The 144,179-nt window shown below is 40.3% G+C and overlaps 1 protein-coding gene and 1 non-coding gene across 4 annotated transcripts; both read right to left on the bottom strand.

Moving 5' to 3' along the window:
- Positions 1–48,674: 48,674 nt before the first annotated feature.
- Positions 48,675–48,746, bottom strand: TRNAT-CGU (transfer RNA threonine (anticodon CGU)). Its single transcript has one exon. It is a non-coding gene; the product is annotated as a tRNA-Thr (tRNA).
- Positions 48,747–58,723: 9,977 nt separating this feature from the next.
- On the bottom strand, positions 58,724–108,850 carry MRTFB (myocardin related transcription factor B). Of its 3 annotated transcripts, none has more exons than XM_088524582.1 (15): positions 108,697–108,850; positions 82,121–82,186; positions 80,116–80,171; positions 79,518–79,593; positions 78,689–78,850; positions 77,962–78,146; positions 72,867–73,007; positions 71,310–71,557; positions 69,673–69,826; positions 66,737–67,762; positions 65,731–65,886; positions 63,167–63,325; positions 62,761–62,898; positions 61,710–61,770; positions 58,724–60,261 (listed from the first exon to the last, which is right to left on the bottom strand). In XM_088524582.1, exons 1-15 carry the CDS (start codon positions 108,848–108,850, stop codon positions 59,726–59,728), a joined length of 3,318 nt encoding a protein of 1,105 aa, XP_088380708.1. In that variant the 3' UTR covers positions 58,724–59,725. The 3 variants fall into 3 exon arrangements, with proteins under 3 accessions (XP_088380708.1, XP_088380709.1, XP_088380710.1); XM_088524583.1 differs by lacking the exon at positions 108,697–108,850 and adding an exon at positions 96,205–96,401; XM_088524584.1 differs by lacking the exon at positions 65,731–65,886.
- Between the last annotated feature and the right edge of the window lie 35,329 nt (positions 108,851–144,179).

Below are 144,179 nucleotides of genomic sequence, written 5' to 3'. Positions count from 1 at the left end.
GTTCATGCTCTCCTCCTCCTCCAGGAGGAAATAACAATTGGAAATACCTTTAGACAAACGTTGCTGTTAACCCCTGCCAGTGGTATGGCAGCCAAGATATTGAGACTGCTATAACCTGTAAACTGACTTGTAGTGTGTATTTGAAATACTTACCGTGCTTGTTCTCAAGACTTCCTTCTTAACCCTCTAACTCCTTGTTACGTCTTCTCTTCCATATATAATCTCTCTCAAAACTACTCTAAGAACTTAATTTTGGAAAGTATTGTTATAATAGGTGAAAAAAGGAAATTCCACTAAAAATATATATATTTTATAATCTTTACACTATTCTTCAAAGTCACAAAATTATTTACAAGCTTTCATACTTCAAACCCTCTGAGTCCCAGCTGTACCAGGAAGTATGGTAAAGGCAGCAACGTTTCTGTTTCTTTATGAACTTGAGGAGTTTCAGGAGTGTGTGACGGGATTTGCGTTATTGTTTCACAAATTTCCCCCATTTTAGCACATATATAAAACTGAGATTCTGCAAAACGGCTGCTGTTCCCTTGAGGTGTGCAAAACATTTCTTCCTAATTCCCATGAAAGTTTGCAGTTGAGAATCCTTAACACTTTGAACATCTTAAAATTAAAAAGGACAGATAATCATCAGATCAACATTTCTGGAAATTACTGAAGTTTAGGAAAGGCATCTTCTCCAGTTCACTGCTTTCCATTTAATTTTCTTGAATAATTTTTCTGTTAAAACATCTCTTCAGTAATATGTTTTTTTCCTGAAAATGATTACATAAACATGGAAAATATTAATTGATTCATATGGTCAATATATTAGAAATATCTAAATGAAAAGAAACCAGGAAATGAAGGGGAAGTTGTGTGCTCTGTTTTGATTAGAAAAAAAATCAGCAAGTAATTATTATTCCATGAGTAGGCCCCTACTCTACAAAGTTAAATATTCATACAGCTTGGTATATATTCAGATAAAACTAAACTCGTTTTTTTATGGTCATAGTACTTTATGGTAGTGGGGAAAAACTGAATTTCAAATATGGAGAAATGTAAAGCAGTATTTTTAGCTGAGTGGAAAAAGAAAAAAAGAAATCTACGGATCATCTCGTCCCCTGGTGGCATAAAGCAATGACTTATAAGTGACTACATATAGATTATATGCTGAATTTCATTACTTTTCCCTGCAGATGAGGTGTTTGCTTTTTTTTTGCATGGATGGGAGTGAAAGAGTAAGAATTAAAAAAAAAAGAAAAAAGAAAAAAAAAGATTTTTGCAGTTATTTAATAGACTACCTTCTGCTTTCCGCAGCTCACAGTTTGAAACACTCTGAAAAAAAAAAAAAAAAAAAAAAAAAGGTTAGATTTTAACCCGCTGGCTGAATTTCATTGAGAACAGAGAGAATAAGAGAAATTGCAGTTACAACATCATTTATCTTGATAACCAGGGAGACTGAATCACTTACCACATTCCCATCGTGCAAATATTTGTTCTACTATGTCTTCTGGATCCTTTCACTGCCTAGTCCCAGCCTGCGATCGCTTTCCTCTTGGCCTAACATAGATTTTTTTCTGGACTTCTCCTAGGCAGGTATTGAAGAACATGGAAGAACCACAAAGATTTCCTTTCTGTGTTTAACTACCAGCTTTCTTCCTTCTCTTTACCCACTGTGTTATAAATGCACACATTATTAAAGGGCATAAATAAAGCAACAACAAATAGCACAGAAGTAGACATAGAATTTTAGAAGAAAAGGTCCCACTAGGGGGACATTATCTTGAGCATAGTTTGGTCATATAAAAGCAGAATGAAAAGCCTTAATTAATAATTCTTAAGCTTATTTAAGATTTCTAAGAGTGTTTAATTTTTTCAATTCTGATCTTTTATTTTAAATTATTTAAGTTAAATGGCTACTTAAGAGACTTTGCACAAGTTGATAATTTTACCAATAATAAAATGAACAAAAAAGCCTATATCTTTTGTGTGAAAATGGAAGAAAATTTGTACTAGGCATATTGCAGTTTTACAGTTTTTGGAAAGTGAAAAACATAAATTTGGGTGAACATTCAAGTTCCTTTTAATATAAAAATTTCAAGATGAAGTGAACCTCTGTACAACCTGTGAAGAAAGGAAAAGATATGGGAAGTACTGGAGACAGTTTCTAAGGGACAGAGTCACCTTAGATATATACATCCAGCTCTTCTCCATAGCATTGTAATCACCTCCGTACAGAATGTGCCTGGAAAAATCATGGCCATCCCATACAAGTGGTGCACTTGTTTTAGGAAGGACATGTGTCACCAGTAGTTCATAACTGCTGCTAACACAGATTCTTTGATACCTTGCAGGGTTTTTCTGAATGTACCCAGCATAAAGCAGTAGTAAATGTATGTAGCAGTTATCAAGGATCAAAATGGAATTATAAATTCTCACTAGTACAGGAAATACTTTGCCATCATTTCAGCAATGTAAAGCCCAAAATCAGATTTACAAACTGCTTTTACTAAGAAAATAGGTAGGAAAGATGATCAGTTTCATGAATAATCTTCTCAAATTCAGATTTACTACTTGAAACTATTGTTCCAAACTCCAGATTGCTAAATTCTATTTTAGCAGTCTGTAATTTATCCCCTTCAGCTTGTGAAGCCAGACGAGTCTGTTGTGATTGTGCATTTCCTTTCTTGCAGGGAATTTGATTTATTTTTCTTTTTTAGAAAATCTTTCTTTAATTCCTACTAATATAACTGAATCAAATATCATATTTTCATAATACTGACATAGTGTAATGAGGTAGACAGTAACAACAAAAGCTTGAATAACTTGGGTTGTAATTGTATAAGATGACTGGTATCTCTTCACGATCAGCTTAATATAATATCAGAGGTGATAAATACAGAAACTGTAGGATAGAAAATAGAGTAACAGAGTAAGCAGGTAAAACTTATCAGCTTATATATTAATTGCAATGTGCACCTCCCAGCTATAATGAAGAATCAAAATTGAAAAAAACAGGATTTTTTTTTTTAAATGAAAGGGTAGAATTTTCTTCTTAAAAAGATTAAAAGTGTAGTAATAATAATAATCAAATAGCAGACTTGTTGAGGCAAACACATTGGAATCATTCAGAAAAAGTGCATGACATCATGTGAGAAAGATAGAACCAAAAAAGGGCAAGTTTTATAGGCCAAGTAGCTTCTATTCATTCCCAAAGAATTTCTCCTACTCTCACAAGAATTGGGAGAGAGAAAGAAATAAAACCTTCATCTTTGGAATCACAAATTATAAATATGTTGTCCCAGACAGGAAAGTCAAATAAGTAAAAAATAACAACTTTTTTTAAAAAATGAAGCCAGACATGTTTCTAGTAAGGAATGCTGAATGAGAAATACTGACCTGCTGCTCTAAAAATCAGAGCTCCTGGTAATCCAAGGAAGCCCTGCAGCTACTGTGAATCACTGCATGCTCTTGTCATCTTATATTTTCAGCAGACTACTGCCTGCATATAAAAAGATCATTTTTGACTTGTTTTCCCCCTACCTTGACCTCTCAAGTGTGACAGACGGAGCTTTACACCTTTGTGAATTCAGCAAGGAACTTGTTTGGCATTGGCAAATCTCAGAGAGATGAGCTGCTGCGCAGACAGATTCTGTACTTAGGCAGAGATTCTGTTGTCTAAACCAACCCACATAGTTTAGGAGGAAATAAAGCATTTGGGCTCAGAGTGTGTGCAGGACTAAGGTACCTCATAATTTCAGTTTTTATGTCCTTTGCTGTACTCAGACTACTCGGAAATGAATGCTGTGCCGACCACAATGCAGTAAATCTCGTCCTGGTGGTGTGACATTGCCACCCCTTCTCTGCTCCAGGCTGTTATCACACAGCAGAAAGGAAGAGGCCGTTTCAGTTCACTCTCTGGCATCGTAGTGTAAGTCATGAATACAACAGGTTCCTGTCTTCTCCTGTTGGTGAGGAGAGGGTACACATGCCATTTTGCACAGGCTGAGGACCATTGCAGCCTCTGCAATAGATGTGCTTGTGTCTTGTCCTCCTAGTCAACATGTAGGCAACTGGTATCTCGTATGTGTGGTCCCCACCTCTCTTCCTCTTCCCGTTGTCTGGTAAGGCAGAGATTTCTCCTGCTCTAGTTCTCTGTGAGTTCTATTTTCTTCTCAGCCATCAGAAACAGCTTTGTAAGCTTGCTGCACAAAACCTGCTGTGCTGGGTCTCCAAGGTCTCAAAAATGCCCTTTTCAGCCACAGTTTTCATGGGACAGTCCCAGGCTGTGCACAGAGCTGGGCATCAGTCAAGAGCTCAGACTTTTTGGTTAAGAAACCAAAGGTGGACTGAATGCCTCAAATAATTCTGGTTATTTTCAAGTAACCTCCAGTGACGCTAGCACAACTGGATTTGCTGAACTAGAGGTACTAGAGGTATGTTGGTTTTTTTTTTCCATTCAGCTGGCTTTGTTAGGGAAATGCTAAACTCCGTCAGATACCCCTCCTTGTTCGCTCCATGAACTGGAATCAGAACCTGTAAATTTGATTGTACTAAAAGAAAACTCGTATTAAAATATGTTGGATGAGTTGTTGGATGAGGCTTGATTACTTCCCTTAAATGCCTGTACACAGCATGAGGAATAAACAGGAGGAACTGGAGCTCTGTGTGCGGTCCCAGCATCATGATCTCATTGGAATCACAGAGACATGGTGGGACAGCTCACACAGCTGGAGCACTGCCATGGAAGGCTATGTGCTCTTTAGGAAGGACAGGCTGGGAAGGCGAGGTGGTGAAGCTGCTCTTTATGTGAGAGAGCAACTGGAATGCATGGAGCTCAGCCTGCGAATGGATGATGAGCGAGTTGAGAGCTTGTGGGTAAGGATTAGAGGGCAGGCTAATGTGGGAGACACTGTGGTGGGTGTCTGCTACAGGCCACCTGACCAAGACGAGGAGGTTGATGGGGCTTCTACAGGCAGCTGGAAGTAGCCTCAAAGTCTCAGGCCCTGGTTCTCATGGGGGACTTCAACCACCCTAACATCAACTGGAAGGACAACACAGCCAGGCACAAACAGTCCTGGGGGTTCCTGCAGTGCATTGATGATAACGTTTTGACATAGCTTGTGGAGGAGCCAACGAGGAGAGGTGGCTACTGGACCTTGTGCTAACAAATAGAGAGGGACTTGTAGGAGATGTTAAGGTGGGGGCTAGTCTCGGCTGCAGTGACCATGAGTTGGTAGAGTTCAGGATCCAACGAGGAGGTGGCAGGGCTGTAAGTAGCCTTGCAACCATGGACTTCAGGAGGGCCAACTTTAGCCTCTTCAGAGACCTCCTCGGAAGAATCCCATGGGCTAGAGCTCTAGAAGGAAGGGGGGCTCAAGAGAGCTGGTCAGTATTGAAGCAGCCCTTCCTCCACGCGCAGGATCAGTGCTTCCCTTTGAGTAAGGTGCTCAGGAGTAGTCAGCATGGATTCACCAAGGGGAAATCTTGCCTGACTAACCTGATAGCCTTCTATGATGGAATGACCGGCTGGATAGATGAGGGGAGAGCGGTGGATGTCGTCTATCTCGACTTCACCAAGGCTTTTGACACCGTCCCTCACAACATCCTCCTGGGCAAGCTCCGGAAGTGTGGGATAGATGAGTGGACAGTGAGATGGATTAGGAACTGGCTGGATGGCAGGGCCCAGAGAGTGGAAAACAGCGGTGCAGAGTCTAGTTGGGGGCCTGTAGCTAGCGGTGTTCCCCAGGGGTCAGTCCTTGGTCCAGTCCTGTTCAATTTATTCATCAATGACCTGGATGAAGGCACAGAGTGCTCCCTCAGCAAGTTTGCTGATGACACGAAACTGGGAGGAGTAGCCGATACCCCAGAGGGCTGCGCTGCCATCCAGAGGGACCTGGACAGACTGGACAACTGGGCAGTGAAAAACCTCATGAAATTCAACAAGGCCAAGTGCAAGGTCCTGCACCTGGGGAGGAATAACCCCAGATACCAGTACAGGCTGGGGACTGACCTTCTGGAGAGCAGCTCTGCAGAGAAAGACCTGGGTTTCATGGTGGTCGACAAGTTGACCATGAGGCAGCAGTGTGCCCTCGTGGCCAAGAAGGCCAATGGGATCCTGGGGCGTCTCCAGCAGGTCGAGGGAGGTGATCCTGCCCCTCTACTCAGCCCTGGTGAGGCCACATCTGGAGTACTGTGTCCAGTTCTGGGCCCCACAGTATAAGAGGGATGTGGAGCTGCTGGAGAGAGTCCAGCGCAGGGCCACAAGGATGATCAGGGGCCTGGAACATCTGCCCTATGAGGAGAGGCTGAGGGAGCTGGGCCTGTTCAGCCTGGAGAAGAGAAGGCTGAGAGGGGACCTGAGCAGTGTCTACAAGTACCTCAAGGGAGGCAGTGAGGAGGATGGTGCTGGCCTCTCTTTTCCCTGGTGGCCACTGACAGAACTAGAGGAAATGGCCACAAACTGAAGCACCAAAAGTTCCACAGGAACTTAAGGAAAAATTTCTTGGCAGTGAGGGTGACAGAGCCCTGGCACAGGCTGCCCAGAGAGGTTGTGGAGTCTCCTTCTCTGGAGATCTTCAAAACCCGCTTGGACGCAGTCCTGTGCCACGTGCTCTAGGTGACCCTGCGTGTGCAGGGGTTGGACTAGATGACCCCTAGAGGGCCCTTCCAACCTTAAGGATTCTATGATTCTATGATTTTTTTGTTGTTGTTATAAATATGGAAAAAGAAATCCCATTTTATTTACAGTTTATCACTCAGACTTATTCTGTAAAAGTAACCCTGGAATATTAGGAAGAGAAAGATAAATTGATTTTTTTTTTGTCTCTTTATCCCTATTTTGTGGCTTTCTGCAGTTCGAGAGCATCTGTCCCTGGGCAGATACTTGCTACCTGCCTCTTCACTGGTTCTGCACTGTCTTATGGCCAGTTGCCATTACTGCACCTCCCCGCAAGCTGGTAGCAATTTTCACTTCATGTAGTTTAATCCACCTGCTTTATTAGAAATCTTATTTGTCCTTGAACATGTTCAATATGCAAATTTGCATAGAAACAAGTCTGTTATGAAATTAACCTTAAAAAAAGATCATGAACTGATATTTCTGGGCACGTGATTAAACTCATTCACTTTGTTGGGCATAGCTTCTGCTTTTATCAAACAGAATAAAGGAAGCTCGTCCTGTGGAGAAGGAAGCAGAAAGTTCAATATTAAAAATAAGTTTACAAAAGGAGAAAGAGAGTATCAATAGGGAAATAGCTTTATGGGAAATGTGGAAAAATAAAAAGGAAATAGTTCAAATAACTGCAGCACTACAAGGTGAGGATAGTTGCCCTAGCTGAGTACCTTTAGATCCACATATATATGTAATCATATTCATTGGGCTGAATTAATTTGAGGCTGCCTTCAGAAGGTTGTGCATCTTAAAATAGCATTGTTGTCACACAGGAATGTCACTTCCAAGAATAACACCTAGGGCTTCAGAGGCATATTCATAATTAAAAGTAGAATTTCTGGCTTTCTGGCACATTGATTTTGATCACCTTCATTAATTAAAAAAATGATTTAGAGAGAATGTTTCAGATGCTCTTAGCTTTGTGTTTTAAACCAAACACTAGTCCCGGAGCTCTAAGATACTAGAAAGGAAGTGCCACTCTTATAGGAATCCACCTAAACTGCAAAAATCATTCTCTGGGACCACACAGTATTTTAAAGCACCAGACCAGATAGTTGTAACAGTGCCGTGACTGCCCTCAATATTGCACGAGACGCTGCAAGATCCAGATTGGCTCTGGACACTGTCCCCTGGCTCTGGGTTGTCCACTGGCTCCCTCTTGGCATGCAGTTGCCCTCGGCCCTGCAGGACCAGCTGTAGAGAACTGCTCTTTTGAAGAGAAGCAGCAATCCTGGGGCTCTGCTCTGCGTGTGCGCAGACACAGCTCTCGTGGACCAGCTCCATGGAAATTTCTCTGCCGAGAGCCTGTTATTGTGCTCCTTGCTGTACTCAGCAAAAGCGTTAATCTTTTTTGTGAAAATTTTCTCACTTCACCTTTTCAGAAGTTGGCAATTTAATCTTCATTCCCAACTCCAGAGTCCCTGAGGAGTCCCTCAATAGAAAGAAGCAGGAACTTCCATAAGGCTTTTTTTCCGACTTGCCTTAAATGCCCTTGCTGGATCAAGGTGCCTGTTTCTTTCCACAGACTGCACAGAGTTACGAATTACTTCAGATTTAGACATGCACTTTTTTTTTTGCCTGCTTACAGCAAATGAATGTCACCCGAATCATAGCAGAAATGTTACTTCTCCTTTTGCTTTATTTGCCTAAACTGATGTAAAGCATTGAGAAAATCTTCCAATTGGTATCTTACAAAGGTAAAATCCTCTTCAAAGAGCCCATGTGAAATACATGTATGTGGTTCTTTCTAAAAGAAAAAGACAACTGTTTCTTGTTCCAGAAATAATTCCTTGTATTTGTTTCTGGAATTTACTCTAAAAATGCAATAGAGTGACCTTCAAGTTTATATAGAAAACTGTCAACTAAATTTGTTGAGCAAAAAAGTGTTTACTGTACAAGTCTGGAAAGCTTTATAAATGTAATGGCTAATCCCTCTAATTCAGATCCAAAAAAAATGTGTCCTAATATGACTTGCTCATAGTTGGTGCGTATTCATCTTTATAAATTGATTAAGTGCATTTGTCACATTTAACAGGAAGAAGGGAGAATAATGGAGTTTAAAATCTCAACCTCAGGGAGAGCCATGAAGCTGTAGGCGAGGCTTAAGAAACTGCCAAGGGTCACGACAAGACTCTTTTTTTCATTCAGAGTTAAGGGATCTGTCCTAATGGGTTAGCCTGCAAAACCTCATGTTTTGGATTATTGTAATCACCTTTTAATCTATAGCCTGATTACCAAAATAAGAAAATTCTGCATTGAGGAATATTCAGTGTTTATTACTTGGCATGGTAGAGTCATTTTAGATGGCATATGCTATTAAAACTCGAAGCAAAATACTAGAATTTGGCTCAAGTGATATGTTTTATTTCGTTCAACAGAAATGAATTAAAACAAATCCTAAACCAAACTCTCAAAGTCTCAAGCTTCTGCTGATGTGTGAGCTGGGTCAAGCTCAGCATTTCACAATCGGGGTGGTTAGGCAAGCAGCTGAACTAACCTATACACTCCATGTGGCATCTCTTTGCTTCCAAACTAATGCTTTGGAACTGGGTCTATAAAAAGCACTTCTTATTGCTGTATTCCCAACACTGTACGTGGTATAAAGAAAAAAAAATAAAAAAGGAAGTGCAGTTTTCATTTGAATACCCTCTGGATCAAAGTTAGAAACAAATACAAAACTCTGGTGAAAAAGAAAACAAATAATTTTTACCCCTTTAGACTACGATGGGTAGTATGTAACACGACTTCCATAAAGAAGATTTAAAATGGCTATCACTGCTTGTTTTAAGCTGCGTGTGGATGTAAACCTCGTAAAAGCTGCGTGTTAGTTTTTGACCATTGGAAGAGAAGAGTTTTTACAACTCTTGGCTGTAACCTGTGGTTCAGGATTATTACATAGGAAGTTAGACATACATTGATATAGTATTTTATGTTTTTTGTGTTAAGTTTCTTCTTAATCATTTGAACATTACTGATATGACAGCAAATTTTTAATATTAATGCCATTAATAGTATACTTTCGATTTAGAAGAAATTTATAAATGTTTGTTAGTAATAGAATAATAAGAAGTAGGATGTTGTATAAAGGATGGTCAAAGAGAAAGAAGACAGTATGGCACAAAGATGGTACAGAAATTAAACTGGTGGAGCTGTAAAAGGCTCTCAGGCATGTTAAGATCAGACAAAAAAAAAGGAGAGGCAAATTCATTTTAAAAGGTCTTGGTGGAGTAAGACGCCCCTTTCCACTGTAAACCACAAAGAATGAGTGAATTTTCCTGTAGCTGAACTGCAAATATTTCTCTTATTCAGGAATCCAACTTGCCTCCTTTGCACTAGGTGTAAGTTGAACAAGAAGTATAAAAGCAGAGGAAAATATTTTGTAAGTACCTAGAAGAAAAGGCAGAGCTGATTAACCAGCGGCACTTGTGAAGAGCAACTTGTGTTAAGCAAGTGCAGCTTCCTTCTTTGACGGGACAGCAGTTCTTGTGAATGAGGGGAGGCAGTAGGAGCTGTATATTTTAATTTTAACAAGGTTTTTGAAACTATCTTGAGCGCCACTGCTGTAGGTGAGGCCGGGAGGCCGAGCAGGCCGCGCTTCGCACTGCGTCTTTGTACAAGGCTGGAGCCGGCCGGGCCAGGGCCTCCGGGCCAGCGTTGCTGTTTCCCGCTGTCCTCCGTGCGCTGTGGCACCAGCTCCTGGCGTTTCTTTAAGCCGGGCAGAATGTACTTGGATTTTTATGGTACTCCTGCCATAGATTTCTGACCTGTGGATTTCTCTATTAGAAAATGGATATAGTGGTGGTTGGAAAGTGCTCAGAAAATTGTTAAGAAACGAGGGGCTTTCCAGAGGTCTCTAAAATCTTGCACTGTTTGCATTTCCTTTATTTCCTGAATGCTGGAGTAGGATATTAAAATGTGATTATTAAATTTGCGCTGTGACAAGGTTTAGAGGGGCTCCTGCACACTAAGAGGCTCAATACAAATTAGAATATTCCTTAAAAATTCCATAAGCAGTTCTGAAAGCCATAAAACGCACAGCAATGCGCTGGCCGGATGAGCTGGGCCAGCCCCTGTCCCCTGTCATGCCCTTCTTGCCTGCTCACACGTAGCCCCCACTGCCTGCGGGCTCATGTGGAGCTGAATCAGGGGACTCGTCCACCTGAAAAATGCCACAGCAGAAAGCCATGGTGGACCAGAAATTAAATTTGGGAAGCAGAAGGCGGGAAAGACTGTGTGGAGAGCCTGGGGAACATTTAAGGCAGAGCTAGCACTGAACAGATTTACAGCACAGTAACACTGTGTGACAGCGGAGAGCAGGTTGGGAAGTGTATTTATCGTGGCCTTCGGCCCGGGCGTTTGCCCACTAGCGCTACAGACCAAGTACTTCCTACTCTGGTCGGGTGAGGGACTGGCTTATTGAGTAATGAGACAGACTCTATGGAGAAGTCATTTGCTACTGGTCTAGCAAGCGGAACTGCAAGCAGTGGAGCCCTAACGCACGCGTTCGGAGTCAGGGCTGACAGCCTGAGGAATACCAGGTGATGGAGTAAGGATGAAGCAGGCCCGGCAGCTAACCACTCACTGCCCGCTAAACAAGCTGTCAGAAAAGCAAAGCTTGGCTCACGAGCGCTCCAATTCATCAGCCCGTGTCAGGAGCAGAAGCAGCTCATGAAGGTGCCACCTGGGCACGTTCGCGTCCACCGATACCTCAGGGGCTGGTCCGTGGGGCAGAGCGGGACAAGCCAAGCCAGGAAGGGAGGAGTGGCCTGGCGCCGCTGCGCAGCCTGTGTGGAGGCGGGTTGGTGTGGAGGCGGGTTGGTGTCAGCGTTTGCTTTCTGGTGAACAAGTGCTCTGATTTCTGTCAGCTGAACGGCCAAGAGCAGAGAAACGCAGGAACCCCAAACAGAGCTGGGTGGAGGTCAACGTGCGCAGGTGTCGCTCCGGAGCAACCCTGCCCGCCGGAAACCTGCAGCTTCCAACAGCTGCTGCTGCTGCGCTGGGGAAGACGATCAAGGAGAAAGAGAGCAGCACAGAAAATATGGTTTTCTTGTGCAATCTTCAATTCCAAGCCCTTTTCCTGTGTGAGGAGGTCACAAAAAATCCTTACGAAAGGCTGAAACACACTTTGTCACCCCTGTGTGAGTTTGTGCAGGATTCATTTAGTGGCTCACAGAGGACAGCTCATCCCACCCAGCTTTTGGGCCTGGCAGGCTGGTTTGCAGGGTTTGCATCCCTGCTCTCATGCAATCAATGCAAAGCTGCTTCTGGCGTAGGCTACTAAATTGACCCCTCCAAAAATCTGAGTTGCTCTCAGGAGCATCTGTCTCTGCAGCCTGTATTCATTCCATGGCTGGCTCTGATGCTGTCTCATTAATGGCTGTTATTTTTGACTGTTCATTTTCTATATCCCCCTCTCTTACACTTTGTATCTAGGTATAAAAAATAGTTTCGTATTCTACTCACATCTAAAAAACATATTTCTAAAGCAGATAATTCCCATTTTCATGAGGAGTAAAACTGGAAATAGCAGGACTCCTTGGTCATTAGCATTATCCACTAGGATCTGTTTTTGTCTGTTGCTTGACCTTGGATATAGAATTAGTCCAAGTGGTGGTGGGCAAGGGAATAATGTTACAAAATTAAGGCAAAACAGTTAGAGAGTCAGTTTAGTCTGCAAGAGCAAATTCAATGATTTTTCTGGACTTCATATTGAGCAAAATGCTTGTCTTTTTTAATTATAGGTAATGCAATGGTGGAGATTGAAGAATAAATCAGAAAATATTTTATATTTTTGCAGTTGGATACAGAAAAATACCATTTAAATTCCTTCTGATATTACAAAAATTGCATTTAAAATGCTCTTAGTCACAGTAGCTTTCCCAAAACTCAAGTTTGTGCCTTTAAAAATAGAGTTACTAAAGTGGCTTGAAGCTATGGCAAGATGGCTTGTCTGAAGCATAGCTGAAATCAAGGCAAGCAAAATCTCCTGTGATTTGAACCACGCTTTAAAATAGAAAATGGAGCAATGCAGACTTTTCAGGTATCCCGTTTACTTTTTTAGGAAACTTTGGGGCAATTTTCTTGTTGAGGTATATGTAGCCACTTTATCACGTGCATTTATTTTTGGAAAAATTTCCACATAAACAGAAGTAGGCGAAATCCCACTTGCAAATAAAACATGGAAGCCTAAGCTTATTGATAAGAAGAGTGCTGATGTCACTCTTGCACGTATGGATACACACACTGGGCCTAATATTTTCTCCTCTGTACTTGGTTAAATGCAGAGAGCAGAGCAAAATGCATAACGAGCAAGAATTCTAATAGAATCTAAGTAATGTGCGCCAAGGGGAAAATTTCTTTGTGTTTGGCTTAATAGACTGCTACAGAATGCATACTGTGTGATACAGTAATGAAGAAGAAAAAATAGGATTCAAAGTATTACTTAACTTTTGGGGAATTTGCTTGTGCTAAGATTGGGTTAGTAGTGGCAACTGTCTAGCTAGTGGTCCCTTGCCTCTAATGCTGGAGTTAATAGAGAAGCTGGCACAAAAAAGTGAGCAATTCCAGGGCAGTTGGTGTCTGCAAAGAATGATTTAACTGCAATGGTATAATTAGAAAAAGTAAAGCCAACATTTCATTAACCCCTGCAATGTAAAAGTGGGAATGCAGGAAAGAAGTCCAAAGTGAAAGGAAGCTTTACAGGAAGATTGCAGAGGGCTGTTGTAGAGGCGAATAGAGCGGAGTGAGCCGAAAATAAATCTTAGTTGTTGATGGCTGACCTAGATAAAATTGCTACAGTATAGGGGTAGAGTTTAATTTTATGCCACTGCTTTCACATTCTCTAACTGAGACTATTTGTATTGTCACAGAACATTACAAACACGCTTTGAGCACACTGTATAATTACAGTATAAGAACAGCGTCGTGTGCATTGTATTCAAGACAATTGAGACAGTTTTGGATTGGATCATAAACTGTATTGAAGATGCTTGGAAATATTCCCTAACTGGAGCTGATGGGTTGGTGGCCTTCCTTGAGAACGCACACGGTATCCTGTCTCTGGCAGCCTGCCTGTTCGGGCACCTCTGGAAAGCTGATGTTATATTCACGTACATGTTTGTGAAGTTCCCTCAGAAGTCCAAGCAAGCAAGAAAACACTGCAAAACATTAGGAATCCAGTTTTAAAATCTGTTCTAAAGCAGCAGAGGCAAGCAAAAACTCAGGCTGCCTTCATAGGGCATGAAAAATAACAGTTTAAGACTTTTTACCCTGCACATTAGTGTTTTCAAAGACGCAAATTACAGCTCCATGCTTCCCCCCAAATGTCTGTAGGCAACAAGACTGCTCTTTCTTAATGCTAAATCCTCCTTTTTAAAGAGCTCGCCCTTCCACCTACTTTTCCCGGCCGAGCCATCTTCCCATTGGCGCCTGGCGGGGCTGGAGCTCCCTCCCCCTGGACGCGCCGGAGGTGACACAGTGCAGGGAAAGTTGTTTCGGAACACGGCCCGGGTAATTACGGGATCAGTGAACATGGCAGCGTTTTCTTGGCAGCAGGTACAGAAGCTGACAGTTAAGCAGTTTCTCTGGAGCACTTTCTTGGCACCGCATCTCTGCATTAAAAACTTGGATTTCACTGGTTGTTTTGTTTTTCTGTTGCCCTGCTTTATTTCCTCCATCAGCTTTTTTCCTAATGGAACATAAAAATAGCACGTTGCATCTTTCATTCTGGGGAAAAAATTAACCCCATTGCTTTTAAATTTGTAGATGGTGTTAGATATGGTAAGAATTCTGAATGTGCATTATCTGATAATAAATATGGGAGCTAAATAAAAATATAACCCATATTAGTGTTTAAGTGCTGCTGCCTTACTGGGTACAGGACCTGTCCCATAAATTTCATTTCTGTTGGTCACTGCATACACTAAACAGAATTTAGTATTGGCAAAGAGATATCATATATTAAAAGTAGTATTTTTCAGAAAAAATATATATATTGTTGTGGTTCTCTTGTCCCTTTAAGAGACTAAACAAAACCAAATCAAACAACAGAAGACCTACTGACTGGCTAAAAAGATCTGGGCCATAGGAATATATCTATGCTTAAGAGTACAATTTTCTGAATTTTATGATACAGATTGCTCAGATTTTTTTTAAAATAATTTAGTACTACATTAAAATATGGAAGAGTTAACTGATGATCTGCACTGGAATGAGGATAGAGCTATTTGACCAAAAATGAGACATAAAAAATGAAATGCACAATAATAGTAATTGGTAAGACCTTTATGAAAGTAATTCATATACCTGATTAGCAATCAGACTGTGTTTTCTCACTTTGCTCTATTCTTATATTTGTTTTTATCATATCTCCTTCTAATGCTATCTGAAAATAATTCTATAAATTACATGTTTTTGATTAAAATTAGTAGTCAGATTAATCAAATATATTATTATTTTAATATTCTTAGAGCATATGGAAGCCATAACCAGCACGTTTTTAAGAGCATGTCATGCCAGCACTCTGGACTCACTTTGTAGTTCTGTGTTTTATAAAACCTTGTTTTTAATGTTCTACAAGGAAAATACTAAATATCAATTACAAATGAACATGCATAAAAATATCCATGTCCATACAATTATTCTTGCCCATCTTTCCATACCTGAGGAAATTACCCATATGTTATGCTTATGTATGTTGTAGATTACTTGCAAGAAGTTTTTATTTTAACTGCTGGTCTCCTGCATGAAACTGGTCTCAAGGGGTAGTGGAGGGCTAAGCCAAGAGCCCCGTGGCTGCCGGAATCGTCAGCTCCGCCGCTGGAGCAAACAGAGCTCAGAGATGTGGGTTCGTTACTGCCCTTCCACCAGCTCCTTCTCTCATCACCCGCTTAGGATGGTGAGACACATCAGGTGTTTTTCCAGATATGCTCCGTAATGTTGAATCAGTTTCTTATTTATAGCCTTAGGTTTCTTATTTCTAAATTTCTCCTTAGTACTAGAGTTTCTTAGGCACTTTTTTCTTGCACATAACTCAGACTCCTGAGCCATGATGAAATCACAGTGGGCACAAGGTAAGGTGTATAAATGCAGCTTTCTCTAGAGCATTCACACTTGATGGCCTAGAATACGCTTGAATTTGCTAACTGTTGACCCTATTGACCTATTCAGTTACTGTAACAAACTCATGTTTTTGTTTTTATGTCATGGCCTGAAGTGCTCTGAGGAAAGTTAATCACAGAGATGAAGTTGTAGTCCAAAAATCTTGAGAGTCAAAACTGCCATTGCATAGGTAAGGTTGATGTAAGAAGCACTGCAAACTAGAAACACTGCAAACTCTGTCTGGAGAATGTCGAACTGGAATCATAAAAGATGCACTGTGTTCTAAGCTGATATGGTACACACCATATCAGCAAAGGCAAATGGTCTTTGTGTGCTGGATATGGGAGCCTGACAGTCGGTAGGCAATGCAAACAGGAGAATGTGAGGGATGCATGGAGCGTGGCTGAGTGAAGCTGGGAGCTGTCGCTGGACTCTGTGCTCAGTGGGAAAGAGGAGAGCTAGAGAATTCCTTAGTCTTTCCACAGAGCCACCTTCATTCTGGAAACTCTGTTAATCTGAGAGCATTCAAATCTATGTCTAAACATTATTAAATTCAATACTCAGTACTGATGAAGACGTCATCAAACAATTTACTAAATCGTGTCAAGATTACTTAATTTAAAATTAAGGAGACCATTTAAATGATTGCCTGAAATCGGGTGCTGATGGGGCACTTGGGGCAGAGGCTACGAGGTGAAGACCCTGGCAGCAAGGTTCAAATTCAGCCAGTCACTAACTCAAGGATGTTGCTAAATCGTCCTCAGAGAAAGGCTGGATGTGTCCTCTAGGATAATTTATTTGTGTTTTTAAACTTGCAAATACAGTGTCTAACTTCTACTGAAAGGTTTTTTTTGTATTTCTGAGAAAAGTTAAAGTGTAATGTTGCTGCATTGTTTTCAATTCTTTGCTGAGGGCTCGTTCTTTTGAGCCCTTGAGTAAGCAGTTTGTATTTCATCAAACATTTTTCATAGTATTCTTCTCAAATGAATTGCCCAACTTTGGAAATAATATTTAAAATTTCTCCTGATTTTATTCTTTTCATCTTGCTTCTTCTTGTCCTTGATTGAATCTTTATACTACAGTTTATTGAATCATGAAGATGATAGTAACCATTTCTGATTTCCTTTCAGAATTTTTTACCTTTTCTTTTTCTAGTCTTAGTCACTGCCGTTTTAGAAATATTTGTTGTCATCAGAAAAGTTTCAAATGATTTTGAAATGGCTTGTGCATATATTACTATTGATGCATATGTAATGAATCCATATATTAAAATGGTTTAATTAGCAGTCAGGAACAATAAAGATCCTTTTTTTTTTTCTATTACCAAATGTAATCTCACCCAGTCATACTGTGCCGCACCTAAAATACTGTTTCAGGAATTTACTCTGCCTGCGTCAGTCCTGATTAAAAAAAAAAAAAGCAGAAATCTCACTGCTTGCTAAACTGAATGGGTTAATATTTGTTCTGCCTTTACTAGGTTTACTATCAAACTTGGTGCATTAGGGTAAAACCTCTCCTGAAGTGCTCAGGATCTTCATGTTTCCCAATTCAAGCACTTACAAGTCCAGGCCTATCTCAGTGATTTTCTGTACTGTGAATCTAGAGTATATTGTCTGTTTTCACCTTCAAGTGTTAACTGTTACTTCTTCTTTTTAGGGTCTTCATTTTAATTAATTCTTCACAGTACTCTTGTTTAACCATAGGACATTTACTAAGGCTCTTCAATGGAGCATACGATTCTTTTCCTGCAGGAGTTTATTCTTTGGGGAATAAGGCAAGCTGCAATCCTCAGACTGGTCATCTCCCAGTTTTGTGATAGTAAATGGAGAAAAAAAAAATTCTTAACTGGAGTCATGTGAGTGTTTACAGCTTACTTTGGGGCTTTTTATGCTTTGTTTTTTTAACTGGTTCATATTTTTGCCATTTACAGCATCAACTCATGTAACAGTGAGAACTAGGGGATAGAAGGGAAAAGCAACGATAAACAATATAAATTCTTAATAATTCTAATCAACTACTACTTTTGATACTTTTTAAACGTGGTGATAACTAATGTGGAAAGCTCTGGAAGCCTTAGAGAGCTAGCTTGATCATCTGAAGAATGCCAGTACTTATTAGGGAAAGTTCATGATTCATACACAAGGATTAAGCCAAGAGATTCTTGTGACTTAAGCTGCCTGGCCCTCAGTAGTAAAAATGGGATTTTCTTATCTTTACAAAAATAATAATTGAGACATGGAGCAGGGATGGAAGCAGACAGTACACATCTGATTTAAGAACTAGCAAAACTGAGACAGTGGGTAGGGAATTGCTGTTTTGGCAAATTGTAAGTGTCGTGATGGAAATGTAAACTTCAGTATATGAAGTATGTGACAGAGATGAATCAGAGGGTGCCTGAGAAACAGTGAGGATGAGAACTGTAACATGAAATGTTTTTTATCTTCAGCATCTGAGTTATCCTTAGGAAATGTTCGTCATCCTCCTGGTAGTCTGGAAAACACTCTTCCCTGGATATTAGTCACTCAAAAATGAACACACAAGCATGTATCACATCATGCTGCATAGTCGGTGCCAGAGGACTGGCAAAAGCTTTGGAGTGATGACATGAAAGCTAATCATCTTTCCTATAGTAAACATTGACTTGACAAAGTCGCTCAGCTTCAATACCTCAGTTTCTCCATTTCTACAGCTGTAAGTATAATTTGATTTGTTTGTTTAGAATCTTGTAAAAAAAACCCTGAAAAATGAACACTGAAGGATGCGACGCATGAGGGAGCATTGCTAGTAGCTATGCAACTGAGAAAGTAGCATAAACACATGCTTATCCTTATGCAGACTGCATTGACATAAACAATCTCAGTTAAATTTAGATACATGTTTAGATGCCTTTCTACCTCTATCCTTTGCTCATTCTCCTTACCTTTGTGTTTTATCTTTTTATAATTCACAAATTGGTAAAGAAAATGAAAATAAGATACAAGAAATCTAACCAGCATATGCCAAATTAAACCATACCATTTGATCTGCATGCTTTCTATCATCTATTTTTTAATTGGAATCTACTTTCACAAGCATGGGGAATGTAAATCACGAATGTTTCAGTGTAACTTCTGTCTTCTTATATTTTCTTCATTTCCTCTGAAAAATGGATGACTATCAGCAGACGAAGTTGTAATCAGTGTATAAATTCAATGAGCCTGTTGATTTGCTTAAAAACACACAGTTAAATTCCCTAGAACTCTCCATGTAGAAATGGAGACAGGCATTGAGATGTGCAGTGCTGACTCCTGGGAGAACTATAGAGGTGAGTAACAGAAGCTCCTTCCTGTGCAAACTGATAACACTGCTGTATCATACAGCTCAACTATGAGGGATTCATGCTGTAAATGACATGCAGGCATGCTAGGCATTCTTTATAACATGCTATACCCTTTTAAAGTTGTCTAATTAATGTCTGTTGAGGAAATTATACTTTTAAAGCTCTTGAAAGGAGTGATCTGTAGGGAAACATTTACCATCATTACCCTCCTGTGCTTGGTTACTCCAACTCACATTCACTTTCACATTCATTCATATCCTCTTTAGCAGTTCTGTTGAGTTGCAGTGGGAATAGAACAAATTATATAATTAAAAAGTAAAAACTGTAGCAGTATGTAAAGTGAATTCCATCACTGTTGCCAAAATCTTTGTCCAAATAAAAGAGCAATTTAAATCTTTTGTGAAACATTTTGGCGCATTTAAGGCTTTTATGAAGTTTGGAGAAAAAGAGGCAAATAATAGACAACATGTGATAATTCCTTGAAAGGGTTCAGGAAATACAGTCTAAATCTTTTGGTTTTTTTCTTTATATTTCAATAAACCACCCCTGGGCAGGAAGTGGGAGCAGACCGTTAGAGGTGGACACTCCTTTAGTGCCCCTTGGCACAGAAGCGATGGGAAGGCGGCTTTCCAAGACCTCAGGAGCTTCCCTATGGGGAAGCTATAGGGGGGATGTTGCGAGTAGAAACAGAGCATGTGGCTGTCCTTCTTCAGCAGTGTTGTTCTTTAATTATTTTTGCAAATACTGCCACTTATACAAGCAGCTAGGAATTTGCATTTCTTATAATTATGAACGATCAAAACTGAAAAGTGAGATAGAGCTGTGCAGGCTAGATTCCTTATTTCTTTAGATTTGTAACAGCTGGGTGGGCTAGATTCCTTATTTCCTTATGTTTGTAATTAATACTTTCATATATGCTGTTATTATTTTGTTTTCAAAGACTTTAAAAAGCAAAAAGGAAGAGTAGATCCTAAACTGCTACTTTAAACTGCTTGTGTATTGGACATATCCAAAGTCTTGTCAACAGACTTGCTAAGTATTATTTATTACACCTGACAAAGAGCAAAAAGAATCTTTTATATTGTGAACAAATAAAGACCCCTCAACTTCAGCTGTACTGGGGTTTTATGCTGAGGTCTCAGCAGGGATATTAATGACTGCACATATATGGAAGGCAGATTTTCTCAAGTTTTTCAATGGATCTTGCTCAAAGGAAACAACAGAGAGACCTATATAAATATGAAATGACCTTGCCACTGTTTTTCTTTTTAAATGAAAGTCCATATTCAAACAACTATTTAAGAGGGTGAAGAGCTTAGCTGAGTGCAAGCAGGGGCTGGGGCTGATAATTCCCTTGCCGAGCCTTAGCGGGGTTTGGCGGTTCTGACTTACAGAATGACTCACTTCTAGAAGAAAAATCATACAAATGATACAGTGTTTGCAGACTGGACCAGAATATTCTGATTACAAACCTTTGTTTTTCTCCATGCTGTAAAAGCCTGGCTCTATAAACCAGCATCTATACAGACTCCTGCCCTCTGGGAGACACTATTCTTCCTATTTTCTCCAGAAAAGCCTGTGACAGATATTAGAACAGTTTAGCTGTGTTGAGAGAAACATAAAGGAAATACCTCCCTGCCTATCCTTAGTTCTCTCAGCCTTAATGGTTTCTGGAGGAGAGGGGTATTTTAGCTACCTACGCTCTGAAATATGAATATGAAGAAATATCCAACTGAAGCAAAAAGCAGCAAGGAAATTTCTCTGGCTGTACAGGAAGAACGTACAAAAGCAACATATTTTAAGAACTCATCTTATAAGAAAACAAAATGCATTCTCAGTATTAATTTTATGTGCATAATTTATGCATATGTTCCTGTATTTGTAGCCTCTCTATTAATTTTGGTCTATCTCTGATTTCTTTATGCTGGGAATAATACAATGCACATAAAGTGAGCAAAATAGATGTTTTCAATGCAAAAAGCAATCTTAGTACTGCAAATTCTTTCTTTGCTATTATTAGCTAAAGAACCCTCATTTACTAGCTAAATGCTTCAATTCCAATAACCAATATAAATGACATGACCCAGAAAAAGATGGGCTGTACATTTAATCCTCACTAAATAACCTTTTGAAAAATCTACACACTATTTACCTAAAAATATTTGGTGCAAATTTCTTTCTCTTACCACAGTTATATCAAGTGAGGTTGTCTAAAACGTATACACAGAATCTTGACGTTTGTGTGGACATAAATTATTTCAGTTCTCAACATAGCTTCAAGGAATATGCTCATTCTGGAATATTTTACCCATTTAAAAGCAGTACATGAAGCAAGGAATAGGACAAAGTTTAGATCTTTTCATTCCCATAAATATTGTAAGACATTAGTGAAAAATATTTACATTTATTTTCTGCTTAGCAAACAGAAAAAAGAAACCAAAATCATAAATTCTCAGTCCTACAAGATGCTGTCTCCAAGCAGAGTCCTCCTCCTGTCTGGAGTCCTGTCAATGTCATTAAGTTTGCTATAGATTACAAATCTATTTGCAGGATCAGAGACACAATTTGCTCAAGGAAGAATTATATATGCTATAATATGCTATAAATGAAAACTCTTTTTACACTGCTATGCAAATCTGGGAATTAGATTCCAGAGAACAATCTAAAACCATCCTTATATTTACAAGAAGCTTTTAACTCTGTGTAGTCAAATGTTATTACCCCTATATACAGAAATCGGGGAACATAAGCTTACAAATTAAGAGGAGTAGTTGATGAGATTAAACTTTTACATATTAGATGCAAAGAACAGAGTCATAAACCATTCACAAAATTCTGTCAAAGGAAACAGGAACATCTTCCTTGTATTTGTTTAACTATAATTTAAATTTTGAGTATGATGTGGATGGTCTTGCATGCAAAAATCTGATACACTGAATGACCAACAAAGACAAACTGTGGAAGATTGACAAGAATGAACTGTCTTTTGGAAAACTGTAATAAAATTTGCCATTTTTTGATATAACTTTAAAGAGAAATTAACTTTGCCATTGATGTAATGCATTAATCTCACTCAGCAAATCAGTTTTCTTTCCAGAAATAGTGCCAAATACATGCATAACTTACTGCTTAGGAATATTTACATAGCCACAGGTAAGTGAGTGCAATGTATGTTTCACTCATTTTATTAGCATTCAGGTTCAATACTCAAGATTTAGTAGGTGAATGTATGAGATTCAACATATTTTATTATAATATCTTGCTGGATGTTTCCAATTATCTGCGTAGTGTCAGCACAAGCCATATTTTCAAATAATAATTCTTGACTTCTGATTTTGCATGCCTCAGTTTTGAAGTGTATTTTCAAATGTACTGGGCACTTCAAAGTAAAAATGAATAGAAGACTTCAAAGTCAGTGGGAACAAGACAGTTCAGTGGAAGGTGCTCAGGGCCAAACTTTTCTTCTATGAACATAACATTTTTCAAAACAGCTTCTAAGTAGAAGGTATGAGATCTATGGGTATAAAAAGCTATAAGTTATATAACGAAAAGGGTTGCTTTAACTCAGCTGGTAGCCTGCACATTTTACGAATAATTCTACAAGCCCAAATTCAGAGTGATAAAGGACATTTCCTTAATACAAAACAGAATAAACAAGTCAGTTTCATAAGTATCAAGAATATATAGATTATTTTAAAAGCACTTGTATTTTGCTGAGTTATTAACTGAAAGTGTTTATTTTGGCAACATTTTTATTTAAATAATATAAGTGAAACTCAATGTTTATGGACGTTTGAGGAATGTGCAGCTCCATAAATTCCTCCAGTGCCCTTAAATTCCACAAAAGCAGTGGGGTTCCTGAGCTCTCTGCAGACATCTAACACAATTTTAAGCACAAGATAAAAAAAAATAGTTTGTAGCAGAGAATAGTAATTGGCTCGGTTTCTTTCTAGATGTAAGTTACTTCTGTAATTTTGTCAGCACAGTAGTAGTTTATTTGAAAATCTCATTGTTATGTGCCCTAATTAGGAGATACCTTTTTTTTTCCAACTATAAGTCATTTTAGACATTGATCTAATCCAGGTTTACATAGCTCTGACGTAAGGCTGAAATGATTTTTATGAGCTATTTTTCAGCTTGAAGCAAACTTCATTACTAACTAAATCAAACCTTCCTGCAAACAGAACTGATAGCAGAAGCCCTAATAACACATTCATAATTACGCCACTAAGAGCTGTAAAGGTATAAGAATGACACTTAAAATCAGATGGTTATTTAAAAGGCAGTATCATTTTCAGAGTATAAATATTTTTCACAGTGAATAAATGCAAATAGTTTCCCCAGAGACTTGTTCCACTGATTTTCTTTTAAAAGTGGGAGTTGCTTCTCCAATATTTATATACTCCCGTTTGTGATTGATGGAGTCATTACTGTCTTTTTTATTAGCATTTCTTTTCCATGGTGTTTATGACGGTGGGAGATTAATGCCTTGGGCTGCAGTCAGATCTAGTGCAGGGAGGAGCTGGGCTGTCTTCTATGTATTTTAACTATACGCAGCAATTTTGGATGGTTTCTGCTCGTCTACCACAGACTGTGCACATAAGAAGTGGTTAAGCTGGTCAGAAGTCTACTCCATCTGCAGTATAAATCTCCTTTGGTGCTCATCTGCACCGCCACCAGGCCAAGAGCTTTGTAAATCTGTGTGAACAACCTGACCCTGTTCTGTGCGTTGCAGTCGATGGTGGCAGGAAAGGCAGCGCCCCGGCAGCAGGCTGAACCGCACGCGGGCCCTTGTCCCAACGCGGGAAAGGCCCCTCCAGCAGAGCCTTCAGGGATGTCACACTGCCCTTTGTCCATGCCGGTAAAAAACTCGAGAATCCACTAGGATCGTGCATGTGTAAGTACTCACTTCTGTGAGTCAGTGCTTATCGTGTTTGAATCAAACTGGCAAAGGTTTTGCCAGATAACTTCAATCTACATAATAAAAGACCTTTTCTAATGTCAAACAGTAGCAAGCTGTAACTAAGTGTTTTTTTCTGTCACTCACCATTGGTAATTAGTAAGGTTAGTGCTTAAAGAGGATGGACTGCAAGCACGTGTTTTTTCCTCTAAAGTCAAGTAGATCCTTTCTTAAAGATAAACCTCATGCTGCAGAGAAACATACATGCCAGGGATTAGGTACAAGAGTTACACATTTAATATTTTTATGATGTGCAGTGTGAAATATCGCCTGCAAACCTTACAGCTGAATGTAAATTTTTATGGGAAATTGTAGTTGTCCTGGAATAATCTAAAAATAATTTTCTAATTATCAAGAAATGTTCTACTTGATAAAGTGGAGAGTTCCTAGTGGTGCATATACACTTCCATTTTTCTGTAATATGCTCAGAAAACAACAAAAGACAACGTGCAGTCTCAAGGGGATAAACAGCTTGCCTTGATGCAGAACACACTCTGTTAGAAATGCAGCTCCTGATGCAGCAGAGGAACCTCTTTAAGATGATGAATTAAACATAGGGCTTGCAGATAATTTGTCCTCCTCTCTCCTCCTAAAACAACAGAAGGGTTCCAGAAGCGTAAGTACAAAGGAACTGTGGTAGTAATACCTGGAAGGTCATCCTCATTGCTTACTCAAAGTATATTTTAATCCGGCTATCAAGGTCTTGTTGCTGAGAGGACCTTCTCTAGGACTGGCCATTTTTATCAGTATTTACAGTATTTTATCAACTTAGCTGTATTTTACCAAACAGTACCAGTTTCCAATGTTTAATCCCTGTGCATTTAATTTGAGAGGGAACTTTGTCTGGTCAGCGTGGTGGCATGAGCCTGGCATTTGTGATTTTTATTTTACCAATATAGCAAAGAGGTTTGCAAAACAATTTTGCCTCAGAAAGACAAAAATTCCTTCCTGGACTAGCTTCCTCCTGGCCTAGTTTTACACACTTCAGATTCTCCAAATTCCACGTGAATACTGGTCAAAATCTCTCGAGTTTTGCCGTATTTCCTGTCATTAGTACTAACGTTTCATTGTGTTGAAATGAAACCATAAATCAGATCAGGCATACTAAATGTGTTAAAAGGAATTTGGTTTGAGTTTGCAGTAGATTTAAAAAGAAAACCAATTGAAAGCAAAACTCTTTGCCATGGAATGAGATTTCCTTTGAACATTTCACCTAGTTCTGTGTGGCAATCATCATTTACATGACTGATTTCAGGGAAAAAAATGGAAATAAGGAATTAGAAGAACGGTTTGTACTGGTTGAATGCAACAAATGCAGGTATCTGAAGCCAAGCGAAGCTTCAGGCTGGGTTTGCAATTTCAGAAGGTGCTATTGCTTGTGCAGGTGGCAAGTGATGGAGACATTCTTGCATTTTCAGTAGGGCTTCTCTGCAGAAGAAAATATAATAGTTCAATTATAACCTGATTATTTATACTATAACACTTTTACAGTGTAATTCTTCCTCTGTATTCTTTTACTATAGAAACTTCTAACAATATGACCATAGAGATACAAAAATACTGGAAAAAAATAATGCCAGTAATTTTCTCAAAGGAGAAGATAATACCCCTTTAAGTATTTTTTAATCGAAAATTACTATGCAAAATTCTGTTTCATCATTTGGGACTTCTTTGATTGTGTTAGTTTTTTGGGAGTCAAATTCTAATTGCTTTGATTTTTCTCACATGATACCAGATTATTGTCTAGTATGATTCACAATGTGTTTCTGAACTGAAATGATTATACAGGCAATTTTTTTTTCTATATTCATGTTTAATTTTAGATTGTCATTCAGAGTATCTGTAGGTTACATAGATATGTTTAGGCTGTTTATGGAGTAGTCTTGTAAACAGAACAGGCAGCTACAGTGAGAGGATATTAAAAATAATCTTTTTTTTTCATATTTCTCCTGGCATTTAAGTAAGAAAAATAACATCCTGACTTTTCATTTCTTTATCCTTTAAACATAGTCACTTAAAGGAGAGTTAATCTCTCCTACCTCAGGCCTCTAAAACTTAGGTGCTGTGATAGACAGGAACACTGGCATATGCTCTTGTCAGGGGAGAGAAATAGCCACTGCCAACGAGCTATTCATCCTCTCATAAGTGAAGCATTTAAGAAATATACGACTCCAACCCCTAATCTGCTGAATTTTGTAAGAGTTTATTATGAATCTCTATTTATGCTACAAAAAACAGACTGCCATCTTTAGAGGATTATATTGTTCAGTCAGATAGCCATGGAAAGGTGGATTTTATAGGTAGGGGTATTTCCTTTGCATCTACTAAAGCAAAACAGAGATATAAATATGAGTAGGTGTTGCTCCAAAAGGTAGATTGCAGGTCCAATATGTTAGCTATATTTTGAAAAGTGAGTTCATTATGTTAATCACCTTTTCATTTAATCCTTGGCTAAACACAATCAATATGGCTGTAAAGCTGAAAGTGAACTAGAAGAGGGCTTTTCAGCTGTGGCAGTATAGATTAGGTACTCTCGTATCATAGAATCATAGAATCATAGAATGCTTAGGGTATTTTCAAAAATTGTGAAAAGTACCCATTTCCTTTTAACAGGAATTAAATTAATCATGCCTTGGAGAAATTCTCTGTAATACTCTCCTAAGTGTATATGGTTTCTGCAGAGAGCGCATCATTTGTCTTCAGCTCTACAGCACTTTTTCCATAGAGGAGGACTGCAGTATTTCAATTCCATTCATCTTTACATTCCCTTTTCTGTTTTACCAGGATTAACAAAGCATTTCAAGTATTTTAACAGGAAAATAATATGTTCACAAAAATTCTCATTAAAATCTTTATCTTAGGTTACAAAAGACTGTGTTTTTCAAGGATAAAAACTACATTTTGAAGCAGCACATACTTTTATTAGAGAACTATTCCAGTATCAGTTTTGTTGCATTCAGTTGGGAAGATGTCTGTCTTTCCTACCCTGTGCTTGTGTCTCGGAGCTTTGTTACTACGGTCATAAGCCCTGAATTCTAAATCCAGGGTCTAATACATGGCTATCATGGCCCGGCTTACTTACACATAGGTCTTCTCTGTGTAGGATTATAGGATTAAAATAATTAAAATAATATGGAAATTTGGGGTTTAAATCAAAATGATTGTATCATATTTGGATTTGTCTAGACTGAGTAAAACTACAAGCAGAACTAAATAGCACCTTTCTAACAAGGGTTTATTATCATCTAAGTTTTATGTCTCTCTTAATTTCCTGAAAAGTTGGGAAAATCCTTAATTCAAACCATATTTTTTTCTCAATTTTTCTGAAGAGACCTTCGGGGGACTTGCCAGTGGAAACTCCCATAAACAGAATTGCCCATAACCCGCCCGGAAAGCAGCTGCTGCAGAACCAGGGCATGTCCCAGAGCTGGGTCCTCCAGAGCAATCCCGCTGGGCCCGTGTGGAACGGAGGGGTCCAGGGAGGGCTCGTGGAGATCACTGCTGCCCTGAGCCGGGAATGGCAGCAGAGCTGTGGCTCCCAAGGCTGGTCTCTGCAGTGACACAAAACACTCCTTCAGATCTTAACTTTGAGCTAGGCTCAGCGTAGAAGCAAACCGCTCATTAACTTCAGCTGTGTCTCGCCAAGGCCCTCACAGTTTCTCACTTATTTGGAGTTATCATTGTCCTGACAAAATACACGTATGGCTGATTACTCAGGGAGATATAAACACACACATTGCAAAAGAAATGACCTCTTAGAAGTAAATGACATGAATATTTTTCATGCCTGAAGAACACTGGATATTCTCACAGGACTTGAAAATGAAGAAATGCAGTTCTTAATTGTTCTTATTCTCCAAGCACTTTAATTCTCTGTGAATTCTTGATGATTTATGAACATAAAACATCATTTGCTTCTCTACACATTTCCTTTCCTTCTCTCTCTGTGGGCAAATTGCCAGAGTTGTATTTCTCAAAATTCAAGGAAGAGTCTTTGAAATGTTTTGTAAATTATTGGGAGAGCAGGTGTTTGGAAAGTGGTAAGAAGCTGAAATCAGAATTTGAAATAGGTCTGCATTGTAGAGACAATATTTCATATAGTATGTGAAAATAATTTGTCTATCTATATAGGTTATTACTGGTCTTTTGGACTAAACATATCTTGCAGTATTTGATACAGAGTCTTAAACTATGGAAGTATATAAATGCTATTGTACATTGCTATGCTATATAACTTGGCATATCTCAGCAAAAGAATATGCAAATCCCTACTGCTATTTTGTTACCGTTAAATATCTCTTCTGCTCTGTTAATGTGAAAGAATCCACAAAACAAAAGGGAGAGCTGACTGGAGAAGAATTATGCATTCGTCTGCATTTAGAAATAAAGTAAGTTACGAAAGCAAAGTTTTACGTGCACTTATACACTTTAATATACATATACAAATTTATTTACAAATAAAATAGTTCTCTTTTTTCATTCATATATTGAATATTTTTTAAAAGATGTAGGTGCATTAGGAACAATTCCGTCATTTCCATTTTCCTAACAAGTTCCTTATGAAAGAGAGATTTCCTGAAAAACATAAGGTCATTACAGCCGATTATTCATCATCTCCCTGGGCCCCCAAGTTTCTGTGGTTACTTATTTGAATGCAAATTAAGAAAGCATTGTTATTATTGGTGGCAATTATAAAAATACCAGATCAGCTGATGAAATGAAAAAGAGAAAACAGTATGTTCTCCTGAATGTATTAAAACCATTATTTATAGCCTCTAAAATTTTATGAAATACTTAAGTGGGGTAAATACAAGACCACTTTAACTGTTCTTTACATACATTTTACTATGTATTTAGTATTAGTAGTGAACTTACATGGGGAATTTACACATTCCTGTGTAAAAAGATAATACCATAAGCTATAATTTCCTTGGGAACTGAATATATGAATTTTTGCATCAGGTAAAGATTTCATGAAACTTTGAGTAACAGTATAATTTTTTTTAGTAAGTCAGCTTAGTTTTAAATATATACTGCATTGAAACATTATGTATCTGGATAAATCCAACTATTTCTTACTTAAAAAGCTTTTAAATATTTTATAGCTACCTTCCTCCTGCCTTATGTATCATTGTTCAAATATAATGTGTGTCCATTCCCTTTTGCTAAAACTGTTTATTGCAAAAGTCCTAACAGATCTAGATTTATCTTGAGAGGTTACCAGATAATCCAGAACTGGTTTGTTCTTGCTTTTATTCGAAAAGAGGTATTTGCCTCTAAATTCTGCTAAGGCAATTTCTTGAGCTTAAGAAAAATCTGAGCCAAAACTTCAGTGGATATAGCCTGGCATAACAATCCTTGACTTGATGGTGATTTATACCAGCTACTATCTGACTGTTTTTATTTAAACCCAATAAGTCAGTGTTACAGACTAAGTTCCCCATTAAGGTTTCATTTCATTAGTCTAAAATTGAACAAGACATTTAAGATCATTTGGGTCAAATTTTGTGTCTAAATCAACTTGCCTTATTGAAAGATGATACTTATTTCAGGAAATCTGATTTAACTTGGTGACAAAAAGAAAAATAAAAAAGTGAAGTTTCCTTTAGGCAGGATAATGAGGCCAGAGCGCTCTAGCAGTGGTCTGCTCTGATATATGAACTTTATGCTACCCCAAGTATTAAATCCATCAGACACAATATCAGACAAATGATATTAAACAATATTCTCTGCCATTTAAAAGAAGAAACATTAACACAGAATAGATGATTTATGAGCTTGCTGCAGCCATGTGTTTTCTTTTTGCACCAAGGGAGTGGACCCTTTGTGAATAGATATGTAGGCCTCAGAAGAAAAAAGACATCTCTTCTTCTGCTGGGTCTGTGCTTGCCACACGCAATAGATTTATCTTGTGAAACACTTCAGCAGATTTGCTGTTGATAAGCTGAAGACCATTTATTCTTGAAAACACGTTTGTCCTGCTGTCCCATTCCGTGTTTGCTCTGCGGGCTCCCAGGTTGCTCCTCGTGCAACAGGCCCACGTCGCTCCTGCTGAGCACAACCGAAGAAAGTGGATCCGCTGGCGCCCGCCCTCCTTCGCGTCAGAGTCCAGGTACAGCAATTACATGACATAGGCTGTTTGCTGGTCATCACAGTGTAGATGGTCACAACACAGATTATTTCTTGATTATCACACTAATAATTGCTGCCATGAAATGAGAAACACTTGGGAGAAATCCCATTGCACTGTGGGAAGCTACTGGCTTCACAGAAAACCTAACTTATAGTTCACTCTCACTGGCTCCCTTGCTACATCGCATGTGTTCTGAGGCTGTCAGAGCTGCCTTTAACCCCAGCTACTTACCAGTGAATTTATCTCCTGTGTGGCACTGAGACATCAAATTTCAGTGTGCATTTTGTATACTTTTACCTGAATTTACATATATGGATCTCTGTAGCAGAAGAAAATCGTGACTTGGTGGGGTCTCCTATAGAGATGCCACATAAATTGTTGTAAAAAGTCGGTGTCTGATCTGTTACTTAAATTTGAATATTCTAGGTTTGAGAATCAGAAGAAACCAAGGTAAGTAATTAAATAAATGAAGTAAATAAGTTATCTAATTTAAACATATTAATTTATTGAATTATTGGATTTAATAACTTAATTGAAAATACCTAGCATATGAATAGAAGTACTTCTCTGCTGTAGTAGCCTGGCAACAAATACATTTTAAAAATAATAACACTTATTTGTCTAATATTAATATGATGAATAAATAGGCTACCAAGAAAATTATTTATGTGTTCCAGTAAGCCAAGCACATGCACACAAACAATTTCTATTTTACAGAATGTTATTCAGTGTCTGAGAACGCACTGGAAAGAAGAGCCTTGCTGGTTTTCTTTCAGGACCGATGGGAGCACGTTTACTTCTACTGAATCTCTGCATGTGTATGGCACAGCCTCTCACGTGCATGCAGTTGCTGGAAGAGTAATACCTCCATGAGCAACATCCTGCACTCGGGTCTCCTGTGCGTGCACTGAAGAAAGGAGGAAGTCGTCCCCCGAGGCTCTCCATGTGTTCCCATGTGAGCTCCAGGGGAAACCAAGGCAAAGGACACAATTCTCGCACAAATGGGCAAAGGTATCCACATTCCACAGTGCCAAGCAACCATCAAATCCGAGGGAAATTCCTTCCCTTCATCCTTGCCCTACTTCAGGCATCTGGGAAGCACTGAAGTCTTGCAAATAATTGAGAATATTAGCCCTCTAGTTACTGATCACATCTTGCTAAAGTCTATATTTCACTCTACTCATCCTGATTTTCTTTCCATTTTACCCCATATTGTGAGACAGGATATTAAAATAAGTTCTTCATATTTCTTTGACAGTGTAACAACATTTTCCAGACAAAATGTGTCACAATTTTCTCCACACTGTATTATTGTTATTTCTCTAGAGCCATAAAAGTTGGCTTACCACAAATGTCAATGGTGCTTAGAGTCTTAGTAGGGAAAGGGACTATAAAAATAGTATGGATACTTTTGTAAAATACAAAATAAAACTGGTATAAAATAGCTCATCTATACAGTAAACTGCAAAAATTACATTAGAGTATAGAATAAGTATCTCCTTCAATGTAGGCAGAAGGTTTTTTCCTTACGTTTTTATCAGTTTTGATTAACATAACTAATATACTTCATATTTTTGTCAGTAAGCCCTGCTATGTGTCCTAATATTGGGGTGAGTTCTCTCTTTGCTTTTATTTGTTTACATCAGTCTTTATACCATTAAGAAAAGGTAACTGCAAGCGACATTTGGAATATATATGGCACAATTTATAATAATGCTTCCTTCAGCAGATCTTAGATCACATGCTGATTCGGTGACACCCTCGGAGGCAAACGCTGCCAGCTTGTTTTAATGCATCTACGCCTACCTCTCAAACCAGTCAGGCAAGCATTTAAGGAGCAATATATAAGAGAACACAGGAGAACCCTTTGTAGCGCCTATTTTGTACTGTATCTAAACTCTGTATTTAATTTTCAATAAATCAAAAAGGCAAAAACATGAAAAAAAAACAAGTGATAGATACAGAGCAAGAAAAAAATATATTTCTAATCTAATAAAGTCACTAAGCCAAATTCTTCCTGCTGTGCCATGAGTTTAGCATAGTTCCTTATGTATACAAACATATACATTTTTGCCACTTGAGCACATGCATCACACAGTGTAGTGTTGTACCTAGGAGGCAGCCAGGTAGAGGAATTTATCACAAACAGAAGGACAACTTGAGTACAGAAGTGAAAGCTCCAGTTGCTGAGAGCAGAAAGCATTTTTTCAGCAGGACATTTTTGGCACTGCCCAGTTATTTTTCATTTTTCAGCCCTGCATCAAAGCTTTCCAGCACACTTCCATCGTGTTCAAATGGACTAATAAGCTCCTGATAGAGCTCTTGATAGTGTTTATCAACTTGTCACGCATGGCAGTGTTTGTTAAGTTGCAACACGACCACGTTTATCTATTTGCTGCACTCAAAGCAAGCAGCAGAACTGAAAGTTCCTGTGCGAAGAAGCTGGCAAATGGCCTGCAAGTCTAAAGGGACTTCAGTTTGCTCTGTTTTATTTTTCATTCCCATGCCTTTTTCTTCAGGAGATAGACAGCAATTTTTTTTTTCTTATATACTCCTAAGGCTAAAGATTCTTAAAGAATAGCTGCAGCTTGGAGTACAAAAATATGTTGCCAAACGAAGTAGGATTGGAATTAGAATTATTATTTTCAGTTGCTGTAATACCTGACTGTCAAACACAAGGATCAGACCTGGGAGATGTAGAATCGCACAACAGAAACAAAGTTGCTGCACCCAAAATATGCTTAAAACTTGTGTTATTACTGTAACATTACTGTATTCTGTTGTGTTAAAGTCAAACACTGAACAGTCCTTAATTCTTTTGTAGGTAGAATAGCAAAACACATTTTCCTCTTCTCTGTCCTATGGATAAAAGGTAAGACTCAGTGCAGCTTTTGTCTGCAATGTATTGAATGCCAACAGAAACTAACATACCTGGCTAAATGTACAATGTATTCTAACAACAGCCAATTGCCCTCATATTTAGCATCACCATTCTCTTTGCAATGTCAAAACTCAAGTCTAATTTCAGCTGATGAAAAAATGACCTGCAGCTGTGGTCCTTGGGGCAAGGTTTTGCCATATTTAAATGGTGACTCTAACCAGTAGTATGATGCACTAGATTTTTTTTCTTTTTTAATAATAAAAACTTGCTATTACAGCTGTGGTCATACCCTCTGCTGAACGTGTTGTTAAAGTGTACTTTTCTGTTCCTATTGAACCCAAATGCAGTCAGTTAAATCTGGGTAGATAAGAAGTCTGCCTGTTTCGCAGAATCAGAGTCAGGGCCATAGGATGCTTTTAAATCCAGTTATTAAAAATTAATAAAATTTCTGAGAGACCTAAGTGAGATAAAGCTCATACTAGAGCAGACCACCCCTTCCCTCTACCTTGCAGGTGACATCCGAAAAAAGTCAGCAAAACCAGACTCACGTATAGCAATAATAAAGGTCAGGTGTGAGCTGGTTGCAGCTTGTGCTGGGGCACTGTAGCACGTGCTACAAGGTTTTCTACTTGCCCACATCATTCTGGGATGCAAAAGGTACTTTATCAGGACACCGCAGCTGAGGCTCGGCCTTTAATTCCTGGCAGTAGTTCCTTGACAAGGAGCTTCCTCCCTCCGTTTTTTTTCCTGACTTCTTGGAACTCTCTGTTTATTACTGGGACGATCTGCAAAGGAGAAGATCTGCATAGAGCTGGTGCAGGAAGATACTGCGTTTAAGGCTAGAGCTGACTTGTCCTGTCCAGCTCTTCCAGATAAAAACACACGTAGGAATGAGCTGGTAGATGTGACTGTCCTATGCGACAGGTAAGCGCTCACAGCACCTCACCTTGCTTGGTGAGGCATTTTGTACTTTGCTGGGCCTGGCTAGAGGGCAGCCAGGGCCCACACTGCTGAATCCAGACCCGCTGCAACGCCAGCATCCAGCAGTCACCTCCCTGTGCTCAGATCTGAGCCAAAACTCAGTGATTTTGATTTTGGATGTGTTCTAAGAGGAAGTTTCTTTTCCTTTATTATTATTATTTTTTTCTAATTTAGATATACTCAACATTTTAAAATAATATTGTTCTGAAACTCTGGGATAAATTAGATATATTTCATAAGTTAAGGTGATTTTATAAGAATTGTCAAGACATTTAATCTGAACTATTCAAATATGCATCTAGAATATATGAAGGTTTTTGCACACACTCAGTTCCCTTTATTGCCAGCTCCAATCATAGCACAAATCTGTGATGATTTAGTTCAGAATGCAAAAGTGACTTGTAATGATTCCCTGACTTTGTATTTGAATAGCTTAGTGCTTTCTCTCATACAAAATTAACCCGCTGCAATCTATTTACATATTTATGTTGTTTGCACCATTGAGGTGTCTGAACACCTCAGACAAGAGACACAGCAAGCCTGCAGATTTCTGTTTCAAAAGAACATGCAAGATGAAATTTGTCATTGGAAAGGTAAAGAATATTTCTAAGTGGCTAAAAAAAAAGTCAATAATGATTAATTTTGTTTAAGAACTCTCATACCTCAGTACATTTTCTATCAAGTAACATCACCTGTCAAGGCTAGCTACTGAATGAAATAATAATTCCCAAGCATGCCAGTTTCTATTTTAATTGCTGAAGTCTAACGTAGGTCATACTATCTTGATGAAAGCGTGATTATGAAATGTGTAATTTCTTTTAATGGTCTTTAATAACTTACAGGGATTCCGTGTATTTCTAAGTTTTACACACACTGGCAAAGCTTCTTCCAGCTATAATTAAGATTACGTCAGCACAGTACTTCATAACTTATGTTTGCAGTTGTTTATAACACAACTATAAAAATCCACTTTAGTCAGAGGCTTGGCACTGATGGTTTAAATCTGGGAATAAAAATGTTTATACACATTTGAAATTTCAGCAAAATGAAAGCAAACCTATTGACACATCATCTCCTGCTCATAATCAGTCATCAGTTGGAAAAAAAAATCATGTAGCAAGTCTGAAACAGTTTGGTATGATGAAGAAATACGGGAGCAACCATTTTTTTAAGGAAAGTTTATTTTTATCTGCATTTCTGCTCCCACGATTAAATTAAGGAAAAGCTAGGCTATAGAGGCAGCATGAAGATACCGGTGTCCTTCCTCTGCCGTTCCTTGTGGCTGCGCTCCGGTCCCCTGCTCAGAAACCCGGTGAAGGCTCCGCGCAGCCCTAGCCGCAGCCCCGGCAGCCGTCGGCCTCCTGGGTTCAGCTCCCACCCTGTCCCCGGGAGCTCTCAGCTTCCCACGTCTTTCTCTAAGGCCGTGTGAAACAACGTGGCACCTGTGAGCTCAGCGTGGCACAGGCTCTGCGCGAGCAGGGACGGTGCTGCCCCTGCCAACACGATGCAGACTCTCCTAGTTAGGCACTGGGCGCTCTTCAAGTAACGGCGCCGCGTGCGGAACGTGTCCCTTCGATACGCACCGAAGCCAAAGGATACTCTGTTCATTCGGTAAGAAACTGGATCTAGCATATCCAAAGTCCAATAATATAGCAAATAAAAAATAAATATACATATTATTAAAATGAATTAACCAAGATCTGCATTCACAATAAGGTTTTAAATTATCAATTTGAACAGCATAACATAATGTTAAAACTAAGAATAATGAGCCGATTCAATGAAAGAATAAGATTCATGTTTTATTTAGGCTATCTATTGGTAACTTTTTGTTTCTTTTCTGATATTTTTTTAACGAGGCTGGTGGTAATCACATCTTTATATATAGTATAAAAACCCACCACCATCACCAAACTGTTGCTAATGCCTTTCCATTTTACAAAAGAGTTAAAGTATTCCTGAATTACTCATTTCATAGCACATAACAAATATTTAATATCTTTTCCACTGTGGAAATTTCATCTAAGAAATGTAACCTAGTTGCTGCTGTTCTAACTTTTGAAACAAGACAATGTATCTGCTTGTTCCAGTTAATGACTCCTAGTCCTATAATTAAAAGAAATCAAAATTGCTAAAAAGAGTTTAATGGAAATGTTAATTTTGCTTGTATTTTAAAAACAAACAAACGGCAAAATTATCTTTTACAAAATATTTCATACTGAAATCTAGTGATAGCCTCCAGCTTCCAATCACAGCCTACATAGCTCATAGACAAAACGCTGCGAGCTTCAGTGCACAGTTTGGAGATGAGTTTTGATAGGTCTAACCACTTTTTTTCTTGTTGGCAGTGGCCCATGATAAATATCTTCTTACATATTTTCAGAATACATATTCAGAGAGAATCTTTCTACTACGGCCCGAAATGTTTGTGTAAGAGGGCATTATATAAGAGTCAGCTATTGAGATCTATAGGTTCCATCCAGGCTGCATGCTCTTTCAGGAAAGATTGATGAAATATAAAAAGAATAAGAGACTTTCTAATAACTTATAAATTACATAGAATCATAGAATGCTTAGGGTTGGAAGGGACCTCTAGAGATCATCTAGTCCAACCCCCTTGCATACGCAGGGTAAAATAAGAATGTAATATAGGACCAATATCAAACCAGATCATTTTAACACCAAAACTATCACAGTATTCTTTACTTAGTGCTGTCACTGTCACAGAAAATAGCCCAAGAAAAAAAAGTAAAAATGACTAAAGCTGCATTCTCGTCACATTAACATTGTCTTTTATACTGAGGTGATACAGTTATATACCTCTGGGAGCACTCCCTTTGCTGATGTTTAATATTATAGAAGTCTGTAAGATCTGTGCTGTCTGACACATTTTTAACATATTTTCAGTGAAATGCAGAGTCTTTAACTAGGATGTTTAGAATTAATAGCAATGACTAGTGTTTCTACTGCTCTCTGCATGTGAAATGCTGCTGCCTGTTGAAATGTTGTGCATGAAAATGTGAAAAGCAGCAAGCGTTGCCCTGTGACTACAACCACGTGCAGTGCTGCTCATTCTGCCCTCCTAGAAAGGGTTTTCCCCTTACTGCGATGCTTATCTGCCCTTCCAGGCACTGCTGGGGCTCTGTGCCCTGCAGCGTGTGACTTAACCTGCAAGGTTTTTCTGCCTGAAAAATGTGAAATGCTCCTTTAGTGGCATGAATGGGAGAATTTCCTTGAAGATAACATTTTAACACAAAACAGGACAGAAGAAATCTATTAGCTTGCTTCTTCCTTTTTTCCCTGGCTATTTTGAAGGCTATTGCAGGATCCGTGGCACTGTCAGAGGGATGACGTGATGCAGTTTATTTATTATTTCTTTTCAGATAACCACTGGAGTCAAGGGCGCATTGGCACTAAACGGTTACGGTCCCATCCCACGCAAAGCTGCTGAGACCCAGCGTTACTAGAACTGCACACGCCGACCTGATGATGCACCACACTGCAATGCCCAGGGGAAAAGGAATATTTATACGTATGTGTTTTGCCTTTTCACTCGAGAATTGCGGGAAAGCGCAGATTTGGAGGGTGCCTGCCAGACAAGTGCAGCCTTTGAGGGTAGTGCCCACTGGCAGGAATAAACGTGACGGTAAATGCGAGCGCTGCCGTCTCGGGGACGTCCCTGTCCCCCGGCCGGGAGCAGAGCAGCCCCCTGCTCCGGGCTCTGCCTGCCGCCTCCCTGCGAACCCCCGGCCCCAGGGCCCTTCAGTCTGAACCAGCAGAGTCGCTGCGGACCCACAATGTCTTCCCTAGGTTTCATCTTGCTTTTTAATTTGGAGGCTTTGTTGTGGATATACATTTTTGTGTATTTATTTTAAAAGTATTGGGCAAATCTATCTATTTACTAAGTAGCCTGGTTTCTGCTCTTAAGAGCAAGTAATTTCTAAATGCGGTCCAATATTGCAAAGTCATTCAAAATAGATGTACTAAATCAGTGTGCAAAGTCTGTGTCATGTTTTCAGACATACACACTGAGTTCTCATGCTAAAAACAAGTTAAATTAATCTTACCAGAAGAGTGAAGCTCTCACTCTTATACCAGAATATATTCTTTTCCTCAAGTACCATGCAGTTATCAGCATGTCCCTTGGATTTGACTTACGACATTTGTTTATCAACAGGTGGTTGAGTATCTTGCCATTTATATTTTAAGCAACAGTAAACACAACTAAAAATAAGAGAAGATAAACAAAATAAAACTCAGTTTGTTTTTTTTTTTTTAAGTGGTTTTAGAAAAAAACTGTACTTATAAACTAGGTTCTTCAAGTAGTTCACACCAGGCCCATAAACACAGAAGAATACTGCAAGAGCAATAAGGATTTTTAGGGGCATTATGATAGTGTAATGGAAACACATCTGCCCCCAAAAGTCCCTCATTTTCCCTGCGGTAAAGGGCCATGCAGGAAGTGGTGAATGCTGTGGAACATCAAGAATGAAACTATAAAGAAAAATTCTTTAAGTTAGAACAATTTTTCCAACAATACTTCAGGATTTCATAATTTCCTGTTACTCCACTCCATAGGATAATTATAGTTTTCCAAACATCCCCTATTTCACATACTTTGGATGTATTAAATGGTTCTGTCTCCTCACAGAAGTGAATCTGAAAGAAGCTATCTTAGAATTGATATTAATATTGGAAAGCTAAACAAGTTATGTGGAAAGCACAGAAAATCCAGGACAATTTCCCCTCAGCTACCAGAAAGTACGAAGTAAAGCAGAAAAGTCCTCATCAACAGTTCCTCTACAGCTCTAACTTTCAAGGGTTTACTTCAGTGACATAACCAATTTAAGTTTATAGGTGAAGTGATACATAGTAATGACATAATCAATTTACGTTTATAGGTGAATACATAATAAAACCATGTAACATCTTTCATTTACAGGATTTCAAAACATTCAACAACCAAGCAAACATGTGACACTTTTGCACACACAGAGGAAGACCACTATACCAGAGTACAAAGGTGAAGAGAGGTTCCAGTTCAGTAAAGATTGAATGCCCCTCATTTATAAATCTTCTTAGCAAAGCAGGTACCCATTTTGAGTTTTTAGTTACGCCTAATCAAATGACATGTCTAATATTTTAAAGTAACACTAAATATATGCCTAAAAGGCATATTCTTCAATGGAATTGGGTAAAAAGTATAGTAATATTGTTGAGAACAGCAATGATCAATTCCTTCATGTATTATTTAAAATCGTATGCAATAAAACAAGAACAGAAAAGAGCAGATACAATATAAAGAATGAACCCAGTTCTTCCCTCAAATTCTGATGTCTCACTTTTTTGGGGTTGTTGCAGCTCCAGAGATTTCAGTGGAGTTATTGCTGATCTGCACTAGCATCCATGCATCTAATGTGTGCAGTGCAGTTCATGTAATTTGAAATAGATCTTTATTATAAAGGAAAGCTTCCATATAAATAGCAGCAGCAGCACCCCCCAAAACTCTAGAATATTATGCTGAATTTACAAGTGGTGCTTTCAGATGGTTTCAAAAATAGCAACATATAGTAAATAGAAATGTTATATTTCTCCCCCTTGGTAATGTAATTAGAGTAAGTTATAATTCCTGACCCATGTAGGCCAATCCTGAAACATTCTGAAATGACTTTTCTTACTCTGTTCTAAAACCATTTATATGTTGCCTTTACTTTTTAAAATTCTTCTCTTGACCTACCAAACAAGAGAAGAACTATTACTTTCAAAAGTTAATGCTGAGCTGCTATTTTATATCAGTTCATTTAAACAGGCCATGAATTCAGTCGAATGATTAGGGCAGCCTGACCCCCATAAAAACTCAGAGATGACTGAAAATAGTGAAAATGCACCGATAGCAGCCTCTTCCCTGCCCCACGAGCAGCAAAGTTAAATGTTACAGGGGCATGAATTGAAAATATGGAAATAGCTTTGTTTAAAATTATTAACATGTATCTACAATGCAAGCATCCCATATATTATCTAACAGAGAGTCAGAAATGTTTGTCAACCTTCTAAAACCAGTCCCTAACAGATAGCCTCAACAAGCTATGGAAATGTCCTGAAAAAAATCCAAAGCCAGTTACCTCTGATGCTCTCACCTGCCTCACCTACATGAACATGGCCCTTGCTTGGAACCCTTGGGAAGCAGAAATCTCGGGGGCATTTTGGCCAGAGGTAAAACAAGGAAAAAAAAAAAAAAACTCTTTTTTTTTGTTTTTCCATGTGGCAGCCTTTGTCACATTCCCTAAATATCTGCCCTGTTTGACTGGGAAAAGCATATGACATCGCAAAAAGAGATCTGCGTAATTATTAACTTATTTGAGCTGGGGAAAGGGCAAATGATGCCTTAAATTCACTCAGTTCATAGGGAGCTGCACATTTTCAAGCTGCACCATCTGCAATGACTTTGGCCGTTCATGCAATATAGCAATTTTGTACTACACATGCAGCTTTCAGCTCACTGCAGCTTTTTTTCCTGCACATATTTTAAAGCCATCAGAAAGCCTAATGAAGTTAAAATGTTCCCTTCATAATCTGCTAAATATGCGTTTTAAGACAAATAAAAGATTTTTGAATTATGTCTTTGAAAAAGAACCTCCTGAACAGATTTTCCTAGATGAGCTTTGTGGTGGGAGGTCCAGCGTCTCCGCAAGAGAACAGCATTGATGGGTAACATCAAAGAGACAATTTAAAAATCACAATTTAAAAATCACACCTTGGATGTCCGTGTTCTTGCCCTGGCAAACGCCGGACAACTTCTCAGGAGGAGATGGCAGCTCCTGCAGCCCCTACTAAGGCAAGAGTTCTGGTCGTTCCAGGTCAGGAGCTCCTAAACTCGGGGTCACTGCACCCCTTGCCTTTTTCTGTGGCTACATGGGAGGGGAGTCACTCAACTTGTCTGTTGTAGCAGGAGGTCAGCGAATGTCAAAGGCGGAGGCCACCGCGTCAGCCAGCTCGGGCTGCAGAGCAGGCCCAGACCAGGCCCCTGCTGGAGAGCCGCAGCCTTCCCACCTCCTCCCTGCGTGCGGCTGCGTGCGCCGCCGCTTGCAAAGGTAGGTGAGGGCCCTTGGTGGTCCTGTGCAGTCAATCCTGTGGGCATTAATCCCGGGCAGTTTCATAGTCTGAGCACATTTTTTAAAGGTTTGCCTAAAAATGCTGAAAATAAGTTGTAAAAAATCTTTTGGCTTTAAATCTATTTTAAACTGAAACATAACTAATAGGATTTTTGATTTTATAAATTATAAATGTAATAAATAATTGAAGTTGATCTTTCTAAATACTACTCTGACAATAATTCATTGATACATATCAATATTGATGTTTATAATATGACTTCTATCTCAAGGAAAATTAGTTTTGCTTCCAAATTTAATATCTAATTTTATCTTACATGTATGTGTATATATATGTATATATATTGCCAATTCAAATAGCAAGATAAACTGATCCCAGCTAATCAATTATTAATGCTCTGGATATGCAATACACTTCAGGAGTTTCAGCATTAAGGCCACCATGCACAGTCCAGCCTTATCAGAAAAACAATGTGAAGGAAATGCATCAGATTTTATAACATAAATGTTCAGGGAATATATAACTGTTTTGTCTAATCTTCATTAATTTGCATAGCACAAGCAGATGAATACACGTTTGAAGTTTAATGTATGTGTGATATCCATAGTAATAGAAATTCTGTTTTGTTGTGCACTAGAGACAAACAGAAGCTCTTTCTGTGGGCTTGTTAAATGAAAAAAAAAGAACAGATATTTTGTATGAAGAAGGTCTATAGAAGTGTAACTGGGGTTTATAAGATTGCTTAATATTCATTAAAATATTTTGTTAATTCTATAGTTAGACAACTGGAGCTGGAAGGAATACATGTGAATTTTATGAATTCTCTAGAAAGAATTAAATAGAACTTATCTGAAAGACTATCAAAAAAAACTTGATTAACAAAGGATGATATGTAAAGATTATCACATTTTATTGAAAGCAGCTGTATAAAATTACATGTTTTTATTTAAGAACTTTAAAGTAAAATTTGGATTTAACTTTCTCGTGGGGCCTGTGAAATTTCAGCAGAACAGAGTTGATCTTTGGTGCTGTCTGGACATGTTAGTTTGTGTTTCTTTGCCCTTAGGGCAAGAGCCTCTAATTGTCCTAGCTCCAAATCTACAATTCTCTGCTCTTTTGTTCTCAAAACACCAGCCAAGAAGCCATGGGAACAAAAGCCAACCAAAACTGAGGACTCCTGCTACTGTAGGTGTCTGTAATGTAGTCACCAAGTACCGAAGTTCAAAAAAAAAGCAACTGAGAAGCTCAATTGTTTCATGAAAATGTAACCTTTGCATAAATGCTCCATTCGACCAGCATTACTTCATGCTAAACAGCAGCTAAAAGGCATCAGAATGGTACAGTTCAGACCTAAACGCTTTCAAATCAGATCTCAATCTTAAACAAGTCAATAAATGGACTTTGCACTGACATTTGGTTTCCTGTCTCATATATAGAAATTGTATAGCTCTAATACGTAAAGCATCAGAACTCTATAGAAAAATATTGACACTGTAGCCAGACAGCCATTTGCCTGAAAATACAGGTCTTGTGCACGTGCCCTGGTGTGTTTTAAGCGTGCAGCCCTGTGGAGGTTCAGCTGACTCTCCAGGCCAGGTTTTCAAACATTCAGTTTGTGCAGATCAGCACTTCAAATGAACTCTGACTGCAACGATAACGTGACCACAACGTTAATGTCTAGATATCTGTGTGTAACTCAAGCAGATGATTAGCTGGCATAAAATACCAAAACTATGACAGACACTCTCACACCAACTGCAAGGATGCTCCTGTACACATTTTTTGTGTGCGTGTATGCTGTATATACATGGCCATTATTCACTCTCACACTCTATCATTTATAATGTGTTTCATTTTATCTTAAACCTATGTACTTTATATTCAGTGCCACAAGAAAGTTCAGCCTATCTACTATTAATTTATTAGCATTTAAGCATTTGTTAGAATCCCATTAGGCAAGTAAGACTACGTCATTTGTAAAGTTAAAGTTATGTTTAGTCTCTCTCTAGGATATTGATATCAAATCGTAATTAATAATATGAACTTGAACAGCTTTACCAAGCTCAGGTTTACTGCATTGTATGCATAAAAATATATTCTGTAACTTATATCAATACAAAAACACCTTAGACTGATTTTTAAGCATAGACCCTTCACACAGACATACACATGTAAAAACCAAGCTAGCTGAAGGGATCCCTGAAAACTGAAACAATTTGTGAACAAAAAACCGAGGAGATCAACAGTATAAATGTTAGTAGAGTTTATGCGTTTATACATTTTAATTTTAATCTACCTCTCTTTTCTACAGTCTTATTTGCTTTTCTCCCAAATTCACTTACATTGAATAACAACTCTCTGAAATTGAACTTTTGCTTCTTCAGCTTTTACTGTTTTAAAGGAAAAAAAGAAAGCTTTTACAAACTACACCAGCAGTTCCAATTCATGGTTAGCTTTCAAGGATGGCAATATTTTAATACCCTTCGTATTGCTGAAGTCAACATGAAAGTTAGTTATTACTGATTTAAAGGGCGCAGCCGCCTTTTACCAAGCGCGGCCGCAGCTTCGCGCACCACGTTCACTGTTTCCTGTCCCCTGTAAGAGCCATAACGCACCGGTCGCTTTTGCAGAACAAAGTGACCACCAAAAGCGGGACTTTGTGGGCCAGTTGGATAAAACATAAGCTCATCTCGCCCCCAAAACCCCGACTCTGGAACCACAACCTTCAAGACTCACTTGTAAGTGTCTTTGCAAAGTGTGACAAATGGATCAGAAGAATCTTATAAAATGGTTAGTTTTCTGACTAAAAAAAAAAAAGACAATATCGTAGGCAAGCCACAGTTCACACGTTTTCGCTTTCTATTGCTAAACAGCAGTGGGTTTTATTCATATGTTAGGAATTATTTGCTAAGCAGATGACGATGAGCACCTTCTCGAGGGTCTAGCAAACATCACAGAAGTCACCGGGGTTACAAAGTGCTTGATCAGATCCGGTGCCCAAAGCATCTATCCAGATGTCTTCTCAAAGTGAGTAGCACTTGCTTGTTTTTATCTGTTTCACTGCAATTCAGACTCAAGCTGAAGCGCTATAGAGGTGCCTGTCATTATTCTGTATGTTACTTTTTTAATAACGTGCTGGAAAACATTTTCATTTTACATGTGAGGACTTTCCCATTTTCATTTGGGACCTTTCCCCCTAGCAAGGGTGCTCCGAAGCACCAAGCAGAGTGTCTAGGAGCTGCCTACCTCCGTGTTAGGCTTCCCAAGAACTTCTTGTGGAGACAGAGGAAAATAAAGATTATCCTCTAGCTAAAAGGAGCATATTTTCAAAATCCTTGGTTTATAATTCCTGCAATGCTCCTAAACAAAATCTAAGTTTAAAAGCGTTATCGTTTACACAGAGATGACTTAAGTAGGTAACTGCAGTCAGTTACTTCAAAAGAAATGTATGAACGAGCCGGCGAAGCCGCCCGGGCGCTTATCCTGCTATTAATAATCAAAACAGGGAGACAAAGAAGCCGCCCGCAGCACGGCGGCTCGCACACCTTGGGGAGAAACGCGCAAAAGTTGGCGCAAATCGGAGCTACGCCAAGCGCTAGGACAGACCCGCGGGCTGCGCGGAGACCCGCGGGCTCTGGCGCTTCTGGAGGCTGTAATTAAAAAGGAAAAAAAAAATGCGGTTGTATTCCCGGCGCTGCGGCGGCCGCGCGGGCTGCGGGGCCGCTCCGCGCTGCTCCGCTCCCGCTGCGCGCGGGGTCTCTGCGGCACCTGTGGCTGCGCGGGGGCGGCCCCGCTGCGCGGCCTGCGGCAGGTGGCGCGGGAAGGCGGGGGGGCCCGCGACACCGCCCCGGCGCGGCGCGGCCCTGCGCGGGCGCGGAGCGGCCCCTCCAGCCGCGGGGCGCGGGACGGCGGCGCGGATGGTGCGCGGCGGCGGAGCGCAACTTACCGGGCGCGGGGCGCGGAGCGCGGAGCGGGGCCGGCGCCGTCCGCGGGCAGCGCCGCGACTCGTGACATACAAAGATCGCGCGTCTCTTCCGCGCCGTCACGCCGCGAGAGGCCACATCCAGGGGGGGCATCCAGCGGCGGGGCTGCTCCCTTTTCCAAAGAAACGCTCCTTTTCCTTCAGGAAGGAAAGTGCCCGGCGGCGGGAAGAGCGGCCAGCGGGAAGGAGCCCGCGGAGAGATCCGCGCACCGCGGCCACAAAGGCGCCGCGCTCCGCGCCCTGCGGCAGCGCCGGGCCCCGCGGCCCCGGCGGCCCCGAAGCGCCGCTTTTTTTCCTCGAAACTACCTCCAAATATAGCAGCGGGGAAGGGGCATTCCTAGAAATTCGGGAGACGTCAGAAAGGGAAGATCTGCGAAATTCAGCTGCGCTTCCTGCAGAGGGCTCCGAGCGCGGGTGGGGGGGAAAAATCCAGTGAGCAATAAAGTGCTTTTCATGCTTCTCGGATCAGATAATGGTTAAAAAAAGAGGGATGGTAAAACACTTAACTCGCATTTCTCCGATAACATCTGGGAGTTTTATAAGGGAGGAAAGCTAATCAGTAACCCCCTTTCCTACTAATGTTTAGAGATGCCTGTCTGCCTCCTGTATTTACTTTCGCCCATGTCCTCTTATCAGACCTGGGCACAAAGCAAATAAAGGGAATTTCACGCGTACCGGTGGAAAATGGGCCAGACGAGGATCACAGCGCCCTACATCACGGCAACACATCTGAGTGCCCATGCGTTGTTTTAAACGGGCTTTGTGGGCTGCACCTTTGCAGCGATGCTGGCTGTGAATAATTCATGCGCTGCCTATAAATACGTGCAGTGTCACAGCGCGCAGGAGCAGCGATTGTGCGGCTGGATTGAAGGGCCACAGCGCCGTGAGCTCCCTGCCAGCTGCTGCGCAGGACTGGGGTCTGCTGAGTAATTGTGCCGAGCGGCTCCGGGCTCAGGCCGCGGGTGGTGGATGTAAATCCCGCTTTGCTGCAGACCTGCGCGCTGTCAGCCAGCCACCGTGACTCATTATTGTTGCTCATGTATCTCCTAAATCTGTGTGTTTGCTTTGTGCTTGTACCCAGCACACAGCCCTTTCTCTACCCGTGTTGGGTGTTTTTTTTTTCCAGTAAAAAAAAAAAGTTCATACATTGCATAGCAGGTGGAAGTGTCGTTAACGTTTACGAAGCTTTCAAGTGACACTAGCAGGTGAGAGCTAATAACGACATATAGATGTCAATGTATTTGTAATAAAACAAGATTTTTTTTTTTCAAGGATCAGCAGAGGTTGCTTTAAAAAACACACTAGCCAGCTTTGGGGAAAAGATAAAAGTAGATTTCAATGTGTGTAACTCTTGGGGCTTAATTGAATTTTCATAATCAAATTCCCCTTGGCCACATGAAATTCTTGGTTTTGTTTTTTTGAATTTCATTTTGACTTGTGGAGCATTCACTACCCCCCAAATCAAATGCAATAACAACAGTGGAGTCTGGCTTCAGTATTGTATGAATGCATTTAGTCAAAATCTAGTTATAGGTGTCTTTTCTGTCTGCAGTTCTGAAGGAGAATTAGCAGCCTTTACCTGACAATCTTTCTTAAGTATGCTTTTAAGTATGTTTTAACTGTTGACTTCACATGGAATATACAAATACAGAAACAACTTCCAAATAGCTTTACCCACAGTGTCTCGCTAGTAATAATGCCTCTTTAGAAGTGGATTTACTGTAAGTAATCTCTTGGAATTCAAACCAGCTCTAGTGAATTGCCAAAAAAAGGCTGTTTTTAAGCCAACTGTCTCATTTACGGCACACTGCTTCGCTCCACTCCAATTTCCTGAGTGAAGTGTGAATGACAGCTTCAAGTTGAGGATCTTCTGATCATTACAAGAAATGGATGTGCTGTCCTCTGTTGGTCACACTGGTTGTCACATGTAACATTAAATTAAAGAGAGCAGCATCAGGCACAGTAACGATGACAAAAATGTTGAAACTCAGTTGAATTTGCAGCAAGGATGATCGGAGGCACAGGCAATATGACCTCAATGGGAAGATTTTCATGTGTTGGCATCAAAATGGTTCAATCCTTCTGCAAAAGATGCAAGCTGTCATTCATACTTGTGGTGGACATGTGCAAGACAAATTATGTGGAAAGCAGTTTATTAATACTTGAAAGCTTAATATTTGACAACTAAACATCTTATCTAATGTTCAAAAGTACATAAAAAATACTAGTGGAATGTTGACATATGCAGCCAAACAGTTCATTACAAGTGTAAAAGAGCTAGGAGGTGTGACATTATTGCAATATGATGGTGGTTATTAATACAGTTAATCTTCTTGTTATATATGAAGTTTATGTAACCTTCTTGTTATGGGATATTAGGACCCTGCCAGTGACCCTAAGGACAACATTTTGAAGAATCTTCAGCAGCAATAAATCCATTACATTATTTTTTCCTTTGTTTTTGGTAAATTTTGGTTTGTCTAGAAAAGCCTGTGCAAATCAATCTAGAAACAATTTGATCAACTAGCCTCTATTAGATGGGATGCATTTGGAGGAAAATGTAATTTATGTCATTGCAGAAAACGTGTGATGTTTTTGGTTATTTCTGTGTATCTTAAGTGCTCCTGAGGTTAGTGATAGCTTCACTTTAGCTGCAATTTCACAGACGTTTTTCTAATTGTGAGAACAGTGTATAATTTCAAGCAAACAACCATAGGGCATGTCTTTAAACAGTTATTTAGTGGAATTTTGATTATCCTCACTGGAGTGAAACTTCTGCAAATATTGTAAAGCTGGCTCTGTCTTTTCTTATTTCTTATGTTTATCCTTTAATATAAAATCATGGGCCTCAGTCCATTTTTATGTGGGTTATACAGGAAGCTGTAGATCTCTGGGCTTTGCTTACATTGCTTAACATGTTTGTTAAAACAAATGAGCAGCAACTGATGTGTTAATCGTCACGACGACTCACGACGACGCAGGAGGCGATTCCTCCCTAGGTTTATCCCTGAGGTTGCAGCAACGCGAGCGATGTTCATCAGATACACCTCATGTCCTTGGGCTTGATTTATATGCTTAGTTTTGAAAACACTATCACAAAAACAAGTTCAGGGACACAGCTATTCTTCGGTGTCTGTATTATCAGTGAGTAAAATATCTGCAAAATAAAACAAGCCAGTTTAGCCGCTTTGGGGGTTTAAATTCGCATATCTGTACTGAAACAGGAGCCGCTGACAGGTTAATAATGGAAGTTTTCCTCTCTCTTCCGCCTAGGCGGGCTTGGCTGGAGCCTCCCGGGCTGGCCCAGCCCCTCCCGGGCTGCCAACCAGGAATCCCCTTCCCGCTAAAACGCGGGCTCCGGCCGCAGGTGCCGCCCTCGGGCCCGAACCGAGCGGCCGCTCGGGCCGGTGGTTCCGTCGCTGCCCACAGGGCGGGGGGGGGCTGGAGCAGGCCGGGCCGGGCCGGGCCGCGCTGCCGCCGGGGCCTTCCTGCCGCAGCCCCCTAAAAATGACGGGCCGGGACTGCCGCGGGCAGCGAGGCACGGACGGGGTTCGAACCCGTGATCTTCGGTTTACGAGACCGACGCCTTACCACTTGGCCACCGCGCCTGCGTTAGAGCACGCGCCCGACGCCCTTCTATGGCGGCGCCACGCCCGGGCCGCCGGGCCCGCCCCCTCCTTGTGCGCATGCGCCGCCGCCGTGCGGCCGTTGGGCGCGGCCGGGGCTCGCGGCTGAGGCGGCGGCGGGAGGGCGCCCGGGGGAGCCTCGCTCTGGGCGGGAGCGGGAGCGGGAGCGGGAGCGGGAGCGGGAGCCGCTTTCCCGAGACATGGTGCGCGCGCGGCGCCAGCCTGGGGGAGGCCCTTCCGCCTGCCCGAGGAGCGCCTGGCGGGGCGCAAGGAGGGGAGGGGCCGCCGTAGAGCTCTCCTCCCCTCTCCCGTGAGGGAAGCAGGAACGCGAGCGTCGTTGAGATAGTTACGTAGTAAACGGCAAGTAAAACTCGTGAAAATACAAGTGCGTGACACTTGTCCCACCTGAAAAGCTTGAGCTGTGGAAATGCAGAAAAGGTACTAAGAGTTACGTCTCCCTTAGCTCTCAGTTTTGGTCTGCCAGGTATTGCAGGTTTTAGCTGAAAGCACAACCCTCTTTTATTTTGCTGTTTCTCATAGAGATGCTTCTAAATCCCTGCTGAAACTCAGGCTGTATTCCAGCTTCCTGGACAAGCTGTATTCCACCTTCCTTTTTCTTATTGACCTGTTGTGTTGTTGACCACAACAGTCAATAACTGATACCAGCTATGAGCAGTTACTGTTTTTCATAGTGAAAGAAACTTGTAAAGAGTTTGACAAATGCACTTGCACAGAGGTTGAGATCAAAGTGAGAAATTTGGTGGTGCCCAGATGCAGGTGTGTTACAAGATGAATTATACGTTAATGCTTTGGGGGAATGTTCTTTAAACTGCAATCACATTCTTGGTGACTGTGATAAGCATCTCTGTCTTAGCAAACACAAAGCACTTTCAATCAGCCTCACCTACAATGAAAATTGTAGGTAGACTAGTTTAAATGGCCTTGCTGGACACTTGGCCCACCATTAGCATGTGCACAAGCACTGTGGTGAGCGGTGATGCAGGGTTTTGCTTTGCACCGTGGACATGTTTGGGATCGAAGTGGTGGCTTCCTCACCCTGCCCTCACATGTGCGGCTCGTCTGACCCCGAGCGGCCTCCTAGAGCCCTCAGCTGGCTGGAGTTACCCCTGGTGTAGCCAAGCTCGCAGCAGGACGGTGTTCCATGTTACCAAGTCACGTCTGGCTGATGTTTCTGACATTTCTAACCTTCCTACCTGCTGGAAAATACGCTTTTTTATGTGCTGCAGTTGGAACCTGTCATCACGGTGCAACTGCCTTCTGTGTTTGTTTAGTGCTGGTTTGTGTCATCGTTTGGGGTTGAAAAGTAATGTTTTTTGGGGTGGGAGGAGAGGTGTGATGGGAGGAAGTCAAGAGGGCTATTTCAGTTATAGGTGGAGTTCATATATTATGAGTTGTATCTTTTCAGATACGCTGTTTTTTTGATAAATGTATTGAGTCTGCATTGGGCAAGGTATTTAGCTGTAAAACAACTTTTACAACTGAAGTTCTTCCTTACTGGGGAGATAAAACCTTAAAGAAGAAATCACAAAGCTCTCATAAGATTATTAATAATCTCATAAGATCATTAATCAAGAATTCTTGATTTATTTTTTTGGAAGAAAGTTGTCTGTCTGCTGTCTTTAGCAGCCTAACTTCATTAATACTTTTAGAAAATATTGATATTTCTAGCAATCCAAACCAAGAGCTGTTTAGAGATTTTTTTTTTTTGGAAGCCCCGATGTACTGCATTGCATTGTGCATGGAATTATTATATGCTTGAGCCTATTCTTTACCTACTGACCAAACTCCTCATTTAATATTTCTTTTTAACCAGAAGTAACAATTCTTTTTATCAAGAATTGTCTTAGGTAATTACAGAAATCTGTGTAATCTGTATAGAGAGTCCAAATGTGAAAGCCAGTGCAAGCAGTATCAGAAATAATAACTCAAAATTGTGTGGGTACCATTCTTGTCATGCATGGTTTCTTTTCTTGAGTAAGTTTAAATAACAAGGTGAAAATCTTTTTGGAGAAATCTCTTCTTATACTACATATATAATAAGATTTCATTTTCAGCTGAAAGCCACTAGTATAGCAAGGGATATTTTTGGATAAGATGAAAGCATTATATTGAATATATCAAGCACAAAAATATTGACAGCTGTTATGTGACTGCTAGCAAGGTTTACATTTAAGAATTTGCACTGTAGAATTTAGGATGTTTTCTTTAGGAAAGTGTGACAATGGGAACTTCCTAAGTTGTCTGTGTGTGAGATACTCTTGCAGCATTTTGACAAAGAACAAATACTTTCCTGGACTAGCCCTCCTCTTGTGTCCTGTATGCCAGAGCAGTAAGGAAAAGAGATTGCTTGCTGGTAAATTGGTGTCTGCGCTGTATTTTTCAACTTCTGTTCTAGTTTTGCCACCAACTTTGTCCATATGTGGCATATTTATTGTTCTTATATAACATCATAAGGCTGAATTTAATGTTTATACAGCAATTTTTAAGAATTTGACAGCCTTTTTAAGAAGTAATGGTAAGAGAAATGGAGAAACAGTCTATTTATTTAACTATTTAATGATTATCTACATAATGAATGTCCAACTCTGCTGAATCCTTTCAACAAAATATACTTTAGGACATAAGCCAGATTTCTTAGAGGAATGTCTTCAGACGACTCTGGTAGCATAAAGCTAGTGTTAGAGATTCTGCAGAAGGGAGAAAATTATTTCCTTTCTTTTTGTCATTGTCGTCTTTTTTTTTTTCCCTTTTATTTTTTTGGAGGCTGAAGTGTTGCTTTAGGAGAGGGCTTTGATGCCCATTTTTAATTTGCAGGACTAGGCCTTTCGGAGCATCTCCCTGACTTCCAGGGAGATCAAGGGAACAGTCATATTTAGGCAAAAGTTATGCAATGTGCAACTGGGTTTATAAGAACTTCCAGTGAAATTGCTGGAGGGCTTCCCGGTTATCCATTACCAGAACCTAAGAGTTTTTCTGCAGCTTTGCAAAGCTTTGTTTGTTTCTCTGGACTTTTTTTTTTTTCTTTTGTCAACAGCAGTTATCTTTGGGGATTCAAGAATGATGCAGTCTGCAAACATGACTGAAGACTCATCTTCAGGTAAGATATCACATGAAAGGAAGTACCGAGTTACACTATAAATTTATGGATAAACACTTAAAGGAGAGAAAAAAAACAGAATTCAGATGTTATGCCTCAGCTGATAGTCCAAATAATTGTTTTTTATTCTCTTTTAAGAAGCCCTCAGTTGGGATGCAGGGCATGAGGACAAGTGTGTGATGACTTTGCTTTCAAGGAACAGAAAGTCACTGACTTGAAATAACACAAGTGTTCTGAGAAATCTGTTACTCTTTTAGCAACATTCCAATAAAAAAGAACAATAATGCTAATAGGCAGGAGCATATAGCATGTCGTATATACAAAGACAAGTGCAACCATTCTTTGATAGTGGTTTAATATATTCAGCTTTTTGAAAGAAAACTTTCTGTTTTTATATTCACTCAGTATAACTCACACTCCATCAGACTTCAGTATCTTGATGTTCATACCATAATAGCAGTATCAATGTATCAGGTGGTGGGGCAATGTGTTTATGTTTGCAGGTCTTTCTAAAAGAATCAAGAATAAAAATTGCTAATTGAATCCAAACAAGTGATTTGTTGCTGATACATTCTAACTCTAGTTTAGGTAAATGCACAGTCAAAAAGTGCTCCACTCCTTTTATACTGTTTGGATTGTGACAGCTGAAATTAAGTTGCATATATATGCGTTTTGTGTATAGAACCCACTAACTTTTGGAATAGCTAACATTCATAAAGAAAAGGTATAGTAAAAAATTTACAGGGCATCTTAGTAAGTTTTAATTTATTAACTTTATGGGCTTTTAAGGAAAGGATGGGTGATCTAATGTGGCGATGCTCCAATACAATAGGAAGTGTAATAGTCAATATTCAAATGCAGCAGCTCACTTTTTTTTTTTTTTTTCTGAAAGGAAATGTTCAAATTAATATTCACTCAAGGTCCTCTTATCCTTTTGTTCTAAAAAGGAACGGAGAATGCAATTATAAAATCCCACAGTCCAGCACATCCTGAAAGCTCTGTCTTGGTAGGTTTCAGGAACGCCATGAATGAAAGAGGATGTAATGTTGTCTAGATCGCTGCTTTCTGAAGCTCCCTGTATCTGAAATATGTCTTATTCTCACAGAAGAGTTGCGTTCTTTGTATTTTTTTTTTCCTCAATTTTTTTGTTGTTAGAGAATTACAGATCGCCACTGTTCAAAAAATGTGATCGTTTGTTTCTTGTTAAATTCAAGGCTAGTACAAGGAAGTATAATAAATTGTCCTAGTACTTTATAAACAACAGTAATGACAGAATCTATTTGGGTATTATTTCTGTATCTGTGACAATGTAACTCAATTAGGAGCAGAAGTCTATGTTGCAAGATGAACAACCCAATAATCTGCAGATGATATTTTATTTTCTTTCTGGCTTTACTCTGAGAGGCTTAAAGGATCATTTATGTACGGGAACAGAATGTTGCCTCTCATTCACAAATGAGGTTACAAAAACAGTGAAACATGCAGCACACTGGGGAAGCCTCTCAACTTTGTCTGCTTTCACTGACAGTGTTTGAAGAGGTGTCATCTGGCCAGCCTGGTTTGAACGAGCCATTAGAACCATTCTGTCAGCAAGCGCCACGGCAGCGCTGTGTTCCAGCTAGGAATCAGTCTCAACAGGAACCTGCATCCTGTTCCCTAGAATGTTTCATTTATCTAGAACTTCTCTTTCTAAAAGCAGAAACCTCATTTTGGGTTAAAAAGCAACTGGTGATTTTTTTTGCCTTCTCCTTTTGCTTTGTATCATTCTTGCTGTACAACTGGCTTCAGCGTGGCTGCTTCCCTATGCCACCACTCCCCCGGCCCCGAGACGTACGAGATTGGATCATCTCACTGGCAAAAATCTCTGTACTTTTGGTGGCTTTTGCTTTTTGATGGGGATGGGTATTAACCAGTGCCTGGTTAGTGATCTCTTGAGTAATTCCATATAGTTGTAAATATTTACTGCATGTATTAAACAACTTTAAAGTGCTTGTTCTGTGACAAGCATTCAATCATTTATTTAAACAGGTGCTTTTTTGCTTGTTGAAAAGAATAGTGAATAGTTCTATGCCCCAAATCACAGTATTCTGCAATTAGTACAATGAGAGCTTTTTAGGGTTGTACAGTTGGCACATGGTTACTCTCTGGATAGCAAAGGAAAAAGTGATCCTCCAAACTATACTTACCTTCTGAGGAAGTGCGATGTCAGTATGGGTAACTTTGGATTTTTTTTTTTTTTTTTGGATATGATTAGAAACTACTCAGTAAAAGACTTCTTGAAGGTGAAATGAAGCTTCATGTCTCATGCTTTTGTTCTAATCTATTTTAAGGTGGTTACTGATGTTTCTCTAAATCAGGATATCTGTCTGATGGCTCTTATCCGACATTTTCCTCAGAATAAGCATAAAACAGAAAAGGAATTAGTACTTTTTTCATCCACGAGCAGAAATACTGACCCACAATACTAGTATTGCTTAAAAATGTAATTAATATTGGAAAACTCAAATAAAACTAGCAGAAAGTTAAAGGTTTTCTTCTTTTAAAATGAAAGCATACTTAAATATCTCTAGGCTAAATCAAGTGTAAATTTTCAATAAAGAATATTCTTTATAAACACTTGATTAAGTGTAAATTTTCAAATTGAATTCATTTTGAATTTGAAATTTTCAAATTGAAAATTTACACTTGATCAAGTGTTCATAAAGAATATTCTTTATTTTTATGTACTTTGGCTACAGTTCCTAGGACAAACCATCATTCTTTTGCAGGTGGTCTAAATCCAGATTACATTCTCATTCCTTTTTTGCAAGGGAGATGATCAGAAGCATCGTTCATAGTCAGAATTTTTGTTGATTATTAATAATGGTATTTCCCTTTTTAATTAGTAGGCACAGACAAATGAGCACAGTTTTCCTTTTTTTATTGAGACACTTAGCAAAAATGCTGAAATATCAAACATTTCCTCAGTAGCTACAATATTGCCACTATGTACAAAATATTTGATAAATGTACTACACATATAAAAATACAGTATGCATTACATATATACAGTACAATGTGCAAAACATATGGCATTCAAACATATGGAATTGATTTTAGGGGTGCAAACAGCAAATACAAAGGCATCATGGTTTCTTATAGAAAGGCAATACATAACGCCCTGATTGCCATAATTTGTATTTAGTAAAGTGGTGCTTAAATGAAGAGGGCCCGAGAGAGGTATCTCTCTTCTTCTTTTCACAAAATGAGATGCTAAGACATAATTACGACTATGGAAAGAAGAGGAGCAACACCTCCCAGGGTTAGCGTCATTGCTACTGCAAGCAGTACAGTGGAGAAAAGTCCCATCTGGAATAAAGCCTGTGCTATTACTTAATACAAACTTCTCAAACAACAAAAACAACCTGTACTGTTTAACATCAAAAACAGCTTTGAAAATATCTACATCCTTTAAAAAATTATGGATAATATTTTGGGGGATTCACTTTCCTATGCTTCAAAATACAAAGTGCCTCCTTTGGCAATATAAATGGCAATGCTTTGGTTCTTGTCTTTGTATTACTATACTTTAGGCTGTCTTTTTGACTATATGAACTGTATTCTTTATAAAAATAGTGTAATGATATACTAGGTAACTATTCCCTGCTTTTTAGTGATTTTGTTCTCAGCTATAATGACTTTTTGGCTAGATTTCTAAAAATGCATTCATGTGCTTTTAAAAAAGTGTTATGTTCAGTATCAGACACTACAGAAGGATGTAGGTGTCTCTTTTTTGCACTTTACTCCTAGCAAACTGGTATAAAAATATCTGAGATTATTTCAGGTTCAGGTTTTAATGGATATTCTTTATTGGCTGTGTATATGTTATATGCAACTCCATTACATATATCTCATACTTAAAAAAAAAAAAAAAAAAAAAAAAAAAAAAAAAAGCTTGAAAACTTGTACGGTCTAAAAGTCATCTAAACACAATTTAATAGACCATAATGTAAAATGTTCCAACACAAGGTTTATTTGAGATAAGCGGAAGATTTTTTTTTCCAGTTTTAATAGACTTTGCTTAAATTTAAAACACGCTAAAGATGCCATTCTACTAATAATTGTATACATCAACGAGTCTCACTTATGTGTGTTGATTACATAATGCCCTTCCAGTTACATGTGTTTTGTGATTGCATTTCCTCTGCCTTGGAAGCAGTTCAACAGCTTGTGCTTGGTTTTCAGTTACGGTGACTACACTTTCCAGGCATCTAAATGTTTGAGATTATGTAGCATAAGGAAGTTTAATATCAAAACTTCTCTTTGGATAACCTCCTTCCTTGAGGGATGACTCCTGCTGATGAATTTAGAAATACCTTGAAACAAATCAGTATTAAGTAGTGATTATTTCTAAAAGCTGTTGCCTCAGCTTTTTAAAGGCCTAATTCTACAAGTCCACATGGTTGGATTAGACCTTGAATTTGTGTAGAGAATAACTGCCTTAAATAATTAATCATTGTCATAAATTTAGCAACTTTCTCAGAAAATAAAATTATAATGTTAAATAAAAATTTTGCCTGTAAACTTAACTAATGCTGAATGGCACTAAAAGTGCATAATAAATACAGTTTCTGTATTAAATGTAGGGTGCAACTCTTCATTAACATTAACCCTGTAAAATTTCATGTCTGAGCTTTCTCCATGTGTTGAGGTGTAAACACCAACTTTTGACTCTCATTCTGATAAAAATGGTATTTTTAATTACTTTATAAGCATTTACTAACAGCACTATGATAGGATATGTGTTCTGTTAGCATACTGCAGCCATTACATGGAAAATTTTGTGCCAGTGCATTCCTTTTCGACTGCTCTCATAATGAGAAATATTCAATTCTGCACAGTGAAACTGTACAGCCTTTGTTAAATTTCAAAGATGTGTTGTATTTGTGTTACAAAAATTATCATGTAAAACATGCACACACAAAAGCAAAATCTATTTCTGCCATAACAGGCATATATAACTATGGCAAAAATATCGCATTTCGGAACGAAGTCTAAAGCAAACCATTATATATAAGGCTTTAATACACATAATTCTGAAATGTACAAAAAATAATCACACATCTACACTAGAATAGCTGTACTTTAGAAACTAAAATGATCCCTTATTGTTTGTCTTTTTTTTAATTATTATTTTGCAAATAGAATTAGGGTAGAAAGCTATACTGTACTGGTAACAACACATCTCAACTGTTTGGATTTATTTCTGAACATAGATTCCTATGGATTAGTTACATTCTATACACTGCCAATGAGGATAGTTTTGTAGCAAGATGACTCTGCCAGTTTTAAGCTATATTTACATGCACATCGAATATGACAGCACAGTTGCTCTAGGCTCGTTTGTCCTCAAGCAATTAGTTTATTTGCCTCTCTAATCAGAAGGCAGGGTCAAAAAGGGGCAATCTTGTTACTGTTTTCTTCAATGTGCTATCACATTGTATGCCACACATCACACCCAGATATGACTGGTTATTACATGCAATAAACTGACAGTACTGTAGAATACTAGATATTTCATCCAGAGTTCTTCCTATTAAAACAAGAAATTTATCTCTGAAAGACATTTTAATAACACTTGAGCACTTTGTATCGCAGAGCACTCGTGCCCAAGAAAATACGTTCAAAAGGAATGCTAAGTTGAATGTATTTGTTCAGCATTATTGAACAATCCTATAGCATCATAATTAGAGGCAGGCTGTCCGTATACTTTATCATATTCAAGTACTGCAGGCACAGCAAGAAGGGATTAGGAAGTCTGTCTTTCAACTTCATCCACTGTTGTGACAACTGTGATAGAGGGTTTCTTGTGTCTAATTTTAGATTAAAGCAAATCCCAGCCTATCAATCTACTGAAGAGATCTAATGATTTAGAATACTGCTAACTGGTATGATGAAAATGTGTAATGCCAGTTCAAGCCTGGAATCTATGACATAACCTGGTATTTTACCTGAAGTCAATGGATTGGGTGTGTGATATTACTAAATAGACTGTGCTAGTCTGGAGACACTAAACTTTCAAATAATTCCACAACTTGTTTTTCTGGCAAAAGTATTTAAAATATAGTTTGACATTGTATTTGTTTAAAGTGAAACTGGTTGCTAACAGCTATTTTGTTCTCACTGTATCTTTGATGCAGATCTTTATTCCAAGAATTAGACAACAGCTTTATAACATTTTTCCAGTATTTCCTACAACACGAGTCTTGAAGGCTGGTGGTAGGAAAGGAGTTTTGAAACGAGATCAGTTTTCAGATCAGAAAAAAATACCATATTTGCGTTGTGAAAGAGATAGGAAATTATTTCCTTTTATCTTTATTTAGATGTTCCCTAATGGGACTAATGCCTATTTTATGTCTGATTATCAGTGTACATTATTCATGGCAGTATCTGCCACTATCATCTGATAGGCAACTATAAAATTTCAATATTTCACTCATTTTATTTTTTTGTTATTTTTTCTGATTACTTTCATAATAGCCACTGAAAAGAACATTAAATATTACTTTTAAATGCTGTGCTGGGAGGTAAGAATTTGATTTTTGCTGTTATCTGTTTCAGATGTTAATAGGCTGCCTTATCACTGAACAGTGTATGCTAATATTGCTCATTTACCTTTTATTGTTTCCAGTAAGGGCTATTTAGGGTTCCTACTGAGCAACTTCTGTTTAGCTTCCCTAGTATTGAGTAGTGGTAGACAAAGCTGTTCAACAGCTACAGTACTCGTTAACAAATTATGCTTGCGCTGTCAGTACTGTCCCTTGCAACTCTGGGCCTGGTCCTACAAAGATCTTTTCTTGAGATCTTTGGGACTATTCTTGCATAGATGTTTGCAAGATCAGAATGCACAGCAGAGTTAATTGTATTTTTCTGCTTCCACAAAATATTTTAATATGCTGACATCCTGGATTCAATAGTCTAATAGTATCCTCAAGCACAAATTAATATAGGTATTTATTATTTCCAATATTGTAACTTCTCGATTTTTTAAAGACCACTGTTCCCCTCTGTTCACAAAAATAAGCTATACAAAGTTGAAAGAGTATACAAATAACTCTGATATACACATTAAACCCCAGCTATTGAATCCAGAGCACTGCTATAGAAAATTCAGTGTTCTCGATATTACCTGGCCTAGCTGCAGTGGATTTCTTGCAGTTACACTTAATATTCCATCAGATGTAGTTAAATTCTTCTCTCAGAATTAAAGAACGGGAGAAGAGTTTTAAAAAAATGACAAAACCAAAATATAAAACAACTTGAACAAATTAAGAGAGTAGATACATGAAATTTCACTGAACCAGCCAGTGCTTCTACTTGCCTTTGCCCTCACAATATTTTGAACCTGGCTCAGGCTATCCACAGGAACAACGAAGTGCAGTGATATCTCACCTCCCCCCAACGACAGCTGCTCACTGTGCCAATACAGACAGTTGAAGTCTCACGTATTTTTCTTATCTAAGATTAGCCATGCTGTGTCATCTGTTTAAACATTGCTATGTCAGTAATACTATTTCTTTCTTATACATCTGTGATGCATTTTCCTTGGGGTACCTCTAATCAATAAGTACAATCATCCTTTGATTTGTGAAATACAGCTTTCAGAGGGTCCTGATCTGCATTAATAATAGGAGCATAAAAAGCATAAGGTAATTCATTGTAAACTTGGAATTGATAGGAATTAGCTTCAAGCATTTGTTCTTCCAAACATTCCTGTTAATTTTTCTCAACTGCAACCAGATTTGTTTAAGAATGGACCTATGCTGTAAACAGATTTGCAGGTTGGGTTTTCATTTGCTATAGCTTAATCCCAGTGCAACTGCAGGTCTTGTGGATCTAGAAAGTCAGTGGAAAACACACTGGGGGCAGCAGAACTGAGAGGAGTGAGTCCAGATGAAGAGCTGGGCATCGTAATGTCTAACCATTCCATGTTGTCTAAATTTGTGTCAGGAAGGTCGAGAGACAGACAAGAATTATTAGTGGTAAACTGCGGGTCAGAGGTTTCCATGGGTGAATGAGAGTGATCTAAAATGCTGGAGTGATTAAGCAGGTCATTCTGAAGGTCCTCAATTAAAGAAAACGACTCTCTGTCCTCATTACTGCTTGTCAGTTGAGGGGTTTCATTACCTGAAGGTAAAGTTCCATCCAAGAGAGCATCAAGTTGGTTTTCCAAACTTATTAACAAGTTGGTTGTTGATTCTAAGGACATGGGAGGCGCCATTTGGATTTGTGGTGGTGGGCGGGATATCACTGTATTCACTGGCATGGTAGTGATGTTGGCTGTTACTGGTCTCATTTTAGCAATCGGAGATGGTTCCTCCTTTATTGGAAGGGAAATCTCTGTATTAAAAAAAAAAAGAATTAATATATGACATATGCCCTCAGGTTTAAGACCCCTAACCCTTTCTCATGTGCCTCAGTTTACTGTGGATAAGATGCATCCACAGTAAACTCAATGGAATACAGATCATTTTGCTGATCTGACAATACAAACAGTACATACATCAGATCAACTGCATCATCAACAATGCTGCCATCTACATTCCCCAATTTTTTTTCCAGCAATACTCTAATTAGAGTATTTGTATCAGTGAAAAAGGGAACCTTTTCCTAAATGTTAGCCTTACCTTCTTCATGTCTGTAGTTTCTGACTTACTACAGAACCAACACCCCTCACCATTTGAGGAATTTTCAATTCCACTCTCCATTTAGTACTATCCCCAAATTAATAAATTAAAGTCTGAGAGAATTTATTTAATTAGTGTGTTTTTATTACTGACTCATGAGTCTAAAACTACTCTTTAATCAAGAAGGTTCATCTAAGCTAATGGTAGAAACAGTAAAAGAAAATAAAGATAAGATCCAGTTAATTCTTATATGTAAACAGGGTCCAAAAATTAGATTAGGTCTGCAACATTTTGACAGACAAGATGCATGTAAATCCTCCTGCACAGGTGGTGTTTCTGCTGGCAGAAATCTACAGCACTCTGCCAAGCAAAATAATACATTTAAAAAATTTCTATAACAGCATCTATTTCAAATGTTGCCTAATAAACACAAAGCATTTGAACAAGAAGTGACTCACTTTCCTAATGCACATTAATAACATTTTTTTTTTATTGTAGTATTCAGAGCCCTTGCATTTATCTATTTCCTTTCTAAAAATGACGGAAGAAAGTTTTTGCAACTTGTGGCATCTTGGCAAATATGAAGCTGCTGTTATCTTTAAGATCAAATGGGTTTAATAATGAAAGGTTTAAAGAAAACTTTTTAAATAAGCACACTAATGTTTTGTACATCCTTTGTTTCACAGCCTTTAGGTATGCCTGAACACCTCCTACTGCAAAGCCACTTTTTCAAATATTTTATGTACTCAGGTTCCTTTCTGATAGCACCTTCATTTTAACTGACAAACCTTTGTAATTCATTAGTTCTCAGTACCTCTTTCCAGTAATTGACGGTTACAGCTGATAATATATTCCTACATTTATATGATGAAAAAAATACGCCTGCGCTAAACTAAAGTTCTATTTTAATCACGTGCTGTTTGAATTCCTGCAGAAATGTGCCCAGATTAGTTTACTAGCTGAGGACTTCCAAAGCAGGGGGACTGTATTTCTTTTGGAATACATGTTGGCATATGTTTTTTTTTCAGGAAATAATTAACTAGCTTTCAGAAATACTGCTGTCATCCAAACTGGATAGCTTCCACATCCTCTTCTGTCCCTTCACTCCTTTGATTACTGTATATAGTTTTCATTACCACAGACTTCAAGTGACTTGCTTACCTCCACTCTTGATGAGGATGTCAAAAAGGTCGTCCATTTGCTGACTGTGTGCGCTGGAAATCTGTGGTATATGGGGAAAAGTGGAGGAGCTGGTTATTCTTTTTCATATAATATTTTTTCTAAGCTTATTAATCCTAATTTCTGCAATGCTAAGTATACATGAATAGTAACTTATAATCAAAAGTTAATTTTTTTTAATGTGAATTTGTCAACCTAGAAAACAGAGGAAGAGTCTGAAGAGGCACTTGTAATCCTTGTGCTTGCTTTCCGTACAAAGTAACAGGAAGAAGTACCAAAAGCAAGACAAAGATTTTGTGAAGGAAACCTCGGGGAGATGCAGAAAACTAGGGCTAAGAGGAAAACTGCCGACGTTATCATCATTTATTTATTTATTAAGCAGGTAGATCTGGGACAACAGCAGGACTACAGGAGTTAACCCTGAACTGCTTTCTATCAGGGACAGGCTGTAAGTATCCACTTAGGTAAGATGAATTGTTTAGGTTGTTTCTTTATAGTGTGTAGTTCTATATTCTTTCATATTCTTTTACTCTTTAAGTGGGGAGTGGGGGAAGAAAAAGTGTTTATTAACTCTTCATCTGTACAGTTCAGACATATTAAGACTTGAGCTTAAGAAAAATCCATCCTTTCCAAAACAGTCTGGGAAAGTTGTAGAGACTTTTTCTGTAGTCTTGTGCAAAAATACATACAATCTGAACAACTTCAACATATCTTTCTCTGCAACTCTGAAATTTAAGTATCATAAAGCCTTAAAGATAAGGCTTGTTCATGTTAAAGTAGCAATGTCATGGTTGTCCCAATATTATATATTGCCAACTGGATAATGCAAGATAAATTTCCATGTATTTGACTATATTTTAAATCAACAGAAGATAAAAGAGGAGGCTCTAAGCTAAACACAGTTAAGAAAACATTAACAGAATAAGTTATAAACCTTGAGACAAACAAGAAGCTACACTGAAAAAGAGCTTTGGTAATTCTGAAAAAAAAAATGAAGTTGTTCTTAACAGGCTAAATAGCAGAAAGTAATTACCTCACGGTGAGATGTTTGAACATTGCGGGTCTGTTTTATGGCCTCTTCATAGCGGGGGGGATCTTTTGTCTTGGAAACTGTGTTGTTGAAGAGGGGCTGTTGAACAACATAGGGCTGGGCTTGAGACGGAGAGCCAGGCTGCGCGAAACAACAAAGTATTAACCAAACTGAGACTCCAGTCTACTGAGCTCTACACGTTATCCTGTTTGTCCTACCAGTCTACCTATGCACAAATATCTTTTTGATTATTTATACTATTGTTAGTTTCTTCTTTCTCATACATGCATTACTGAAATCTACAGAGCATTCCTCTCCTTTGAGTGAACCGCAGTATGCACATAGTAACTCTATTTAAGAAAAATAATACAAAACTGAATTTTATGGAGTACTGTTGGGCTAATCCTACCTTGCTAGGAGGAGCAGGTCCATTCTGCACAGGTGGAGCCTGGTTACTACCAGTGCAAACATTAGAGTTTGGTGCTTTATTAATAAAAGATTGAGCAGGTGTCGTAACTGGTGTAGTTTGATAGGGAAATACAGTATTTGATGTCGTAGATGGAAAAACCTGTAGTGGATTAATATTAATATTAGTCAATATTTTTATCTAGCCTTAATAATTTTAATTAAATGTCATTAATGAAGTTTAAGACTTTTTTTCCTAAAATACAATACAAACTACATTTGTTTCCCAAATCCCTCTAAGGAAAGGTTAGGTCCTGTTTTTTTCCCTACCTGTAGATAAATCTGAATTCTAGAACTACAACCCTGAAAGAACCTTTATGCTGTGACATACTTTCACCCATCAGTGCTACGTTAAAATGTATTCCTCCAATTTTCTAGGAATCAAGAGAGAATATAATCCAATGAAACACTAATAGTATATGCATCATTTCCCGGCCTAGTAGGCAGTGAATGCAACAGACTGATTGCTGGGCCCATACAATAGGATTGCACACGCAGTCACACTTGTCCTATGCTGCCTAATCCTAACATCTTCTAACTCTGGAGAGCTGTGAGTGCTGAGACTGCTGTGAGAGGGTTTAGTAGAGTTTGTTAGAGACCTGGATCACGGAGGCAACTGCTGTAAAATGCAACAGTTACAAACTGTTGTAATTTGTAGCTCTCAACTGCTGAGCTGGATGGCCCTGGAGAGACCTTAGTTAAGACATTAGAGGATTTCAGCACTGTTCTCAACTGGAGGGCCATGGACGCTGCTACCTTCAAGGGCATCTTTACCGAGCCATTTTGCTATGCAGTCTCTGCAAGGGAGAAGTAAGGGGTTCTCCAGGGTCAAGGCCTACAATGGAAACAATGAGCCTGAGACAAGACCCTCCATCCCCCAAAAAACCCCACTAAATAAACAGGTCAATCTACTTACCCCCTTGCTATGAATGAGGGCATTTTTAACTGCTGCTGAACAGGTTTAAGTATCTAAGGTCTCATGTGGAGCAGGTATTTGGCCTCCTCCCTGACAAACAAGGAAGGCCAGGCACTAGGACTGCCTTGGCCTGGGTATCCTGTGGTTTTGTTGAAAGAAGTCAAATCATGCAAAGAGGACAACATTTTTCCTAACAAGAGTTAGGAATATGCAACTTGCTCAACCTACCTCCTGAACTATCTAAAGGCTCATGAAAACAAACAGCAGACAGGCGAATGCAGAATGCAAGTGACTGTACATTACAACAGCATTTTACATTCTAATGTAACAATAGTGCAGTCACGCTGTCTGGTTTCCTGTGTAAAAGATGGCACTAGGGGTGTGAGAAGAACAGCCCGGAAAGGCAGGCAGCTACTTGGCTCCACGTTCCAGGAGATGCAGACAGAAGTCTGCAGGGAGCTACCTGGCATGGTCTCCACGACAACTGATCCAAACAAGAGGGAAGACTAGAGATGACCATCCTTGAGTAACCGTTGCAGTCATTTCAAAGAAGTTCTTGACAGCAAAGAAAGCAAACTGCACGTTTCTATTAGGAGTACATCTTCCGGATGACTGGAAAATTTCTAAATGGGATTTGTCACGTTAACGAGGTAAGATTAGCTCATCAAGTTCAAGACCATCTGGGTGAACTCCACTTTTGGATACACGCCAGTTAGATTTTTGTAGGATGACCTAAATGCCCAAGAAATTGAACAGAGAGAGGATGCTTATTTAGTTGTGTTCCCCTTTATTAGCCGATATGTGGAGAATGATGGGGGACACAGATTTTGTTATTGACCTTCAAGTTACTAATAATAGTGGTCAGCCTAGATAAGGCTCAAAAAAAGGAAAGCCCCTTCCTCTGTGACCACTGGTGCTGATGTGTTGGTATCAGCCACTATATGAACATCACTGGGTCAACACTTCTAGCTGTATGTTTTGGGCTACGAAATTTCAGAGCTGATCATTTATGGTAGAAAGGAAAAGGAAGATTTATCTCTAAATCATTCCCTGCACTCCTCAGAAAGAGGAGCATCCCAGGTATTTTAACTCACTGGATACTGCTGTCCTCAGCATCTGAATCCAAGCTTGAACGCTTAGCTTTCTTTATAAACAAGGATCAGATCAACACAGACAGTAGGAAAACTAAAAGAAACTTTTACAAAAGAAAAGGTAAAGCCGTGCAGAACTTCGTATAAGGATCTTCCATTTCATGCTGGTGGCAGATACGAGCAATTGACTGGAATGTCTGGAGTACCACTTGTGCCAAGCTTGGGAAAGAATGTGTTAAGTGTGAGCTATAAGAGTACCATTAAGATTAGAAAAAAAGGTCTTTAGCGCTCTGTACTTACAGATCAAAAGGAAAGTTCCTGAATGGGCTACAATTCTGAAAAGAGAAGGTTTTACCAGTCTGCTTTATCATACAGAAAACCGTGGTACAGAGATGCTAAGCGACTTGGTCATTTGTATTTGACACAAACCAGAAAAGATTCTAAAAGCACAACCTAGGATTAGACTATAAAGCAGTATTAATCTTATTGCTATTCACAAACCTTCCTGCTTTGTTGAGTCTGACCAAGTGCATGCTGCGTGGTGGCATTTGGTTTTGACTGCGGAGTATGAATCTGAGGTGCTGTCTGGCCCAGGCCAGAGGAGGGAACAGAAGCAGGCATTTGTGATGGGGTCTGTACTCCAGCTTGTGATTGAGCCTGAAGGATGAAGATAAAATATTTGTGTTATTTGTATCACAGCAAGATAAGTAGTATAAAAATCTGTTGTATAGATTAAGCAGAATAGCAATAGCATGTATGCTGGGAGGTGTTAGGATGAACTGTGTGCTGGAAACAAGAATATTTTAACTCCACTTGGTGCTGAGTTCCCAGCTGAAAGGTGATGTTTATACTGGCAACAGAGCCTAAGAAAGATGAAGACAAACTGGCGAGTCCAGTCAACAACACTGAAAAGAGACAGGCAGAGCATAACCAGTAAGAAAGGCCTAAAGAATTGGGTTTGATTAAACTGAGAAAACTAATGATGCAATAGGATAGGCTTTCCCGAATGTGTTTTAAAAAGATAATAGTCCATAGTTTTTAATGGCTGCTGGCAGGAAAGACGTATGTCTAACCTCAAGAAAGATGGCTTGAGGTGAAAGAGCTTTTTGTGATAGCAGCCAAGTAAAAAAGCAGAGTGGGATGTTTCTGGTTTCCTGCCAGAATTCCAGCAGGTTTCGGAACAAGTGAGCTGAACACCTGCCTACACGGTGCTACGGGGCAGCTCTCATGCTGGGGACCTCGAGGCCACCCCACCAGAACTGTACCCCCTCATGAACCACCCCAGCTGTGACAGTGCACACACTAGCTCCAAGCCTCTACCCACACGTGTGCAGAAAGCAAGGAGCAGAAGAGAGAATAAAACGGCTGTATTTTAAGTTTCTCTTCTTTTGCCTAAAGCAGAAACAAGCATGATTTTCAGCAGTTATTTTTCAAGCAGCACATTTATCTTCCTGTCTTTACGCAAATATTGTGCTATTGTTACATGATGGTAAATGAACAAACATACCTGCAACTTTATATTTCCAACTGGTAGCTGCACTGAAGTGGTAGAATTCGGTCCCTGGATAGACAGCGGAAGGAGCAGCTGCGTGGCTCCCTGGGTGGCTAGTAAAGCTGGAGGCTGGGCAACAACTGCAGTTTGTGGATGTCTCTGTGGATTAACATAAAACTGAGAAATGGCATTCTGCATTTCGGCTTTGGCCACGGGTATCTCCTGCTTGATAACAACTGCCTTTTTGGCAACTGGATTCTGGCCACTAGTATATACTGATTGTCCTAAAGATTGACTAGCCACGGATACAGACTGACTTGTGCTAGAGCAGTCAGCAACAGCTTTTTCATCCTTGATAGCAGCACTGAATTGTTTCTGATCCAAAGCAGCTGGGTTACTAGAAGTCTGAGACAATTGCTGCTGTCCCCGTTTTTCAACCTCAAGTTGCATTTTCAATACTTCCACAAGTTTTTGCTCTTGTTCCAGTTTTCTCTTGAGCTCTTCAATCTGTTTCTCTTTTTCTTGAAGCTTGCGGTCCTTTTCTGCTACATCAAGCTCCATACTTGAGATGCTTCCACTGCTGCGGTTCTGTGTGTCATCGTTCATATTCACCCTTAGCGGTGAAGTACTTAAGAACTGGGATGGTGACATCATGGTCATCATTTCCGTGAAAGTATCTGCCATGCTAGTGTCATCTGTGCTTAGGTTAGATTGCTCTGAAGGAGCGGGCGATATAGGCAAAGGGGAACTAATGCTTTCAGTATTCACTGCTTTGGTGCTAGGTCCAGTAGATGTTTTTTCTGGAGGAAAGCTGGGCATAGTATTAACCGCTGTTTTAGTTAGTGTTGTGACAGGAAACGCCACAGTCACTTCCCCAGTGCTACATGTGGCCCCAGTAGAAGTGGTTACTGTAACAGAGCTACTAGTAGTGACTCCGTTGTTATTAAGATCTTGGTAGGGTTTCAGACGCTCAATGAGATCAGTTTTTGTTCCGGACACTGGTAATCCCCTTAATTTCAACTCCATTTTAAGCTCCGCTACCTGAGATTAAAAAAAAAAAAGCATGTTAGTAAACACACACACACACACAGAAATACCTTTTTTTTTTTTTTTTTAAATAAACATATGCTGCTTAAAGACATTTGAGCACGAAAAAATATTTATCATCATATTCATAAACATTACACCTCTGGGTTCTGAGTACAAGCAATGTTCATGCGCACATTTTCCTGACCTGCTATTTATTTTCACTGGGTGAACAGCCAAAAACTTAGCAGTGTTCAGTGGTTGCACAACAGCAGTAGTGGTTTTATGCTGACTACTCAAATAGGCAAAGTATTTCCAGTTCTGGACTGAAAACTCTGAAAACTTCTCAAACAACCCTGCAGAAGACAGTAGCAGTGAGATTAAAAACACTGAATAAATGCCATTTAGCATGATGAACCGGTTTGTTCGGCTACCATAGGTCCTTCATGCGTAGATCTCTTTGATCAGAAATTTATCAGGTCAGTTGAATGATTTGATAAACCTGTCAAATTGTCACTGGGTAGGGATTGAACAGTGAAAGCTGTGTGTCATCTGGGTTACTTTCACAAACATTAGAAGTTTAAGTACTCAAATAATCTGATTTCTGAAAGAAAAATTTTACTGATTTTCCAATGAACTTGCAGACAAAGTGAAAAAGTGATGAGTATAGAATTAATTCTATGCTTCAAAATACCAATAAAAAAAAAAAAGTCAAAATGAACAGCTTCCACCTATGGCATTCCTACATCGTCTCTAATTGTATGGTGCTGAGACCACATTTATGGTACAAACACTTCTCCATCTAAAAGGTGGAGTGACCTCAATCCTTTTGCCCATATAGAATCTTAAAGTATTTGGAAATGAGATTTAGAGAAATCCAAATGGGTAAAACATTTCTAAGATCCACAGCAATTTCATGTTTAATAACCACCTTACAATGATGATCATAGATTCTACTATCTAATGAGTATCTGTAAATAGTGACTTCCAGGCAATTAGCTTCCTGTTTGCTGGAGATGCTGCTCATTTCAGTCCTGTAGTTCAACCAGATTACGCTTCTAATTTGGAACAAATTCCCTTGTTTCTCATTAGGTTCTTGTTGTCCCATTTTCCTCATTCTGCTGAGGGACTATCTGATTAGCAACCCTGCCAACCAGCATGTTGACTTGGGTCCTCCAGAGCATTGCACAGATTGCCACGCTCAACTTCTCCATTTTTCAATAATCCATTCCTAAATTCTTATCTGAACTCATTTGGGGGAGTTGGTGTTAAAAACGCTACCAACTGGTCGTCAAGTACTGCTTACGTTACTGCTACCACATTAGTGAGAATACCAGTCAGTTATGCCAAAATGGATAAGCAAGTGTCTTTCATCGTTGTAAATTCAAGTATTTAGGGTTTCAAACACTGAAGTTTAAATTACGTACTTGTTCTATATAAAAAAATCAGTGTTCAGCTTTAACTGACTACACTGCATTACTGTCTTGAGAATCTAATCTTCTGAAAACTCTTATTCCTGCCACATTTATACTAAAAAAAGGCAAACAGAAAACAACAACAAAAGAACAACTAACCAACCAATCAACAATCCCAACCACCCTTGAAAAAGGCAGGGAGGTAGGAATTAGCTGGTCACTAGATGTCTCTACTCCTCCACTCTAGTTTACCATATGGCTCAGCTGCTGGGGAAATATCTGAATCTAAACCCCGTAAGTTGCTTCAGGTTCATTTATAGTAGACTTCTGGCAGGATTAATTCCTGATAACTTCTTTCTAAGGGAAAAAAGGATCATATGCAATACTTTTAAAGCTTAAACAGTGTTTACATGGTTATTGATATTTTAAGAAATTTCTATAAAAGTCGGTGTTGATTTTCAAATAATGCGCAGAACCGATAACCGATGGACAAAGTCTTCTGATTTTTACCTTCAGGTCATCCAGGCTCGAGGGCAGTGGTCCTGGTTTCCTGCTGGGAGTGTTGCTGTTCTGTCTGGGGGAGCTGGCGACTGATGCTGGAGTGCTGTTGTTCAGGGTACTCAGTGGTGTATTCCCATTGCTGCTCTGCTTGTCGTTCAGTGGCCTTTGAGTGAAGAAAGATAAAAACGTCAGTACTAAATATATTATGCTTTAATTCAAGCAGCTGCAATTCTGAATCTAGTGTCTATTACAAATTAATGATTTTTTGGGAAATACATAATATTTAACATAAAACAGCATTAAATATTTTCAGTTTAACAGGATAGAGGAAAAGAACATGAGGAGAATGCTATGTTGATATTTTATTTACTCTTCTGTTACACCTTTCTGTTTCACTGGTTAAAAAAACCACAATATTGAACTCTCTGCATCTACCCTATACATATGCCCACTGTGCTAGTCCATTTGAGTAAGGACTAATCTGAAGACAGTTTACTCTGAAGATACTAAGTATTTCATATAAGGATCTCAAAATAATCACAAAAGATTAAAAACAAACAAAAAATAGCCACCATTGACAGTAGGTACCATAAAACAGCTCTCTTCTTTGTTCACTTGATTTAGGCAAAAACATTTCTGAAATGTCAGTAAATGGAACATAAGAAGCGTGGGTAAGCACGCAGAAGCATCTCCAGTCCAAATGTTAGCATACATGGTAATTATAAATATAAGCACAGATGGTGTCTTTTACTTTTCTAGCATCCTTTGCCGAAGAAGAATAACTTAGTTTAGAAAACTCAGTTTAAAAATCCTGTTAAAAAGCTGCTGAATTTGGGATTGTCTAACTATGGCATGCAACACCGAGTACTTCTAGAAAAAGGAGGATGGTTTCAGGTGGTGAGCATGAAACTCTGCAGACAAGAGTCAACTTCTCAGTCTACTACAGGCTGCTGTTAATTCTTCAAAGGTTTACTTCTCTGAACGCTTGTATCTACACATCTGAAAGTACAGTTCTCTTTTAAAAGCACTAAGGAGCAGTACTGATAAGGTGCTCATATGTTAGAGATGTAGGACAATAAAAATAATATACAAATTTTACCTAGTTTAAAATGACAGTTTCTTCCCCTTTGAAATATGAAAAAATGCAGTCTGTGAAACTAATATAAAAACAAACAAAAACAAAACAAACAAAAAACCCACCAAAACAGTATGTCTTTTCGTGAAAGTGAGCGTCTTTAGGTTCCTATTCTGCTCTGCCTGTCTGTATCATATTTCTGTGAAAACAGTGTCAAAACTTTACACCTCTTGCATGAATCTTTGTTTTAAACATACATCTAGTTGAAAAAAAATGCATCTGGCAGGTGGGAGGTTCAACTGTCACGTCCAATTAAAAATAACTAGCTCCAGTTATAATCTTGTATCAGGCTTTAGGAGTCTTTCAAAAAGCGCAGAACCTCACCCCCTCCTGTAGTTAAATGATGTAAATAATACCACAGTGATGCATATTGCCATTTACATTTTCATGGATTCCAGCTCTCATGGTATGGGAGAAACACATGTATTTCTAAAGCACAGAGCTTGTGCACCTAACAGATACTATTCTTAAAGGACACTTTCCAAGAAAGCTTAAGCAAAGCCTTACATACTTCAGTGGTGCAGGCAGAATTGTCTGATAGTTGTAGTGTTGTTGCTGTTGGCTCAGGATCTGTAGCTGCAAGAACAGCTGCTGTTGCTGTAGCAAACGAGCATAGTTGGAGTCCATCTGTGGTTCATTCTTCTCACCTTTCTGATCAGGTGGAATATATTGATGATACTTCAGTTTTTTCACCCGTGGCTTGGGCTCTTTGCATTTCTTGCTCCGATGTTTATCATTTGGATTCTTCGGGTGGCTTTGCTATTTATGGATGGAAAAGGTTGGAAAAAAAAATGTAACAGACATCTCATTTACATGCAGTTAAACAGTATAAAAGATGAAATGTATAGGAGTATATTGTGAAGAAAAGATATAACATAATGTCGCTGAATATAGCTGTGCCTGCAACACTGCTCGAAAAAATGGCCTGCAAAATCCTTGGGAAGTTAACACATTCCACCTACTCTCTGCACAAGAACAGGTGATCAGAAATCACAGTTGTGAGTATTTTGTTAATAGATGGCAAAAGTGAAACTAAGGGATTCTGCGGGTCACTGCCTGTCACTGCAAAGAGACATTCTTTTTTAACAAGTAAGTTCAAAGCCCCTTAGCACTTTGTACATGTAAAGGCTAGCACTTTAAACTCTGTCTGTCAACATTTGCCAGTCAGAAGTACTTACTGGTCTGGATGAAGGTCATGACTTGTCCTGCAAATTACAGAAGTACTCTTATCAAACTATCAGCACCATCTTTACACATACACATACAATAAGATTCTCCTCCTTGAGGTAATTTTAAGTGAAAAAAAAAAAAAAAAAAAAAAGAAAGCAGCTGTGTAGAGGGTATTAAAGGTATCAAAGTGTGTGTTGGTAAATGTACATTTCTCACACAGCCTGTTTTGGTGGGTATCTCAACTTGCCATTGCCTTTTCCAGCCAGCTGGTACAGTTCCAGGGATTTCAGTGCGTACGGACACGTGTATCAGAAACGGCCTGCAGGTGCTGGCCAACAAGAGCTATGAGAGGGCTTCAAATACAAGGAGCCCGTACAGCCCGTACTTAACTTCCCTCACCGTAGGCAGGTGTGTGTGTGTGTGTTTTCCCATTATAGAGTAAATGAACCCAGAAACAGCTGTAAAAGAGAAGCAATGCTGTTTAACTGCTGGTTAGAGGTGGATTATGAACAGACTTATCTCTGCTATTAAGTTATTCCCTACACAGAACTAGATTAGAAAAACTGAGTTTTATCAATAGAAAATACCAACTCAGTACTACAAATACCCTTATTTCTCTGTGCATTTTTTAAACTTCAGTACTAATGTAATGCATATTTCAGGTTAAAAACATGTCAAATATACTATATGCAGCTCTTAAAATAATAAGTGGTTCTTATTACTGCTGATCTTGAAGAGCATGGCAGAGCTTTCAGTCACCCACTCAGTACGTTTATGTGAACACTAATAAAAGTATTTACTTGGCTATAAACACTGTAATGCTGTTCATGTATTTTTTCATTAAACAGAGCATTGAAAAGGATTTAGAACAGTCTTGAGTTGCTGTTATGGCACCTACCTTTACTAACGTTGGCCCGGGTTTTGCCGCAGAGATGGTATTTGTAGTTAGGGTGCTTGCAGTTGTGGACCGTGGAACGTGCTGCTCGATCGCTGGTGGAGTTTTGAGGAATTCGGGAACTGGAGAGGTTAAAGATGGGTACTAGTATTAAAAAAAAAGGGGAAAAAGAATTATTAAGAACATCCAGCACCTGAGGATTCACAAAATCATGTGGAAAAATACAACAACTTACAGTCATTTTACATTCACAAAAAAAAAAATCATTAAAAAAAAGGTTCAGAAAAAACCTCTATGATTAAAAAATTCTCTGTAACTGTCAGCTGTCCAAGTACCTTTGCTCCTGATGTAAGGGAAAGCAAACACCTTCTCGTCAAGCCAATTAAGCCGACTTAGAGGAATGGGCTATGCCAAAGTTGCTTCTCTCAGCAGCAGTAACTAGAACTCTGCTAGTCTCCACCTTCTCGTTTTCGCTCATGATCACGACTGAGACCAGTTGCATTTCCACTGCTTAAGAAAGCAATTAAGTTATCTAAACAACATTCCCTCACCCTCTCCTCATTCAATATCCTTTCTCTTCAGAATGTTTCAAAACCTTGGATTTTAATCGGGACATTTACTTGTACTTAAGCAATGTTTTCAGGTTTTTAATTATTATTTAATTGTTAATAATTTTAATAATTTAATTGCAATTAATTAGACTGATGTGCTCCGCTGTTCCTCAGTAAGGTGGTGCCGCTCGGGGTCAGGTTGTCTGGAACCCCTTGTGTGCATCCCGCAGTCTCCTGTGCTGCCGCTTTTCTGTTTCCGGGTGGGAGTTTCCAAGCGGCAGGCGCTTGGCCCCACCACTCGCTCACACTGCAGTGATGGTGATTTCCACTTTGCTGTTTTCGTTGACCGTTTTGCTGTTTCTCCTGCAGTCAACGACTGACAAAGCGATGTACCCCATTTGCCTCGGCCTGATCTGAACTGTGCAGTGCTTTTGTTGCTGCTTTTCCTTTACGGTGTTTCCTACCAGAAGAATCTTTTCTGAGGTCTACCTCTGTCCAGCTCTGGCAATTTTCGCTTTATCCCTGGGACACAACTTGCTTTGTGGATCAGACTTTTCCCCTCCTTTCTTAAAGGCAGGGAGGATCTGTAATATGTCTGGGATTTAGGTTTTTTTTTTTTTTTAATTATTTTGTTGAAACAGAGTCAGTTGCATATACAGTAAAAACTATTTATATATTAGCAAGTAACTACCTATATAGCTCAGCTATCCAGGGGAAAAGCAGGTGATACTGCACTCAATGGCAAGACCTAGTGTGCCATGCCTAGGCGGTGCTGGGTATGTTGTACACATGCCCGTCCTGTGTCCGCTTTGAGGGGTGCCAGCACCTTTCCAAGTGCTCCCTCTGCAAAGCCTGGGATACCCCCCACTCCACTGTGATTTGCGTAACAGCTGGCGGGGCTCTTCCGAGGGACAGATCCTTTAAAAGGGGCTGCGTTCCAACCCAGTCCACCCTGCTGCTATCAAGTTATGAAGGCTTATTCTAGTCATAGCAGTAACAGAATTAAAAACTAAATGGTCTTTGAATCAAAATGTCATTTCATAGAATCATAGAATGCTTAAGGTTGGAAGGGACCTCTAGGGATCTAGTCCTGCCCATGCAGGGTCACCTAGAGCACGTGGCACAGGACTGTGTCCAAGCGGGTTTGGAAGATCTCCAGAGAAGGAGACTCCACAACCTCTCTGGGCAGCCTGTTCCAGTGCTCTGTCACCCTCACTGCCAAGAAATTTTTCCTTAAGTTCCTGTGGAACTTTTGGTGCTTCAGTTTGTGGCCATTTCCTCTAGTTCTGTCAGTGGCCACCAGGGAAAAGAGGCCAGCACCATCCTCCTCACTGCCTCCCTTGAGGTACTTGTAGACACTGCTCAGGTCCCCTCTCAGCCTTCTCTTCTCCAGGCTGAACAGGCCCAGCTCCCTCAGCCTCTCCTCATAGGGCAGATGTTCCAGGCCCCTGATCATCCTTGTGGCCCTGGGCTGGACTCTCTCCAGCAGCTCCACATCCCTCTTGTACTGTGGGGCCCAGAACTGGACACAATACTCCAGATGCGGCCTCACCAGGGCTGAGTAGAGGGGCAGGATCCCCTCCCTCGACCTGCTCTTCTTAACGCACCCCAGGATCCCATTGGCCTTCTTGGCCACAAGGGCACACTGCTGCCTCATGGTCAACTTGTCGACCACCATGACACCCAGGTCCTTCTCTGCAGAGCTGCTCTCCAGAAGGTCGGTCCCCAGCCTGTACTGGTGTCTGGGGTTATTCCTTCCCAGGTGCAGGACCTTGCACTTGGCCTTGTTGAATTTCATGAGGTTTTTCACCGCCCAGTTGTCCAGTGTGTCCAGGTCCCTCTGGATGGCAGCACAGCCCTCTGGGGTATCGGCTACTCCTCCCAGTTTGGTATCATCAGCAACTTGCTGAGGGAGCACTCTGTGCCTTCATCCAGGTCATTGATGAATAAATTGAACAGGACTGGACCAAGGACTGACCCCTGGGGGACCCCGCTAGCTACAGGCCCCCAACTAGACTCTGCACCGCTGATCACCACTCTCTGGGCCCTGCCATCCAGCCAGTTCCTAATCCACCTCAGCATCCACTCCTCTATCCCACACTTCCGGAGCTTGTCCAGGAATTTACCGGATTACCAGTTCTTTAAGAACTTACTAGTTCCTAAAATTTATTTTCATGAAGTTCCTTCAAAAAAAAAATTGTTTGCTACTTCAGCTTATTTATCATGCAGTCTTTTGCCTTTCATCATTCTGATGCTTCTTGCACCTATATAAACAGCAGAACTTCACATGTTTCTTAGTCACCTTTTATAGCATCTGTACAAGGACCACACAAGGCCCTTTAAAAAGAAGAGCTACTGTATTTCTAAACATAATCTCTTAAACTCATATTGATTGAACTTCATAGTAATCTCCTTGCCATAAAACAAGTAACTTTTCCTTGCATCTTAAAATGATGCAAGTGATCTTAAGAGGTGAAGTTAAAATGCAAAGGAAAACAGGATATATGAAAAACGGATTTTCCAAGTTTACTGCAAGTGTCAGCTTAGATGCCAAGTATAACGTTTAAAAACATAACATGTAAATGATAAGTAACATGTTTGTCAGAGGAAATTAAGAGAATGAAAGAGCAGTTTCCCACACACATCTCCTGTAAGAGACACGCTGGGCTCTCTATTTCAAAAGGAACAAGCCAGATCGGTTTATTCTGCAGAGGAGCAGCTTTGCATTGTATGTAAGTACACAGCAGTGGCAGTGCCACGTTAGGAAATTCGTGAGCAGAAGCCTGCAGGTCCATTTAAGTGCTCTTCAAATCAGCTTCAAGTGCTGTTATTATTTTGTTGCTGCAATCGCGTCACCTGTCTCATGCTTCCTCCTTGAACAGCTTTGGGCATGCACCACTGCTTGGAGTATTTTTATTTAACTCCATTAAGAAGTGAACTCTTTATGTAGGGATCTAATTGCATGTGGTTTGTTTTCAGCTCATTCAACACAAATTGTATTTTCTCAACATGAAACCTAATTCATGTCTTTATTTGCACATTAGCGAACAACGAAACAAAAGGGATGCCCACTACTATTTGTGCAGCATTGCTTCCGAGTATGAACCCTGCAATGCTTTCTGTCTCTTGCTGCAGCAATAAGAACAGCAACGAGAGTAATTCCAGATCCTGATAATCCTGAAATACGGAATTGTAAAGGATTCCTGGTCATTAAAATAACTAGGATTTATGAAAGTAATATGAAGCTATTATTCAGACTGCAGCACAGTTCCCTGTGCAGAGCCCTAGCTTGGGTAAGAAACACTTTAAATACACAAACAAATGCATTTCCCTAAATAACATATAGATATAAAAGATATAGATATAAATAAATAGATATAAAAATCCATGTATTGTTCAAATTTTCCTACACTGGCAAATTCTTTCAAAATTAAATAGTTTATGCTAAAAAAAAAATAAAGATTACAAAGTTTATTTTACCAGGCACAGATCTGTGCAAAATTAACTAAGTTTAAATTTGAAAATTTCTGAATTTCCATCAAATTCAGAGTTTCCACTTAAAAAATACAGCTCAAATAAATGTAGACCATTTTAGCTGATTAAACCAAAATTACAAAATTCTTGGAATTTCTATGTCTGTTTATACCCTGTTTGGTATCTTGATACCAACAACATGAAGCTAAATGCAGTATTGCTAAACTGCAATATTATTAAACTGCAGTCATTTAGACATCATTCAATATATAACACTGTGATGAAAACAAAAAAAAATCTCCAACAAGGAAATTATTGAAACGTAAACATGGATATTCTGTAAAACACACCGCCTCATCAAAGCAGGTTTTCTGTGATAGTATATCTGCTTTCAGGGGAAGCATCCAAACTTTGGCAATGCCCATTTCAGACCACAAATCAAACTGTTTAAAGAAGTTTTCTCTCTCAAAATTCATTTTTGCAAGTCTTGTTAAATACACAGAAGTATGTTTCTTTCAAAATCAATTTTTCTCTCAGCAGTAGAGAATTAAACCACTTCAAACTTTAAACCACTCCAAATTTCACTTTTGTGAAGAAACTGTTCTTCAAAATCCTCACACATTGGACTATTTCATCTATGTTCCATATCGTAAATAATTCAAGAAAACACCAAAAACCAAAAAAAATTCAGAACTTTATATGAAAGAAATTTAAATTACATGGCAAAACCTTATTTTTATATTTACTGGAGATAACGGAGCTGATGTCAACTACTTAGCTAAGTTTAATTCTAGAACACAAATTCAGTAGCAGCTGGAGAAAACTGTGGACTTGTCATTTTAAGCAACTTTTGAGAAAGCTGTAGATGCTCTACAGAAATATTGCACTGCAGGGAATACACTGCCCCACTGCCCCTCCTGGAGCGTCGTCGCTGCCAGGACGCTGCTCTGCAAAGTCAGCAGCAAAGGGAGCTCCGGGCACCACCCTGCATCACCAGCTGTATTCATTTCACAGGAGACTCTGCTCCAGGCCCTGCGCTGAGGCGACTTTGCCCGAGTTCTCACCGGCCGTACCTGTGCCGAGGTGGCAGCACCGGGGGTCACTGGCGAGGGCGAGTCACTGGCTTTGGGCTCCCCCGGGGAGGCGGTGGAACCCTGGGATTCTTGGCTGGCTGGCTGATCTGGTGACAAAGCATCGCTGCTGTCCTCGTCAAACGAAAAATCTTCCAAAGCTTGGGGATAATTCTCTTGTCCAACTGCTGAAATGTTTACAGACACATGCAAAAAAAAATCTTTTTTAGTTAAAATCTAGGCTTTGGTGTCAGAATTAGACAATTGCTGGAACTGATCTGATTTCAGGACAACCTAACTGCATAGTACCCAAGTACTTGCTGGGGTTTTGATGCAATGAAAGCCATATAGATCTGATAAAAGTGAGTGCACAACAGAGCTTCCTCCTTGTGAGAGGTGAAAAGGCATGTTCAACACGTTAGCAGTGTACATCAACATACGTGGCCATGAATTCATCTGCCATAGGTGTCTATGATTAACTGGTAAGATGCTTTTACTAAGAAACAAGTATTTTCGAGAGGAATATTGTACTCTAACTGTGCAGCTCTAACAGTTTCAAAGAATAAGAAGAACTTAGCACAACTATCCTCAATTAAAGGGTGACAGAGTTAAGGACTCGGAAGCTGAAAGAGTATGCCTTCCTGTGGTGAGTATTACTCTTAAGACTTAAATTATTATTTTCTATAATACTGGAATGGTAACAGATACAACCTGTGGCTGTCCTACTTACCTATAATCGCTTCTTTAACGCTGGAGTCTACAGGGAGAATATTTTTTTCTACCAGTTCCATCGGGCCAGGCCTCTGAGCAATCTTCTCATTCAGATCATCTGCCAACCGAGCTCTCTTCAGTTTCATCTGAGTGGCTTGTAGGGAAGGCTCCGCAAACGTCTCTGAAAGGCACGTTGGCTTCAGTATTCTGCTCCATGCTGAGCATCCAAAACTCAAGCATTTCAATGACAGCATGTGGACGGACTATCACTATGGAGTTCGGTATCCAAATGAATGTTTTGAATAATAATTATTATTTAATATTAACATAAACTGATTTGATATTAATATTAAACTGACTTGGATTGTGTTTTTTTGGTATTTTCTACATTTGGCAAGATTTTGATGCAAACAGTAATACAGGTCTATTCATAAAAAAGCTACTGTTTCAGATCACATCAGCAACAAGGAAAATAACCAAGCACAGCAAAAGTCAAGTTTACTAACGGTTACTTATGTTTTTTGGGGGAAAAAAAGTTATATAAAGCTGTAAGGTTGCTTCGGAGTAAGCAGTAGAAGCTGAAGCCCTGTATATCGTATGCATGTACTTCATGGTAAGATTACCCTGACAGAATAAAAGCGACTTGCGCTTGCAAACCAATCCTCAGCGGAGAGAATACCTTCACTAACAGAGACGGGTCTACTATCATACAGATCTGGAATACAGATTACAACAGATACACTGAACAAGTAGAGAAACACAGTTATGAACCTTTATGAACGATTCACAACCAAGTCTGACTCAGGCCCAAAGTTACAGCCTGAAAAAGAAGTGTTCTGGGTACTTACCTTCGAGGATGTGCATCCTGACCAGCTCCGACCGATCCGGCCTGCTGCGAATCTTGTGCTTCAAAAAATTTTCAGTCTTTAAAGAAATATATTACATGACATTAGCATTTAGTGGGAAAAGCACAAAATAGATGGTTCACTGTTACAGCACTGATGTGCAACCAGTATTTACAGTTTATGTTGCCTTCAGGTGGGCTGCACTGCTTGTGCAGTGCCACTGGCCTTTTACTTCTTTGCATTAGTCTTCCCCAAACAAGTTAGAAATATTTCTGGATTTTAGTCCATAACAACACCCCAGCTCACAGTCAGAACTTTGCTACAGAAATACAGTACAAGTTGCATTTCAACCCAAACATTCTGTCCTTTCACTGTAAGTGGACAGAATATGGCCTTATTTTATCACCCCACCTGCTTGATTTACGAATGATTAAAAAAATTCCTCTTAGATTTGATACTTTTATTACAATGGATTCTTCCAGGATGCAGGCACGTATGCAAGCACAGTCTTAGTAACTTTTAGATGTAATGTAAACATTAGCACCAACACACAGAACCAACACTTTCATATGTTAACAGCAAGTTCACGCATAGTGTTTACCCTGGCTCGTTCCAGGCTCTTTATCTGCTCATGGAATGCGGCTGGGCTTTTCAAAGCTGTGGAGAGAAAGAAAAAGTTCAACTGACAGGATATGATTTCCTAAGAAATACTCCAGTCTGTAAACTTCTATGGGCATTCAGCACCATCTCGAAGCTGGTTTTGCATCTAGGCAGGCTTATGTGTTTGATTCACCCCAGTTACACTTGCTCAGATGAAGATGATCCCCTCTCTGCAGGGTATGTGGAATACCTGATTTTGCCAGTTGTCCCTGTGCAGCAGTTAACCACGTTAACACCAGGTACATGGGTGTCTATTTGGCCAAACTGTTCCACAGCAGAAGTTTTATAAGGAAGCATTCAGAAGGACAAAATACTGTTTCATTCATTCCACTGTATTACTATCCACCTATACTTCATCTTGCTGTTGGTAGGCAGCTAGATTGTCCCTTTAACATATTTGTGCTTTTTTTAATATACTGTAGGAAATCTAGAATGATCAATTAGAAATGGGTTAGAAAACAGAACAATCACACAATATGTCTCAATTCAAAGCAAATTTCAACTAAATGAAAGACCAAATAAAAAACTTCTGGAGCTATGTACTAGATAAATTGCTTTCTCTTCCCTATACTGAGGTATACTGGTATCCCGACCGAAAGGAGGCATTTGCAGGGCCTGCTGTCTACTGTGAAAACCAGCAGCAGCAGCAGCAAGCCCCTCTGCACTCCTGAAAAACAACAGGCAAATTATGGGATCGCAGAATGAGGAGGGACCTGGTCTGGCTCTCGATGAGGAGCCACCTGGCTGTCCTCTGTCCCAGGCTGGGGCAGACATAGCTGACAGAAATGTATATGGTCCTTCAAACTATGCCACGACCTTCCCTTGCCATGATCCACACCTGCTGTTTCTTCCCATTAACCAAAAGAAAGCTTATGCAGTGGCAACTCAGGCCTTCTTGTTTTGTGGCTTGAGTTCTGGTGTTAGGGCATCCCAGCAGGGAGTGCTTCACTGCGCCGAGCAGAGCATCCTTCACACGGGACAACCTCTCTCAGTGCTGCTGCTTGGCAGGAAGGCTGCACCAAACACCCGGCTATTTTACTGCCCTCAGCCATAGGGCAGCGCCTGCAGCGACTCGGGGAACTCCAGCTGCGCGTATCAAAGTGCGGGTGTTACCAGGGAAGCTCTTCCTCCACATGAGCTCCTGCATCGAAACAGTGGGGACCCCCAAGCAAGAAGCTTCCCCACGGGGTGGAGGATCCCAGTGTCCTTGGCACAAGCAGTGCCTGGTGCTGGGCAAGAGGCCCTGCCCCAACAGCTGGAGCTGCAGGAGCTGCAAGAGAAACGTCCCCCCGTGCTGACAGGGGCTCCCCAAGGCCCTGGCTGAGCCGCCACGGTCAGGGTGCTGCTTGTCACCTAAGTACTGAGGCACTTCTTACTGCACTGGAAAAGCCCCAGTTCTGGATTTCTCAGCAGCAGATACAAGCAGCTCACAGAGAATCTGGGCCTGTGGGAGATTCGGAAAGCTCTCCTGTCACCGCAAGTGTGAAACACGCGTTCAGCCCTCAAAACATGAATCCTAGGGAGGAAAGCTGGCAAGCTCACTGCCTGGTTACAGCCTAACATCAACATCATCTTAGGACAGAGTCTGGAGGATGTAAAATGGAATGAGTCATAAATATGCAATTTGCTCTGCCTCTTGAAGCAGAATTAACTGCAACCAGAAAAGCCACCGTCAAGGACAGAAGTGACCATTAGAATTCATGTCACTGGGTTCAAATCCCACCAGGAATCTACACCCCAAATACAGGCATATATTCTGATGAGGTCTGAAGGGCTTCATTAACCAAAGGGTAAAAATATGCTCATTTACACTACCAAAAGGATCCATGTGTTTTATTAAATTATTGTTAGTTTTAAAATTTTTTACAGAAATGTTAATCTTCATTATTTTGCATTTTCAAACAATGCAGAGTGATATGAATTATGAAAATAAAAGCAAATCTTACGTGGCATGATGCCCTGGTCCACCAGCTGTTCTCGTGTCCGCCGTTGCTGCAGCCTTAGCTGAAGTACTGAAAAGAAAAGTCGTTTATTTGCACATACACACGTTGTCCAGCACGTTATCCCTGCTGGAGAGAAACATCCCGAAAGATGCTGAACAGCTTGAGAAATATTTGCTGCAAGATTCAGACCTGACAGTAACCTCCCAAACCCCTATCATTAAGGACCACATGCTAATAATGTAGCTAAGAGCAATTGCTTCCAACCCCTATTTATGTTGTAATTTTTTTGTTACTTCTGATTAGCATGCTCTATTTCACATATCCACACACTTTTCCTAACTTATCAGCTAGGTCTCATAAGAGATATTTATTAAGTTTAGAATTTTAAAATTTAAATTTGTTTATTTATTGCTACACTACTAGTTTTAGAGAATAGAATCAAGAAAACATAGACTGATCTTACAGGTTTTATTTATCTTAAAGAGCTTGTAACATAAATTGCAACACATAATGATTCTCCAAACAAGAGAAAATCCTTTTTCCTGACCAATGGAGACACTTCTTTTAAATTTAAGGACCAAATAAATCCAATATTGACAAATTTAGAAAGCATCTTGCTTAAATGTTCAGAGGTAACTTTTAATGTTCACTAAGCTTTATAACATGTACAAAGGTCATCATTATTATTACTGCACTATAACATATTAAATACTATACCAGGAACCCTAAAAAATTGAGAAGGGGGGAAAAAAGAAGAATGGCCCAAACTTAGTTTGATAAATTGAAATAATTTTAAATAGATGGTTGAATTTTTTCAATATCACGATCTAAACTGAGCCTAAATTTTAATTTAATAAATAACATAAATTTTAAGATTTAAAATATTAAGGTTTATTCCTGAAAGCTGCCTATTTCGTGTGAAAAAAATCATATTTTAAAAGGTGAAATATCTAGTTTATAAACATTTAATCTATATTGTATATTGTACTTACATACTACATATAATGCACAGAACCACAGAATGGTTGAGGCTGGCAGGGACCTCTGGAGATCACCCAGTCCCACCCCCTGCTCCAGCAGGGACACCCAGAGCAGGGGCACAGGGCGGCATCCAGGCGGGTTTGAAGATCTCCAGAGAAGGAGCCTCCACAGCCTCCCTGGGCAGCCTGTGCCAGGGCTCTGGCACCCTCACAGGAAAGAAGTTCTTCCTCACATGGAGATGGAGCTGCCTGGGGTTCAACTTGTACCCATTATCCCTTGTCCTGTCACCACAGAGAAGAGTTTGGCCCCATCCCCGCTATACTCTCCCCTCAGGTGCTTGTACATGTTGATCAGATCCCTCTCAGCCTTCTCTTCTCCAGACTAAACAGGCCCAGCTCGCTCAGTCTTTCCTCACACGACTGATACTCCCGTCCCTTCATCATCTTTGTCGCTCTGCGCTGGCCCCTCTCTAGCAGCTCCATGTCCCTCTTGTCCTGTGGAGCCCAGAACTGCCCCCAATGCTCCAGGTGCCTCCCCAGAGCTGAGCAGAGGGGCAGGATCCCTCCCTCGCCCACTGGCAACGCTCCTCCTGCTGCAGCCAGGAGCCCACGGGCCTTCCTGGCCACGAGGGCACGTTGCTGCCTCATGGGGAACTTGGTGTCAACCAGGACTCCCAGATCCTTCTCTGCGGAGCTGCTTTCCAGCAGGTCAACCCCTAATCTGTGCCGGTGCCTGGGGTTATTCCTGCCCAGGTGCAGGACCCTGCACTTGTACTTGTTGAACCTCCTGAGGTTCCTCTCTGCCCAACTCTCCATCCTGTCCAGGCCCCTCTGAACGGCAGCGCAGCTCTCGGGAGTGTCGGCCACTCCTCCCAGCTTGGTGTCATCTGCAAACTCATCAGGGTGCGCTCTGTGCCCTCGTCCAAGTCATTGATGAACAAGTTTAAGAGCACTGGGCGCAGTACTGACCCTTGTGGGACACCACTGGCCACAGGCCTCCAGCTAGACTCAGCCCCATTTATCACAACATATGTCATATAATTATTATAATAATATATATTTAATATTATACATACACATATATATGGTAGCAAAAGGTAGTAGCATGCAATGAGATCTGGGGCTGACACCAGCTGTTTTTAGCTCTATAACCAGCAGAGCTGCTCATCGGTAGCACAGAGAGGCTGGTGCAAACGGGCCCTTCCCCAGGCACGAGCACCCGCGTCGCTCCCCTCTGCCCCTCCTCGCTCATGCGCCCGGTCACCCCCAACAACTCTGCACTTCTGCGACTTGGACCACTAAAATGCTTCATCGCGCCCCGTGCCTGAGTTGCAGATGCTGCCCCAGCACTGCCCTTTGAGCCCTCGCTCTGGCACCATCTCAAAGATTGAGGCTTTTTGTTGTAATTCCTCCCCATCGAAGCCAACCCACCCACCCACGAACACCCAGCCTGCAGGGAAGCAGCTCTGCCCTTCTCCCGCGCTCCCTCCCTCCCGGCTCCTCTACCAGTTTTCCATTGTACATCATTATTCCTTGGCCATCTTACAAAGCTGTTACCCTAATGGGAAATGTCACCTCCTGCTCTGAAGCACAGCTTGGTCAAGGAAAGGGTACTCAAAATACGTAGTCCTTGCGTCCCCAGATTCTCCCCTGCCGGCTGTTCCCACACGCTGTTCCGTGGTGGTTCACAAGGAAGCAAACACGCGAACGCTTTCTGCAGAACATCAAACCGAAGGCAACCTCTGAGAAACGAGCCCAAGCAAAGGTCTTTGTTTTCTAATTTTCAAGGAATGGGCCTGTTTCCTGCCTGGAGCACACGAAGGAAACTCCTCTGGCTGAGGCACTAAGACTGGGCCGAGCGAGGCAAACCTTGAAAACGAGGGTGTTATTTTCTTACTCCCTAAAAGCACCGAAAATTTACAGACAAGCATTTAAGAAATGCTCCCTGGCAGTTCAGTTTTGGGTTACAATATTGCTATACCACACAAGAATTACTAAGGAGAGAGATGAGAGAAGGTAAAAGGAAAATCTGTTAAATGTAAAGTGATGTAAAATTATTCAGAATTTTTTCAGTTCCTGTAGAAGCTCAAAAATATTTGCTTTAAGTATTTTTTTTCTTTTGAGTTATGATAATTTTTAAATGATGCTAAAAGACCTGAAATGTAACTGCAGAAATAAATGTAACTGCAGAAATATTTCGTAGAAGTGTGGAGATTTGCATGGCTGGGTTTCAGTGCTCATGTTGCTCCAGGCGAGTTTGGAGATGCAACCTGCAGCCCACAGCGCTGCTGCGAAGCCTCCTCCGCCGCGTGTTCCCCTGAGCCCAGGGCATTGCCTCCTGCTTTTCTGCACAAACCCACAGGCTTTAGGAGCCTGCTCGGCCGAGTCTGCCCAAAGATCAGGGATTATGTGTGGATGACTTTGCATTTCCAGTGCGCAAACTGGAAATCCAACTCAAAACCCACTGAGCTGATACAAATCACTGGAGATCAGCATGGGATTGAAGGCTCATCCCTGCAGAACGGGGTCCCGCTGATGTGCCCGCTGGGCACGCGCTGCAGGCGCGAGGCTGTGCCGCATGCGCGGGGCTGGCGCAGGGGAGGGCCGCACGGCGCAGGGATGCGGCCACCGCCACCATGGGCACGCGCGGGGGAGGCATCTGCTGAGAAAACGAGCGCCTTGGTGGCAGGTGGCATCTGTGATTGCTAATATGCTTTTTACCAGCAGTTTTACTAACAAACCCATTTCTGCACTTTGATGTGCAAAATCTCCGTGCAGGAAGAATAATTTTATAGTATTTTTAAGAAAACACTTTAACTGGCAGTTTAAATAGCCAAGATTTATCAACGGGATAGGATAACTTTTTACCTTGTATATTTAAACTCTAGGAAAGCCAAGTGATTCTTTAACTATAGGTTCCCTCCCCTCTTTTCTTAAGCATACAATTTTAGTCTTTTAGGGCAAGAGTATTTCTACTACAGTTGGGTTTTTTGACTTTTTACTGTTTTAAAGAATTGAAGACATCACGGTATGTTGAAAGACTGCACCTCATCAGGAAAGGTAACACACGAAATAATCCATCGCGAATCGCGGCGCAAGGAGGAGCTACTCTCCAAGCTACATGTTTCACAGTATGGCACTGCCAACACTAGGAGATCCCTACACCAAGGACAGCCTGCAGACTCTGGTCAGCACCGGAGTGTGGAATTAGCATCTGCAAGGAAAAAGCACACAAAACGAGGGGACGCTGAAACTAGTCAGTTTGTAGAAAAGCAACAAAAGAGAATTGACCTTTAGTGTATGGAAAGAGGAGGCATCTTAAACCACAACCTTAACAATTTTGTAACCATTTGGGGGATGCCATTTGCAGTGAATAGCTCTGTTAACAATCACTGCCTTAACAAACCTCTCATACGCCACATAAAACACACAAAGATGCTTTATTTTAGGGTAGACATCTCTAAGGCTTCCTGTGAGCGCCCAGTTCGCAGTCACAGCACGTGCTGACGTGCCGGGGCCCTGCGCACGGGGCTCTTGCCCTGCGCGATGTCCTGCTGTGGTGACAACCCGAGCGGCCCCGCAAGCAGGCAGGAACAGGGAAAACCTCTCCAGCCAAACACGGGTTCACTGAAAAGCGACAGGCACGTAGGGAGTCTTGAGTTTCCCAACTGTAAATGATGGGAGGGCCTGATACACACTTCATGAAGGTACCAAATCCATCATTCATGTTTTCAGTCAGGTATTTGGCTTAAGTTTTGCAGAAAGTGTTAAAACCAACCGGTACCTTAAACCCTGCAGTCCTACATGGTAACACATGGCAGAGGGCTGGGGAAAGCGGCAGGAAAGCACGAGCACGTGAGCAACCTGCGCACAGGCGAGAAGCTTGCGTTTTTTTAAAAAAGCAAACATACAGATTTATTGTCTGCCATAACACCACTGGCCTACCAGCCATCTATTAATCAACACCAGGCATCAGAAAGCAATTTAGGGAGGATTTAAGTCCCATTTATTTCAGGACAAGCAGCAAAACCAGTGGGAGGACCGCACAGATGACAGCAAGTAATTCATTTTTTAAACAATGCAGAATATCCAGTTACTCATTCAGTAGATAAAGATCAGGCCCTTATATCTAAATGGTAAAGAAAGGCCAGCCAGTAGCAGACTAGGCGGGAAGCACTAGGGGGAATACACAAGAGCAGATGACTCACACACCAGAGCAAGAGAGGAAGAGAAACAAAGTTGGATGAAAACCAAATGTTTGTTTTTACTATCAAATCCAACATTAAGAAAAGGAAGGAAAAAAAAAAGTTCGGGGCCGGATTCTTTTGTTCGAATGCTGGGCACTTAGAAAGGTGACTAAAGAAAACAAATTCTAAATAGTAAGTCATTGTGAATTAAAAACAAAATCAATAAATAATTTTAAAAGCTGAAAACATCCAGAGCAAACGAGACAGAAAAAACACTAAAATTTATACCTCTACAAGGAACATAAGGACCTAAAATGCTTGAAGCCCTACATAGACAAAAAGTGAAAAAAAAAAAAAAAGGAAAGCATATATATATATATAAAAAAAAGCAGAGATGTTCCTAAGGAAGAGATGCAACATTTGGGCACGGGCTGGAAAGTCAAGGTGAGAAGGATATTCAGCTTGGTCTCAGTACACAGCAATGAGCTTTAGAGGGTCATAGTGGAAGGCATTACGAGTTGTCAGAGAGCCTGAGTCCCAAACTAAGGGGTGGAACCTAAACAAAGGAAAAAAGATGTAAAAAAAAGGGGCCGGGAGGAAGGCATTAAGAGAGAAAACTAGGGATGAGGTCTGAGAAAAACAAAAAGGAAAATGGACCCACAAAAAGCAGCTGAAAGAATCACCAGAAAGGACACAAAGTGGGAGCCATGGAAACCAACTCCCAAGTTTCCAATAAGGAAAATGTGATGAAATTATCTCCAAAGACAAGAATGAGACATGAGAATGGAGCAGAGCTTTGCAGTTTTAGCTAAGACTTAACTGAGTGAGAAACTGCCCAGAGAGCAGAGTGCAGGTGGGTTCAGTATAAAACACTGAGTTATCTTGTTAGATACAGGTAGAGAAATCTACACACCGAGAGATTCCTGGAAGAGTCAATAACAAAGAGAGGAGGAAATATCTGTACTGGTTAATTTAAGGAGTATGAGATGAGAAGGCAAAGCTTCCAAACAATGCAAAAATGACCAAGGCATTAGCCAAATTCATTACACTGTACTGACTGATTTCTCGCTTTCTTTTGCCCCCTGATTCAAAGAGAAGAGCGCAGAGCCTGGGAAGGGGGGATTCAGAGGACACAGGGCACTGCAACCCGCGGCGCCGCTGTCCTGTGCCCGCGCTCGGGCAGACGGGTTTTATCTGCATTAATCCTGGCACCGGACCTCTCCTTTCTGCACCTCCAGAATGAAGCATTTAGAACTACAGAAGCTGTTCTTCAGATTAAAGGCCCAAGACAAAGAGTTAAAAACGTGAACACATCACTAAGAAGATGTGGCTGTGAGCAGACGAGGCGGTCCGGTCGCTTTGCTGCGCTCCCTGAGGCGGCAGCACCTCGGGCGGGGCCCGGCTCCCCTCAGGACGAGCGGGTGTCTCCCTGTCACTGCCAGTTTAGCACTAGCGCTTTAACCAGGCCACGAGTCTCTACTCTTCCCACAGATAGTTTCGTCAGTCAATCGAATCATCAATTAAAAAAATAAACTTGAAAAGTCAGTTCTTTGCATCTTTCAATCTAACTTGGGTTACTTAATATTTTTGACAAATCTCAGATCATAATCCTTCCTCATAATAACAAGACCAAATTATTTGACTAGCAAAAGTCAGTACAAATCTGCTGACTTGCCGGTAGCAATTCAGACTTTTCAACACCTAAAAATCATGGACAGAGGCTGGTGTCCTCCCTGTTAGAGCTTCTCCTCCGTCCAGCAAACCAGGCAATCTCCAGGAAGGAAGGAAGGCAGGCAGTATGAAGAGCGGACGTTATCTGTCCACCAGTGCACGTAGCCACCTGATTATCTGGCAACATTTTTCGATATGGCAGTAAGTCACATGCAGCCCGTGGGTGCTGCTGCCACACGGGAGTGCTGCTCGAGGCCCCGTGTTTGACACGAGCCCAGCTGGGCGCAGAGGTTTAGAAGCCACCGACGCAAGTGGCTCCTCAGCGCCCTGCCCAAGTACCCGGCTGCTCCGCAGAGCATAAGCAAAGAGGCACTTAATGTACACATCACATCTTACACAAGACCCTAAGGGTAAAAAACTTAAGGCAAACCGCTCGGTTTGCTTGGTGTGAATGCTGCAGTGAGAATTAAACATATTACAAATCACTTCAAGCGAACGGTAATTATCAAACAAGTGTTTTTTTAGCCTTCGCTCTGTTACAAATCTGTAAGTTGCATCCCATGGAAAAGGTGCCTCAAAGTAGGACTACATAATCATAAGCATTGGAATGTAGAGGCCAAAAATAAATGCCAGTTGTCCCACAGGAACAACGTTATCTCCTGAGTGACAAGCTTTCACCGCTGCCTCTTGCCTTGACCAAGGCCAGAACTCGCACTGTGTGCAGTCATTCTAACACTAATAATTCCGCATCTTACGCAATTACTTATACGTCCCATTAACATCAGTTACATTTCATTTTTACCTATAAAACATGGCATTAAGACAGTTGCTGACCTGTAAAATTATGTTGAAGTTACAGACACTACATCACTGAGAAGGGGCTCATGTGGCAGCACACAAATCTTCTAGACAGCAGCAATAAGAAAAAGAATATATCAAAAGCATTTTTTTTGTTCTGTATGCAATCATCTCATTATTTCTTCCAAAGTAAAAACTCAGTGGCTATTAGCTGTGTACGTCCTTCAAAATTCAACAATATGGGAAAATGCCATGTCCCACATTCCTGCACACTCCCTTGGAAATGCACAGGAGCAGCAGGCGGCTGCCAGAGCAGGGCTGGCTGCCATGGAAACAGACAGTGCCCAAAACAACCTCCTTGCCTTTAAATTAAAAGCTGTTACACAAAAAGCCTCATTTTCTTTTTGCCAGCTTTAAAACTGCTTTTATTCACTTGAAGTCTCGGATGTATCGAGCCTGGGGCACACGGCAACACCAACAACAGCAGTACCAGTGGCACTGAAGTCTTGCTGCAGAAGATGAACTTGTCCATCACCTATAACGTAAGATATAATCTTCAATCTGAAGCACTTATAATTATGTCTTGATAATTACAGCACCATGACTGTATAGTATTAATACAAATGTCCAAACAACAGGGTTGCAGTAAGGCAGCAGAGGACATGGTACTGGTGGCAGGGGAAGACACCAGACTGCAGCACGAGGGCTGCGGCAGAAGCAACCTCGCAGCCCGCACGGTGACGATTACTGTGCTGCAGAAATCCAACAGCAGCTACTCAGTTTCGAGCGTCCCCTTGCTCACCACTGAGCACCCTCTGCTCGGCCTTTTCACACTTGTCTTTTCGCAATTCACACCGATTTGACCTTCCAGAGACAGCAGTGCTATGTTCTCCTGCGCTGTGACTTGCTCTCCCTGACTCGCGAACATTCATGGTGCTCTGCTGTACTGGTAAGGCAGACAGGGTTAGATTCTTCAGCTGATGCTTGTTAGGAAACCGAGGCCAACCCCGAGGCCTCCCAGCACCCCAGCAGGAGGGAAGCAGCAGGACGGGCACCTCAGCCGTGCCCATCGCAGCGCGTCCAGCAGGAGCTATGGAAACGCTGAGCTCCCGGGAAGCTCTGGAAGCAGCTCCGAGTAAGCTGGACAGCATTTTAAAGACAAATGCATGAAAAAGAATTGTACTAAGCACCAGCTTGGAAATGATGATACAATGGTTATAATAATATTTTTCTAAGTAATAATTTTAAATAATCTCAAAAATAATAATTCATTGTTAAAGAAATATAACACCATTTAAATTTGAATGAACCCATTACACTGGCTTCAAACTTCAGAATCTTTATTTTTGTCAAAGCATCATTTGAAAAAAAAAAGAAAAAAGACATGAATGTCCTTCACTAGTTTTTATAAAAATCCTTTTTATATAATTTTCCCATTTATTTTATATGCAGTTTTTCTTCTAAGGACATAGCCAAAATAATCTAAGAAATGCGAGAGCGCCCTGCGCTCACACTCATGCCAGGCGGCTTTCAGTGACGCCTGTTTTCAGCACCACGCTGCTCTATCAGCTCCCAAACGCCTGCGCAAGGGCAGAGCGAGAGCCCGCTGGCCCCGCGGCGCTGCCAGGGCAGGGACACCCGCGCCAGCCGCGTCCCCAGGCGGCGAGTGCTCACGCACCCGCCTCCGGAGCGACGTATCTGCTCCACGAGCAGATCATGAAAAGCTCAACGGGAAAGGCAGCTCAGTGTGAACCTAGCAGCTAAAATAAAAAGGTAGAAGAAAAAGCTTCTACCGATTTGTTCTTCATCACCACTTGAGGAGTTTTAGTGACTCGGAAACAGGACAAGGTGCATGGTATCCTGCTGCTGCGGAGCGCCGCGTTGCTGGGAGACGACGCAGAGCAACGGGGGCCTCCAAGCACATCACCCACCTGAGGATCTGTTAGGATGAATCAATATATGTGAAAAAAGAGAATGAAAAAAGCCCTGTACTTTTTACAACTCTTTCTAAACCTATAAATTGAGGAGGGGAAAAAACCTAAACATTACCGTCATGGCTGGAAAGACTGAATAAACTAAACCTTAAATTTCAGGTACTTTGTAAAACTGCATATGTTAAGTCTCTCAGCAATAATTACAGTTTCTAAACCTGCAAGTACTTCCCTGCTTAGTACAGTCTCGGTGCGATTTCATAAAAACAAATTCCAGTTTCCTGGCTACGGCCGCGAGCCACAGAACTCGTAATGCCGGCGCCGGAGCGGCCGCCCCGCGGGACGGGCGCAGCGGGAAGCAGGTTCTGCCAAGGGCAGGTCCAGGACCAGCTCCCTGCCAAGGCCAGCGCGGGATGGGGACAGGGACGGCCACTCCGGGCACAGGTGAAAATGTTTGGAAACCTGGTGGCAGCCACAGGGAGCCTCCTCAGGCCCCAAGAGCAGCCGCTTTACCGCTAATTAATTTACCACAGACCGTGCGGAAAACAAAATTGATGCTCCATAGCCTCAGATCAAAGCATTTAAGCACTTGTTTGTCTTTAAAATAATGGGATTACAATATACACTGTGTTAACATTGAACAAGAAAGTAGTACCAAGCGCAGATTTACTTGTAAAGCACATAGTAATCTCACAAGCAGCCCTCTGAATTCACAGGGCGCTCTTTACTAACTGAAAAAAAACAGAAATAAAACCCTTTTTTTCCCTTGATATTTTTCTCCGTTATTTGTGTCTCAGAAAAAGACACCTGATCGGCCTCCATGGATGAGGGGTCACAAATGCACTTGTAAACCCCATGGAACAAAGTGTAAGACTTTCTTTTTTATACTAGCACGATCCCCAAGTGTGAGATGCCCCTACAGGAGGGCCAGGGAGGGTAAACCTCTTACCAACAACGTAACTGCCAGCAAAACCAGGCCCTCTGTTAAGGAATATAAACACTGACAGGAGGGGAGCCCTGGCTCAAGCTGCCGATCCCCAACCCCGGCAAGCACCTGAGCTGGCCCCTGCTCCGGTTTCTCCTGCCCTGTATCCAGTTTCTAGCACCTGCCAGTGCTCAGCTGCTCACAGCTCAGTAAAATAAAAAAAGCAATACAAATCCAGGGAAGAATTTCTGCTTCAGGTTGGAATTTTCTTGCTAGTTATTTTTCTTTCCTTCCAATTAATCTGCAAGGCAACGGCAGCTTGGATTAATTAATACATTGGATTTATATCTGAAGTATGATACAAACAAACCGTATTTTGCAACGGTGGAAAGCCGCCTCCCATGCGAGGAGACAACATGCTGATTTGTTTCACCAAATTAGTTCTGTATCTTCAAGAATTTCCTACATAATCACACACTCTTGTGTGAGCTTAGCAATCTTAATATCTAAACCATGCAGGATACAAGGCAGGACTTCCTCAACTTCACTCAGTTAGAAATGTTCTGATCTGAAGCCTAAATTTATCCCTAACATTTTTGATCTTATATGAACTGTCTTACTAACTGTATGCATGATGTGCTGATTTTATCTAAGGCTTTTCACTGGAATTTTATAAATGCTTTGGCCACTAATATCATGTTAATAGCCAATGCTTTGGAAATTTCTTAAGGAGCCACTCAGGTATCAACATATTGCTAACCTCAGAGCCCAGAAGTATGTTTGCTCCTTGATGATATAAAAGGAAATTTTGAACAAAACTCAAGGCTAAAATTAAGGCCTGTGTTTGGAGAACGGGCAGAAGCTAAAGGAGCATCAGAGGGGTCATCCCCAAGGAGGGAGGTTCGCTGGGAGGGTTTCCCCACGTGCGTCCTGCAGCGCAGCCGCTACCCCAAGCAAGGACAGAGTCATCCTTCCCGCTTGACCCTGCAACGCAGCTAAGGGTCATTTGCTGAAATCAGCATCAGGATTTGTGTTCCCATCCAATGCCTTTTCACTCACAGAGCAGCACTAAGCCAAAAAGCACTTACGGTTTTCGTAAGGTTCATTGCTCAAGCAGCAAACTCTTACTGTCCCCAGATGTCCACACTTCATCACACCCAGGCCTAACAGATTAGGAAGCGAAGGCTACGCCGTGTTCTGAACTTTACAGACAGCCAGGAACCTTGTCCGGGATTCCCGCAGAATTCCATACCTAACTTCTGCAGATCGGGCCATTATCTGCTAGTATTCATAAATATTTTTATGTCCTAACAGAAAAGGATGAACCGGGTGGTGAAAACCACCACATTGCCATTTGCATGATGGGAAAACAGCAGGTTATCCAACAAGCTTGTATCAGAAGATAATGTTCTGGCTAAGTGTTTGAAAAGTATTCTCCATTTATTTACATGGAATTAAACTAATGTCTACAAACAAATTAAAAGGTATGCACTGCATACCTTGTGATACTACAGACTGAAGAGGTGAGGCTGGGTTTCAGTGCCTACATTAAAATGGAGCAGATCTGCAATGCTCTCAACAGCTCGTTCTACATGCATCATGAAAGGAAACGCTTGGCTTTTTATCAGTTTACAAAGAGAAAAGGCGAGTAAAGAAGCTAATGCAGTCATTCATACTCTCAAAGACGCTCATTATTTTAATTGCAATTATTAAGCTGCCAGATTTAGAAGAGATGAAAGGATAGGCAATATTCACTGAGAAAAAAAATTGAAAATCAAAAAGAGGTACTAAAATAAAAAAAAAAAGGAAAAGGAGAAAAGGTAGCGACTGGGAAAAACAATTATCATATTTCACGCAGTGAATAACTTAAACTCTGAATTCTTTAGAAAGAATATACTTCTTTCTGAAGAAATAAAATTCTAAAATTTATTCTATCCATGAATTTAGACTATAAGAATATCCCATAATTGCAGGTTTCCCACTACTCTGACAGACCACCGTTATGGCAACGCACGTTCTTTAATCCACTTTCTACATAACTGACATTTAAAAAAAAAAGACCAAGGACCATGATTCCCGGGGTTTTTTACTAGCCCACCTGCACTATCCAATGGGTTCAGTTTTTCCGTATCTTTCTCCCCCTACTTTTTGCTAATCGGGCTTGTTTCCCCGCAATTTCTCTGCGGCCAGACGGGGATTCCCGCCGCCCTCCCTCCGGGCCGTGGCCCCAGGGCAGCTGTGGGCCCTTCCAGCAACCCGCACGTCCCCCAGGGCCCTTCCCGCCACCCGCGTGTCCTCTCCGGGCCCTTCCCGCCACCCGCGTGTCCCCCTGGCCCTTCCCGCCACCCGCGTGTCCCCCCGGCCCTTCCTGCCACCCGCGTGTCTCCTCCCGCTCGACTCGTTCCTCCCATCTTCCCAGCCACTGGAATCACTTGCTAACAACATGTTGGACAATTTTCTTTTCCTCTTGCCCTAACTTAGAGTTCAGTAAAGCTATTTTTTAAGTAAATTGTCAGTTATTGAATTCAGTAATTAATACGGGGTATCTTCCTGGCGTTTTAAATGTTACTAATATTTTACTAATATAGTACTTATAAGTAGTAGTACTTATAGTACTAATATGTACTTCGATTCTGAGAAAGGCAACAGCTCATGAAGAGAGGAAAAAATTAGAGGTCTTGTCACAAAAACCCAGAGGAGATCCTTGGATCACTAGGTAACCTGAAATACCTGGAGTACAAGCCAGGGCAGAGAGCTGTAGAAGGAAAGAAGGAATTTCTACTGCAAAATACAGGGTGGTTTTGCCTGCTTAAAAAGCAGGAGTTTGAACGTGGAGCTGCAAAGAGCAGGGAGGTGACACGAGCAGAGCTGCCTGCAGGGCTGGCACTCGGCCTCGGCAGGTCCCTTCTTGCCCCTCCTTAGCAGAGCCCAGTTATTTCCAGCTAGGAGAAGGAACGAGACGACTTCCATGGCTCGGCGGTATTTCTGCCACAGCTCAGCCAGGACTACCTCAAACGGATCCCGTAGAGCCAGCATCAGCCAGCACCATCCGCCCGCTCTAACCCCCTCCAAACCTCTCAAACATTATTCATATGCATAATCATTTAAGGAGACAAAATGTAATTTGAAATGCATGTATCTAGGAAATCGAACCTGAATTTAAGCAAGAGGGGAGGGCGAAAGGAATTCTGGAAGAGACTGTAGCTAAGGAAAGAACAGCAGTGTTGCAAATGAGCTAGCAGTACACATCTAAAACTACAGGTTTGTGGGGATTTATGTTTAGCATTGTCATTTTAAAGTGTTTTGCACATTATTTACAATTTCAGGACAATTTCAGAGTACTTCATGGCTTGAGCACTGAAACGAGTACTTAATCGCTCATGTTCTTTCACACTGCAATTACAATTCAGCTATTAACTATTTTAATAGTCTCAGATAAATTCTAAGTTTAGCTTTTAACAAGTATTAAGGAGTGAAATCCATACTTAATCCACGTACAAAATACTTCTTGACATACAGTATCACATAGCAACTGCCTGAGACCTGGATATACATAGGACTGCATTTTCTGTCCCCCAACCAGCAAATCACTGACCTTCCTTGAGACTTTTCTGGCTGTTCACATCAAGGCATTCCTTCTCTTTCAGCGGCTTAACATCTCCTGCAGGTAAAATCTCTGAAAAGCCCTGCTGCTGCTTCTTGGAGCTATCAATCATGGTGAGAATCCTTCAGAAAGGCAACATCCAGCACAGGAAAAAAACCCAGGAATTTGTCACCAAGCAGCGTGCTGCTGTCCGCGGCGCCAGGCCCGGCTCCTCCCTAGCGCAGGGGCAGCTCGCTGCCGCTCGGCAGGACCATCCTCCTCGCTCTGCAGGCCGAGCCGCGACGGCTCCGCGCGCCCAGCCGCAGCGCCGAGCCCAGCAGCGGAGCTCCCGGATCCCACCTCCTTCCCCAACACCACTCCCCCTTTCCTCCAGCTCCGCTCGCTTCCTCTGCACATTCGTGTTCCAATATGCAGCTCGATGGTCAATCATCTGACAAAGAATGAGTCAAGCAGTTAAAAATAAATCCAGCAGTTGCTGAAGGAGCAGCATTTGCTGATACCCAAGATAAACGACTGCCGAGGACTCTCTCTCTCTCCCTCTTTTCCCTTCCTTCTCCCTTCCCCCTGCTCCAAACCCTGCAGGCAGCAGGAACACTCCGTGGCAGCCCAGCCGGCACATTCATTACTCATCAAGTGCCACCAGAAAACAAAACTATCCAGGGCCATCTCACAAAATGACGTGCAGGAGCCTGCCCAGCCCCTGTTTTATGGAGCGAGGCTTCAAACCAAAAGCTGGACACTGGGGAAGCCACCCATCAGTCCCACATCTTCACTTGCAAGTACCCCAGAGACCCTGCATTGTGTGAATTTCTACAATGAACTATTTTAACTCTTTCCTAAGTATTTGGGTTTTTTTTTTGCACACAACATTTGTAGAAGTGATTGGCTTAAATACAAATTATAGACTATCACAATTCTTATTTCTGTCCCAATACTTTTGCTTTTGCTGTGATTTTCACAGGACCCATAAGGAAATCCCATAGCAGAAGAGCTTCCCAAGGCCGATGAACCTCCCACCGCTGCCAACGCAGGCGGTTACTGAGCACGAGACGCAGCAGCGCTGCTGAGGAACGCGCCACGGCCAGGATAGAGGGGCCAAGATTTTAAAACACCGTTAAGGAGTGGGATGAAACTCTCCAGCAACGCTCAAACTGTATGGAAAATGCAAGATTTACAGAGGTGCAGCCTGGCGGGGAGGAAGGCTCCCGGGGCGCTGCGCTGTTCTCCGCACAGGCGGCTTCGTGCCGTGCGCAGGGCTGCCAGGGCAGGGAACCCCCAGCATCCCGGGAAGGGCTCCCGGGCTCCCTGCCCCGGCTCTAAGGCAGCCCGGCTCCTTGGCAGTCGCTCGTGCACTGCCACAGCTCGGAGCAGTGTTCAGCCTCCTGCAGGACAGCGGGATGCTCAGCACGAACACCACGCTGCTACCTCAAATGGGTTTCCCATTTTGAACAGGATCTGCCCTGCAGCTTTGAGAGATTAAAAACTGCTGTGTGAAAGGGTTATTTTTCTTGCCATTTTTAAGCTATTCCATAAAGGATGTTAATTCCACATTTATAGTGGAAGAACTGGGGTAAGCTTTCAACACTGGGGACTTACTGATTTTGTCTCCCTAAAATTAGCGATTTTGTCCAGTAAGACAAAAAATATTTCAGAGTAAGTATTAGTGAAACACTATCAACTTGTTTGCTCTTTTGCTACTTTTAAAGCCTCTTCTTTATTTTAGCAATTTATTATATCATAAAACACAACCCACAAAATAAAAAGCATACAAAAAAGCCGGTAGTCTTCCAACTCCTCTTCACAGACAGAAAACCTGGTTTTGGCTTCTGAAGGGCACCTGCGATTTGTACATTCGTTTGACTCACGACATGATCCGAACAACACGTGGGTGCTGCTGAAGGGGCGGCTCCAGCGCGGGTTGATCCCGGCTTCTCCTGGCGGGTTTTGACCTCACGCTCAAATGACACCAAATGTTACCAAACATAAAGGAAAAAAAAAAAGATGAACTACTTTGTGTTCACAAAACCAACCAGGTTTCACCTCAAAACAAACCTGAGAGCCTGAAGCTCCGGAAAGGGCGAGTTCTCCATGCACTTCACGTGCTCCCTCCCCACGCAGCTCTGCACTGTGTGCCCAACATAAGAAAAATGTGCTTGGACAAATGTGCTATGTGTTCTATATTTTGATAGTACTACCAAAAGGATTCAGAAGAAAGAACTAAAACCAGGGAAAACAGGCATTGCTCCAGCTATACAAGTTAAACTGTAAACCCGGAGAACAGAAAAAGAGATAAAATATGTAATCTCACTGTAGATGGGCAGCACTATAGACGTATTAATCTTGTAAAAACACATGGTTTGGATTTTGTCCACTTTTTTCTTTTTATATCCTTAGTGTATGTTCTCTGCACAGAGAATTTCATGCAAAGAGCTGATAAATGGCTGGCACAGGCATGAGAAACACCATGATGATGATGAGGAGGCAAAAGCAAGTCAGACACAGCTAAAACCGGGCCTGAAGCAGTTCAGCTGCATTTGTCTCTTGTTTAACAAAAACCTCTAATAATTAAGTTACAAATTGAGAAAAATTAAAAGTATCTTTCAATTCAATTTGTTAAGTGTAAAATGTTAAAAATGTACATAGATAGCAACTTTCATTGAATTTTAATTTTAGGAATTAAATTCCTAAATACAAATTTTAAGACTGTTGACAGCACTTTCATTAACGTGTATAAACACAGAAAGAATTTTTAATATTTAGTTTAAAACTGCTGCTATTTTGCAACTATAAATATAGGAGGTCCAGTCCAGCTGATGTAAAGGTTTATTTCTGGAAAGCAAACAAATACCTAAATTTTTGCCTTGAAAAATAAACCCATACTTCAGTTCCGTTCAGTAACAGACAAGTACAAACTGTATTTCAAAACATACTAAGGGCCTGTTGATGTTAACACAGTGCCACACTGAAAGGTGCCTGAGGGCAGAGCCGTGGGGCTGGTTCTGCCGCCATCGCACGGGCCCAGGGCCTGGGGAAGCTCCCTGGGTTTCGGGCTGCGGAGGGAGAGCGCCCAGTGCCAGCGAAGCCAAGGCGAAGGCGGCTGCCCCCGCCCTGCCTGCCTCATTTCCAGCCCTTTCCTGCCATTCTCACTCCCAGGGAATCGCTCAATCACTGCAGTGCAGCCCATCACGGAGTGCTGCTCAGAGACAAAGCAGGGGCAAGCAGCAGAAGTGGAGCCTTTCTGCCGTTTTAGCACACGTGCATTCTGTTATTTTCAGTAAGATTACGTAACGTGACGCGAATGAGCCACAGAGCTTTCTTGGAAACAAACAAACTTATAGAATTGGACATGAATAAGCACAGTCTCATTTCTTTCCCCGATTTTTCCCAGGGGAGCAGCATCCTCAATTTAAACTGGCAAAAAGCCTTTACGTAAGAGATTCATACCCCCAACGGTCGGTGGTAGAACATATTAGACAGGAGGTATCAATGCTGGAACATTTCTGGACAGCCATCCCTTATAGGAAAAATGCTAAAAAAGATGCAGAGAGAGGGGAAAAAATACTACTAAAGATTGTACTAACTGACCACAACTCTGCCACCCCTCTGTTGAAATCCCAGCAAAACACATTTGAGTCCCTGGATACAGGATTTCACCCACTGTCTGTCTGCAATGCAGGGACTGGTACATCTGCTGGTTTCACCAGTTTGGATTGAAGAGCTGCAGCATTCAGGAGCTCCGCAAGCTCTGCACCTGCTAGTGCAAGGTACTGCCTGAAGGCTTTGACACACTAATTATTCAGAGAACTTTTAGCATTGAATACAAGCATCAAGGCTTATTCGCTGAAAAACAGTTGTGCTGCCTTGTTTTGTGGGTTAAAACCAGCAGCTTGTCAAGCCGTGGAACTCGCCGCAAGCGGAGCCGCTCGCTGCCCAAGGGCAGGTGCATTCGCACTCAGCAGACACTGCGGGAAAAGGCTGCATTTCTTCAAGCACCTCGGTTGCAGCTGAAACAGCAGCAGCTCGTTTGCTTTAAAGATTCCTACTGACTCCACACTAGTGGTGTGAAAGGCCTGACATTATCAGAAGATCTGTGAAGTACTGTAAATCCTAAAAAAGGCTGAAGCCACAGGCCAGTCACCAAAAAGCTTTGATAGTCATTATTTAAAATGACACTGATAATACTAGCACTTCCATTTACTGATTATGAGACTTTGATAATTTGCTGCTACTCTGCAAATACCAGTACAGATAAAACAAACAAACAAAAAATCCAACCTTCTCCAGTAAATGATGTTTCTGACTCCTTATTTTAGGGACAAAGCAAAATTTAAAAAGGGGTGTAATTACGCTGTTTAGTTCAGCACTTGCTGAATAGCTTAGCTGTCAAAAGAAATGTTAGAGTTTTGTTTAAAAAGTGCCATGTCATCTAGCCCTATTATATACCAAAGAACACTTAAAAAACTGATTAAAATTATACAGGTTTCCTATTAATTCGAGCAGAAAGGCTCAAGCAGCAGAGCTGCAGAGCTCGACTGCATATCCAACCTGCTGGGTACAGAAAAGTCAAAGGCTCCATGAGAATCAGTACCAAGTGTCTGTGGGAGAGCTGTGCCAGAAACTGCGAGTGCTCTGTAATATTCCTGTCACTTCCTTTTTTGATGTTTAAATGACAACAAATGGACAGGCTTTTTTTTTTTAACATGAAATTTTTACATTTCATTAGTGTCATCTCTAAAAGTAACCACTCTCAAGAAATACACAAGAACTATATACTGTTTCACCTCTGCCTGTGGTATAACTTCTTGAGGAGCACCTGAAGCTGTAAGCAGTAACCAGTTCTTCGCAGTGCAGAAGCACAGCTCCACACTGCAGCCAAATCCACACCTTTGTCGCTGCCCCAAAGCGCGTGTCCCTCCACGCTCCTGTCGCTTCCTCTCCATCCGTGTCCCTCCCTCGCCCATGATTCCGTCCTGGCTCTGGCCCAATCTCATGGTAACCCAATGCAAACTGCTGGTCTGCCAAAAACCCAAACCAGAAAGGTATTCCTTTTTTTCGCCAGGCTATTTTTATGCCATTAAGCAGTTGTACTGGCTAATTGTGCAACTGGACATGCACAGAGGCAAATACAAGAGATGTCCAGAAAGGACAAGGAGTGGGAAAGAAAGGAACACTGAGGCCTTGCACTTCTGGAGAAAGGAAACTGGCCACAGCTTAAACCATCACGCAAAGTTGCACCCCACTATTTCTGGAATAGCAGCAAGACAGCTACAAGCTAAGTGAGTATCAAGCACATTTTCTCCTATAGTGATATTTCAACAACCAAAACGCTTTTCCAAATAGTTATATTTTTATCTTGGCTTTCCTCTGCTGACCATGTATTTAAATACAGAATATTTTGTAATAAAGGAAAGAGAACTACTCATTTCCAGAGTAAATATTTGGGACATACTCTCCAAATTGAACACGTACCTGTTTTCAAAGAGCTATTTTTATAATGAGATCAACTAAGAATCGCAGACACCTATAACGAGCGAGAAACAAAACCTTGGCTGAAACAGCAGTTTTTATTCAATAGCATAAAATAACCATCTTTTCAGCTAAAGAAAATTAGAGGTTCAAACAAATATAGCATCAGTTTCAAAACCAGATTTTTTAAATAACTATGGTGCCAACTGATGTAAAAGATCCACAACAACCTCTTGGTCTTGCTATAAAATAAATCAGTTGTGGAACTCATCTCCAACATGAGTACCCCTCATTTTATTTGCTGTTCATTTATATTACTTATAGTGCATGCAAATGGCTGAAATGGAGAAAAAAGAACTTTCTGAATGGAACACAATGCCTGTTACATAAGCCAAAATTCTGTGACATATCTTTTAATAATAACATATTGCTAAAGTTTTTTTCACCGGCTCTTAATCTAAGGAAATCAATGTTTCTCTTCTCCTCCTCCAACACAGGCTTGACAATGTTCTGCCAACTTTCAGCCTACAGAAAAAACAACATTGTTTAGAAGGGGAAGTGCCTCGCAGAGACTTTCCAGAATCGCAACATGCAGGAAACAACAGCAATCCCGTGCTCCCAGCGATGCCATCCTGTCTGCAGCTCTGAACACCCCCTACCTCTCCAAGTACCAGCGACGTGCGGAACGAAGTCGCCAACAACCGAACAATTTTACCACCTCCTTAACCATGAAATGACTAAGCAACAATCGCTCTAACAGTGCTTATTCCAATCTGTCACATCATATAGAGTTTATTCCTCCACAATTACATTAAAAAAATGAAGATGAATTTAATTTCTAAAGAAAAAAAAATCTATTTCACTACCAGCAAATTTGGAGGAAAATAAAACTTTATTACTGAATGTTTATTTCATCTTGGCTTTACCCGCATCTTGATGAACACCGTGATCCTTCATACTGTTAGATTAAATCAGTTCTTCATTACTGAGTAATGATTCCTTGATGGGTACAGGAAAACAGTGCTCTGAGTACACAAACTAAACTATTCATTTAAATAGTCCTACTTACAGTTTATACTATTACCACCCTGAATAGTAAGCATATTAAACTGTTTAAATACATTTTTTTCAAAATTCCCACTTGTTATTAGATATTCTTTTCATATAATTATTTTTTACGCTATTCTTTTTGTACTCTCTAGATATATGCATATCTTTTCTTAACACAGTTGTACATTTAACAGTACATAAGTTCTTTGCTTCAAACACGCAAGGCATCTGTCAAACAACTGGGAACAAATCTCAGCCCATAACATTTTATGCATGTATTTAAAATAAATACGTAATATCAATAACTTTTGAGTCTCATCTTCATATATTTTTTCATATATTTGTTTTTATTTGTTTTTTAGTAAGTCAAATGAAATATTAGATAATTTTTTCAAATAGCATTGTGTACTGAACTATGACTACAGAATTCCTGTAAGACTTCTGCATATATTCTTCAGCACTGTTAACAAACAAATGATTCAAGTAATGATCACCATCAAATTCCTAACAATGTTCTAACAATTACAAAAAAAAAAAAAAAAAAGGAACTGCGTCTAATTAGAAATTAACTCAACATTCATTTCCAGCTATTCATTTAGTAGTCAACAAACACCAAACACTTTCAGGAAAAGAAGTCAGCGTAAGACACATTGAGCAAGAGATTTAAAGGAAAACATACTTCCCACATCTTCTGTAATTACTTAAACGTCAAATACTCTAACATAGGATTTTGTCATATATACCAGATGCCCTAAATTGAGTCAATGACAGGTCATGTCTCAAATCTTAATCTCTTCACAATAAGCAGATAATTAAAAAAAAATCTATAAATCAAGCTAAAATGACAGACTGTTTGTTTAGAAGTTTACCAAATGGAACGACCCCGTTGGAATTCTTTCATGTAGCCTGTGAAAATGTCAGAATATATTCCATTTAAGAGGTCATGGTCCCCAGAGAGCTCTGAGTTTTGGCCTGTATGTCTTTTCACATGCCTTAATATTTGAAAATTGTTCCTTGTAGACACTGACTGATGCCCTGGGAATGCTAGGATTGTGGGAACTGGCAGTACCCATGACAAAGACAGACTTCCTGGGAAACGAGCACCTACTCCATATGCGCTCTCCGCTCCTGACAGATAGCGTGATATTCAAATATTTACAGGGGAGACAAAAGAATAAATGCATTAGATGACACTTGTTTTTTTTCTGACATCATTTCTTTAAAAAATACAAAAATAAATACAGAGACCGATATGTACATTAATTATAACATTCTCTAAGTTTTCACAAAGGATTATTTAATAGCATACATGTAATAGATGCTCCGAGGGCCAGCAAAATTTTAAACAAAAGTCTTAGATGAAAAATATTTTTCATTTATTAATGGTATATCTAAATCTAAGCCGGGTTTGCATTTTTGCTGTTGTTGTTAATCAGAACACAGCCCATCTGTGTGCTGTTTCCCAAATCTCACTGCTTTCAGGTTAATGACTGCGAAATTGCTGAATTTAAGTTGATGTTTCCAATTATTTTCTGTGTCAATCTATTACTTAAGCCAGAATATTTTGTTTTCATTCTCTAGCCTTTCCACCATCCATCTTTCCTCCACTTTATCTCTCCAAACACTCCAGGAAAATAACCCCCAAGCACTGTAATCTAATATATACCATGACGAGAGGAAAAGCACCTAAACAGAGTTCTGGGGAAGAGAAAGAGAGAATGAACAAACCGTGGGGGGTCAAAAAGAACAAAAGAAGCCAAGGCTAAATTTCACCTGCTCCCTCAGCACCAAAATGGCAGCTCAGATGTGAGCGCTTGCTCCGGAGCCACGCGGCCGAGCCACGGGCGGGCGGCGTTACCGCGCTGCGCCGCGAGGAAGCCGAGGCCAGGAGGAGCTGAGAAACCAAGACACCCACGCTCTCCAGGTGCCAGAAAAGCCGCCCTGGGGCATCGCGCTTACCTCAGCACTGCCACTAGGTGAAGTGGGGTGTTTCGTGCGGTTATTTGGTGAACCGGCTGCCTGGCAGCTGGCTCGACTGCTCCTTTGGAGCAACTCAACAGCCACCATGTGGAAAGGGTTCCTTCTGTCTTCCCCATAACTCACTCAGTTCCCCGCAAGCCCCGGTGACTCCCTAGGAATTTGTCATAGTCCTCCGACCTGTACGCCTCGAGCTCCTGGTTCCTGAATATCACAGCTTTGAAGCAGCCCAGGACACTGTTCTCTTGAGCGGGCGGCAGGAATGGCCTGGACTTGCTAACCTCTGGGAACCTTCTTCCAACAGCTCGCGGAGCAGTTAGTCACCACGGCATGAGATCTATCAGACACCACCACCGGTTTTGTAGCATCTCCAGCACAAAACACACAACCCCTACCAGACAGTGATGCAGCCCTGAATATTCCCCCATTCCAAGGTACTGGAGAGGACACTCATTGCCACACGGACCTGCGCTGCTCTTCACACAGTGCAAAGGCTGCAGTGCCCTGAATCACAGGGTTCTCTCTGCTTTTATCCACTCCCTGCCATCGTCACAGGCGCTGAGCAGAGCACAGAAGTAGCCAGAGCTCCCCCTGAGCCCACAGAAAGGAGATTTGCTGCTCGTGGGCTCTCCACAGCGTGAGGCACTGCACTTCGCAACGCAGACGTCTCGCGTGCATTGCCCAACTACCCAGAAATACATAGCTGGCTAACGAGACATTCAAATTAATTACATTAGCAATTCAGTACCGCCCACGGCTGCTAACGTCAAAACAGCTGGTTGAAAGAAAAAGGGAAACCTTACAATTCTGATAGTCCAGAAGAGCAACACACAACATCTCAGACAGGATTCCTTGTTACTATGCACCAACACACTGAGGTTACCTTCTGTAAACCATTTTTTGCTTTAATCTCAATCAAAAATGCCTGCTTGCTTTATAGATGATTTAGTTAGTCCTGTGATATAACCTTTATCTAGAAAATTCAACTTGAAAACTCCCATTACTTGGCCATAATTAAAATATGAATTGGTTAATATTTACATTTCACAGATACATCTGAATGATCACATCTATCTGAAAAATTTGAGAGGTTGGGAATATTTTGCTGCTTTTGCCTCTGCCACTTCCTGAAAGAAATTATCCTTAAGTCCTTAATCAGGGAGTAGGAACCTGCATTTGGTAAAGAGCTGGGGGGGCTTAAGATGCTATTGCTCTCTATTTGTGATTAATTCCACAACTTATTAATTGCAATTAATAAGTTACCACCCCTTCAAAAGAGTTGGCAGAGCACATAAAATGTTCCTTCGCTCATTCAAGGGACATTAAAACTCCAGCAACGTTTAACAAGCCATGAGATTTGTACCAGAGTCAGTGGGATGCGCTCACGGGAGCTGCCCTGCTCTGTGCCCACAGTCCCTGGGCCCAAACCATGGGCCTCCCACACCGTCCGTGCGACCGAAAAAAAGCAGCAAATGCAGTTCCTGCACTGGGAGCCAGTGCCACAGCAGCAGAACAACACTGGAGTCACCAGGCACCTACTGGACTGCGGCCACAAGAGATCGTCGGAGTGAATGAGAGGGTAAAAGGATCCCACTGCTGAAGGTCACCGCAAGCGTGCTGCTCCTGCACAAAGTGCTTCAGCAAAAAACCCGGCAACGCTTCGTATCTCTTGCACTAAACATCATTGTGTTTTTGTGTCCTGAAGTACTTGTAGGTTTTATGAAGTTTTATGAACACTTTAAAATACTGTTAAAAAGTCAAAATTATGACTTATTTAAACGATTTTTAATATAGCTGCATCAAAGTCAAATTTTACTTTCTCAAATCTTCTCATGCAAAAAAAAAAAAAAAAAAAGAGTAATTTCATTAATTCATTAACCAAAAATAACTAACTACAGGTTGGTTATGGAAATATGGGTGTGCAAAATACTTTGGGTGCTCTGGATGATGGAAGTGCCCCAACACCTTTGGGTTGTACTAAGGAACCGATTTGAACACGCGCATCCACAAAACCAGCCAGTCAGCATAAAGTCAGTCTAGGAAGTCAGATATATTCAGCTATTTCACAGAAAGGTAGGAAAAGAATGAGGTTGCCTCCCTGAGCACATTTAGGAGTTATTTAAATACTAAAAAAATGTCACTTGCAACAAAGCTTAAAATAAAAAAGCAGGCAGGATCTCAGTGAACTGCCTTTTATTTCTATCACAAAAAACCATACACTCAGACCCATTAATTTCTGGACTGGTTTTATAGAACAAGATGTCTCACAAAAAGGAGACTTGGCAGCCACAGCAATTTAGCCACTTGCTGGGTAAAACAAATCTAGATTTATTCAGCCCGACATTCTCAGTGGTAAAGAGCTTAAGTGACATGAGAAAAGCTACATAAAACCAAGGAAAATTTCTTTCGTGTGTCCAGGCTGTATTTGCCCAATTACAAAAAAAAAGGAGGGGGGTAGGTAAGATTTCTTAATCTGCCTCACAGTTCTCTTTCTTGAGCCTTCTCCTTTTACTATTGATATTAATAGGATTGAACTAAAAATTGCCTTGAAAACGATGCCCAAGCTTTGCTCGGCCCTTTGGCCAAGCCTTTTAAACAAACATGGATGAAATATAGCCACAGACCTATCATGAACTTCATACAATTAAACCTCTTTGCACAGGGCATTAAATCACTGCGGAAGGTCTGCTCGAAAGGCCCCGAAGTCAAAGCAGGAATTACTTGAATAATGAAGAGAAGAATAACAGGGTAACAGGTCTCAAGTCCCCTGGCACAGAGGGCAAAAAGGCCCTCAACTCAGTCATTTTTCCTTCCTCCCCTTCCCTTTCTTTTTAAAGATCTCCTGTGTTCTCTGAACAAACCAAAGGCCCTAAGTATCAAAGTCTTAAATACTTTTCCTTAAATACATATTGCTGTTGCTTTCTTGATGAAAGGTAAAAGGCTGTGAATTAATCTTAAAATTTATTCTGATATGGAGGTACCTCCATCAATTTGACATGAGAGAGCCAACCACGAAAACTAATGTCCCCAAGTTATGGATGTTTTTCTGCTTCACAGAAAATCATTCTTGCAGATGTAGAGCCAAGTGTTAAGAAATTATACATGAGTGCCTTAATTTGCTTAAATAAACTCTATCAGTTAACACAGCATTCATTCAAAAACTTTACACATGGAAAAAAAAATATACCAATATATAAGCTAAGCAGATACTTGCATAAATCTCTCCTTTTTAATAATGCTTATACCATGACATCCCAATGCATTACTAACTTACTGCAGTCAAACTGATGTAGCAAAGGAGGGTGGGGGAAAGAAAAGGGGAAAAGAAGAAAAACAACCAAATTACTAACTTCTCCCCAGTAAAAATGAGCCTACATTTAGATCAAGACTTACTTCTTCCCAGTGCTTACCGTGGCAGTGGAAACACTTTTTCTCCTAAGTTACCACGCCAACATCAACAATGAGGAAAGATACTGGAAGGCTTTCCTAAACATAAATCTTGTTTTACCTTCATGGTTCATCCTTAAACTATGTGGTGAAATGAACTATCTAGGATGCGATGTGGGACTTCAATTCTGCAATGATTTTTCTAAATAATAAAAAAAAAACCCAAACTGTTCATGAAAATTATCCCTTTTTTATCTAGCAATACCATAACTCTTTTGCAAAAACATCTGATTAATACTTTCATTAATCACTGGCTGTAGTTTTTTTTTTTTTTTAAACTATTTTAAAATATAAATCCACCCCTTCCATATGGCTCAACAAAATGCTCCAGCTGGGAGTTTTAAGTCAGGCTTGCTACCTGCCCTGCCGGATGAAGCTGATCAGGACAGATGTCATAACAGAGCAGCACCTTAGCTCTACTTTATTAACCCGGACAAGAACGACCGAAGGCCGTTGAGTTACGTGACGTGAATGAAGCAAACATGCCCAGAGCAAACATCTCAGGCAGGAAGGGGAAAGGCAGCGAGTCTCTCGGGCACTCACCATTCTTCCGTTCGTTGAGGGGAGGTAAATACTGGCTGGGCTGCAGAGAGAGCTCCTGGAACTCGTGCGCGACGGCCTCGCTGTGCGGGCTGGGCGCGAGGCGCGCGAGCGCGCCCGGCTCCTCCTCGGCGTCCGCCGGCCCCAGGCGATCCATCGCGCTCGGCTGCGTGGGGACGGGCAGGGGCCGCCTCGCCACGCTCTGCAGTGATAAAGCAAAGCAAAAACGAACAATCAAAACACATATAAACACAATGCTGTCCTTTTTTTCCAGCTCTCCTGCCTATAAAATTAAACTTCAAAATGACAGACACACTATCCACAGATTTTCCACAAATAGGTTTGCAAAATCACAGCTGAGCAAGGTTATTACAAGTAATTTAAATGGTCACCTGGTTCTGGGAAGCAGGACTGGTTCTCTGCTCGTTTTGACAAAAAAACTACACAGTATTAACTGCCAGTATGGACGGCCAGAGGTGCCCGAGTCCTGCCTTCTAGCAAGCACATGGTAAGAATTAAGAAATCCCTCTAACATGGAAAGGTTATTGGGAGCACCGTACTCCTAGTACGGTACTCTACAGATGAGTGTAAAAGCCCTAATTCATTTTAATTTACTTTCTGACATTAATGTGGTACTAAATTTCCAGGGGGGAGAGAAAAGTATGAGTTACTGGGTGAGGCTTTTTATAGCTGCACAGATCTCTATTACACCACTGAAATTTCAATAATGTTTAATGGTCCATCCCTGAACTCTTGGAAGTACTTTGGCCGCTGCCACAAGGATACAATAATTTACACATAACATTTGTAATATATTTGCATTTCATCATAAAATGAAAATTAGGAAAATAAGTCAATGAACTAATGATTTTAATACCTGGCCTTAGTGAATAAATCCCACATGCAGCTCATTTTTGACAAATCCAACAGTTGAAAGGCGGGAGGGCCCCAGGGAGCGCAGGCTTGCCCTGGAGAGCAGCTTACTGACCACGGCCCACGCAGCCGCCGACGCTGCGCTTGCTCCGCAGTCGTGGCAGCGACCTGGTGAGCACGAGGACTCGGCTCAACCTCTAAGCCCCCCGCACTAAAATACGTGTGTATAATGTAACACAGAGTAACCTGCTCCAATCACGGCATCTGCCTTCCCTGTCCCCCGCCTGTCACCTCTGCTGGCTGCAAAGCTCCCAGGGTAATTTCACCACCAGGGCAGGTAACACGTCACTGCCACGAGGGGCACCCTTGCCCAGCAGGGCACTGTGACACACCATGGAGCCACACGCAACCCTACCCCAAGGCACCGATGCGAACATGGCTCTGCAAAATAAATCAAAGCAAAATTCACAGGTTGAATGAAACAAGAAAGATTAACAGCTCTCAAATGTCTCTTAACACAAGAGGCTGAGTGATCAAGAAGTTTTAGATAATCTACATCCTACAGCTCTTTGCAGGTTCTGAAAGCATTCAGAAATCCCTGTTACTAAAAGGTTCCTCTGCAGAAGCTCTTAGTTATTCCAATTCTTTATCAACTAACAGACCAAGGCTCTAAGCCAAACACTTACACATGACTGCTTAAAAACATGATCATCCTTCTAGCACAGTATTTAACAGGAAAAAATGCAGTTACAGCAAAATATGTCCACTAGAACTATTTAGTAATTCCTTTCCAAACAACGACAACTTCTCCTATCAAATTGGCAGCACATTTCCTGAATACATTAAAAGCTTTCCCACTTGCTAAATAAGTGATTCAGTATCTGGAGGAGGGTAACAACAAAACAATTCTTAGATTCTGTCAATACCTCATTTGCAAAACTTTCTACTACCTACCAGTCTCTCTGCAGCTGAATCTCTTAGTCACCTTCTCGGGCGTCTATGCGCAGCGCTGGCTGAACGTGCCCATGACGACCATGATTCATCCTGCAACATCAAAGAGCTCTCCCTCCCAGCGCGAGGCAGGAAAAGCATCTCTCTCCAAAGGAAATTCAATAGAATAGGTTTCCAATGGATCATTCCAACCTACCACACCAGAAGTGAGCGACAAAAACCTAAGCTTCGTAAGAAAACACAGCTGGAAACTACAGCACATAATGAAAATCCTGTCCAAGAAACACCAAAATCCTAATTTTATCTTAAAAAAAAAATACACACACACACAACCCGGTGTAAGCCTGCAGTTCTAATCAAAACAATTCTAATCTTCAAAACTGGAATATACCTAATATTTTAAAATATCTTTAACCTTTCGCCCCCAAACTCTAAATGTATATTTAAGATGGTTACAAAATGAGAGCAGATATGTAAACACTTAAATCTCTCCCTGCCCCAAGCAAACGGATGTCATTTTAGAATATCAATTTTATATACATTGAACATTCCCAGAAACAAGAATTCCCTTGCCTATTTTTGACATTGTAAGTTAATACACTGTTTTTTTCAGTAAAAAAAGTAGTATTTTGAGTGAAAAAACAGGCATTTAAAATCTTTCAAGAGACTGTGTGGATCACTACTTTATACTGGCCACATTTCTTACTTGCACTCATTTCTTACAATGTATGTTCAAACGCTCTTCAAAAAGGCATCACTGAAAACAAATTGAAATAGTTATTATTATACAAGCTGGCTATAACAGGAAAAATCAAGACACATTTGATTTGTAATATAACTTATTCTCTCCTGGTAAAAGTAACTTTGCAACTGAAATCTAAGGGTAGCACTGACTAGTCACAGTCCTGCCCGCAGAAAATGAAAGCGAAACGGCAACAGCCAAACCCCGCTTTCATCTCTTTTAAAGAACTGCCTATCCTATTAGTCCTCCCACGCTGTATTATATTTCTATTAGAGAAAAATATTTTATCTATTTTCATCAATTTTTTTAGTTTATGTTTATACTTTTAACGTTGTAACTGCAAATACGAGTTCATGTAACAAACGTGCAGAGTGAAGCCAGAGCAACGCCAGTTAGGCGGTAACTTCAGTGGAGCAGTTCCAATGGCATGGGCACACTTTCCATTATTTTCCATAGTTACCAAATGGCACTTTCACATTAAATGAAGAAACATTAACTGGGTGTTATGCAAGATTTTTTTCTTTGTTCTTAGCTTTTAGAAGCATAATTTACTCAGCTCTCGTACGATTTCCTGACATTACACTCTCCTCAAACTCCCACACGCTCATACAAATTAAGCACATTACTAACCAAGCAAGTCTCTTCAGAGCAGAATTCAAGTGAAAATTTAGCTGCTTATATGCTCACTTTCACTTTTTTGCTTTTCATATGCTCACTGTGGCATTTGATCCACAATTTGCTGGCTATGAGTTATGCCTTGAAGTCACTTTTCAAATAAATTAAACCTTATTAGCCATATTCATGCATTTAAATCCATAGAAACACCTTCTTGTACAAAAGGCTTAACGTCTATTATGCTGCAAGTTGGCTTTTGACTAACTCTTCTCCTCGTGATGCATAAGCAAAGAGAGCATTTTTAATTAAGCTGATTCAGTTCTTGACACTTTTAAAACACACCACTAAATCAGTCTGCGTGCCTGTGGGTAGCTTCCACAGTGTATGTAAAGGTGCCTTAAGTATCTAGGCTCAACTGAGAACAAGGCATGTAAAAAATATATACGCTATATTAAATGATATGGTGTAACTGCAATGCAGCTTAAAACAGGCCTTATTTAACTTTACAAGACTTCTCACCCAAAAAGGAAGTTAATCTGTTCCTTCAGTCGGATTACCATAGAATAATTCAGGTTAGAAGGGACAACTGGAGATCCCCCAGCCCAACGCCCAGCTAAGGGCCCTGCTGCTGGCTGCTCAGGACCTCGTCTTGCCCAGATTCCACCACCCCCAGGCAAAGCCTTGGGGACCCCTTCTCTTTAAGTGGAATTTCTCCTCCTGCAAACAGCCGCTATTGCCTCTTTGCTTTGATGTGACACAAGATGATATTGATGACCGCAGATCTTGAGCCCCATGGCTTCATACCACATGAAAGGGATGAAGAAAGGCCACATTCCCTGGTGCAGAGCCCCAACCCTGCCTGGAAAGGAGCAGGACACCTACACTGCGGGCAAACAACGGCGAGGGCAACTAAGCGATTACCTCAAGCACTGCTGCCCCTGCAGGCCCTGCGATACGGCACGCGCTGTGGACTAGCCACATTCACGGCATTAAAGCCATTGCGGGTTTGGCAGCCCACAATAAAAAAACCCAGTGCTATCACGACACTGCTGACAGGACTAGAGCCCTCCCGCTGAAAAGTGATTTTGATGCATCTATAGGAAAAGCAGCTCATCACTTGATCTGGATAGGACCCAGATAACCGACTAACGCCCGCTCGTTACTGAATCAATGTACGGAACATCCGATCTACAGCATCAAGACGACTGAAGACTGCAATATTAAGTAATTCCTTTGACTACTTTTTCTTGTCTATAACAATTTAAAAAATGCAGCTATTCAACTTCCTAAAGACACAAACTTCTAAGGTTAGTATACATTAAATTCTTAGTCTGTCTTCAGTATAAGGTTTTCCATATGGATTGGCAAAGTAAACCCAAAAGTTAAATAAAACTCATTTTGACATAGCTTTCTAAAAGAAAAAAAAAAAGAAAGAAAAAAGAGAAACATATGTATATTGTAATCAACTTCTTCTGTACACTGTTGTATGCATAGGATTATGCATACGCCACCACCATATTCTGGCATACTGATTTAAATTGCTGCGAAAAATGCATACAACTTGAGAAAGGTGAAGACAGATGAAAGATGTCCTGCATATTTTAAGCTGTATTTTATCCTGATTCTAGTCTATCAGCTTGTTTAGACACGATCAATTCAATCACAGATACACACAAAGTATGAAAAAATATTATTTTACCATGATTAAGATCAGTCTGTCTACAAGGAGCACATGATCCAATCAGTACATGTGAAAGCCACGAATTCTGACCCAATTTAGAATCAAATGTACGATCACATACATAGAAAAAACATTTCTATGTATAAAGCAGTGAAAAAAAAAAATAAAACCATCACATCTCTAACAACTAAAATAACAAACGAGCCAACTTTTCCAATAGTCTTGGAAAGATTTCAAGTTTGGGGGGTTTTACACAGAAAGACGCAAAATAGACAAGAGCAGGAAAGTGAAAATGGCAAGAATAAAATTCTTTCCCCACGTAACCTTCAGAACAGAATATCCGCACAGAATATTCCGCAATGGCACGAGCAGGAATTCACGTGTACGTGAGGAGGGCGCACACGGGCGCGCTCGCCCCGGCCGCGGCGGGCGCCCGCAGCCTTATGTAAGTGTTCCCGCGCCGTAGGCGGTTGCTATCTTTCCTACCCGCTCAAGACAAATGCTTCTTTTATTTTTGAAGATTTTATCTTCTAAAGTGTATTTCCTTAGGAACACCACAGAAGGGGGAAAAATGCATACACTTCCCTGCCGCTTTAGACCCTAGAACTGAGACTGTGAGATCTGGATGATACTTAGGCAATAAGCTGTCAAACCTGGGCCAATCCAAACGGCTGCTTTCACATAACTGTCATTTACAACTGCAAGGAACCTAGGCCATTATACACAGTGCAGTATAAAATTATTTACAGCTGTTGCAGAATAGGTGTTAAGAAACTGAGAGTCCAGTACACAATTTATTAGAGAATCACAGTGTGATCACCAGCAGCCAAATCACCTAGGTTTCAGTTTCACCATAAAATACTCAGTAACGTTTTAAATGATATCGCTAGCAGTTACTAGCACACCAAAGATCTTCAATGGGAAGAATACTAGAACTGAAGGGAAAAAAAAAAGATTTTTTTTTTTTGCATCAAGAAACCCTAGAAGAGACATTGTAGATGTTGTAGTAGTTTGTAGTTTGACAAGTCCAAATGGAGGGCATTTGAATTAAGTTCTTGGGCTTTCTTGCCAATGCCTGGGTAGGCTCCAAAAACTATCCATAGGGACAGTGACATCCAACAGCAGAATGATAATAAACACTTAGGAAACAAGTTATAGTTTCAAATACCACTTCGATTTAAGCAGTGAACGTTAGTGATTTGTATCTGAGGTTATGGGCTAAGTCCCTATACGACAGTAATTCCTTTCCCCTTTCTCACAGTGGAGCAAGAACTCCAGCATGCAGCTGGTCCTATCAAGCAGCTAAATATCCCTACAACAAATTTCCTTCCTAACTTGCAAATTAACAGAGTTCCAGTGGTCAGATTTTTTTTTTGAATCCTCATCATCGCCTCTCCCCCAGCCAAGACAAGTAGGACTCAGACACTACATACTGAAAATATACAGATGTATTTAGCTCACAACACACTACGGCAGACCCAAGCGAGAAGAGTTGATTCCCCGAGAAAAGAGACCTGGGAACGGACTTGCTGAGAGGCGAGGGGAAGCAGCACCGTTTGTAACAGGCAGCTCCTCCTGGCATTCTGCTACCAGCCGAGAAGCAGCAGGGCAGCTCGGCGGCAAGGAATGCATTTGAAGTTGTCCGGAATACCTTTTTTCTGCATGCTTATACACATTTTTTTCCCCCCAAATTCCAAAGATTATAGATATTTCAATACAAATCTGAAGAATAAATAATAATATAAAAAGGCTTTGGAGATACTTATTTACAAAGATTCTAAACACCACCTGAAGCAATCCTTAAGTCACTAATCTGTGTCTTACAAAAATTCTCATACACAACTGTTTTTAAAATAGTAAAAATATGTGGAAAACAACAAAATAATCTGTTTCATTTAGCACTGAAATTTTAGCAGGAAATTGTAACAGACAAATAAACTCAGTTTTCCCAATGTTTCAAATGCACTTTGAAATAGCATTTAACAACAGTGAAGATAAACACACAACCAAGTGCAACATGAACGCAAACACAGAAAGCACTGTTATTAAAATTCAGATTACTCGTAAGGCAAGAAAGGTTTGCTTTATTTTTTTTTCTAATTTCCTAAATGAAGAAAATGTCTTGAATTGAACTTGCCTGTATTGCAAAACCCATGTTTATTTTTTTAAGATTTAGGCCATTCATTTCATTTCCTATATTCCACAGTGGATTTGAGAGACTAAAAGATACTTTGCATGAGAAAAGTCGTGCCACCATCCAAGCGCTTCGCTAGCCCAGCTCGCGCGCTGGCACACGTGAGGCTTCCTTTCCTGGCGAGAACCACGGCCACGGCCAGGGCCGCCCCGGTGCCGCCTGCACCTTCACCACTTACTGCTCACACAGTCTTTCTGAAGCATCTTGCACCCAGCATGCGACCTCTGAAATTAAAACTGGCATTAATGTTATGATAGCTGTGGGGAAACAGTTAAAAAAAATGGTGTTGATAAGCCAATGAAGATAAAAGCTCGTGGTAACACACAGCAACACAGGCTTATATCTATTTTCACAGAAGGGAGCAGACAAGAACACAAGATGAGAAGCGCCGACGGCTGACTAGCTATGAGCAATCACCACATATTATGCATTGTCACTCATTACTTTCTATAAAACCACGTACAGAAGTACATATCTCTCTGTACCAACAAAAGAAACATGGGGTCATGACTGAGATTTTTTTTCAAAAAAAAAACCCCTTGTATTTAACAAAAATAAATTATTGAGACTTAATTGTTGTAACTGTTCACATTTGCTGAGCCCAGAGTTGAAAGCCCAGTTGTTCGCCTGTACTTCTCTATTTCAGAAATAATGCTGCATTGAGATCCTGCTTACTGCTTCTTGGAAGGAGGTCATTAAGTGCTTAAGAATGACAGAAGTCTGGGAAAAAAAAAGCATAACCACCTGCACACCAGCAAATATGCAAAGTATATGAAATTATTAACAGGTAGACTGCACCAGAGGATGAATTAAGAGAGTGCTAGATGTATGTTCTTCACCACTGCATCTACAGGAACAAAACCAAAAGGGACCTCACAGATAACGGCCAGTGTCGAGTGTTGAGCGTAAATTAATGATCAGGCAGCGGGGGAAGGCGCTGGGAACACGGGCAGCTCCCAGGCCAAGCTGGGATCCCACTGCTGCTATATCCACATCACCTCCATCCACGTGGATGCCTGCATTCACACCAAGTTATTTAACATCAGATAACCGAGGTCGCCTAAAATGTTACTTTTTTAAAAAAATCATTTAAAAGACATTTATATATATATATAGCCAAACAATACATACACCAAAAAAATTTGCGTAATTGTTGGCTTTCTTCCCCTCTCAGAAAAAGTCAAAATATGGTTAACCATGTATTTTTATTTTAAAAGAACACAGCTAATACGCACACACAACTGGCAGAAAGTTTGCTAGAAGTCTGCTATTCCCTTTTGCCATTCTTGCTTTCTCAAAACTAAACTATTAGAATAATATTTGGCAAAATTGCTGGGCCTCATGAAATCCTTTGGTGAAAAAATACAACTCATTGGAATGTTGTGAAGCTTCGTGCTGAAATACTTTAAGACCTCTTATGGAAACCTCTTTTAAGCAATGAGATGCATTACAGTTATATCTTATGTTCACATTCAGTGGGCTTACACATTTACTTAATGGTAATTAATAATATAATTTATTCTAACTAAACTGCTTATAAATAGGGCAAAATAAACAAGCCAAGGCTCACTATGTATAATATTCAAGTCACTAAAACCAAACCAATCCCTTAAGATGGATATGATATTTAAATTGCTCATTGATTATATAAATCTTCAAATTTTTCTTAAGAAAAGGCAACGAATATAACTTTGGAGTTTCAGACCATTGCCATGGTCCGAAAGACCAAACAAAAAAGTGTCTCCAATTAGCTCCCCCTTAACGAGGATGCCCTGTCAACACCATTCTTCTCCAGCGAGGAGCATTAACTGCATGCGAGAGGGAGAGAGTTTCATTTAAGTAGCTTTGCAAGCTAGGTAAAACTTTCAGTACTTCAGATAGCATCTACTAAGCTACCTGATAACTTAGAGTGTCTTTTAATAAGCATTGTGCCGACACAATGCTTTGAAACTAGAAGGTACACTATGCCTAACTTAATACAGTATTAGTTATAGCAGTAATTCAATAAATTCATAAAGACTTATGTTGAACACTGCATGTCAGGAGAAGATACATAATTTCATCTCTAAGTATTACCTCCATCCTTTTAAACAGCTGCTACCTGAGCACTTAGTAGCAAGAAAAACAGGAATAACCCTTGGAAGTACGATAGATAAGCAGTGCCCAAGGACTTGTAAGCACATCCAGAGATGCAGCTTTTGGCAACTTTTAACTTTCCATTACCCTATGAACAACCCTCCTTCCACCTTTTCATATTTGCACATCTTGGCCAGCAGTGCTCATACTGAGGCAATGCAAAGCCACTTAGCTGGATCAGCTTCACTAAATAAACCTGAAGTTCAAGCACATCTCCTCAATAACAAACCTTGTAAATAGTTTGAACAAGAAAGGTAAAACATGAAACAGTATCTGCTTTAGATGTAATACATACATATGCACACACACACACTGTACAAGGAATAGAGTGTCATTTGCTAAAGCTCACGGAATTCCAAATGCACCATTCCTATTTGTCAGACCACGAAGATGCTCTTAATCAGTTATTTACATTTGTTTTAACACTCTATTGAAGTTTAAGATGCCTGTATTAATGTTGCTGGCAAACAAAATTAGTCCTACCTTAGAAAACAGGAGAAAGTCAGCATTTACAATAATATATAAAAACAGCAAGACAAGCTAATAAGCAGACCAAAAAAAGTGTACATATTGAAAAAATCATGCTTTCCTCTCCATGGATCTTTACAGATTTAAATGGGAGAGAGAATCTTTTTCCTGTAAACATAACTTACTGGTCACATTTCAGAATCAATCTATTTCAACTTCAATACAAATAAAATATCAAGAATTCTGAGAATCAGTTTTCACATGAAGCACTTAGCAACAGTATCCAAAAAATTATAGGGTCAACTCAGGTTTACCTGCCAAAAAGCAAGTTCACCTCTGGACTATGACATAACTTGGTGGAAAACAAAATAAGGTAACATGTACCCTATGATTTTCTATGGCCAGCAGACGTAACTACTGCAGAAAGCAGAGTCTATGTAATTAAAGCAGACAACATGTACAAATCAAAACACAAATCTTGATTTTGATATTGCAAAAAGACACTTGACAGCTGAGGTTCTGAAAATGGGTCAAATATTTTTAGGAACACATCATACCATTGCTAAACATACTAGCCTCATGCTCTAAAACCGTGTATTTAAAGATAAAAAGAAGGAAGACTGAACATCTGTATATGTATTCTTTTAAACAGAGGAGTTTTGGAAGTTTAGAAAACAATCAATCAGCAACTTTTATTGAAAGATTGGATCATAATCTCTAGCAATGCCTTTGCATTTATGTTCACAGCTCTTTACGAGCCCAAATGTTTTTCTGTTTTCAAAATGAATGTTGGTAAATGTCTAAGGCACTTCAGAAAAGGTTAAATTGCTCCGTGATTTCATTTGTTTGCTTAGCTAATTCAAGATGTTCCCATTTATGACTAAGCTGCAGGTGCTATTCTGTTTATTTTAGTGCCTGTAAACTAAGCCCTTGAATTGAACAAAGCAAGGAAAGCGTTAGGATTCAAGTTAGAGAGGAAGGAACTGCAGGACTGTTTCCTGCTAAACATACTACTTTCTACCTTCCTTCACGACAACATTACACAAAAACTTCTATAAAACGAAATTTCTTGATGTCTTGCAAAAATCGCTTTGCTTCTTTTCGCATTATTTTATTTCTACGTGTTGTTACAGAAACTAGCAAGCTATTATAGACAGATACACACACATATATAATTGTATTTGGAATGCCTAAGAGTGATGTTAAAGTTTTTAAAAAAATCAGCTTCTATAGCATAGAATTTCACTTATTCATGTTCAGTAATAAATTGAGTAGTACAAATAATACAGAATACCATAGCATAGCTAATGCTGAACAACAACTTCAGTTCAAGAGAACTTGCTAACAGCAAAATGAGTTTGTCTGAACCCAACGAGCGTACACAGGCAGGATGGAGAGAGATGACACCCGACTAAGGCCTGTCCTCACCCAACCTTATAGCCTTAGAACAACTCAGCAAATCCCTCCTTCACAAACATTTTGCTGTATATTGAATTGTACCAACACAGCTACTTTCTGATATTAGCAACGCAAATAACCTAAATGATCCCCTAGGAAAAACAATCAATTTGTTCAACATTTCTGACACTAAAACTGTTAAAATTGAATCCACTAATGGACCAAAGAAAAAGACAGGGCTGACAGATTAACTTTTAATTCGATGTAAAGCAGCAACTATCTACGATGTTTTACTTGATTTATTCTAACTGCTTCATAACTTGGGGTTCATATAATATCTAAAACAAAGCTTCTCTGCTCTCTTGCTTAGGAATATATAAGGTTGCTGTATTAAAAAACAAAACAAAAAAAAAGGTAGAGCATTTAAATGTGTATGTTACTGTTTCAAAAGACTGGTTTTGCTCCTCAAATTATTAGAAGTATTTAATCTGCTCCTGTATCTGCTTCTTTTATCTGGAAAGAAAACAGAAGCCTAGTACCAAAACAGTAATACAATCCTGCCTCATTTAGGAGTTCAAGGGACATCTCTTCCTTTCAACAATTTAGTTTATATTGGATGATGTGACCCATTTTTAATAGCAACAAAAATACAATTTCAGACTAATTAAAAAAGGTGGAAATTTTAAGACCACTTGCATTGCTACTGCCCTGCAAAGAGCAAAGCATTTGATGAGCTACAACCAGAAGATTTTAAGGACTCCCTACTACCACCAAAGGGTTTGCTCCCCAACACGGTAACTCCACAGCCAGCTGCACTCGCCGTATCCAAACCCTTATTCCGTGGGTGTTGAACACCCTTATTTGCACCGTGTGGGCACGAACGCCCACCCAGGCTATGGCACAAGATCCAGGCAGGTTCACAATCGCACTTCATGCTATTGCAACCTCTTATACAAATACACCTGAGCATTTTTTCCATCATATTTGTCATTAACCTCAAGTCAGAACAAAGAACAGAGCTAAATATAATTTTTGTGTTTCTTATTTTAGCTAGCCAAAACTAGCACTGGAACTGGACAGATATCACTATGCTTGGCTCCAAGTTTTATTGGAGCTTAGCAATTCTATCCCAAACTTTAAAAAAAACATTTAGAAGGGAAAGAACACAGTGGCTTCATCCCTTATATACCACCTGTCAGTTAGATTCATTGATTTTAAGAGCACAATCCCTTTCCTCCTCAGTCTTCAACTTGTTTTCTCCAAGTTACACTTGCTGTTATACAACAGTTTAATAAAAAGTATTGCACTCTACCTAGAGGCAAACAAAACCACGTATCCTACTGTGTTTGGGGACAGTGAACCCCTGTTTACCTGCTCATATCCTACCCAGGATTGGGACCGAACCTTAATACATCAATTACAAAAGGTCAGAATGTGAATGCAGTTACATTGGTTGTAATAAATTTACACCTCACAGTATCTTTCCGAGAGCCAAAGTGATGAATACAAACAGAATGCTTAAATCTCTGCATTTAGAGACAGGCATTCTGGTAAAAAACAGAAAACCAAAACAAAACTCAAAAAGCAAACCATGACTTCCTACAAATGGAAAATTCATTGTGAAAAATAATTAAAAGAATATTCTGACTTCATCAAAGATTATTCCTTTTTTCCTTGAAGACAAAATAATACCCTTTACTAAATAAAAGCTAAAGATTTTACTTTGCAAATCAGCAACATGTCTAACAATACTGACAGGGAGGATTCCAGGAAGGAGCATCACTCATTCCTTCTTTATAAGTACAGAAAGAGAGACTAGAAGTGGATCAAATTTGATCCCCAGATCAACACCCATATTCTAAAATAACCAGAACAAGGATGTTGTTAGTATGATGCCCGAAAACTCGGGTGCTCTAAACAACTTAATTCCCTAATCCACTGTCCATGCCCTTGCTGCTCTAAGAACCAAATTCTCACGATCTCCAAGGCTAAAATGAACTGGAATTCCATTTTCCATGCTGAAATCAGCTAAAGACTAATCGGGCAGAAACTCTGGGTCAGGAGAGTTTATGTTGTCTGAGGCCACTTTCAAAGAAATCTTATCTGTTTAACTATTGTTTGGTCCAAATACCATTCTCTACAAAGTTGCTGTCTAAAAAAAAAAAGAAAAAAAGAAAAAAAAAAAAAAGGAGCGAGGAGAGGGAGATCAGAGGAGGTAACCCTAAAACTATGAACAGTTTTAGGGTAGATTTCTGCACAAATTGCTAAACTTAGCAGCTGTAACACATCCAAATTCTGTATTTCTTTGTATTTTTTTCTTAAGAATATACTTCAAATGAAAAAGACCATTAAATCTTCCCCTTGTAAAACAATTGTTCTCACCTCCCTCCATTTTAGAGATCAAAAAACCCTCCTCCGTTTCTTTAGAAGTGGCAATGTCCAAGAATAAGTTGATACAGAAAGGAACATAATGGCCTTTAAAAAGTACTTCAAAATCTTAAGAACCAGTCATCAGACAGTTAGTAAACACAGAAAAATGCCATTTGTGTTTAAAGACACACATTTCACGTATACACTCAGAAATTATTTCCTTCATTAAACTGTAAGGCCTTCTTCAAGGACAAAAATATTTAGAAGTATACAATGAAAGTAGTAACACAGGGAAATCAGTTTAGCACCCATACAGTGAGTGCATAAAAACAGACTGCCCCTTAACCTCCTCTCAAATTCAGAAAGCAGGATAATTCTGAAGAATTATTATAGAAGTCAGTTACACTAATGCAGAAATCTTCAGTACAACACTGCTTTATTATTACAGACCTTAACACAGCTAAGACTAGAAGTTACTCCCAATTCAACTGTGAAACAGCTGCTACCACTATGCTGCCCTCTTCATATACTTAAAAAATTTAAACTCTCATTATTGACCAATGAGCAGCAATTGAACATGGAAATTTGCTGAAACCACCATGTCCATGAAGGTGCCTGACAAAATTACCAGCCTCTTGCCAGCTTTTCACCATCCAGTGTCCAACGACCATGACCCAGTCCAACCTGCTGGCCCAGCTGTTGGGTGGGGGCTCCTAAAACACGGAGAGCTCAATCAGCTCAACCAGTCCAGGGCATTTTCACTAACCTGAACAGAAATCGTTTAGGAATCCAAATCTACGCAGGCCGAGCAGTCTGACTGCAGAGCTGAGAAGCTGCAGCCAGGAGAACGTTTATCACAACAATTCTCATCACCTTGGAAAAAGTTATGTGGCTGAATAATTCCCTCTGTCCAAAGTTATTTCACATCTTCAGTAAGTCCAAAAAAAACTTAAAACACGCACTAAAATAAGTTAATATAATACCCCAATATCTGTCTGCATAAGGCTAATGGAAAAACTCTCACTGCATATTTCTTTTCACAAACACATCAAAACCAGAGTAACAGTCAATTTACAAATCCTAAATCTGAAAAAACTTCAAGCGATAACGGCTCTGCAACATGGTAGTTTTTATTTTACTTGTATACTAGATATTTTTAGTATTCAACTGCATAACACAATAAAACACTTGTTTTGTACCCTGTGATAAATAAGACATTTCCATCATTTCAGAGTCATCAAATGTAATTTATCAGCTTAAGTGTTTCAAAATAGTTTGGCTAAATCCATTTACTAATGTTCAAACACATGGCATTAGAAAATGAATAAATCAGTCTAAAAAGGCTGGAAAAAAATTCTGGAATGCTCCTCTTCCCTCAAGACTATATTTTTTGAGCTGCATTAAAAACAAACAAACAGACATAAAACTATGAAGTTTTGCTAGAGACTCTGATAGTAATTCTCTGATGGAAAATTACTGGTAATCAAAACAAAATACCTATTAATTATCTGCCCAGATATAATTACTACATCCCAGGTTCTTCTTTCTTTTGGTTCTGCTTCATTATTTCCTTTCCTACAACAGATCACAGCTCATCACTCCCCCACATAATTTCTGTACACAATCTTCCTTCTTAATTCCTCCACTTGCATCCTCTGTTTTCCTATCCTCCAGGTAACTAAATCCCTTCTCCATCAGTCATCCCCGCTTCCACTTTACCCTTCCAAGTGCAAGTTCCCTTTTCCAGCATCCCTGTTCCTCCCTGACCATATTCCAGAGGCACCAGCATTAAGGTTGGCTGCAAGCTTTTGAAGTCTGCCGGATGCTGAATACCCCCAGGCAGATCACAGAGATGGTCCCTGAGTTCTGGGACATCTCGGGGCCCTTGACAGCCTCTGCTTAGTGCTGCCCACTGCTGCGGGGTCCCCCTGCTCCGCCTGGCTGCCCCCAACCCTGCACAGATGAAACTTCAGAACTTCATCCGAGCTCCAACGCCTCTCCACAGCTCACTGGTCCGACTGCATCTGCAGACAGGAAGTGGGATCCAAGTATTTTTTTAGCACCCATCCTTTGTCTTGGATCTCTGGTTTCTGTTCTTATTGCCCACCTTCCCTCCTGCTCTAAACTTCTCAGGATGGAAAGGTGAATTACTGCCTGAAGCACTTCCTTGGCTGCATTTCCCCCTTTCTCAGAGATTCCAGCTTTCGTGTTTTCCAGTTCTGTGCATTGAATTTTTAAAACTAGGCTTTATTTTTTGCAAAATTTCTCAGGAGAGCAGCCAAATGATTAAACTGGCAGGACAGGGGTAGGCCAAACCTCTGGCGGAGCAAGCGGGGAGTCACTGACCCAGCCTGGAGCCGCCGCGGCCGCTCGCCTGCCCGTGCTGAGCTGCTCCCAGGAGAACCGCCGGCGACACCGCTGTCACTCACAGCAGCAGGGACAGCTGGGTGGAACAGGCGACGGACGCGGGGGGAATTATTTAAAGGTTGATTCGCAGTGGAGGATTTATACTTCTTATGCCCATAAAGAGGGGTCATGTGTTTCAGAAATGGATAGCATTTGCTCAAGAATGCTTCTAAGCTTTTGCACTTGATGCAAGTTAAGTGTTGCTAAATTATTTGACATAAATGTAAAGAAACATTAATGTAAATAGCCTATACAAATTAAGAAATAGCAAAGACTCAATTCCTCTTGAATTAAACATTTACTAGAAATAAAAAAGTGAAAACAGCCCCATAAATATGATATTAAAATCCTTGTTCTGTACAGAAATACCAGATAAAATTGCAGTGTATACCATATTACTCAGAAAATTATGAGGCTTGCAATCACTCCTATAGCTTCACATGGTTGTATGATGGGATTTGTCGTAATCCTGCTCAATATTTACTGAAACTACATAAGGTAAACTACAGACCCTTTAAAACAAATAACAGCAATTCCAAATAAATGACCTGTTATCTGATCAACCTTGCTTTTGGAGTTATTCCTTAGTATTCAGCGATAGCAAGTATTATTAGTACTTTAACTACTTGCAAACATTTCTTTAAGTTTTGGAATTCTGAATTGATCAGGCAGGCTGGACACTCACGTCAGGGTTCTCAAGAACACGCTCATGAGTATGAGTTCATCTGTACTCTAGGAGCAGGGCACAAGCATTAAATTCTGCAATTTTACTGAAAAAAGAAGTGTAATAGTGAAGATAAGCTTCAAAGACAACGCTTTAGTGTAAATTTTGCATTAGTTTCCATGACCATGATGTAGCATCATGATATTAAGCTAGTGAAAGCTTGAATTTATCATTTTCAGAACTGTCTTATCAACAGGTAAAGTAAATAAATATATTTAATTCCTAGCTAGATTGAAAGCTAAGAAACGTGGCACAAACACAGCCTCGGAAAGAACAAGTGCGTGAACGAGCACATCCAAACAACATTATTTTACTGCACTGAATTAACAGAAAAACTGACACCTCACTGTTAAATGGTGTCAAGAGCTGTCAAAAAGATTTTAAAAATTGTTTCACAAATAACACATCATGCAAATATTTAGCAAAATCCTGTAAGCATTGACAAGTACAGCACATACATTAAAAAGTGCATTAAACATTAGTTAACTATTGAGTTGTATTTTCTATTGATGTATTTTTATGATAATATCAAAGAACAAACCCCAAAAGAATCCACCGAAAGAATCTCACATCAAGTAATATATATAATAGTAAATAACCAGATGTTACCAAAAGTTAAAAATAGACTTAGTCTATTCAAAAATCTTCTAAAATACTACGCCAATAGTTCTACTTAAGATAACTATAACGAACATGCCCTTTCTGTGTGCAGGTAACCTCAGCATATGTGGCGAACTCTGTCTTCACAACGTGCACATTCTCTCTTCACCTGGCTACCACCAAAGACAGCCCAAAGGCTGCTTCGCTCCCACATCTACGGACGCCAACCGCAACGTGCTGAGAGGGTCGGCCCGCCGGCACCCGCCACCGACGCGCATGTTTGCAAAGGCAGGATGTCACTAGCAGTGACGCCACGTGTGTTGTAGACAACATTTAACAACAAACTTTCCCAAGACCTTAATTCACTATTTATGTTCTAAAAATATCTGACCATGAGAAAGCAGGCAAGCAACACTGAACACAAATCTGACATAAGGAGCATCTATACATGGAATTGACTGCATCTGATAGCGTGATGCAAGAAGGAAAACAAGGGTTTTCATACCCACATTTCCTTGCTGGTGTTTCCTAAAGCTTTCCTAACATTGCTCCTAACCCCCAAAAGGCGTTAAGTACGTGTTCAGCTTCATATAACAAATTTAGTGCCACAAACACACACTTAAAGCTTTACCGAACTGTGACTTTAACAAATAAATTTTCATTTTTATAAAAAGGAACAAAATTAAGGATTGTGCTGGTGATGTAATTATATAGAACCTTAGTACCTAGAATTCTATGTCTCTATACTTACGAATGGAAAATATTGAGAAACTTACCATTTCATAGCCTAATCCAACTATTTATGGATATTAACTAGACTTTACTGGAATACACTAGCAACTTGAACTGTTTTAATAAGTTTTTCTATTTCTGATTTTTTATGAGCTACATTTATACTAAAGAATGCCTGGCAAACTAATTTTAATGTCAATATAATTGCTAACCAATTCCTAACCTTCCAGCAGGCTTCTAGCACTACAAACAAAATTGAGAAACAAAAATCCCACCTTCTCAGGAATACTAATGAAGACTTACTATGTTGTAAATTCACAGTCTGATGGGGTAGAAAAATAGTTTTTGTCATTAAAAAATATGTTTGGTTCATTTGTTTTGCACAATTAAGTGTAAAGATCAGAAAGGAACTTAACCATGACTTTCCTCTCACGTTGTTGGTTTTGGCGTCACACCCAGGCTTAAACCAATTTTCAAAGATTTAATTAATGGCTTTAGCCAAGTATCCAAATATGAAATCTTAAAATGCTGTCTAATGAGTCAGCGATCGCAGAGATACAGCTTATTGCACAAGTGCATAACTGTTACATTAACATCTGGCTTTAATAAGAGTAATCTGAACACTATTTAATAAATTCTGTAATGTGCATTTGCTTTGGAGAGTCAGGATATGGAAGATTTTTGTGGTGGTGGTTCAGACAGAGCTTCAGCAGCACTTAAGAGTAGTTTTACAGCTGCTGTCAATCTTTACCACAGAAAAAACATTTTAAACAGTTTTATTCCATAATGAAAATGAAATAATTTTCTGTTTTTCTTTAGGCTCTTGGAGTTCAGATGATGAGAAAGCTTAGGAAACAACGCCAGGAAGACTGTTCACCGTGCTCAATAGAGCACGGAACAGTTTCATTTAAGGATAGAAACATGAAACGCTCATGGTTGCCAAGTGCGAATAGGCTTGATTTTGGTTGTTGATCTGTTTTTCAGGCATGCTGCTAAAGAGGCAGCAGATATATTCACAGCAGGAAACAAAGGTTGCAGATTTATTAATTCAAGATAGAAACAGAACTGGTTTTGCCTAATCTATTCAAAGCTGCTATTCGCCAAACAGCCTGAACGCAACCCAAAACCACACCTTATCTTCAGGTTCAAAGAAGCCCCTCCAGTTTTTAAGTGTTTGCAATTACTAACGTTTTGCTTAGCACTACAGTTAGCGGGGCTGTTTCACGACAGTCGGAGCTGACTGCAGTTGAAGCTGCTACTTGCCCATCTTCCTCAATACTCCCAAGCCACCAATCTGTGGCTTCGGCACTGGCATCCACTTCAGTTCAGACAACCAGACTTGCCAGAACTGTTTAATTTTTAGAGAAAGGGTTTAATCTTCTGCCAGATCAGCTCCCTTAAGCACTACACTGGTCTCACTACACGGAGCAGAGCACAAGACCCCGTGGGCAGGTAGGGTGCCCAGGCCGCCCGCGCGTGCCCCCAGGCTCCGCTTCGCCCCAGCGAGCCCGCGCGACGCAGCACCACCGCGCGCACCGCAAGCACTGCTGCGACTACTGCACTGCACGGACCCTCAGTTAGTGAATTCTACTCCATTATTCTAGATTACAGGATTACATCTTCATTTTGGTACCCTCCTGCTTCTTAAGAACATCATTCCTTCATTTTTAACGCTACATTTGCCTTTCATAATACATCCTTAAATTTAGGTCGATAAAAATGTTGAGGTGTTTATAAGTGTTTGGGATATGATAGCAACTGAAATCCTATTTTCAATGAAATTTTCTTATTTGCTGCTTCCTCATTTCCTAATGACTTTAGTCAGACATAAGCCCTTAGCATCAATCCATCTTTCTCTGAGAACCATTGATATGGTAACAGTTCAATCTTCCACATTTTTTTTCTTCCAAGTACATGGAGTTGAAGGATTTCATCTCCTGTTTCCTCTTGCACTGTATGCAGATTCCAATCTCATTCATCTCTGATAACTATTTAATAGATTCTCTTTTTCACTGACACTTACCTATCCTGGATACAGAAATCTTACTGGAAAAATCTTATTACTGTTTAAAAACAACAATAAATAATTTTGCCGGGGCTTTTTTTGAACTGGATGGTTTATAGTTTTGCAAAGCTGAACGCTGACAGATCTGTTCCAAGGACACTGGAAATTATGAAGTTTAGCTTCCTATAAGTTCATAAGTTCACGACCAGCTGCTGGTAAGCAGAGCAAGTGCGAGCTGACTTCTGTCTGCCTTTCCCTGGCAAAACCCTCACAGAGCTCTTCTTTACTAAAGTTCAACCTTGTGAAAACTCTTAGGGAGTTAATCACGTTTGAGAAACTGATCTCAGAAACCTGACTGAAGCTAGTCAAATATTTCTACAGAAGAGATCTTACAGGCAACGAGGCAGACACACAGGGCAATATAATTCTTCAGAAAACCAACCGGATGCTAACCAGTCACCTCATATGTTTTTCAATCAATGGAACAGGTCAACAGACTTTCCAAGTGATTAAATGTAGCATTAAAAGTCTGACATACATGATATTTTTACTTTGTGTATTACTGCGTTTCATGTCAGTGGAAGAAATGTGAATCTACAAAGTGTGTGATTGAGTTGAAAAGTCCAAAAAGTTGAAATTACCAATTACTGAATCCAATATTCGGTTATACATATTGCAAGGAAGTCTGTATGAAGGCTGATCACCACACTGAGAGCCATGCTTAAAAATTCTTCACAAAAAAAAAAAAAGAGGGGATTGTCTTTGCTTTCTATGTTTTTCCTACACTTGTGTTTCTCTTCACTGCACCTCACCTCGAGGACGGGGGCTATTCCAGTGGCAGACTCTGCTCTGGCTTAGGCTGTAAGCAGATCTACTGGGACCACGACCATTTCAGGTTAATAGCATCTTCTATCCGCATCCACAAGGTTTTTGTTTTTATTCTTCCACTTTCTTGGGCACCTCTTTGCCATATAAATTGTGACCAGTATTTTCCAGTAGTGCTGGAACCTACGCTCTGTTTCAGGCTGCAGGGGCCTCAGCAGAAATAATTAAGCAGGCTTTAAATTCGGTGCTCTCCTTACTCCAAAAGCAAAACAACAACAATGGAGAACATTTTAGCTGAAATAACCCAGTGCCTCTTTTTACTAAGCTGCTCAGGTACCTACATTCCTGAGATTTGCTGAATTAAATTCCATCAGTCAGCAGCCATTACCAGTTCTTAGTTACTCCTTTTGAGAAAGGAGTCACCTCTCCTCACGTATAACTAGATTTATGTAATGAAAATGCATCAGTACATTATAAAGTGCTCTGGGGCAATGCCTGACTCACCACAAAATAACTTCTAACATTAATAATGATTAAAACAAAAGCTATACAGGCCAAAGTTTTATTGGGCGATATCAAAACTATTAACATTTTTAAAATGTCTAACAAAATCTATGAAGGCTAGTGAGTCGATATTCCTTTCAAAAACACAGAGTAAACTGTAATCAACTGAAGGACAAAATTCTGGAAGATGACTAAATGAAGATTCATATCAAGTAGCAGGCAGAAACAGCGGAGTAACCTGCTCTTAGCTTATATAACAAGGGCAATAACCCCACATTGCTGTTTGCACTAGAGCACATGTTTTAGAAAACCTTCCGCTTAGCAACTTTATAAAATTAGGTTGGCCTATGAAAAACAAACAAACAATAAAAAAACACCAGCAACAAAAAATTGTGCTTCACAGCAGAATATTATCCATTAAAAGACTATGTCAAAAAGTTTTGATAGTTTTAAGGCACAGCACTTACCTTATATTTTATCCTCCTTTGGTAGTATCTGTTTCAGCACATTTCTAGTGAATTGGAAAGACAGAAAAAACAAAAATCAAAAGAAATGTCATAAAAATCACTTATTACAGAGTTGAATAGTCTATTACACCTAAAAAAACTACTACCTCGACCATATGAGTTGCTCTTTCTCCACAGCTCAAGGTGCTCAAGTGCCTATTCACTATCACTTCCTTCAGCATCAGAAATATATTTTAGGTATCAACTAATTCCAATATGAAGGAGCCTTTACAAAGAAACGACAAAAAAAGACCATTCTTGAATGTGTTTTGGCTTTTTCTTATGCCAGCAAATCAAATGTAGATTGTTTGTACACTGCAGAGAGTGTCTGTGTGTGTGTTTATGCTGGTATATACACATAAAATTTGTAACTGGAAACATATTGTGCACTAAATTTAGAAAAAAATGAAAATCTTTAGAGTTTAATATACGGCATTTCATACAATGTGAGTTACGTTCTCAAACTTTGGCTTTTATCCCATACACAGGCCCAAGATACAAGTCAAGCACACAAAGTTATTCTCGTTCTGATGAAAAATTTCGATGGCTAGGGGTTTTCTTTTTTTTCTTTTAGTTCTAAAATGTCCTTAAAGAATTAAAATGATGTTTTTCATATATATATTTCTGTATTATCCGTGAAAGATTATTATTTTATTAAAGAAAACACACAAACGGAGGAAAAAGATGTTTTTGGTGTATTGGCAAACACCAAAAAGAACTACAGAAATAGTTTACAATAAAGTAGCCTATCTCCATATCTTTCTCCCAATAATTACTTATTCAGTAATCTAATTGCTGACCATGAAATGGAGTTCCTATCCAATATCATATTAATCCTTAATAATTCCATTAATTATCCATACTGATTTCCAGGCTGACCAGCAAGGGGTCCTGTTTATCAAGAAGCTTAGGCACAAAATCCTTGAATTTGTCTGAATGTACATTAAATTATTCAATAAAATTTGGAAGGTTTTTAATTAACTCACTTGCCTCAACAGGATCCTACAAACTGAAACTGTTAAATATTAATGGAATTTTCTTGTTATTGTGGGACTACTCATAGAATCTTGCACATGTCATTAAGCCCAATTTCCTACATTCCTCACGTATAGCCCAGGCCTTGAGCGATGCTGCACACTTCCATCGAGGCACTCGCGTTTCTCAGCTTCTGTATGTTTTTATTTCATTAACAACCGCTGCCATCAGTGCTGCCACGTCAAATTCCAAACCCAAGCTACACCTCAAAGCAGCCCCCAGGGAGGGGGACCCTTCGGACGGGCGCTGGAGCAAGCGCCAGGCACCTCTGCTGAGCTTGCTGCAACACCCATGGATCCGCAGCCCGGGCACTTTTCCACCGCCAAGGGGAAGATGCAGCGTCAGGAAGAACTGCAGTCACCTTCGCATAAACACGGGCCCAGGAACACTCTGTACTCGCAGCCCTGTTTCACTCTTTATTTTGTTTAAGGATGACTGCTGTCAGCCGAAAGCTTTGGGGCACGGTCGCAGCCCGACGGAGGCAGGTGTTAAATGGCGGTTTCCCACACCCGCCGCCGGCGCGGCCGCCCCCCGCAGCGCGCGCGCGCCGCACGCAGCCCCCCTCCCCCCCACGGGCACGCGCACCGGGCACGCGCGGGAGCGTCACCCCCGCGCCCGGCGGGCCCTGTGGCGCTGCCCGCCTCGCGCCGTCCCCCGCGACAGGCGGCGCGGCCGCCCACGCGCGTTCGAGGCGCCCCGCGCGCGGCCGCTCGCGGAGGGACGGGGGCACCTCAGGCGGGCGGCGCGGGCACCTGCGCGGCCGGGCCGGGCCTGGCGGGCGGCAGTCCCGCGGCCTCGCCCGCAGCGCGGCCTCTCCGGGACGGCCCGCGCGGGCGCGAGGCGCCGGCGGCCGCAGCCGCCATCCCGCCGCGCGCGTCACCCGCGGCGCGCGGCCCCCTGCTCCGCGCCGCGCCGCCGCGCGCGCCCCGCACTCACCGCCGCCGCCGCGGGCGCGTCCTCTCGCGAGCGCTGCGGCCGGGCCCGCCCTCGGGCGCGCGCGCTCGGCCCTCGGCCCGCGGGGGAGGGAGGGCGCGCGCACGCGCCGCCGCCGCGCGCACGTGGGAGGCGGCGAGGGGGCGGGGCGGGGGCCGCCATCCGGGCACTCGCCCCGCCCCGCCCGCACCAGCCGTGGCGGGCCCTGGTGCCGCGCGCGCATGCGCGGGGGGCGGCGGGCGCACGTGCGGGAGCGCGGCCGAGGCGGCGGCTCCCGCCAACCGGTTAAATGAATGAAGTCACTCGCGGAGCTGCCCCGTGCACTGCGATCCCGCTGCGCAGGGTGCGGGGAGCAGCCGGCACGGCACGGCACGGCACGGCACGGCACGGCACGGCACGGCACGGCACGCGGGGCCTCTGCTGCGAGGAGCGGCCGTGACGCGGTCGCTGTGCCGTGATCCCTCTGCAAAAAGAATGTGCACCGGAATCAGTAAAGTCGATTTTTCATTTCTTACTATTTCAAAATGGTAACAGTACTGGGCTGTACCTCCTAGACTAGCACTTCGACATTTACAGAATTGCTTGTTGGAATTGTTCTGATGAGGTGAAAGGGATTATGGTTTGGCTCTCTGAGAGGGTACAAATACATACTCACATTCCTCTAAATTACAAAATAGCTCTGCTATTTCTAGTTTGTTTCTGAAATGAGATAAAATCCATGATCACCTGGAAATGCAGAGATGACCTGTGTAAATGTCTCCTTAAGACCTGTGGTTTACTTGTGTCAGCGGCTGATGTGAGATCCTGGTAAAGGCAGGGGTGCAAGTGGCTATAAATAAGAGCTTAGTTTAGTGTGTAGCATCTAATAAATCAAAGTGGAATTACAAAACAGTTAAGGTGAAGTTGAATAAAATGACTTTCTGTCTGAAATCTCAGATTTCTAGGAAAATGAAGAGATTAAGATCTTAATTCTGTGCTGGTTTAAATCAGTTGCCATTGTTGCATTACTTAAAGGCAGTCCTGAGGTATTTGCAGCCAAGGCAAAATGATTCCGTAGATGTCTAAATATCTTGCACTCAAACAGAAAAAAATGGTGCAAACGATGTACCAAATTCAGGACAAGTTACTCTTTAAGACCAAAAAGCAATTGCTATTGACAAAGACAGCAGAAAAGGCAACAGAGATATCCACAGCAGGGAAGTAGTTAAGACTGATGCATTTAAAAAAGCCATTACAATAGACAACTATTGGAATATCTTCAGTTCAAGGCCTTTTTTTAATTAAAAAAAATGCTTTTAACATAGAAAAATTTAAGCGTTCATTAAAGACATTTAAAACTGATGCTTATTTAGCTGTAGTGGTTCATTACCTGTGTTCTGTCAGAAACCAGGGGTTCGACCAGCACCTCTGCTTTTACATTCAGCTTCTAAGGATAAATCAAGGAGGAATTATCAAACCACCTGGCTGACCACACTTGGAACTTGTTGTTTCTGCTGAAAGCTTTTTGCTTAACTTTCTTTGGCTCCTACTTTGAAAACATGACTGTTCTTGTTCAACCCCTTCCTTTCTAACCTGCCATTCTAATAGGTAATGGCATCTGAACTTTCAGATCTGTATACTTTAGCTGTATGTTGTCCTTCAAAACTGCTAAATCTTTGGTACTGCCCACTCATGTGGAACCTTCATTTTTAATGATTTTTGAATAAAAACTTTGAGAATCTCAAGAAAAGAATAACTAAACAAAAAATCTCCACCTGCAAGTTCAACAGTATACGCAAACCCCAAAGTAACGGTGTAAAAATATATAATTTAAGTTCTGGTCATAAGACTTTGGGGTATTTAAGACACTGAAGGGGAAAAGAGAGACAACTGGCTGAAGAAATTAGGTTGTGACTCTTTCTTCCTCCAAGCACATGGAATGGCAGGAGTATTTGGTTTAGTAACCCTATTGGAATGCCTTCCATTATGAAGAATGCTTTATTTTCTGCTTTCCTGAAAACACAGAAATCTTTTTGCTGGCAGAGGTTACACAAAGTTCAGACTGCCTCTTCACCTATTTTTCCTTTAAGTTAGCCAAATGACTCAATATATTTCAAACTGAGAAAAAAAAAAAAGAGTTCGCTATGATCCTTTGTAGCCAGTAGCATTTTGTTCAAAACTCTATTATGTAAATAGAAGGAAAATAAAAATGTCTAATTATTATAAAAATGCAGGTTGCATCTTTACTGTTTTAAAAAGGATACGAGGAAACAAGCATTAGAAAGTAGTGGATAAAAATGAAGGTTAGCCTCAGTAACCTACAGGAGATACGTTGTACTTCTGCATGAGCTGTGAAATCTTCCTCATGTCACAGGGCATTTTAGATTATTCTGAAAGACTGAAGTTGCTTCAACTGCTGCATTTACTGAAGCATCATCAATTAATCGATTTGAATCATATAGGCAGAGTTCATATTATAGAACATCTGAATGCTAACAGCCTGAAAAAACATTTCAGAAAAAAGATGACTTCAAAGGTTGGCAGTAAACAGATGATAATCATCTTTTGAAGGCATTTGAGCTTTTCTTTTAAAAAAAAAAAATTCAAACACATCTTTTAAACAAAACAAAACTACCCAGTGCATGAAAGTAGTACATGCATTTAAAGAAATAATAGCTGCTTTGAAAAAGTTTCTCCAATTAATTCATGGAAATTATCCAACTCAGCACAATAGTGCTTGTCTTTTGAGCACCACCTTTCCTGTCTTGGGCGTGAACATACACAACACTTCCTTCTTCTTGCAGAGTAGTTCAGCCTCAGAGCTCATTATTTGCCTCCAAGAATAACAATAAACTTTATATTCCATTACTTACAACAGATGTAAGTGTAACAGGCAGAGGTAAAATGATTTTAGCTGGTAGAGTAACCTGTTGTCTGAAAATATGGGCCTATCTCTCCTTCTCTTGCTTCCAAACTAATCTCCTGGTGCCATAAACTGCCAAAAGTGAAAAGCACACCATGGGCACAGTATTTTGAAATCCATGGTAGCACAGAAATCTAAATGCTTCTTGCAGTTTATAACAAATACATATTTTGTCATGCAGTTGTAAGCTCTGTATTTTAGAGAAGGATGATTTAGTGAAAAGTACAAAATAATTTGGAACTATTCAGATATTAGAGATGTCCTTCAGGTCTAGTACAAGCATTATATTAAGAATTTGCTTGTTTTAGAAATTTAACACGTAGTGTTCCAACTTATGCATTAAATACAATTCTTTACTTCAGGTGTAGGTTCCATAATTATTTTTAAATTAACACAAAATTATCAGTCTACTCACATAACTTTTTTCTTTTTTAATACACATTCCAACATTGTATCAAATACAAGCTGGTAAGTAAAATGAACTTGTCTGAGATGTAGTATCTGTACAAGTCTTACATATCATCTAACACCTGAGTCATTTGATTTTTATCCAAAGACTTTCAAGCAGTTCTTTCCCCAAGCATAAAAGAGAGGTTCTGCAACCAGCATGTCTGTACACGGTCTGATCAGGATTCATACACAACACTTAATAGCAGCACATTCCATGTAAACTCTAATGAAGGATTTTAAAACCCATTAGCGTACACTTTCAAGTGAAGTTTTTTATTTTAATTATCCTAATCCTCAGTTCATTTGTAATATCCTTCTCAGGAAAGCACTTGAAGTCTGTATGTTCTAACACAAATAAGCGAAGCACTTTGTTTAAAACACGCTGCCCGCTTTATGCAGCTTCAGAGCTGAGCGGGTTACCCTGCCAACCACCATTAGCCCTTACTCAGGTCAGCTGTATCATATGGTTACACCTCTGTACGAACAATAATATTGTAACATTGATTTATATATTAAACAAAAAAACACATTTTTTGTATTGTTTGTTATATAAAGAATAGCCTAAAGAAGCTGATAATCCTTTAAATGCTGCTCTAGAACATTTGGAAAACTTACACTCACTGAAGCACTGAAATACATATATTTATATCCATAAAATCAATTTCTGCAGAAATTGAGCATTTTCAGAATACTTCTATAAATCTGCCATTCCCCAGTTGCTTTGTTTCTTCTCTGCTGAGGTTTCGGCTAGTTCGTGGTGTTTGGAATTTTGGCTGAACCTGAGTGTTTGTTTATTGAATGATTACCCTATTGGGGGGTTTCATTACACATTATTAATATCCATCAAATCAAGAAAGCGTTTTAAATGCTCCTCTGCTGCTCAACATGTTTTTGTCAAAGTAATTCAAGTTTTTCAAATATACCCATGGAGAATGCACGGTCCACAAAAGAACAATTAACATTAAAGCCTAAAGGAAGTTCAAATACTAGGATATTTCATTTCTTGGCAGAATTTATTTAACAATACCACACCACGGGTACAGAATGCTAGTGCAGTTGGCTTAAAATTGAGCAGGTTATTTCAAAAATATAATGAGAACTGTTTTACTATGGCTACTGTTTCTAACAGTATGAGAGAGGAAGATGTCCATATATTGTTTATTTCCACACACACAATGATTTACTCTATTTTTTAAACTGAGTTTTTAATTTACAGTGTAATGAAGTGTTACATGTTACCTCCCAAAAAGCAGTGAAATCAAGGAGTTGAGTATGGTGCAACAAAAATAATTAGCTACAATCTACCAGCTGCACTGCCAGTTTGGACATACAGATTATCCAAATCTTCCTTTTGTTTTTCTCTCTCTAAATCCTATTCATAGATTCTCCTTTTTGGTTATTTCTTCCTGAGGGGTACTGGCATCCACAGTGTAACTATATTTTTGTCTACATTAGGGCTTTCTGCCTGTCTTCCCTCCTGTGGAGATGCAGTCCCAGCCCTGAACATTTGTGTATGCCGTAACGGCTGCCTCATACCCTCTGTTTTCGTTCACTTCTTCCTTTCAGCAATAGGAAACATGCCAGAAACTGCTGTTCTTTCATGTCTCAGCAACAGTCCTGCAGAAATTTGAGGCTTGAAGGGATGAGATCTTACTGGCAACAGACCCACAGGCTGCAGTTTTGGTTGCCTGTTTCCTGGCCTTTTGCTTAGCAGCTAGAAGAAAAAAAAACAGAGATGAACAAATAGAAAAGTCTTACATTCTCTCCTCTGTTTCTTTTTCCTCCAGAAAGAAAAAAAGTTTTTCTTCTCTTTCTTGGTATACCAAGCTTGGTCAGCTTGCAACATGTCCTCACTCCGTAGTTCTTCCACACCCATTCCCAGGCAGTAGGTAAATATAAATGCCCAGGGATCTCTGAGGTTTTACACACTACACTTAATTCCTGTGAAGTAAAATCTTGCTTAATAAGCAACGCTCTTTGCCCTGAACAGCAGCGCCCTTCGCAGTGGTAGTGTTGCTCAGAACACAGTAGCTACAGCTGGACCGTAGCGGACGCAACGTGGTAAGCTTTCCGTGGATCTCTTTGAGAGACATTTTTGTGGAGAGCAGAAGACAGATTGTGTGGTTTGGCAGAGGACTCTGAAGTCTTTAGCCATCTCACCAATGATAAATAAAAACCCTTGCGGTAGTACCTATGTAGTCTTATTTATTGGCATCCTGTAGGGGAACTAGCAAGAAGTTATCATCCGCTGGTGCCTGTTCAGCAGACCTTGCAACAGCCCTTCTGGGAAACGAATGTAGAAACGGAGCAGCACCCTGCTGTGCCTGCCCAGGAGTCTGTCTGACTGTCTGTCTGTCAAAGCGCTGTCTTCCCCACGGGCTTTAGACCACAAGACTCCACATTATCAGCGTTACTCTACCTTACACTTGGTTCATTTTGTGAATATGAAAGATCTGGAACTGGTGATTAAAGCTCATTTCAAAATGATTATTTTTTTTATTTAACCCAGTTACCAGTGTGGTGTGTTTAAACTGCAAAAACTTGGGAACTAAGCATGGGTTAGTAACAGTGTCAGCTTTGTCTCTTGGTCACATAAGAGCCAAGATTTGTGACAATTCTGATCGTGCCTCAACACAATGGAGGAGAGGGCATTTTCAATGAGGATATCTGGCATTTAGTTTTGGAACATAGGCAGCCAGCCCTTTACTTAAAATGAATAATTTGTCACACAGAGAGGTATTTAGTTAATTTTAATTTTGGCCAATATGCCCAGAGGGGGCGTCTGGTCATTAGAAAAACATCCTGAATACAACTAATTCACCACCACCATGGGAAAAATGGTGAGATTTTGTTTACGCAAATTCAAATTGATGATCAATACACAAAACAAATGTATGTTATTCTTGCCTTTTCCATGATGCAACCTCAATTTTCATGTAAAGCTCAAGCCTGAGGCAGAAAGCACTTCCGTAAAAGTACATGAAGGCTTTTCTAATTCATCATCTCCAGTCTGTGGTCTGCTTCTGCCAGGCGATAACCGAAACCTCTTCCCAACAGATGTAAATATCTTGGTGCTCATCTTACTTTGTCACAGAGCATTTTGAAGTATAGTTACAATGAAAGCTTGGCAAAAGAACAGTTTAAAATGTAAAAATAGCCAAATGTGCGGAGGCTGCTGTTCATTTTATAAGTCAAAATTGTGACTAAGGAATGCTGCTTAGCAACAAATGGGGGAGAATCTGAAGATGATCACATCATTTTACACTCCCTGAAAATTATCCATATGTGCCCTACCTTTAAGCACAGCCCTTTCCATGTCCCTCTTGTCCTTGTTCCTGAGGAATAGAACTATATGTGACTCGTTTGGTTGTAACCCACTTGCAGGACTGTTGTTGCAGTCACCAGTATTCCTGTTGCTGCAGCTGTGATGGAGCTGGAACGCTAGAGCGAGGGCTTCTTCAGTTCTGTTTTGTCACACTCATCCTTATCGACCAAGACACGGATGAATTCTAGGAAGGAAGGGGACTCCAAACCTCTGCTGTTTCTATAGAGGGACATTCCTTTAAGCATATACTTCTGTCCTGACTAGCATCATTCGCCAACCCTTGCCCTAACCCCGTCCACAAAATTTCTCTCCGCATCTAGTTCATCGACAAACTGTTTCCATAAAGCACATGTCACTTTAGTTTCTAAAACTGCTTTTTTTTTTCCCTAGGTTGAAAACTTGTTTTAGAAAAATTGCTAACAATTTATTCTCAGAATGGGGCACTTGGGAAGCTGTAAAGTTCCCAGTTGATTTCACTGCTACTGACATTATTCAACATGCACAGGATGGAAAGTCTAAACACATTATTTTAAGTGGGCAAGCAGTGTTTATTTATCTGTAGTTGCTTTCTGTGTGAACCAAGACTTCCACCAACCACGTCTTTAATCAGTTTGCCAGGCCTTACAATATAAACCCCTCTTAGCCAACTGAAAAATCCATTTGTAATTAGAAAAAAAAAGCATGATTTGCATTCATATGGTGGCACTAGTAGGTGCCACCACAGATGATATCTTGTCAAACACATCGCAGGATCTCTTTGATGGGTTGTTTTTGCTCTTCAGTGTGGTGAATTTGAGGTTCAAAATGTAGTTTTAACACAAAATAGTGTGTGGGAGTTTTTAGAAAAGTTGCAATTCTCTTAAGTTTCTATTTAGATTTGAAGGTAGGAATCCTAAAGCAGAGATACCGTTTTTTTTCACAAACAGAGCTAGGGAAATTTGGGATTAGTTATTCAAGAATTTAGGGGCAACTCCTCAGTGTATGCTACTCCAAAAAGTATCAATAGACATTTAATTAAATTAAAATTAAGATGTCTACCTTACACTAGTAATAATAGTGAAAACAAAATAAAAACCAAATAACAAAAAATCAAAAACAGAATCTCAAAAGCAAATAAGCATATGCATGGATACAGAAGATAGACTTCTAAGGTATAAGCTAACATATGAGTCAGTGTCTACTTTCAACTTGAGGCTTCATCACAGACTTGGTTTGTCAACTTGGGCATATGCCCGTCCCTAAGTTCTTCTGGTTCCCCATCTGTGAGACAGAATAAACACACCACCACGCGCGCAGCAGAATGCAGATCTGATCATCGATCAAACAAGCACTTTCTTCTGAGGTATTTGCGTATCTGGAAGTTGAATTCTGTGAGCCACAAGTGGGTCAAATTATGTGAACTCCAATTAGGTCTTAGTCATTAGAAAAAACACTATTTGCCTCTAAAGGGTATCAGTATATTAGAAGGTTAGTATTTATATAAGAAATCACCAAAACACTACATTGCTGAGCAAGTCTACCAATTACCATGCAATAGGATTTCTTGACTCTGAACTTCATATGCCACATCTTACCTTACCCGTTTTGTCTTCCAGCATGTTAGCAAAATACAATAGCAGCAAAAACAGAAAGGAAAGACATTTTATTACCAAACCTTTAAAAAACCATCATGGCCAAAGATAAAGAGATAAAAGAATGCAGAAAAGGAGTTACTGGACCTGTGGAAGTCGTCTTCTCCAGTTTAAATTATTCTGAGATAAGTTCCTAATTTAAACTGTCATTACTCAAGGCAAAGAAGATCTGTACATTACCTTGGGAAAAATCTGATGGTTGTCCCTGAGATTACCCGAAATAAATATTTTGTTTTTTTTTCTGCATGGAAGAAACTTAATCTGCAGTCTGGTTAGAATCCTTAATCCAGTTTTAAGATTTAAGGTTTTAAGAATTGCAACAGTCAATAAATAAACACTCCAAAAACCCATTTATGGGCAGAGTGTTTCACTCTTGAAATACTGTACTGTTGGTAAAATTGCATTTAGACAAAAGGTTGCTCACCTTCTAGCAAAGACACCATTTGAAAAACAAAGGAGAGGAGATACCGCTAAGTCGCAGAAACAATCCTAGCTGCCTGTTCTGGGAATGATCTTCAGAATTACCTCATTATTTATTCTTGGGGCAGTCCACCAATTAAACAAACAGTTTTATATATAGAAACACATCTACACATATATAGAAACACATCTTCAGTCTTTAAACCAAGTGTTCTCACTGTTCACTTAAGTGAAAAATGTTCCTAGGAAACCCAAATCATTGCTGAGGTCGATCTGCAATCACCAGCCCCACTCAGAGAGCTGGAGAAGACGGCGACTCCAGTCTGACCACCTCGATGCAGGGTGACAGGACTGGCAGATCTTACCACATCAGCCGGACACGGAGGCAGGAACACAGCGCGTCTCGGCAACTAGAAGAGCTATGTAGGAGGCTTCAGTGTTCAAGGAAATTCAGAATCTAGCTTTTTCTTTATGGATGGGAGCTCCTACAAGCAGAACTGTGGTCTCTTAAAGAAAATCAAACCAACAAACAAACCCCACTATCCATTTAACCACAGTTAGATTCTTAGGAATACTGCCTTATAGCACTTGTAAATTAAGATTAAAAAAAAAAAACTTTGCTGTGTCCTAAAATCACACTAAAATTAGTGCATGTACAGTTCGTTTTGATATATTGCAGAAACATTTTCTGTTTAGACAACAAGAAGTCACCATAGCAGTGCAGCACCGTGGTTACCCTTCCTAAAGCCAGTAAAGCTGAAGAACTTTTCTCTTAGCAAAGTATTGCCTAGACAAACTATTGAACTTTCTTCCATGTTTTCAAGTCTGTTGCTAAGAACATTTTTACCTTTTAAATGTATTGCAGAAAAGCTTGTAAAATACAGATAAAAAGTGGAGTCAAAACAACTATCCTGCATATGTTAACAAGTCTAGGATATGAACTTGTAACTTTTGTACTCAAAATAAAAAATGGTATCCAAGCTATAAAGCCCACTTGCCTATTTTCTTGTATCTTATTGAAAATTTTAGCCATAGGTTAAGTCTCTGTCCCTCTCTTCTTTAACTATGGAATATATGTGTATTTTTTTTTGTACACACTAGTAGTTGATTCCAAGAAAGCAAATAAAATAGAAGACAGAAGTGCTAAAGAGTGTGTTTTCTAGAAAATCTCTCATAGTCCCTTTTTACTTAGTATCAGGTTTTCTGAGCTTTCTTGTGCACACATAAAATTGGTTGTGTTAGCTTAATGGGAGAAGCAAAGAGTTAGTGTTTATTAGTCATCATAATATCCGTTTCCTTTGTTTTAATGGAAGCTGAAGCTAAGAAATGAGCAGATCAAATGTTACGATTTCATCAGTTGAAGTCAAAGAGAGAACATTAGGCGTTGAATTATCACTTAACCAGATTCTAGCTTAAATTTCACCAAGATGCTACCTCCTCCCTGTTTCAGTGGCCAGGAAATTAAATAAATAAACAAGCTATTGCTTTGAAGGCAGTCTTTCTGCTGCCAGTTTTTAGAGTTTTTGCTATTCTTTTATCTGTATCATGCCAGCTTTCAGATCTATATATTTTAAAACTTGAATCTTGGCTTAAAAGCAGACAAAAGCAATTAGAAGTTACAAATGATATATCTAACTTTATTAGCTTTAAAAAACTTACTGTTAGCACCATTTTTAACTGATAAACTGTTCGGTTTGTCTTCCTCCTCCTCCTGAAGAAAAATCTCATGATTGCAAGCTGAAATTAGAGGAAATTTGAAATAAAAAAAATAGTAGAAATTGGAATTGTTGACAAGTGTAAGTATCAATTACATATTCTTGGTTAGGTCACTAACTAATCAAGAAAAGGATGATAGGAATATTGCTCAAAATAGAGATTTTTAAAAAGAATTATTGAAAATAAATGAAAAAGTGGAGAAAAGCATAATCAGATTATGAAAAATACTAGTGTGCATATGGTCAATAATTAAATTTTTAATGTAAGATGTTAAATAAATACTAAGGATTTAATTTGGAAGAAAAAAAAAAAAGCTTGATTTGATTTTTAATTTGATTTTTTAAATAGCCAAAATTTTTGCTGTTATCCAGAAAAATGGAACAGGTTCTGGTAAGAAGTACTACAAAATCTCGGAGCTGTAATACCTGAACTTTTCTGTTTATCATCCTACTTTTATTTCTTAAAACTGTGTATTATAGAAATGAGAACAATGGAGTTTTACTTTAGACCATCTCTGAGTAAGACCTAAGGAGAATTTCTTTCCACAAGAGCATTTAATGCAACTTATAAAAGGATTGCAACCTTGCTAATATCCAGTTTATGGAGCTTGAAATAACAATTATTAATTAGCAAGCCAATGCATAAAAAGTTTCTATAACAATCCTCAATTACCTTTCTGTTTGTTGTTTGGCGCATTAATAAGGTATTAATTTAATAAATATTTACTGGGGAATACTTGCTTTTTGATTCTATTTTAGGGTCATATAGATGGAACTCTATGTTGAATTTAGAGAGAAATATTTTTAATATGCAAGTTACCTGAGTTTGTGCTATTACTCTACAAAGGAGAATGCCTCACAGACAAAAATCCTCCCACTCACACTTTGGTCCTGTATCACAAAAGTCACTGTCATTCTAAAGCCTGGTTGCAAATTTTATAAGCAATTTGGATTTCTTTTCAACTGGTTTGCCATTAAGCTTGGCAGGCATAAATCTGAGCATCTCATGTTTGATGAATACAGTTGTACCTGAAAAGCCCTTCTGTATATATTCATGCAGGTTCATTTTTCTGCATGAAACTAACCCTTAATTAGATTCACATACATCAAGAAAAAGAAACGTAATCCAAATATTTAGCATGTATTACTTCTTTAATTACATTGTATGACTTACCTAGGGCACAACATGAAGCTGCAACCATATTACCTTCATATACTCTTCATTTTTACCTTATCCAAATCTCAGACAAAAATCAAGCTCACAAACTGACACACAGCTCATGTGCTTTTTTTAATGCTGTAAATGTATAAGCATCACATGTTTTGGAAGGCTGTTTAGCTCTCC

The sequence above is a fragment of the Tinamus guttatus genome, unplaced genomic scaffold (genome assembly GCF_059628265.1).
Source record: "Tinamus guttatus ecotype Peru unplaced genomic scaffold, ASM5962826v1 Tinamus_guttatus_pri_ptg000212l, whole genome shotgun sequence".
NCBI classification, from domain to species: Eukaryota; Metazoa; Chordata; class Aves; order Tinamiformes; family Tinamidae; genus Tinamus; species Tinamus guttatus.
This window is presented reverse-complemented; position numbering and strand designations above follow the sequence as displayed.

Bases quoted from the DNA above. Each gene is read 5' to 3' on its own strand.
- MRTFB (XM_088524582.1), bottom strand. From the start codon at position 108,850: ATGGATCGCCTGGGGCCGGCGGACGCCGAGGAGGAGCCGGGCGCGCTC. The intron at 78,851-79,517 runs GTAAGTACCCAG...CGTGCCTTTCAG, and splicing joins CAGGATGCACATCCTCGAAG to AGACGTTTGCGGAGCCTTCC. The intron at 73,008-77,961 runs GTACGGCCGGTG...TTTTAATACTAG, and splicing joins GTGCTGCCACCTCGGCACAG to TACCCATCTTTAACCTCTCC.